Source organism: Rhinoraja longicauda, chromosome 10 (genome assembly GCF_053455715.1).
Source record: "Rhinoraja longicauda isolate Sanriku21f chromosome 10, sRhiLon1.1, whole genome shotgun sequence".
Classification (NCBI taxonomy): domain Eukaryota; kingdom Metazoa; phylum Chordata; class Chondrichthyes; order Rajiformes; family Arhynchobatidae; genus Rhinoraja; species Rhinoraja longicauda.
The window spans coordinates 23,794,569-23,896,277 of record NC_135962.1 but is presented as its reverse complement, the minus strand read 5'-3'; the positions used below and the strand labels follow the sequence as shown (position 1 = coordinate 23,896,277).

The following is a 101,709-nucleotide window of genomic DNA, read 5'->3' as shown; positions in this document are numbered from 1 at the left end:
CCTCTCTCTCCCTCTCTCTCTCTCTCCTCTCTCTCTCCCTCTCTCTCTCCCTCTCTCTCTCCCTCTTCTCTCTCCCTCTCTCTCTCCCTCTCTCTCTCCCTCTCTCTCTCTCTCCCTCTCTCTCTCCCTCTCTCTCTCCCTCTCTCTCTCCCTCTCTCTCTCTCTCCCTCTCTCTCTCCCTCTCTCTCTCTCCCTCTCTCTCTCCCTCTCTCTCTCTCCCTCTCTCTCTCCTCTCTCTCTCCCTCTCTCTCTCCCTCTCTCTCTCTCTCCCTCTCTCCAGAGCAGCGAGATCTGCCGCTGCTCCTCCACTCTCTTCCCCGGCCCCCGTCTCCCTCTAACGCAGCAAAATAAGAACAAACACAAGTGTAGTTGTTGTTCAGAAGCCCCACATCCCCGGGGTGAGCAGCGGCGGCAGCGGCGGCGGCGAGGAGGGAAGTTTCCCTTGTGTTTGTTCTTATTCGCTGCGTTAGAGGGAGCCGGGGCCGGGGGCCGGGGAACCGAGTGGAGCAGCGACGCAGATCTTGCTGGTTCTGGGAGAGAGGGAGAGGAGGGAGAGAGAGAGTGGAGAGAGGACGGGGGAGGTGAGAGAACCCCCCTCTCTCTCCCCCCTCTCTCTACCCCCTCTCTCTCTCCCCCCCTCTCTCTACCCCCTCTCTCTCCCCCCCCTCTCTCCCCCCCTCTCTCTACCCCCCTCTTTCTCCCTCCCCTCTCTCCCCCCCTCTCCCCCCTCTCTCTCCTCCCCTCTCTCTCCCTCTCTCCCTCCCCCCTCTCTCTACCCCTCTCTACCCCCCTCTCTCTACCCCCTCTCTAACCCCCATCTCTCCCTCCCCCCCTCTCCCTCCCCCCTCTCTCTACCCCCTCTCTCTACTCCCCTCTCTCCCTCCCTCCCTCTCTCTCCCGCTCTCTCTCCCTCCCCCCTCTCTCTACCCCCTCTCTCTCCCTCCCCTCTCTCTACCCCCCTCTCTCTCCCCCCCTCTCTCTCCCCCCTCTCTCTACCCCCCTCTCTCTACCCCCCTCTACTATCACCTCTCTCCCCCTCTTCCCCCTCTCTCTCCCCCCCTCTCTCTACCCCCTCTCTACCCCCACTCTCTCCCGCCCCCCTCTCTCCCTCCCCCCCTCTCTCTACCCCCCTCTCTCTCCCCCCCCTCTCTCTCCCCCCCTCTCTCTACCTCCTCTCTCTCTACCCCCTCTCTCTACTTCCCCTCTCTCTCTCCCTCCCTCCCTCTCTCTCCCGCTCTCTCTCCCTCCCCCCCTCTCTCTACCCCTCTCTACCCCCCTCTCTCCCCCATCTCTCTCCCTCCCCCCCCTCTATCCCTCCCCCCTCTATCCCTCCCCTCTCTCCCTCCCCTCTCTCTCCCTCCCCCCTCTCTCCCTCCCCCCCTCTCTCTCCCCCCCCTCTCTCTACCCCCCTCTCTCTCCACCCCTCTCTCTCCCTCCCCTCTCTCTACCCCCCCTCTCTCTCCCCTCCCCTCTCTCTCCCCCCTCTCTCTCCCCCCCTCTCTGTCCCCCCCTCTCTCTCCCCCCCCTCTCTCTCCCCCCCTCTCTCTCCCCCCCTCTCTCTACCCCCCTCTCTCTACCCCCTCTCTCTACCCCCCTCTCCCTCCCCCCTCTCTACCCCCCTCTCTACCCCCCTTTCTCTACCCCCCTCTCTACCCCCCTTTCTCTACCCCCCTCTATCTCCCCGGGTGAGCGATGGCAGCGAGGAGGGATGTTTCCTTGGGTTTGTTGTTTGCGAGGGGCGCTGGCTGCGATCTCTCGCCTTGTCCCGGCTCTGGGTCGGTGGCGATCACACTCTCCGGTGAACCTTCGCCGGCAGCTGCTGCCTCCAGTCCCCGTCGCCTAAGAGATTGCCACGGGCCGGATAAAATCTCGTGGCGGGCCGAATGTGGCCCGCGGGCCATAGTTTGGAGATCCCTGTACTGGACTGATCAATGAAATTATTCATAACAGCTGATTTGGAGTTTTAGTTTAGTTTAGAAATACAGCACGGATCTTCGGCACACCGAGTTCATACTGACCATAAATCACACCAGTTCTACTTGACATCAGTCTGAAGGGTTTCGACCCGAAACGTCATCCATTCCTTCTCTCCAGAGATGCTGCCTGTCCCGCTGAGATACTCCGGCACTGTGTTCTACCGTCCATTAAAGCCAGCATCTGCAGTCCTTTCCTACACACTAATTCTATGTTATCCCACTTTCACATCTACTGCCTCCACAAAGGGCAATTTTTACAGAGGGCCAATTAACCTACAAACGCGCACGTCTTTGGGATGTGGGAGGGAACTGGAGCACCTGGAGGAAAACCATGCGATGACGGGGAAAACGTGCAAACTCCACACAGACAGCTCCCGTAGTCAGGATCGAACCCGGGTCTCTGGCGCTGTGAGGCAGCATCTCGACCAGCTGTGCCTTGGAAACCTGGAACATGCATTAATTAGGATCATTTTATTCAATAAGTGTACATTTCATCTTTTTGTTGGATTGAAAAACGTCCAGGCGTGATTCACACCCGTGAACTCAATGTAGCATTGGTGCAACTTATCTACTTTGACTCAGGCCCAAGTGATTATTCAATTGGTTATTCTGAGGTGTTAATCATACAGTGTGGAATAGGCCCTGCGGTCCAACTTGCCCACAAGGACCAACATGTCCCATCAACACTAGTCCCACCTGCCTGTGTTTGACTCATATCCCTCTAAACCTGTCCTATCCATGTACCAATCTAAATGTTTCTTAAACACTGCGATAGTCCCTACCTCATCTATCTCCTCCGGCAGCTCGTTCCACACACCCCACCACTCTTTGTGTAAAAAACGTTACCCCCTCAGGTTCCTATTAAATCTTTCCTCCCTCACCTTAAACCTATGTCTTCTGGTTCTCAACTTGCCTTCTCTGGGCAGGAGACTCTGTGTTTTACCATACACGTCAAACAGAGAGTTGTAGGAGTTTACAATTGAGTGAGTGGGGATGAAAAGGGGAATGTCACCCGCATACATGATGCTTTGACAACTAACTGCGTTTCGAGATGGAGCCAGGAGCCCCAGGGTTGGGGCGACTAGATGGATCAGGAACAATCAACGTGTGCATTTCTTCGCAGCGGCCACTGGGATTTTCATTTTAAAATCATTTGATGAATATTTCGTCTTAAAAAATGAAATAAAGTTGTAACCCAATCAAACAATATTAGAAGTTTAAGACATCACGTAACTCTTCTAGTATTTGAATGAGAGAGCTTCACTCAGGTTTTCGAGTCTTTCTGCTGTGGGAGTGGGGTATCTGCTTGGATTGAAACTACTCCGCAGGTCAGGCAACATTTGCAGAGAAGCTGGGCTGGGATTTCAGGTCGCCAGAGCAGAGCGGATGACAGTACAAATGAAACATGGAACTTGATCCAAGGTGTTGTCTCAGCTGTCCCACGGACAGGCTTTGAGCAACCGTACAATTTGCATGATTCAGTCTCTTTGGAATGCAGAAGATATTTAGAACTTTATGTTTGTCCTGCGGAGTTTAATGACAACTGGATGATGGAGTTGGGGCAGACTTTGCTCAACCTTCCGCTGAACGCGCCTCCACTTGGCCATGGACAACCTACAGTGTTTTGCAATGGACCGTTATTGTAACCAGGGAGAAAAACATGCAAACCCTAAGGGATGCATGCAAAGAGGAAAACCAACTTGAACCAAACCACTCCTTAATCGGGATATTGAAGCATGGGATTTTTCAAGTCAATGTCACATCAGATGTACCTCATGAAATAAAGTGAAAGAAAGGATTAGTTTAGTTTAGTTTCTTGTCACCTGTACCGAGGAACAGTGAAAAGCTTTTGTTGCATGCTAACTAGTCAGCGGAAAGACAATACATGATTACAATCGAGGCAGGGAAAGGAAAGATGAAGAATTAAAATCTGAAGATATGATGTCTCCACACGTATAAAGGATAATTTTCAGTAACAGATAACCCACTTGGTAATAAGTAGCACTTGCGAGACAATTACTGTGCTGGATTGGAAGAGACCTGGCGTTTTCTGGTGAGTTTAGTCCACATCTTTCTGCCACATGCAACATCTGCATGGAGATGCATTGTATTCTGGACAACAACTCTTTGTTTTCTGCTTTTAACTATACGTACAGTGCATTCAGAAAGTATTCAGACCCCTTCACTTTTTCCACATTTTGTTACGTTACAGCTTTATTTAAAAATTGATTAGATTCACTTTTTTAATCAACAATCTACACACAATACCCCATAATAAAAAAGCAAAAACAGGTGTTCAGAAGTTTTTGCAAAGTAATTAAAAATAAATAACTGAAATATCACATTTACATAAGTATTCAGACCCTTTACTCAGTACTTTGTTGAGGCACCTTTGGCAGTGATTACAGCCTCAAGGCTTCTTGGGTATGATGCTACAAGCTTGGCACACCTGTATTTGGGTAATTTCTCCCATTCTTCTCTGCAGATCCTCTCAAGCTCTGTCAGGTTGGACGGGGAGCATCGATGCACAGCTTTTTTCTGGTCCCTCCAGAGATGTTCGATCGGGTTCAAGTCCGGGCTCTGGCTGGGCCACCCAAGGACATTCACAGACTTGTCACGAAACCACTCCTGCCTTGTCTTGGCTGTGTGCTTAGGGTCGTTGTCCTGTTGGACGGTGAACCTCCACCCCAGTCTGAGGTCCAGAACGCTCTGGAGCAGGTTTTCATCAAGGATCTGTCTGTACTTTGCGTCGTTCATCTTTCCCTTGATCCTGACTAGTCTCCCAGTTGCTGCCGCTGAAGAACATCCCCACAGCATGATGCTGCCACCACCATGCTTCACCGTAGGTATGGTATTGGCCAGGTGATGAGCGGTGCCGCTTAGCATTCAGGCCAAAGAGTTCAATCTTGGTTTCATCAGACCAGAGAATCTTGTTTCTCATGGCCTGAGAGCCCTTTAGGTGCATTTTGGCAAACTCCAAGTGGGCTGTCATGTGCCTTTTACTGACGAGTGGCTTCCGTCTGGCCACTCTACCATAAAGGCCTGATTAATGGGGTGCTGCAGATATAGTTGTCCTTCTGGAAAGTTCTCCCATCTTCACAAAGAAACTCTGGAGTTCTGTCACAAAAATGTGAATTTAATCCATTTTAAAATAAGGCTGTAACATAGCAAAATGTGGAAAAAGTGAAGGGGTTTGAATACTTTCTGAATGCTCTGTATGTGGATAAAGTAGTCCAAGAGTTACCTAATGACAGGAAAATGTTGTAAATACAACTAAGCTGATGTCTTAGAAGAATAAAGAAACAAGGAACTGCAGATGCTGATTTACAAAAGAAGTCACAAAGTACTGGAGTAACTCAGCAGACCAGGCAGCATTTCAGGAGAACATGGATAGGTGACGTTTTGTGTCAGGAACCTTCTTCAGACAATTATTAAGTACCACAGTGTACAGCTATGGGATAAAGAAAAAACGTTTAGTGCCAGATAAAGTCCAGTAAAGTCCAATTAAAGATAGTCTGAGCGTCTCCAATGAGGTAGATGATAAGTTAGGACTGCACACAAGTTGGTGACAGGATGGTTCAGTTACCTGATAACAACTGGGAAGAAACTGTAATCTAAACTAAACTAAACTAAACTAAGCTAAACTAGACTAAACTGCTCTTTGTTACACAGCATTTACAGTGCTAATGTTATGGATAGGAACTATATATTTAAAAAAAAACAAATATCTATGAGCAGTGGAAACACTTGCTGCTGCTAATTTAGGTCTCAAAGGAGCACTATGATCATGTGAGGCCCAATTGGTGGCCAGACATTAACTTGCCGCCCACACCAGCTGTATTGGCCACCTGTTATTGGCCTGGACTGAGGCACAGGCGATTCATTCAAGAAAGCACTTGGAGCAGTTGTTCAACAATTAATCCACCATTTGTTGCATCATCTTATTGTAACTGAACTAAAACATTCAGACAAGTACATAAATAGGAAAGCTCTCCGAAAGGGGATCCTGCTTGGAAATTCAAAGATATTTTTATAGGCTTTAGACTTTATCATCATATATATACAGCCGGAAACAGGCCCTTTCGGCCCACCAAGTCCGTGCCGCCCAGCGATCCCCGTACATTAACACTATCCTACACCCACTAGGGACAATTTTTACATTTACCCAGCCAATTAACCTACATACCTGTACGTCTTTGGAGTGTGGGAGGAAACCGAAGATCTCGGAGAAAACCCACGCAGGTCACGGGGAGAACGTACAAACTCCTTACAGTGCAGCACCCGTAGTCAGGATCGAACCTGAGTCTCCGGCACTGCATTCGCTGTAAAGCAGCAATTCTACCGCTGCGCTACCGTGCCGTGTAGAGAAACAGTGTGGAAACAGGCCCATTGGCCCACACATTAACTCTATCCTACACATAAGGGGCAATTTACAGAAGCCAATCAACCTACAAACCTGCACGTCTTTGGAAGGTGGGAAGAAATCGGAGGACCCAGAGAAAACCCACATGGTCACAGGGATAACGTACAAACTCCGTACAGACAGCACCTGTAGCCAGGAGCGAACCCCCAGTCTCCAGCACTTGTAAGGCAGCAAATCCACCGCTGCACCACTGTGCCACCATACGATAATAGATGTATCTCAGATCTAAATATCCATCATGCTCCTGTCAGATTTCCAACTTTGAAATTAGTTTGCCAATTCCTCATGAGCTGTGTCGTTGCAAAATCTGAGAAAATAATTATTTACTTGGACTTTTATTCCATAAGAATCCACAGATGCCACAATTCAGCACATGTACATGTACAAGCAAGTGTGTAGGAATGAACTGCAGATGCTGCTTTATACTGAAGATGGACACAAAGTGATAGAGTAACTCGTCAAGTCAGGCAGCATCTCTGGAGAAAAAGGATGGATGATTTTTCTTCTTTCCTGAAATATCCCCCATCCTTTTGCTCCAGAGATGCTGCCTGACCCTCCGAGTTACTCCAACACTTTGTGTCTATCCCATGTGTAACTAAGACCTGTTTCCCACGTGGTTACTAAAATATATAATTGTGACATTGACAAGCTTTTAGGATTCATAGTACATTTTTCACTATCTACAATGAGATTTAACTGTCATGCTTAAAATTCTAATATAAGAAAATAACTGCAGATGCTGGCACAAATCGAAGGTATTTATTCACAAAATGCTGGAGTAACTCAGCAGGTCAGGCAGCATCTCAGGAGAGAAGGAATGGGTCTCTATCTTCCTGTCTCCACCTATATCCTTCCTTTGTCCCGCCCCCCCTGACATCAGTCTGAAGAAGGTTCTCGACTCGAAACGTCACCCATTCCTTCTCTCCTGAGATGCTGCCTGACCTGCTGAGTTACTCCAGCATTTTGTGAATAAATACCTTAAAATTCTAATGGTCAGTGAGCTAAATTAGTCTTTGAAGGAATATTGAAAGGAATGAGTTTGTTGCTCTATGAGATTATCTATCTATCTATCTATCTATCTATCTATCTATCTATCTATCTATCTATCTATCTATCTATCTATCTATCTATCTCTAAAACTCTGTGTTTGTTTGTGTGTATGTGCGTTTGTGTGTTTGTGTGTATGTGTCCACCATAACTTTTTTTGGTTCGCACAGCCAAAACGGTACACCATAGCGCCACAATTTTTGGCCCATGTACTCACCATTATCTTGGGCATAATGTCAAACAACTCTCATTCAAATTAAAGCTACATTTTTAAAGCTAGAGAGATTTTAAAGTTTAAACATTTCCTTTCTAACCCATTTCTTGAAGGTCTTCAGCGTGTGACATCACAATGGCACCCGTATGACTGTGAGAGATGAGCTCGCATTCCCCCCCCCCTGTATTCAGCGTGTGGTGTCATAATAGGATACTCACGTCTTTATGAATAGTGCTCTCACCCCCCCACCCTCCCCCGGAGGACCAGCGGGAGGACCAGCGGGAGGACCAGCAGGAGGACCGACGCCCGTCCCAGCATGCCTCGTGTCTGCCTTCCCCTCATGGTGCAACGCGACACTATTCCCCACAGCTCGCAACTAACAGCGCTCAACGCGTGAGCCACGACCTGGGGGTCGCTGCCTGCCCGCAAACCAGTGCACGCACCGGTAGGATAGATGGGCCCGAGCCGGGGATCGCCAACGGGTCCACGCCTCTGCTGTTGTAGAGAGGATGGGGTGTGTGAGTGGGGAGAACAATTTCTATTTTTTTTTTAAACATGAAAACCCCGCTTACGTCATAGATTAGACTTTAAAAAAATGCCGTTAAAAATAAAAAAGTTAACAAACTCGAGGGGGTGGGTGAGGGGGATGGAGGGGTGAGGGGGAAGGAGTGGGTGGGGGGGGGGGGGAAAGGGAGGGGGGAGTAGTGGAGGGGAGGTGGGGAATGGAGCGGGATGGGAGTGGGGGGTAGGTGGGGTGGGGGGAGGAGAGAGGGGAAGTGGCGGTGGGGGAGGGGTGTGGGTGGGGAGGGGGGCTGGGGATTGGGGAGTGGGGGGGAGGGGGATGGGGGTTGGGGAGGGAATGGGGTGGGGGAGGGAGTGGAGAGTGGGGGTGGAGGGGAGGGGGGTGGGGGAGAGTGGAGTTGGGGAGGGGGTGTAGGGGGGAGGAGGAGCGTGGAGAGTGGGGGCGGAGTAGGGGTGGGTTAGAGGGGGATGGAGTGGGTGAGTGTATTGGGCCCAACGGGTCCACTTGGTCCAGTGTTTTATAATTTCCTGCTTAATACAAGTTGGAATTTACTATCTTTTTATTGTTTTTTTTGTTACTCTGTTACCTTTTTCAAATCAACCAAATAGCATAAGTAACAGATAGACATGACTTGAGACTGAAGAAGGATCTCGACCTGAAAAGTCACCTATTCCTTTTCTCCAGAGGTAGTGCCTGACCCACTGAGTTACTCCAGCATTTTGTGTCTATCTTCAGCAAAAGTAACAGGATCCCCAAATTTATAGTCAGTTGCAAATAGACTCCACTTACCATTCTTTAAGCTCCCTGTCAACCTCAGCTAGTCTCCGAGCTCATGATAAAACGTGCTGGCTTCTATAGGGGATCAAGTGTGAACAGAGGAAGCAGCAACATTTAATTTTCTCTCAACAATCTGAACTTTGTCTGAGGGGTATAAGTTAGAATGTTTAATTGATGTAACATTGTGGCCAGAAGACAATCAAACTGATCTCCAAACTCCTGGACCCAGTGGTCAACGCATCCCCCCCCCCCCCCCCCACCCCCATGATAATTCTCCTCCAGGATAATTCTCGACATCGTAATCCCCAAGGATATATTCTCAGCCCCTTCCCATACTTCCCATGCACTTACATAAGTATCTTCTTCCTGAAAGTGTGGAGACCCTCGGACTATCTTTAATCGTATTTCTCTGCACTTTATCTTACATTAAATGTTATCCCCTTTATCCTGCATCTGTGCATTGTGGACGGCTTGATTGTAATCATGTATAGTCTTTCCACTGTCTGGATCGCATGCAACAACAAAAAAAGCTTTTCACTCTTCCTTGGTACACCTGACAATAATGTAAACTAAACTAAAATAAACATCTTCCTAATTAGTTGGTGTGCCTGGATGCTGCCCTTGGACTCCTTAGTTACAAAGAAAACAACGTTAGCCTCTGCAACGTTTCCTCATAGTGAACCTTTCCCTTATAAATCTTCTCTAAACCCGCTCCATAGCAAGCACAGCTTTGCTGTAATGTGGTGACCACATTGCACGCAGTACGCAAGCTGTGGGCCGAATGGTGTTGCATCCTTTTCTAGCATAACCTCTTTGTTCTCATACTCTGTCTTGGCTAATAAAGAGAAACAACTGTCTGCCCCTCAACCATCTCATTAACATGTCCTGATAACTTTAACAATTTATTGACAAATATTTCAAAGTCCCTCAATCCCTGCACAATGTCTATTTATTGCAAAGAAAGGCACAAATTGCTGGAATAACTCAGCATGTCAGGCAGCAACTCTGGAGAAAATGGATAGGTGACGTTTTGGGTCGGGACCTTTCTTCAGACTCACTGGAGACTCCAGTCTACTTATTGCACCTTCCTTGCATTTTAGTCCTCCTTATATCTCTCCCAGCATTCATGTCTTTGACCACCTTCTCCCTCTGTTTCTTTCTGAGCTCTACATCATGCAACTGCTCTCCATCTCTTGCACAGATATCTCCAAGTCAAGCACGAGGGAAGAGGAAGCCTTCTTCCAAGGGTAATTTATCACTGCTGCAGTACTGGCTCCCAAAGCTGCACAATGACTTGATAGCAGAGTTTAGGTTCATCATCAAACAATGCCCAGGGTGTGAGAATTATGAAATTACTCCACTATTGTGCTACTTAAACACTGCAGTAATTTCGAGCTGGGAGTGCAGATTTTGGGTGTGGTTGCACTGGCTTCAATCAGCATTGACCCTTCGCTCATTGATGTTCTTATACATACTTTCCATATTTAATAAAAGTTACTAACTGTCGTCTTTCCCATGTCATTTTGGCCCTTTATTCGTCAAACTGTCCAGTGGCACAGCAGTAGAGTTGCTGCCTTACAGCGCCAGGGTTCGATCTTGACTCTGGGTGCTGTCTGTGTGGAGATGGACTGTGAGGGTTTTCTCCAGGTGCTCTGGTTTCAACCCACACACCAAAAATGAGCAGGTTTGTAGGATAATTGGCTTCTGTAAATTGTCCCTAGTGTGTAGGATAGAACTAGTGTATGGATGATCGCTGGTCAGTGCGGACTGGGTGGGCGGAAGGGCATGTTCCCACGCTGTATCTCTAAACTAAACTAAACTACATTTCATCTGAAATTCCTGGCCACTTATAACACGTTCCATCAGTTGCCCTATGTTCTTGTTCTTTCTCTGTCACATCAGGTCCCATTGTCCTCCTCTTGAAAAAAGATCAAAGCTCGACCACTCCATCTTGGCCAATAATTACCCTGGCTCCAGCTTGACCTTGACTCCCCTGTGACTTCCCAAACTCATGGCCATCGCTTCTGGAATTTGTCACGTAAACATCTCCAATCAGGTTCTCAGATAAACATTGATGTCATCCAGCTTTGCCTTCTCACCACTTCCCTTCCCTTGATCCCTTTGTTGCCGTTAAATAGTTCAACGTCCAGCAGTGGATGAGCAGAAATTCTGCCTGAAATACTGGAGGAAAAGCAACCAGCCTCTTCTCTCCCAGTCACAAACTTGACACCTCAGCCCAAGCCGGCCCACAGTTCCCCTTCACTAAACCCAGATGTTTCACACAAGGCCAGAAAATGCTGCAGGTCAGATGCTAGAGAAAATGGCAGGTCAGCTAACATCTGTGGAGAGAAAAACAGCTAACATTACAAGTTCAAAACCCTTTGTCACAAGTGGGGATAAATAACTTTCATTTCATAATTTTCACTCTTGGTTTTACAGTTCACCGCAGGGTGAGCTTTGAAGGGCAGCACAGTGGGGCAGCAGTAGAGTTGCTGCCTTCCAGCACCAGAGGCCCGGGTTCGATGCTGACGTTGGGTGTGGTCTGCATGGAGTTTGCACAATCCCCCAGTGAACGTGTGGGTTTCCTCCGGGTGTTCCAGTTTCCTCCCCCATCCCAAAGACATGTGGGTTTGTAGATTAATTGGCTTCTGTAAATTGTCTCTAGTGTGTAATGGAATGAATAGTGTGAATATGTGATCAATGGTTGGTGTGGACTCGGCAGGCCGAAAGACCTGTTTCCATGTTGTACCTCAAAACCAAACTAAACTAAACATATATCTGCCCCATCACTATTTCCATCTCCTTGACATCACAGACTCCAAACTTGTCTCAGCTCATACACTGCTGAAGACCCCATAAAGTCTGTTATCTTTGGGCGACTTTTTCTGCAGGTTGCAGGTCAGACTCTATTATTACTCGCCATCAGGTCAGGCAAGATCTGTGTCCCCAATTTAAACAAAGTCCAATTCTCCCATTGCCCTGCTGCTTGCCCTGTACTGCTGCGTCACGTGAAGCAACACCTCATTTTTAAATGTTCATCCTTGTTTTCAGATCCGTCCACGGATTACTTCCCACCCCTTGGCATTATCACCTTCAGTCCCAAAACACAGCCTGTGCCTTCAAATTCTGATTTATTTTCCCCTGAATTTAACTGCTCCACGATTAGCAGGTAAGTAATCATTCAACGAGGAACTAGATTCTCCCTAACCCTCCGACTTCTCTACCTCTTTGCCCACCTTATTACGTACCTCTTTCACTGTGCACCTCCCCTCATGTTGCTTGGCATCAAATCTCATTTGATCATGCTTTCTGCAGATGTTTTGCTGCATTTTAAGGTGCTCTTTTTGGAGACACAAAGAACTGCAGATCTGGTTGACCAAAAAGGTGCTGGAGTAAGCAGGTCCATGGGTCAGGCAGCATCCCCGGTGATGTTTTGTGTTGCGACCCTTCTTCAGACTGCTGGCAGAAGGGGGGAGAAAGCTGGTAGAGAGGTGGGGGTGGGGCAAGCATTGAACGCAGTAGATGAGGTTAGAGGAGGTGCTCGTGAACCTCTATCTCACGTGGAAGGACTGCTGGGGTCCCTGGATGAATGTGAGTGAGGGAGGAGATATAGGGACATGTGTTACATCTCCTGCATTTGCAAGAGAAAATACCTGGGGAGGGGGTGATTCGGATGGGAAGGGATGAGTGAACCAAGGAGTTGCGGAGGGAGCGGTCTCTTCGGAAGGAGCAAAGTGGTGGGGATGGGAAGATGTGACTGGTGGTGGGATCATGTTGAATGTGGTGGAACTGTCGGGGAGAATGATATGTTGGATTACGATATTTGTGTTGCGTCTCTATTATATGAATATACATCTTTAAAATAAAATAAACGTTTCAAGGAAACCTCCAAAGGGGACCACAGTTTGCAAGTTGTCAATTAATTACCCCCTGTTGAATAAGGTTTTCAATTTCAATGATGATACAAAAAAGGAATCCCAAGACACAAAAGGTTACATTTTGTCAGCACATTTGAATATTTATGGATTCATAATGCAGTTTATGATTAAGTCTATCTTTCTTCAGTTGCGATTAGACTTCGTGATGGCCAGTAGAAGTGGTCGGGTTAATAGGGAGGTTTACTTTCCAACATATATTTTGCACATTTTTTGCCCAGGTTTGCACCTTTGAGAAGTACATCAACATGTTCTTGAAATCCTAAGCAGACAGTCAGAGGAATTAAATAACCATATAACGCACCTAGAAAAATACTAAGTGGCCAGGCCACAAATATCAGCACAATGAACCAAAGTAAGGACCTAAGAAGATCTTTTCCATCAGTCATGTTGAATTGTAGTTGGGAAGAGTTGATGAACTGGATCTGAGTCAATTCCAAATGCTGGAGTGAAAAAGATGGATAAAATTAAAAGGATTGCTGCAGTTATTTGGAGCTTGTATGCAGATAAGCCTTGACAGGAATAAAATGTTCAAACCATAACAATCTAACAGGAATGCCTAGCACCCAATCTTGACTGTTTGCCACCCCAGAAGCTTTTTGTCATCTATTTTGCTTCTGTCTCCATTCCTGCTGTGCTTCAAACAGTCTTAGCATGAGGGGAAAGATAAAATACTGCAGCTGCTGAAAAGCTGAAATAAAAATAAAAATCTCTGGAAATATTCAGATAATCAAGCAGCATCCCTAGAGAACAAAGAACAACATCAATATTTCAAGACAGTGACTTTCCATTAAACTGATGGAAAGGGATTGACCTGAAAGCTTAACTCTATACCACCTGGCTTCCTAAATTCTGCCAGTATATTGTTTTTTTATACTCCAGAGGACCCTTGGAGTTAGTGTTTCTCCAGGATAAAATACAGGGCTTATCGTCAGAACAAGACAGGACTGCATTTGAAGGTCTGGGAATGGGTGTGAAAAGTGAATTATGGAATACACACTTGGGAGGTGCAGTTGGAACTGAACTGAAGTTAGGTGGTGGAAATGGAAATGGAAATGCAGTTAACCTGGGTTTTACACTCGAGTTGGAAACAAGAGTTGAGTTGGCAGAACAACCTATAACCCTGCATCAGGTACACATTGTCATGCTTCCAAATTAATGATTTTCTATTTAGCTGAGAACAATGGCTTGTAGATAGGCACATGGAAGTGCAGGGAATAGAAGAATATGGTTCATGTACAGGCAGATGAGATCGGTTTAACCTGGCAGCCTGTTCAGCGTAAACAAAGTGGGTTGAAGTGCCTGTTCCTGTGGTGTACTGTTGCGTTTGTGTTGTGTTGCGTCTATGTTCTATGACTGGAAGTATAAGCTGGAGTAACCTATTGCCTCAGAAATTTGCTCAAATTTAAAGGCACCATGTTTAATGGTCTCATTATTCTGCATTATTGATGTATTCTTCACAAAATGATCTCCCCTAGGGGTCTCCCAGTTAAAAAAAAAGATTTAAAGTTTGCAAGGAATATTCAGCTCCTGTGCAAGTGGATTGCAGAATCTGTGCAGAACAACCATGGGGATGCTCGCCGGTAGGGTGATAATGAAGGATCAATTCACAAAGCATAGAAATTTGGATTAATCCAGATTCTCCAGAGTTTTGCAATCCACACTGGTGGAATCCAGGATTCTGGAACTTCCCCTTGTGCTCCTTGAAAAATCATGAGCTTATCAGACTCTTTCAATTTCATGTCTCAAGGCATTAGCAGCTGCTGGATTATTTGATTTAAAGCAGTGTTGCCCTCTGTAAAGGCAGTTTGTGTTTGCTATCCCACCCATTCTACTTGCAGGGAAACATTTGCAGTGAGTTGAAGGCACAATTGGATGAGGCAGTTTTAAAGCAATTACTTATTTTTGTATCTCGACCACCAATGGATTTGCCATGTGCCAATTGACTAGTTTTTTTCCTTCCTACCAACATCATTGCTCCGTTCTATGGGAATCCACTATATTTCTGGCACCTTTAAATCACAGAGATAAAAGATGCTCTTCCTTTGCTTTCCATTGATGGTGTAGATGTCAGGATGATGGTTTGCGCAGAAAACTCTCCTACTCTGGAAGGACGGTGGAGAAAGGAAATCGGAACACTACCATTAGGGTGTGGGAATAGTTAACTGACCAATGTCACAGCCCCTTCTAAACACTCCTTCCTGCTACTGCATGGAGGAATCATAAGTCAGTCAAAACTCTTTGCTGGATGAATTAGGTTAGGGATTGATGCTATATTTCCTAGCTAATGAACTTTGGGCACCTTCAGTTGTTGTAGCAAAATATACAGAGTAGGAGTTCCCAACCAACAAATGTAGAACCACTTACAGTTTCAAGCCCATACAATTTAGGCAAAACCAAGCGCAGGCTTGGCGATCGCTTCGCTGAACACCTGCGCTCGGTCCGCATTAACCAAACTGATCTCCCGGTGGCCGAGCACTTCAACTTCCCCTCCCATTCCCAGTCTGACCGTTCTGTCCAGTGCTATAGTGAGGCCCACCGGAAATTGGAGGAACAGCACCTCATATTTCGCCTGGGCAGTTTGCAGCCCAGTGGTATGAACATCGACTTCTCCAACTTTAGATAGTTCCTCTGTCCCTTCCTTCCCCTCCTCCTTCCCAGATCTCCCTCTATCTTCCTGTCTCCACCTATATCCTTCCTTTGTCCCGCCCCCCTGACATCAGTCTGAAGAAGGGTCTCGACCCGAAACGTCACCCATTCCTTCTCTCCCGAGATGCTGCCTGACCTGCTGAGTTACTCCAGCATTTTGTGAATAAACCCTAGGCGAATGTCTAATTCATGAACGATGCCATCAAGGACCTGCACTCGCCTTAAACACAACACGTGTGTGTGTGTGTGTGTGTGTGTGTGTGTGTGTGTGTGTGTGTGTGGCATTGCCTGTATGAAGCCTGTAAGTGGAAATCTGTTTACATTAAGTCAGATGTGGGTCCAGTCCCCTCCCTAAATCTAGATCTTTCTCCATTTTTTCCCTTCAAGGATCTTGCACTCGTACATATCTGAGTAACATTGGTGAATTTTTCAATTTCCTTAGCACCTTTAACCAAGATCTACGACAAAGATCATAGGGATCCTTGCAAGATTTTTTCTCAGGAACTCTAGGAGGAATTAACACCACAATTAACTATAAAACCAGTATTTTGTCCAATTTAAAATCTGTTCACCAATTCCTTAGGACTGAGCATGGGGCACACATTTATGAGACATCTTGTTAAATTCTTCTTGAAAATCAAGATGCATAATACTACCAATACTTCTGACAGCCTAGTACTGTTTTCAATACATTTGACAAGATTCAAGAGATAGGATCTCTTCTAAAATTCATACTAAAACTTGGTTATTAATCCTATCTGCATCAAGGGTTATTTATTGCATCTTTACTGCCTTTTTCAAACATATCTATAATCTAGTTTTTGATTCTCTTTTTAAATATAGGTAGCATCTAAACCTTTCTCCAGTGCAGTGGAGCATTCCATTCTCCTGTGAGCTGTTTGACTTTTCAAATTAACTTCAGCTCAATACACACCAATTCATTGTTTAAGTACAAAACAGTTGAGGAAGGTAGGCTATGCTATTCTAAGGTGCACATCCAGGAAATCTAGGATTGGAGTAGGTCTGAGCGGTTACGTTAGGGGAGAGGCAGTAACTAGCAGTCTGAGCCTCCATCTTGAGGATTGAAGCTAAATTGAGAATGGGACCTTTAGACAAGGGCAAGTGGGACCTTTAGGTCTGGACAAGTCGTGGAATCCAGAACAGAGTTGGGGTCTGAATAAGGATGGGATTAGAAGGTAGAGGAGACAATTAGAGACAGGAATGAGGTTTACAGGTGGTGAATGTCTGAAGAGAGGAAGTACGGGAACTTCCCTGAGGGGTACTTCCAGTTGTTGATTGAATGCTGCTCAGACGGTGCACAATGACAGGCTGCGTCAGAAGGGTGGACAATTATATCATTCCATGTATATTGGTGAAAATCACATTGTCATTGCAAATGTAACTCTTGCCTTGAACTGGTTGCAACTTCCAGAAATGGTGCTCTTCAACTTGGATGTCATGACTCCCACATACCACGTTTGAATCATTTTTCAATCTCAAAAAAAGCTGAACACAAATGCACCATAATTAAGCATCTCTTGTCTGAGCTCGACTGCAGAGACTCTGCAGGGTACGATCGAACAAATTGTTTGAAGGGTATGAACATTCTTGGTGTACATCGTTCTTTCTGTGCCATCAGTTCCTACTTCTGTGCCAGCATAATAAACACCAGCAAATCTTCAAAGTGAAAGTGCAATTTCAGTAAACCTTCGTGTAGTTTGCTTTTGAAGATTTATAATCCATAAGAACTGTGCTGAGAGGGTTTGAATTCACTTCATGTAGAATCCATAATGTAGCAGATAGAAGAAGATTGGTATCAGGCTACGACTGGCCTCGAGTCTGAAGAAGGGTCTCAACCCAAAACATCACCTGCAGGAGCCATTTACGCTTAATTTAGTTACTGTCATTGTATTATGGCTATGTTTAATATTTCTAGTTTCTGTCTATTTTGCATGCTTGTGGGTGTAATTTGAGTGTCCAGATGGGAGGTTAGCGTAGTGACAGAGATTGTGGGTCAGTTTAGTCTCGGATGATGGAAAGAATAGTTTTTTACCGCTCGCGCCAGTCACACTCACGACTGTCACGGTCGCGCCAGTCACACTCACGACTGTCACTCTCGCGCCAGTCACACTCACGACTGTCACGCTCGCGCCAGTCACACTCACGACTGTCACTCTCGCGCCAGTCACACTCACGACTGTCACTCTCGCGCCAGTCACACTCACGACTGTCACTCTCGCGCCAGTCACACTCACGACTGCCACGCTCGCGCCAGCTATACTCACAAGGACCACACGGTAACGACTACACAAATTTTACTGTATTGTTTGAAGAAGAAACAGTTGATAAGAACAAAAAATTATGAATTACTCTTTTGATTTGTGCTACTTTAATAAAGACCAATTAATCAAGAAACAGCATTTGGAAGATTCGTTTTTGTTATCTCAGAGTGTGGTGTGTGCGTAAGCTATACCACCATTCCATCCCCGAGCAGTAATGGCCATTGAAGTTGGACTTTGAGAAGGTATAGAAACTACCACTACATCACCTATTCTTTTTCTCCAGAGATGCTACCTGACCTGCTGAATTACTCCCGCACTTTGTGTCCATCTATGACTGGCCTTGAATCCTCTGCCCAAAGTAAAATGTGATACTGCACTGCCTAATGTAATAAATGCATCAAGCAAAATCTGTCGGAAAAAACACATATGCTCTTAACATTTGAAACCATAGCTTATTTGGAAAACCTGCTTATTGCGGTATATTTGGTAGCATCGCATTGCAAAAGGTAAAGCAGCCATGTTATATTTTAATTCATGATCTGCCTCGGCTGTGATTACGTGGTTTATTTGCTGATTAGTCACCATTTTAGGCTGCAATCATTTAAGTATATTAGTACCTCGACCACATGAAGCTTGATCAGGATTTAATGGAAACAATAAGATAGGTTATTTATATAAATTTGGATTAAAAAAGTATTCAAGCCACCATTTGGTACATTTGAGAGGATGACCATTTATTGTAATATCAATTACAAGTACTTTTATTTATGCTTTATTCTGCTTCAAGCCAAAAAAGTAATAAAATCAAATCTGCTGCCACAGTTGAGGTCAGAGACGTAAGGGAGAGTTCTGTGACTGCATTTTACATTGGCAGATCCGTAGTAATCTGGGTGGAGAAGGGGGCGGCTCACAGACGAGGTGCAATTTCTTTTTCGCTCCGAGAGCAGCTGGATATTATATTTAGCAGAGCGGTTTGCTTGACATCATGTTCTCGGCGCAGACTTTGCCCAGGTTTGCACCTTGTAGAAGGACATCCGTGACCTGATCTAGTCCAATACACGTAGTCAGTGGTGACAAGAACCCATAAAGGCCCCCAAAGAATATACCGAGTGGCCAGCCGATAAAAAACAGCACAATGAGCCAGAAAAGAGACCACAGAAGGTCACCGCAGCTAGGCATGTTGGTCCGAAGATTGGTAGATTGGATCTGGCTGGATTCCTAGTACTGGAGTGAGGAAAACAAAATTTTTAAAAAGAGTATACTTCAACGCCTGGAAATCCATTTGCCTTTAAATACTGACATGAATATCAAATCATTAGTTTTGGTTTTATTTGCTGATTAGTCACCATTATAGGCCATAATTGTTTAAGTATATTAGGACCTAGAGCACATGAAATCTTGATAATGATTTTTTGGCAAAAATAAGATGGGTTATTTATATAAATTAGGATTTCAAAAAATATTCAAGCCACCATTTGGTACATTTAAGGGGATGGCCATTTATTGTAATATCAGTTATACTACTTTTATTTATGCTTTATTCCACTTCAAGTCAAAAAAGTAATAAAAAACAAATCTGCTGCCACAGTTGAGGTCAGAGGCGCAAGGGAGAGTTCTGTGACTGCATTTTACATTGGCAGATCCGTAGTAATCTGGGTGGAGAAGGGGGCGGCTCACAGACGAGGTGCAATTTATTTTTCGCTCCGAGAGCAGCTGGACATTATATTTTGCAGAGCAGTTTGCTTGACATCATGTTCTCGGCACAGACTTTGCCCAGGTTTGCACCTTGTATTTCTACTCCCTAGCGTTTGAGGCTCATTGAGGAGGCGCTGTGAACTGTTTTTGTATGTGCTGTTATGTTTGCGTGCTACTGTATGTTTCATTTTTTCCTTAGTACCTAATCAGATGTACAGCACTTTGGTCAATGTGGGTTGTTTTTAAATGTGCTATACAAATAAAAATTGACTTGACTTGACTTGTAGAAGGACATCCGTGACCTGATCTAGTCCAATACAAGTAGTCAGTGGTGACAAGAACCCATAAAGGCCCCCAAAGAATATACCGAGTGGCCAGCCTATAAACCACAGCACAATGAGCCAGAAAAGAGACCACAGAAGGTCCCCGCAGCTAGGCATGTTGGTCTGAAGGTTGCTAGACTGTATCTGGCCATGGTCCTCATACTGGAGTGAGGAAAACAGAAATTATTTAAAGAGTATACTTCAATCCCTAGAAATGTATTTGCCTTCAAATACTGACAAGAATATCAAATTAGTTTTAGTTTTAGGGATGCAGTGTGGAAACAAACCCTTTGGCCCACTGTGTCCACGTCAACCAGCGATTATCCGTACAGTGGTTCTACTCTACACACTGGGGGCAATTTTATCAAACCCAATTAACTTGCAATCCCACACGTCTTTGGAGGTGCACAGGGAGAACGTACAAACTCTGTACAGACCACCTCAGATCCAGGCTGAGGTCAGGATCGAACCCGGGTCTCTGGCGCTGTGAGGCAGCAGCTCTACTGCTGCGCCATCATATACAAATGCTATTATGTTTAATGCAGGCTATCTTCTTAAAGGTCATGGAATACACTATTCTTGTAGATCCTATCTCCTACAAGTATTGACTCCCACAGAGTAAAATGATTTCATTTTTCAGCAGTATGGCGTCATATTGTACATCAACAAATCCCTCCTTGTGGAAGTTAAAATTTATTCCTGATAAAATGTATGTATACTCATGCAGGTATTAATTCTGAAATATTGTCAATTACCATCAGCTACGTTTGGCATGTTTTGTATTCAAAACAAATCGGTTTGAAAACTTGCATAGACAAGTTCTGTGATGTCACATGACATGACATAGAGCAAGATAACTTTACTACTTCCCACAAGTCGCTACATGAAACCTGTGTGCTACTCTTTAAAACAATTTGAAATTTCAATTTACAAAGTGAACAGCATTGATTTATTTTTAATGTCACTAATGCAATGTCACACATAAATATGCATTTTTTAGTTAAAACCACAATAAAATTAAAAAACTGGGATGGCTGAGCTTACAATCACACGATTAAGGAAAAATACTTTGAAATTTGTGGAAAATGTTTCAAGTTCCTGACTCACTCCTATCTCTATTTTGAAGTTAGTTTGTTCTCCAGTTCAGATCAATTATATTTAAATATTCAGTGTTGCTTGCTGAATGATTTTATCTTCGTCAACCATGCAGCTATTAATTTGCACCCACACCTCTTCAGGTGTGCTGCCGGTTTTTATATACAATTCAATTCAACTGAGTGTAACAGGAGTACAATATAACCTTACATTCATTATTGGTATAGAAAAATAAAATTAGCATTGACACTTTTATGGTAAAATATCCATATTAACACAGATCGAAGAGTAAGGTGCAAGAATTTACCTTTGATTGACTGGATAAAAGATTCCAAGGCCAGAACATGCACAGGCTTCCTTTAATTTTGATGTCACTTCCTTGCCAATAATATAACTGCAGAAAGTGAGAGGCTGTAGTGAGAGGATCAACTAAATCAGAAGCTCCTAAGAGAAATGTTCAACAAAGACCACTCAGAAAGTTAATTAATATACTGTTAACACCCATGGGGTAATTTACAACTGGGTAAATAGTTATACTTGAGGCAGTATGTCACAGTGACAAAGTGACAGGACTATGTGACATCACAAAACAACTTAAGAATAGATTTATGCCAACTTCAATATTTCAAATATCATGGATGTTACAATTATTAAATGTAAATGTTATTGCCCCTTTTGATATCATTTTATTCACTTAAATGAGAGCAGAACATTTTTTTTATCAGTAAAAGATCTTTGAAAAGAATCTCTTTTCAAAATATTCAAGTATCGTTGTTTATGGGATGATGGACAATATTAAAAAATACTCAATCACAACAACCATAAGTTGTCATTTATATAACAGCTTATAAAGACTCACCAAAATTCTTGATCGGATGTAAATGGTTCCTAAGTTAAAAGCAACACTGAGAAGAGTTACTGAGCGTAGGCAAATGTATGATTTTGAAAGAGAATGTAAAAAAGAAGGAAGTGACATTTAGCAATAGAAAGTCAGTGTGTGACATGACATGCCATGCAAAAATGTTGGGGGAGGGAGTGAGATGCAGGGATTGTGAGAGGCAGAGAGGCGGCGAGGCACAGAGGGGGGGAGGAGGCACAGAGGGGGGGGAGGAGGCACAGAGGGGGGGAGGAGGCACAGAGGGGGGGAGGAGGCACAGAGGGGGGGAGGAGGCACAGAGGGGGGGAGGAGGCACAGGGGGGGGGAGGAGGCACGGGGGGGGAAGGAGGCACGGGGGGGAAGGAGGCACGGGGAGGGAAGGAGGCACGGGGGGGGAAGGAGGCACGGGGGGGGAAGGAGGCACGGGGGGGAAGGAGGCACGGGGGGGGAAGGAGGCACGGGGGGGGGAAGGAGGCACGGGGGGGAAGGAGGCTCGGGGGGGAAAGGAGGCTCGGGGGGGAAAGGAGGCTCGGGGGGGGGGGAGGAGGCTCGGGGGAAAGAAGGCTCGGGGGGGAAGGAGGCTCGGGGGGGGGAGGAGGCTCGGGGGAAAGGAGGCTCGGGGGAAAGGAGGCTCGGGGGGGGAGGAGGCTCGGGGGGGGGAGGAGGCTCGGGGGGGGGGAGGAGGCTCGGGGGGGGAGGAGGCTCGGGGGGGGAGGAGGCTCGGGGGGGGAGGAGGCTCGGGGGGGGGAGGAGGCTCGGGGGGGGGAGGAGGCTCGGGGGGGGGAGGAGGCTCGGGGGGGGAGGAGGCTCGGGGGGGGGAGGAGGCTCGGGGGGGGGAGGAGGCTCGGGGGGGGGAGGAGGCTCGGGGGGGGAGGAGGCTCGGGGGGGGGGGGAGGCTCGGGGGGGGAGGAGGCTCGGGGGGGGAAGGAGGCTCGGGGGGGGGAGGAGGCTCGGGGGGGGGAGGAGGCTCGGGGGGGGGAGGAGGCTCGGGGAGGGGAAGTGGGCTCGGGGAGGGGAAGTGGGCTCGGGGAGGGGAAGGGGGCTCGGGGAGGGGAAGGGGGCTCGGGGAGGGGGAAGGAGGCTCGGGGGGGGGAAGGAGGCTCGGGGAGGGGAAGGAGGCTCGGGGAGGGGAAGGAGGCTCGGGGAGGGGAAGGAGGCTCGGGGGGGGGGTGGGCTCGGGGGGGGGGTGGGCTCGGGGGGGGGGTGGGCTCGGGGGGGGAAGGAGGCTCGGGGGGGGAAGGAGGCTCGGGGGGGGAAGGAGGCTCGGGGGGGGAACGAGGCTCGGGGGGGGAACGAGGCTCGGGGGGGGGAAGGAGGCTCGGGGGGGGGAAGGAGGCTCGGGGGGGGAAGGAGGCTCGGGGGGGGAAGGAGGCTCGGGGGGGGAAGGAGGCTCGGGGGGGGAAGGAGGCTCGGGGGGGGAAGGAGGCTCGGGGGGGGGAAGGAGGCTCGGGGGGGGGAAGGAGGCTCGGGGGGGAAGGCACGGGGGGGGAGGAGGCACGGGGGGGAGGAGAGGCACGGGGGGGGAGGAGAGGCACGGGGGGGAAGGAGGCACGGGGGGAGGAGGCACAGGGGGGGAGGCACAGGGGGGGGAGGCACAGGGGGGGGAGGCACAGGGGGGGGAGGCACAGGGGGGGAGGCACGGGGGGGGGGGAGGCACGGGGGGGGGGGAGGCACGGGGGGGGAGGCACGGGGGGGGGGAGGCACGGGGGGGGGAGAAAATACATGTTTTCCAATAATCTACAAACCCCCAATAAAATAGGCTCCAAATAGTCATCTTGACAAAAACGTTTGAGAATCATCCCTCACGGACAGCACTTCAGTATGCAAAAAACAATCCTGACAGAAAATAAATACTGAGGAGTCTTTGAGGCATTTATTTCCCTGCACAGAATGTACCCCATTGGGAATGTGTAAATCACACAAAACTATCTTTCTACTTGAAAATTTATTGTGGCAAAAGTTGTAATCACATCATTACAATTAAAATTCTATTTGACCACAGAAATCAATTTAGAAATTATGACATCAAAGGGTAAAATAATCCATGTGCACAGAGGTAGTCTGAAACCCTGTTTGAGTTCAAAGGAGAGCTGCAATTAGTTGTTTATGGTAAGCTGGGTTTACATTAAGGCAAGATTTCTGACAGCAGAAATACTGCAGTCATAGAGTCATACAGCACGGAAACAGGTCCTTCGGCTCAACTCTCCCATGCTAACCAAGATGCCCCATCTATGCTCGTCCCACCAGTCCGCATTTGGCCCATATCCCTCTAAACCTTTTCTGTCGATGTACTGTCCAAATGCCTGTGAAATGTTATAGTACCTGCATTAACTACCTCCTCAGGAAAGGGATTTTAGGAGAGGTCATGACAGGAGATCTGCTCAAGCTGCAACATGTGGATCATTCAGCCAGGACCTGCACTGAAAAGGAAGCATATCCTAAGAGAGACACAAAAAGCTGGAGTAACTCAGCAGGACAGGCAGCATCTCTGGAGAGAAGGAATGGGTGACGTTTCGGGTCAAGACCCTTCTTCAAACATCATGATCAGTTAGCAGTAATTCCATCTCATCACATGACCTCTGGGACAGTTATGTACACAGTGCTGAGTCTGTATTACAAAGACATTGTGAGTTAAGGAAGGGTATCCCCAATGTGTAGAAAGGAAATGCAGATGCTGGTTTTTATCGTAGATGGACTGGACTGCTGGAGTAACTCAGTGGGTCAGGCAGCATCTCCGGAGAGAAAGGATGGGTGATGTTTCGGGTCGGAACCCTTCTTCAGACTGAAAGTAGAGGGGAGGGATCCAGAGGTAGGAAAAGGCCAGAACAAATCAGGGCCAGCAACAGATGATCAAGGAAGCTGTCAGCTACGCCTTTATGGTCACAATAATCTCTCAAATGCTGATAAAGGTCTTTCATCACACAATGAGGAATTCCGTTTCTTCTTCATTTATTGGAAAAACCCCTTGCCAAGACCTCTATGGAACCAGAATTAATCACATTATTAACCTGCTGCAAAATAGGTAGTCAGGGAAAACATCAACCCGACATAAAAATATTCAGATGGTTATAGTCAGGTTCAAACCCGGGTCTCTGGTTCTATAAGACAGCAACTCTACTGCTGCACCATTGTGCCACCAGATGAAGTCATTGAAGTAGTTTACAATAATAACATTTAAAAGACATTTGGACAGGAAAGGTTTAGAGGAAAATGGCCAAATGCGGGTAAATGGGATCAGCTTGGATGGGATATCTTGATCGCCGTGGATAAGTTGAGTCATAGGGCCCTATGCTGCATTGAGTCATAGGGCCTACAGCATCTATGCTGTATGACTCCAATTTGAAAATAAGGATAGATGATAAAGAGTAACAGATAGAGCTTGACTGGAGAACTTAATATTAATGCCACATTAACTATGACAAAAACCTTACAATATGAAGTGAAAATAAATGAGTTAGATTTTTTTCCCTGCACAGAAAATATTAACTTCCAGGCAGCAATTGAAACAAAAACCGATTAGTTTTGAGACATGGATTCAATTTGTTGTGGCAATGTTACTTACCAAAGAAACAGGGGGTGCAGCTATGAACTGAAGTGAGTGGTTAGACGGGCTTCAAGATGTATAAAAAGAGGCCAGAACATAAACGTAAAGAGAAAAAAGGTTTCTCAGAAGCATTTACTTCGTTTGAAAGTAAAAGAGTAATTGAAAAATTGAAGAACACTGTGAGATGAGAGAATTATGACATAAAATTAACCTACATTCATTTGAGCCAGGGCCCAACCTCGCGCAGTTTGCTTCTTTTAAAGATTTCTGCATCTTTGTGGTGCTCACCATAGTATTCGCCACCTTATCACATGGGTTCGAGTTTTGCAAGTGGCTGGCTTAAATACAAGCTGCAATGCAATACTTAAAACCAAGCTGTGCTTCTCAGAAGGGAAGTGCATCGTGGCCACACCTTGGTGGTGGAGCAAATTCAGGAAGTGATTGCCATAAAAACTAAAATATCGCAATCTTTAAAATTGAAAAGAACATATTTGTTTTAAGCATGTGTCAAATTTGGAAATAATTTTCATCAGACATAGGAGCAGTATTAGGCCATTCGGCCCATTGAGTCTGCTCCGCCATGGTTCAACAACATGGCTGATCTATTTTTCCCTCTCAACCCCATTCTCCTGTCTTCACACCATAACATTTGACACCCTTACGAATCAAGAAATTATCAATCTCCGCTTTAAAAATACACAATGATATGGCCTCCAATGCCGTCTGTGACAATGAATTCCCCAGATTCACCACCCTCTGGCGAAATAAATTCCTCCTCACCACCATTCTAGTTTAGTTTAGCTTAAGGTATGTCCTTTTTATTCTGAGGCTGTGACCTCTGGTCCTAGACTGGAAGCATCCTCTCTACATCCACTATATCTAGGCCTTTCAATATTTGGTATATTTAAATTAATTTAGTGTATTATTTGTTCTTTTAGGCCAGAATGGTGGATATGACGTGCTATAAAATCATAATTGGCACAGGAACTGCATTCATTTTCATTTGTAAAAATGTCAGATAAAGACAATTATGAATTATGTAAGTTTATTTAAATATTTTACCAATTTGTTTTAAAATAATTTCATTTTTGCTTACTTTACATTTAATTCTTTTCATCCCCTGATTTTTAATATTTTTGATAGCTTAATTATCTCTGAAATTTAAAGGTTAAGCAGATTTGACCGATAGTCAAGTGGGGGATGTGGAGAGGCACGCACAGAATGGGCAGAGGGATACATTGTGAAACTGCCAAAAAAAGGTGACCTAAGAAATTGTAACAACTACCGAGGGATCACCCTACTTTCTGTACCCAGTAAAATTCTCAAACGGGTCATCCTCAACCGTCTTCAGGAAGCTGTAGACGAGAGGCTATGGGACCAGCAAGCAGGATTCAGGAAGGATCGCTCATGCACAGACCACATAGCAACACTACGCATCAACATTGAACACGATTGAATGGAACACGTCCCTGTACATCAACTTCATTGACTTTGAGAAAGCATTTGACAGCTTAGACAGGACAGCACTATGGCGCATTATGGACCACTATGGAATTCCCACCAAGGTCATAAACTTAATCAAGAACTCGTATGATGGAACCTCATGCAAAACTATGCATGCAGGCCAGCTTTCCCAGAGCTTTAGTGTCAGGACGGCCGTCAAGCAGGGATGTCTACTGTCACCATTCCTGTTCCTCCTGTCAATTGACTGGATCATGATGAAAACAACTGAAGGGAAAATAAATGGAATTCAGTGGACAATGTGGGAACAGCTAGATGACCTTGACTTTGCTGACGACATAGCTCTCCTTTCACACACACACACAGATACAAATGCAGGAGAAGACGGACAGACTCTTACAAGCTGCAACAAAACTTGGTCTTACACCCAATACAGCAAAGACACAGGTGATGAAGATCCACTCCAAAACCAGCAACCCTATCCCCATGCACAGCACTGCCCTGGAGGAGGTAGAAACATTCATATACCTAGGCAGTGTTGTGGACAACACCGGAGGGGCAGATGCAGACATAAAAAGCAGAATCAATACGGCTAGGATGGTGTTTAACATGCTCAGGAAGATCTGGAGTTCAAAATACATCTCAATCAACAGCAAAATACGCATCTTTAATTCAAATGTGAAGCAGGTAATGCTGTATGGATCAGAGACATGGAAAACAACAAAACACACAACAAACAGGCTGCAAACATTCATTACCACCTACCTCAGGAGAATACAAATATCTGGAGGAGAGACAAAGTAAGCAATGTAGACCTATGGAAAAGAACAAGCCAGGATCCCATTGACTTACAAATTCGAAAGAGAAAATGGAATTGGATTGGACACACCCTCAGAAAACCTGCCACAAACATCACCCGGCAAGCCCTGAAATGGAACCCCCAAGGAAAAAGGAAAAGAGGTTGCCCCAGGAACAGCTGGAGAAGAGGTGTCCAGGCAGAAATGTCTGGGAGTGGGCTCAACTGGAGAGATCTCGAAAGAACCGCCAACAACCGAGTGAGGTGGAAGACATTTGTCAATGGCCTATGCTCCCTAGAGGAGCCAAGGGCTTAAGAAGAAGAAATTGAAACAAAAACCGATGAGTTTTGAGACATGGATTTCATTTGTTGTGGCAATGTTACTTACCGTAGAGACAGGGGGTGCAGCTATGAACTAGTGAGTGGTTAGACGGGCTTCAAGATGTATAAAAAGAGGCCAGAACATAATCGTAAAGAGAAAAAAGGTTTCTCGGAAGCATTTACTTCGTTTGAAAGTAAAAGAGTAATTGAAAAATTGAAGAACACTGTGAGATGAGAGAATTATGACATAAAATTAACCTACATTCATTTGAGCCAGAGCCCAACCTCGCGCAGTTTGCTTCTTTTAAAGATTTCTGCATCTTTGTGGTGCTCACCATAGTATTCGCCACCTTATCACATGGGTTCAAGTTTTGCAAGTGGCTGGCTTAAATACAAGCTGCAATGCAATACTTAAAACCAAGCTGTGCTTCTCAGAAGGGAAGTGCATCGTGGCCACACCTTGGTGGTGGAGCAAATTCAGGAAGTGATTGCCATAAAAACTAAAATATCACAATCTTTAAAATTGAAAAGAACATATTTGTTTTAAGCATGTGTCAAATTTGGAAATAATTGTCATCAGACATAGGAGCAGTATTAGGCCATTCGGCCCATTGAGTCTGCTCCGCCATGGTTCAACAACATGGCTGATCTATTTTTCCCTCTCAACCCCATTCTCCTGTCTTCACACCATAACATTTGACACCCTTACGAATCAAGAAACTATCAATCTCCGCTTTAAAAATACACGATGACATGGCCTCCAATGCCGTCTGTGACAATGAATTCCAGATTCACCACCCTCTGGCGAAATAAATTCCTCCTCATCACCATTCTAGTTTAGTTTAGCTTAAGGTATGTCCTTTTTATTCTGAGGCTGTGACCTCTGGTCCTAGACTGGAAGCATCCTCTATACATCCACTATATCTAGGCCTTTCAATATTTGGTATATTTAAATTAATTTAGTGTATTATTTGTTCTTTTAGGCCAGAATGGTGGATATGATGTGCCATAAAATCATGATTGGCACAGGAACTGCATTCATTTTCATTTGTTAAAATGTCAGATCAAGACAATTATGAATTATGTAAGTTTATTTAAATATTTCACCAATTTGTTTTTAAATAATTTCATTTTTGTTTACTTTACATTTAATTCTTTTCATCCCCTGATTTTTTAATATTTTTGATAGCTTAATTATCTCTGAAATTTAAAGATTAAGCAGATTTGACCGATAGTCAAGTGGGGGATGTGTAGCATTCACACAGGGCCATTCCACTGGGCAGCAGGCAAACCCTTTCCAGGAAGTTGGTACTGATGGATACACAAAAGGCAACAAAAGTTTGCATTTGTTAACAGAAAAGTGCAGGCAACTCACCACTGGCACTAAATTCTGGGTCATTGGTTTCTTTTTCAGATTCATTCTCAGTCCGCTCGCTGTTCACCTTTCTGCAAACACATTTAAACATTTAGAAACAAGGAACTGCAGATGCTGGTTTACAAAAAAACTGTTACAAAGTCCTGGAGCAACTCAGCAGGTCAGGCAGCAGGAGAGTGGCAGGAATCAACCAGAGGGGGTGGAGTGAGAATTCCCCTCGGAGAACTTCTTCATAATAGGCACAACTTGAGATTTCACAGTGGATCTGTAAAATACAGAAATAAGGAACCGCAGATGACGGTTTACAAAAAAAAAAGACAGTGCTGGAGTAACTCAGGAACATGGGACTCCAGAGATGCGTCCTGACCCGATGAGTTACTCCAGCACTTTGTGACATATAGGCATATAATCTGTAGCTCTTTACTGTCTCTCCATTCTTACTCTCAATGATGATTTATTGCATTTTACACCTGATGTATTGACCGAGGCTCTACTTCCAAAATACAAATTGGATGCAAAAAATCTATAAAGGTTGCCATAATGGCTACTGGCAGTAACTTGGATTGGAACTGCCAATACTCAGCCATTAGAATGGTTGTGATCCCATCTGCTTTTAAGTCCGAGATTCATGTTTTACTGAGTGATTGATGGCATGGCATCAGTCACTCTACACCACTTCGCTGCTGGAGTCCAACACCAGGCTCAAGTCTTGCTGAGATTAAGCAGCAATTAGTGCAGGAATTGTTGATTTGTGACATGGATTGAGATGCAAAAGGTACAATGGGGGCAATTTACAGTGGCCAACAGATCTGTACATTTGGGGATGTTAAAGAAAACTGGAGCACCCTGAGGAAACGTATGTGGTCCCTGGCAGGTCATGTAAACTCCACACTGGCAGCACCCGAGGTCAGGATTGAACCCATGTTGCTGGCGCTGTGAGGCAGCGGCGCTACTGGCTGTGTCACTGTGCCACTCTAATCCCAATGTTCAGTCCAAATCTTGACACTCGCATAGAAAAATGTTGGCTGTTGTAAGCATAATTTTAGTCAGTAATTTTAGTGAAACAAAATGAACAGTCACTTCTCATTCAGTGACCTCTTCCATCCTCTGGGAAGTTAGCATTAAACAGCCTCTTTATCTAATCGAAATGAAGTTTAATTTATAGCATTGTAATATTCTAAAACATCAATTCTATAGTTTAAATTAACTTTTAGACTGCTAATTTAATAAACTCACAGCAGAAAGTCACACTGGTCCACATACTTTGATTTGAAATGTTCTTACTGAATGCCAACAATCTCCACATGCATCAGATTTTCAGCACAATTTGCTTACAGAAGTTAAGATAGTGGTTGTCAACCGATGTATTAATACTTCTGTTAAAGTGGGCACATTCTCTGAAAACTTAAAAATACAATTAGCTACTGGTGATAGCATTCATTAAAGCGTTGTCAAATATAATTTTTCCATTCATATTTGTGCATTGGCGTTATTCACCTGAAATCGAGAGAATTTTTAATAATGATACGTCAAAACCTAGTCATTTGTGCAGCATTGGACATTGCCAATTTGCTTCTCTGCTTCAGTCTTTGGATTATTCACATTGCTCCAATCATGCCATCCAGAATACTACCAGTTTTGAGAGGCACCTTTCAGCACTTTTTCCTTTCAGAAATGGATAAAAGCAATTCCAATGCATTTTATTATGGTCCCCTTGGCAATGGACCAAGGGAGCTGATAGGTTGACTTACCTGGTAACTTTGGGCTTGAGATGGAGTCTCTTGCATGAATATTAGCAGGTTTCCAGTGAATTGGGCATAAACGTTGGATCACTTGTGCTCAGACCTTGCAGAGCACATGCTCCACTTATTGCAGAAAAAAAACTGCAGATGCCGATTTAAATCAAAGATAGACACAAAGTGCTGGAGCAACTCAGTGGGTCAGGCAGCATCTCAGGAGAGAAGGAATGGGTGACGGTTCGGGTCGAGACCCTTCTTCAGACTGATGTCCAGCATTTTGTGTCTACCTCCACTTATCGCAAATGGCACAGCTTTAGTGTTTCGTCCTTACAGTGCCAGAGATCCAGGTTCGATCCCGAGTATGGGTGCTGTCTGTACGGAGTTTATACATTCTCCCTGTGACCGTATGTGTTTTCTCTGGGTGCAGCAGGTTTGCAGGTTAATTGGCTTCTGTAAATTGTCCCTCGTGTGTAGGAAAGAACTAGCTACGGGGATCGCTGGTCTGTGTGGACTCGGTGGGCCGTAGGACCTGCTTCCACACTGTATCGCTGAACTAAACTAAACTAAACACAGGGCTTTGTTTTCACTGCTACACCAACTCATCTAACCATTTCCAAATCTCCCCAATTGGATTCAAGTCTTTCACATGAGGTCTACATATGACCTCTAATGATATTCTTCTACTGCTCTTCATGTACTTTCTCCTCTTCCTTCAATACCATCGAGTTGTGAACACATGGGAAAAAAAGAGTTGTATTCACCACCTCCCTAAGGCTCTAACAAGTGCACGTTAAAACTCTGACCGCCTCTTGCCAATTCATCACAATGCATCTATTGACGTGCACATTGACAAGCTTGCATTAACTATACTGACATATCTTTGAGTCAATGAAATTCATTGCTCATTCCTTCACATTCTAGGGCTTTTGTAAATGCAGATTGGAACATTTATTCATTCACAGTCCTATATGGCAGGACCACAAAACAAATAGGATCTTGTGTGCCTTCATCAAAGCTTCTCACTGTTTCACAATTATTTTGGAATTTAGCAGAGCCAAGTTTAAACTGAAGTTCAAACATCTTAATGGAAATAAAAAAATGCAGAAAAATTCTCTTCATCAGAAGGGAAGAGTAGAAGGCTCCACTCTGGACACTTATTTAAATGTACTGAGTTTACTTGCTTTCTTAAAACATGTAAAATGTAACATCTGGGAATGCAAGGTGGGTCAGTGAGCAGTAAAGAGAAAGAGTAAAGAGAAGTTGTTATATTGATTGAATCCAGGAATTTATTAGCAAAAATCACTCCAGTCTAGTTTTGAACCCATTCCAGATTTCATCCATGCCATTTTCATTCTGATAATCTTGTGGATTATAACATTTAGTATGGCATTCTATAAAATTAAAAAAATATGAAACATTTTTTACTAAAATTTATTAATATCCAACTGGCAATACAAGTTAGAATGTTAAATCCCACATTATTAGAAAGTAAAGCAGCTAGCCACAGGATTCTTGTGAATGATGACTGATATTCTAAGCATGTATACTAGCTACTTGCGCAGAAATGTCAGAACTAAGGTCCATTATTTGAACTAAATCATTAGCTTTCTTTATCTTTTTCTTCTTTATCTTTTTCTTCTTTAGCTTTTTCTTCTGTATCTGTATCTTTTTCTTCTTTATCTTTTTCTTCTTTCTCTTTCTCTTTTTCTTCTTTCTCTTTCTCTTTTTCTTCTTTTTCTTCTGTATCTGTATCTTTTTCTTCTTTATCTTTTTCTTCTTTCTCTTTCTCTTTTTCTTCTTTTTCTTTCTCTTTTTCTTCTTTTTCTTTCTCTGCTTCTTTATCTTTTGCTTCTTCTTCCTCATCATCATCATCGTCGTTGCCCTCACTGTCACTGTCTCTGCCGGGATGCTCAGGCATCTGTCGATGTTCCTCCATAGGTGTCCCTTCATCTTTACTTTCAGGAACAAGTTCTTCAACCTCTTCCACATTCTCAATGACTGGAGTAGGATCAGGCTCTATTATTGATTTGGGGACTGGTGGAAGAAGTGCCGGCTGCAAATATAAAAACAATTACATTTAGTGAATGTTTGTAATCTTATGACAACTCTTGAAAGGGGTACTGCTTTCCTTCCCTCAGCACAGATGCTGGGAATTCTGAGGATTGTTTGTTTTTACTTTAAATTTCCAATATCAATAACATTTAACTTTCTTTTAACAATCGCGGGCGGCACGGTGGCGCAGCGGTAGAGTTGCTGCCTTACAGCGAATGCAGCGCCGGAGACTCAGGTTCGATCCTGACTACAGGCACCGTCTGTATGGAGTTTGTACGTTCTCCCCGTGACCTGCGTGGGTTTTCTCCGAGATCTTCGGTTTCCTCCCACACTCCAAAGACGTGCAGGTTTGTAGGTTAATTGACTGGGTAAATGTAAAAATTGTCCCTGGTGTGTGTAGGATAGTGTTAATGTGCGGGGATCGCTGGGCAGCGCGGACTTGGTGGGCCGAAAGGGCCTGTTTCCGCGCATGTATAATCTAAAATCTAAAAATCGCATATTAAACTTCTTTGGGGTGGCACTGTGGCAGCACAGTGGTGCAGCAGTAGAGTTGCTGTCTTACAGCGCCAGAGACCTGGGTTCGATCCTCACTACTTGTGCTGTCTGTACAGAATTTATACGTTCTTCTTGGGACTGCGTGGGTTTTCTCCGGGTGCTCCGGTTTCCTTCCACACTCCAAAGACGTACAGGTTTGTAGGTTAACTGCTTCAGTAAAATTGTTAATCATCCCTAGTGTATAGGATAGTGCAAGTGTATGGGATGATCACTGGTCGGCATGGACTCAGTGAGCTGAAGGGCCTGTTTCCGTGTTGTATCTCTAAACTCTAAAGTTCTATCTTAGGCAGCATCTAAAATGATAATTACAAATGCATTTTCTGATATAATTATTTCCCACAAATTCATATTTATATTAAGAAGAAAAATGTGAAAGGTTTGATAATGTGCCACTTGTAAAGTCAAATGTGCCACAGTGATTTGTAGTTCTAGACTAACAGTGCTTTCTGAATAACTTAATCATTTGCAAATTTGATTGAAAAATCTTGCTCAGAAATAATTTTTAATCAAACAGAGAAATTATTAGCATAAAGCACAAAATTACATTTTGCTAAGAGAATCTCAATTTGCTGAAAATTTGGTTTCAACTTCGTAAGACGAATATTGAAATTAACAACATTTTATGAAACACAATGTTATTTTAACCTTGCACTCTCATGATTAATACATTCCATCATCTGTTACCAATGACAGTGTATCAAAGCTGCTTTGAGCCAGATGACTTAACATCTTTTATTTATGTTGTACCTTCAGCATACTAAAGTAACCCAAGGCACACCACAGGACTGCACCAAGAACAATTATCAGTAGTCTTTATCCAGCAAGATGCCTTGATGCAATTATTGTCTTATACAAAGCTTGCAATAAATCTACAATTAACTCAGTTTTAATAATGTTTTCTACACTTCAAGAAGATGAAAGAGCATGCCCAAATCAGATAGTTAATAAAAAGGTCAAACACACAAAAACATCTTAACACTCATATAAAACTTCAAAAAGGGCTTTGAAGATTTGAGTCTATTTGAGGAAAGTGGACATACAAAAGGAAATGAATGGGAAAATTTGGGTGCCAATAACAAATAAAGCAGCTGCTTACCTGTCGGCATTGGTGCATCCTCTGAATCATGTGCATGTACATATTGTAGACAAAGTTTGCCATCTCCGGCATGTTTTTGATAACTCGCATCAAATGGGTTGGTATATGGCCATTCTAACAAAAAAAAGAATAAACATTACCAACCATTGTAAAATTACTGTTAAAACATACCAGAATCATTGTAAAAACACCATTATAAGCCAAAGCACAAAAGAGGGGTGGCATATTGGCACAGCGGTAGAGCTAACGCCTTACAGGGCCAGAGGCCTGGGTTCGATCCTGACTACGATCCTGGGCTCGATTCTGACTAGATCCTATATGTATGGAGTTTTGTACGTTCTCCCTGTGATTGCATGGGTTTTCTCCAGGTGCTCCGGTATCGTTTCACATTCCTAATATATACATGTTTGTAGGTTATTTGGCTTCTGTAAATTATTCCCAGCGTGTAGGATAGTGCTGGTGTACGGGGTGATCGCTAGTCGCTGCAGACTCAATAGGCCGAAGGGCCTGTTTCATAGCTGTATCTCTACCAGCACGGTGGCGCAGCGGTAGAGTTGCTGCCTTACAGCGAATGCAGCGCCGGAGACTCAGGTTCGATCCTGACTACGGGCGCCGTCTGTACGGAGTTTGTACGTTCTCCCCGTGACCTGCGTGGGTTTTCTCCGAGATCTTCGGTTTCCTCCCACACTCAAACGACATGCAGGTATGTAGGTTAATTGACTGAGTAAATGTAAAAGAAATTGTCCCTAGTGTGTGTAGGATCGTGTTAATGTGCGGGGATCGCTGGGCGGCGCGGGCTCGGTGGGGCGAAGGGCCTGTTTCCGCGCTGTATCTCTAAATCTAAAAAAAAAATCTAAAAATCTCTCAAGTCTAGAGTCTGGATTGCACTTGCTAAACTGGAAAAGAATATCCACACATTCCTAGAGACAATGAAGCCTTAATGAGCTGAATGTCATTTGTTCATTTCATATTTAGTAACTTTTCCCTTGCAAAATAGTAGTTTTTAGGTATTTGTTGAGATTAATGTGGAATATCTCCCTTTGCATGGCCTTCATAGGCCTCAAACCAGTGTCATTCTTAGCAAGGCATCAAGGGAACACCCTCACAATGAAATACCTTTCACGATTCCTCAGTTGGCCACTCCACTCAATGCTTAGTCATAGAATACACATAGCACGGAAACAGGCACTTCCGCCCAACTTGCCCATACCAACCACGGAACCCCATCTATGTTAGTCCCACCTGCCTGCATTTGGTTCTGTGCATCTGAGAATCTAAAGAAAAGTTACCCTTCTGTCTGTGGGGAGGTACTCGGATGGTACGATGTGCAGCTGGAGCGGCCGACCCATAAGCTGATTAAAGACTGGAGTAAGCTCAAAGCAGTTCTGGAAGAGCGATGCTCTTGCAAAGATGTACAGTCCGAGCCTGGCTCTCGACATGGCAACAATTAATCGCCGAACATCCCTAAATAAGAAAAAAGATAATGGTTAATATGTGCACTATTGCAACAAAGCCCTTTATGCTATAGATAAAAAAGATCTTAAATAAGTAATAATTATGCCATTTCAGCACTCATTTCTTTCCCATTAATAAGCCTAAAATTATAAGCTGGCAAGTACTGATCAGGCAGCAATGTTTATTCACAAACTCAACCAGAAATCTATGACACAGCATTAACGTTGATCATACAAGGATTAATATTTGGGAGTTGATGATGATTTAGTAGTTAATTTAATTAGCTAAACATCATGACTAAACAACTCTCTAATCAAACTTTGTGCTTCTGAAATTACATTCAAATAGAATCATATTACCAATTGAATGCATCAGAACACTGTTAATATAAGTATCAACATTTCCTCCACAAAACAAATTCCCATGTTTAGTTTAGAGACACCGCATGGAAAAAAGTCCTTCAGCCCACCGTGCACGCCGACCATTGATCACCCATTCATACTAGTTATCTCACTTTTGCATCCATTCTTTACACAGTAGAGGCAATTTACAGAAGCCAATTAACCTTCGAGCCCGCACGGCTTTGGGATGTGGGAGGAAACTGGTCACAGGGAGAACGTGCAAACTCCACACAGACAATACCCGCGGTCAGGATGGAACCCGGGTCTCTGACGCTGTGAAGCAGCAGCTCCACTATCAGTGCCACCCCCACTATGTCACATTGGTATCCTCTGATACGCTCCTCTCATGAAGAACATTGCTGTTAACATTACCAATACCTTAACTCCTGAAAGTGAGGTAACAAATCTTAACCAAAACAGGATGTATGTAAATCACAGTAATTTATATTTCCAAGGTTTTTTATATGTTGGAATGTTTTACAGAAAAATAGGAAAATAAACATCAAATATGACAATGAACAAAAAGGATGAGAAGGTACTACTGCAGATAGCGATAAAAATAATTGAAAATTATTTGACAGCAGAGTAGTCTGTGGCATTGTGGAAATATTGTGAGAATGAGTTACAGTGGGTGATTTTATTGACTGAAATGTTGCCTGATGGCAATAGTACAATACTCAAGTAATGGTTTGGTGCTGGAGAAGTTCATGAACAAATTTACACACTAAAATCTTCACGGAGTAGGAAAGATATGGAGTGGGCGTGGCTGTACAAGTTTGAGAACTTGGACCACAGTTTTCTGGATGCAGTTTATTAGGTGAAAGTGAGGAAAATACAGAGGAACAGCAAAGATATTGATCAGAATTTTAGTAGCAGGAGAAAGAATTTTAGTGGCAGGAGAAAATAGCAGAGGCAATAAATGGCAGGGAGGTCATAATTAGTTTTAGTTTAGTTTATTGTCGTGTGTACAGAGGTACAGTGTAAAGCCTTTGTTGTGTGCTAACCAATCAGCGGAAAGACTATAAATGATAACAAATGTTGCAGTCCCCTGTGTACAGATACAGGATAAAGGGAATAATGTTTAGTGCTAGATAAGGTCCAGTAAAGTTTGATTAAAGTTTGTCTGAGGGTCTCCAGTGAAGTAGATAGTAGCTCAGGACCGCATTCTATTTGTTGATAGGATGGTTCAGTTGCCTGATAACAGCTGGGAAGAAACTGTTTTTGAATCTGGAGGTGTGCATTTTCACACTTCTGTACCTCTCCCATGTTGGGAGACAGGAGGGAGTGACTGGGGTGAGATGAAGAATTTGAGTCCAAGTTGAGCAAGAATCTGGACCACAAATTTAATCTGATGTGACAGCTGAGGAGGTTGACTGTATTCAGTTACATCATTGTTTCAGGCACTGAGGTAAGATAGCTTTGGTTCAGCCAATATCTAGCTGAGGAATCTTTGGCTCACCCATATGTTGATATCACAAAGACACCTTGAGAATGTGTGGGAGAGACCAAGAGACTAACCAAGAGAAGTGACCAAAAATTGTACACTTCCTGTTTCACATGTCCAAATATTTTTGTGTCTAAATCAACAAGATGATTCCCAAATTTCCTTTTCAAAATGACACCAGGACTCTTCTACAATGTGGTAGGAGAGTATGCGTAATTATGATTTTACAACTGGTACTGTATCATGCTACTATGTACATATATCTATTCTAAAAAACTATAGTCTGTTCTCATTACAAAGGTCACTGGCAAATAGCTTTGGCACTTTTGGTATTCCCTGTTGATCTACAGCTGCTGTTTTAAGATTAACTGCTATTTGAAAACAAGTTTCCGATTATTCTAAGTGGCGCACAAGCAGATTAAATGAAAAAAAAACGAAATATGCAGAAAGGATCAGCAACTGAAAGTAACAGTTAAGAGATTTTTGATTCCACCCAAAATTGCTCCTGTTTATGTTTATTCCCATTTGCGAATGATGACTTCAAAAAGCTGAAGGTACGAATTAAAGCAATTAATGCCTCCAGTGCCTTCTAGGTGGGCTACAGGAGGCGCCCCCAGGACACAAAGATGGCCAGGCAAAGAGAGGAGAGGAACAGTTTGCGGGAACTGCTCCAGTACATTGAGCTCGTGGGCTGACGAATGCTGCCAAGAATGGTGAGCCCCAAGTGTACTATATGCATAAGTAAAAAGAATTTCACTGTGCAGTTGCTATGAGACAAATAAGGCATAATTGACCCATTGCTGTAAAGATAATGCCATAAACCATACCTCAGATGTCCAACAGCTTTAGTTCGTACTAATGAGAGGATAATATAATCGTTCTGTTGCCCCTGGAATCTGTCCACTGTGGTCACCTTGAAGAACAAAAAACCTTGCTCACTTCTGAGAGAACAACATATTGGGGGAGCAGGATTGCGAGTAAACAATTTTCATAGCCATTTTAAGGCTTTCAAATTGGATTAGAAAACATAAACATTTTAGAATCCTTTGACATTTAAATTAACTCTCTGGAAAGGCAGAAGTCAGTATTTGCAAAAATAACAAAACGTTCTGGGCAGCACAGTGGTGCAGCGGTAGAGTTGCTGCCTCACAGCTCCAGAGACCCGGGTTCGATCGTGACTATGGGTGCTGTCTGCAAGGAGTTTGTACGTTCTCCCTGTGTCCGCGTGGATTTTCTCCAGGTCCTCCGTTTTCCTCCCATACCCCAAAGACATGCAGGTTTGTAGGTTAATTGACTTCAGTAAAATGGGAAAATTATCACTAGTGTGTAGGATAATGCTAGTGTACTCACTGTTCGGTGTGGACTCGGTGGGCCAAAGGGCACTGTATCTCCAAAGTCTAAAGATTTTGGATCACTATTGCTAAACAACATGCTGAAAATCCAGATTCCTTGAGAAAATGAAGCCTTAACAAGCTGAATCTGTTTGTTCATTCCACATTTAGCAACTTTTTATTTGCAAAACTGTACAGTTTTTAGGTAAATAATTTGCTGAGATTAATGTGGAATATTTCCCCATGCTAGGCCTTCACAGGCCCCGAAACAGCGTCATTCTTAGCAAGGCATCAAGGGGACATCCTAGCAATGAGATACTTTCCAGGATTCCTTTGTTGGCCTTTCCACTCAATGCTTAGTCATAGAGTCACAGTCAAATAACATGGAAACAGGCCCTTAGGCCCAACTTGCCTATGCCAACCAAGGAGCCCCATCCACACTAATCCCACCCGCCCGCATTTGGCTCTGTGCAACTGGGACTTCAACTGGGATGATTGAAATTGGGAATTAACAGTCAAGGAAAATTGAACCAATATGTGTTTTTTACATTCTGTGTCAGACTACTTCCATCTAATCAATTGTTCAACATCTCGTTGAAAATTATCACAACATGTTACTGCTTCGTTGTAAATCTGCTGTTTAACAATGTTCGAAGAGGGATCTTACCTTGCTTGGACGACCCATAAGAGGATTACTACCACAACGTTGATTGATGGCATCACGAATCAAATGCTTCTGACCATTGTACGTTGTCAAGATGCTAATTTTCCCAGCAGGATATCCCAAGAGGCGCATGTACATGAAAAGGGCGACTGCATATTCAGCCTCGGCTAGATTCTGTCAAATGTGAGCAACAATTTGAATTTCAGAAAAGCAGGCTATGGATTTTTCATGTTCATTGGTTATAGGAGCAGAATTAGGCCATTTGGCCCATCAAGTCTACTCTGCCATTCAATCATAGCTGATCTCTCTTTCTTCTGCCTTCTCACCAAAACTCCTGATGCCCTTACTAATCAAGAATCGTTAATTTCTGCCTTAAAAATATACATTGACTTGGCCTCCATAGCTGTTTGCAGCAATGAACTATACAGACTCACAAACCTCTGACTAAAGAAATTCCTCCTCATCTCCTTTCTAAAGGAACGCCCGTTTATTCTGAGGTTATGCCGTTTGGCCCTAGATTCTCTCACTAGTGGAAACATCCTCTCTACATTCACTCTATCCAAGCCTTTCACCATTTGGTAAGTTTCAATGAGGTCCCCCCAACTTTGTAAACTTCAGTGAGTAGAGACCGAGTGCCGCCAAATGCTCATGATATGTTAACTCAATCATTCCTGGGATCATTCTCAACAAATGTCCTCTGGACCCTCTCCAACGCCAGCACATCCTTCCTCAGATATGGGGTCCACAAAGCTTACAATACCTAAATCTTAAAGATGATTACATGCGTGCTCAAATACACACATAAAATATTTTTCAAATTCTTGCATATTACTTCAATAATATTGAGATGATTTGGGGATGAAAAGTTAATAGAGTATAAAATCGATCATCAATATTTGTTACTATTAAGCCGACCATTTACCTGGTAGAAGTATGGATTTGGTTCTGATTCACCAATACCATTGAAATCCTCCACGTTGATCAATTGGAAGTCATATACTAAGCCGGCATTAGCAGCACAAAACTCAGGTAGGATCTGGACGTGAGGCAGGTTACCGAGTTTCTTGTAACGCCAGTTATAGAGGTTGCACAAACTTAATGGAGGATAAAATGGAGAAAGCTGTCAAAGCATATACTATAATTATCTGACATGTTTAAAGAAATAGACCCCTTTAAATGCATTGCTTTCTCACGCTCTTCCAAAAATCTTATGTGGTTTTGGTTCAGTGAAAAACAGTTGAGGTGGATACCAGTCTGTAGCAATTCCAATATGTAATCTAGACACTTCCACTCCAGAGCCACACGGAGGGAATAATGCAGTGTCAAAGATAACATTTTTCAGGCTGGTCATTTCAGGTTGTCATTTCCGGTGGGCGTACATAATCCGGTGACACTATTCAAAGAACACTGGCTCAGCTGTCAGTGCCTTGGCAAAACCAGCAAAGATAGGTCTTATGGTCTGGTCCCAAAATGTCACTTATTTGTCTTCCCCAGGGATGCTGCCTGACCTGATGAGTTACTCCAGCATTTTGTGTCTTTTCTTGGCAATCCAGCATCTGTAGTTCCTTGTTTCTACAAGAGAACTTATCTGTTATTTATCCAAATACAGGTCCACCACCATTTTCTGGCAACTGATGGTCCGGCACCATCTTTAATCGGACAAAATTGAAAGAGCGCACTTGAAATCACCCCTGGAGGTCACCCCAAAAAAGTGGAGCCTAGGCCAGGTGAGATGGCCGATCTCGACCTCATCAGGACTGCCACGCTGATGGACGGGTCAGTTTTCCTGCCTGCGACCGGGGCTCTGGAACTCTGGTCCTGCCAGAGCCAGCAGATCCGTTCCCACAGCCGACTTCCGAGGTCGACATTGCGGGCCGGTATCTCGGCTCCTTGGTGACCGGTTCCGGCACCGCTGGAATCCTTTTGGAGGCCGTGACCTCTGTTGGTCCGGCAAAACGGATAACCCAGAAAGGCTCTGGAACCATGGATGCCAGAAAATCGGTGGTTGACCTGTATTTTGAAACAAAGTTAAAAAAAAAGGTTTTACCTTGCTCTCGCTCTGCCCTGTGCATCAAGATCCACGGTTGGAACTCCCAAACGAACAAAACGTGTGAATAGGGATTGCTCCATGTTGGAATATTTTTGGAAAGCCATGTTCTTAATGACTGGTGGAAGCTGATGGTGGTCACCTATCATAATCCAACGCTTCAGTCTACTGAAACCATCTTCAGGGTTCTATAGAGAATGAAAATGCACCGATCAGCCAAACCATTATGACCTGATGAGCCAAAACATTATGACCACCTGCCTAATATGCTGTTGGTCCTCCGTGTGCAGCCCCATACGCAGCAGAGTGCGATGCACTATGTATTTTGACACATTTCTCCCGTGACCACCATTAAAATTTTAATCCCACATTAGACCTTCTGTCGGTTCGGACCAGCCTTTGTTGCCTTCTCGCATCGATGAGCCTTGGGCGCTTAACATCCTGTCGCCGGTTTGTGGTTTGTTCCTCCTCGGACCACTGTCGGTAGGTACTCACCACTGCTGACCGGGAGCACTCCACAAGCCTTGCCGTTTCAGAGATGCTCTGATCCAGTCGTCTGGTCTTAACAATTTGGCCCTTGTCAAAGTCGCTCAGGTCTCTAAAACCTGCCCATTTCTCCTGCATCCAACACATCAACTTCAAGAACTGACTGTTCACTTGCTGCCTAATATATCCCACCCCTTGACGGGTGCCATTGTAACAAGATAATCAATGCTATTCACTTCACCTGTCAGTGGTCATAATGTTTTGGCTGATCAGTGTATATCAATAACTTCTAAGTCAAAAAACTTCCCATACCTAGAGTTACTACTTCAAAAGAATCAATGTCCATGTTTTGCCCCCTAGTCATTAAGTAATCAGTCAATTAATATCTTTCTTAAAGTAAATTTATTTTCACTCATGAAGTTAAATGCAACTTTGTGATGATGCCATTCATGAACATGTTGTCAGGTTAACAACTCATTAAAAAAGGACACAAAGTGCTGGAGTAACTCAGCAAGTCACACAGCATCTCTGGAAAACACGGATAGGTGACCTTTCCTATCCACGTCACCAATCCATCTTCTCCAGAGATGCTGTATGACTTGCTGACTGGTTCCAGCACCTTTTGTGCAAACGAGCATCTGTAGTTCTTTGTGTTTAACAACTCACTAAATTGAATTTTAGGACTACATGCAAGGTTTTTGCACAAAGCGACCAATGTCATTTCCAACAACCAAATCTCTGATGTGGTTAATCTTTCACTAATAGACATTACCTGTAGTAGTAGTGGAATAAAAGTTTCAATCTCAAGAATCTGTGCTGCTTCCTCCATCAGGATGTTGTCATACTGTCAAAAGAAGAGTTTTTTTTCAAATCGTGTCTTAATAAATCACATAGAGGAGATAAGACTTTTCTTTGCCTTCCACCACAGTGAGGGTGTGCCTGGAGCAATCACTGTGATGGTTGTTTGTATTAAAATTGTAATTGTGTGCCTTGTGTTCTTTATTGTTTACTGCCAGACCCTGACGTGAGAGGACACTGGCGCTGTTTGTTCGCCGCTTCTCCGTCAGGACAAATCTTTTGTTTTCTATCTCCACCTATATCCTTCCTTTGTCCCGCCCCCCTGACATCAGTCTGAAGAAGGGTCTCGACCCGAAACGTCACCCATTCCTTCTCTCCCGAGATGCTGCCTGACCTGCTGAGTTACTCCAGCATTTTGTGAATAAATCTTTTGTTTGTTTTTATGTCTTGTTTGCTCTGTAAAGCGTCTTTGAGTATCTTGAAAAGCGCTATATAAAATAAATGTATTATTATTATTATTATTATTATAAACCTACCTCGTCCTCACCCCACCAAATAAGTAATTAATTGGAATATGTAAATATGTTTTAGCGATTGCAAGTCCTATCAATAGGGAAGTGATCTGGCACTTAGAAGATGGAAATCCCAAGAACCCAATTTTTTTGGCAATTCTGAGGAGGTAATATCACAAGTGAACTGCGGAATCCCACAAAGCATGGTTCACCAAGGCTTCCAAATTGCATTTGACATTACAAGGTATCATTAGTGAAACCAATGCTATGGCCTCTCAACATAAATCCTGACAGGAAAGTAGTTAGGGAGAGATGGGGAGTGGAAGGAAGGACTCAGCAAAATGCCTGAACATTTGGAATTGCAACCAGGTTATTTACCCGACAGATATATAATAGAAAATGGTCATATCTACTAATAAGCCAAACTGATACAGGCATGAGTATTGTGGGAAAGTGCTCAGAATCTACAGACCAAATTAGATAACATTTATTTGGAAGAATGTTTAATGCAGATATTTGCAGAAAGTACTGCAGATAGAATAAAAGGTTAGCGAAGAACATCGTTCTTTATGAAGAGTTGACCCACTTTATGCACTGCAATCAAGAGAGTGACAATCCTTTGATTATCTTTCTTCAGAAGCTGTCAAATTGAATCCCCCTTACCCCAGAACTAACTCTGGTGGATTCAATTGAATTTAATTTAGTAGATTTAATTGAATCTGCTCGATTCAATTGAATTTAATTGTATTACTGAAATGCAGTAGTGTGGTTGAACAACTATATTGCATTTATTCAGATGTTGTAAATGCACAATCCTCAAATTCTAATTACACAAAGACAAGTGCTATGCCACTTTAAAAACACTCAGATCATTGCTCGTTAGTTATTGTGTTATTAATGGTTTTAAATAGTGCTTCTCTTGCAAGGGGTAAAATTTAATGGGCAAAGCTGACCCACATCAGATCTTGGACAAACTCCCCAACATCTGTCAAATCTATCATATTATACATAACATGCAGCATTAGAGTTATTCTACATTATGTATAATATTATTTGGATAACTCGTGAAATGTGGTAAATAACTCCAATTAGTTCACGGAATAGAATCCAGTCGATCCATTGCTTATGCCAAACAAATCCAAATTTAGTTTAGCATTCATAAGTAAATATGCAACATCTTGGCATCACTTATTTGAGATTGAATGGCATGTCGCAACAGACTAAAAATAAATTAAATGCCATTCTTTCTTGCCTGTTTTGTATTTAAAGCGTAATTGTAAATCAATTTAAAATAAATAAAATAAATAAGAGTACAGCATTCATTTTTTGTTTCATGAGTACACAAATTATTTTGTATAAAGGAACAGCTTTAAAATACAGCATGGTTCATGTATCAAAAGATAAGCAGCTCTGGAATATTTGAGCCTCTTCCACGAATTACTGTATTAAAAGATTCAATTATGCTTTACCTTGAAGCCGAGCTCTACCAGGTCATATCGTTTTAAGGCAGCGTGAGTACATGTCATGGCAATGATCTTTGCTTCTTTCACCAATAAATATTTTGATCTATCCAGCCCACTCCTCAGCAGTTCAAAAGCCCGAAACTCCTGCAAAAATTATCAAGAAAGCAAATTAAAAAGGAAAACTTGGCACAAAGTATTCCAAAGCAAAGCAATGGCTAGGTATGCAAAACAGCAAAGACTGCAGACTTATGAAGTTTTTTTTAGCTGAGTTGAGTTTAGTTTACAGATACAGCGTGGAAACATGCCTTTCAGCCCCCCCGAGTGCGTCGATTAGTGATCACCACACACCAACATTATCCTGCACACTCGGGACAATTTACAATTTTACCATGCCAATTAGTCTCCAAACCTATACATATTTGGATTGTGGGAGGAAACTGGAGCACCTGGAGAAAACCCACGCAGTCCCGGGGAGAATGTACAAGCTCCGTATAGACAGGACCCGTCGTCAGGATTGAACCGGGTTCTCTGGTGCTGTAAGGCAGCAACTCGAATGTTGCGTCATCGTGCTAGCATTATCCTCTGCCTTCTCATTGCCATCCATGCACAGAATGTTCACTACTTGCAGAGGTTAGAAAATAATACCATTCTTCCAACTTCTAAAATATTTTTAATTAACTAGATTCAGATCACTAATGAATCATTATGGGTCTCCTGAGATGGGAGATCCATTACAAGAAAATAGAACAGGAAGGACTAGTGTTTTATCCTGTTTTTGGAGGCATTAGTGCCTTTGGAACAGGTCAAGTAAAACCTTTTTGACTTCCATCCTGAGGTCATGAAATTTCACTGAAATTGCAACTTAGGACAGGTGAGCTGAATCAATTGTAACCGCATTCTTGTCATTTTTATATGCATACCTATATAATGATGTTATTTATCTTCAGAAAATATTCCAATTGCCCGCAACAACAGCCTGAGACATAGCATACCATATTACATGAAGTTTAAATGGTTCAATGCTGCTGTACTGTCACGTGTGCATTGCACAGTGAAATTATTTTTGCACAGGTCACCAACCCGCTCTTCTCAAACAAGTCTCTGCTATTTCACTAAATACAAACTATTTTCCATTCACAATTCACTCCCTTAATCCGCCTGTTTGCACCCATTACATATTCTATGTTTCTTATATTCCTTGTTTATTAAGTCATCTTTACTGCCAACATTCAAGGGTTTTGTTTTAAATGACCTTTTTTTGAAGAAGTAGTTCAGATTACTACACACTCCAGTGTTGCATCTTTGGAGTTCTCGGCATTTGGACGGAATGTTAAACTGATCTATGTGGGATTAGTGAAATGCTCAGGATACTAGTGCTGTATTTGGTGTTGGACCCAGCATTCAGATGTGGACTTGGAGCAATTTACAAACATGGAAGATAATTTTTATTTCAAGTCATAGCATTACTGTGAGCCAGCATAGAGGGACAAGAGAGCAAGACCCACTGAAGAATAGAAACAAGGAACTGCAGATGCAGGTCAGACAGCATCTCTGGAAAACCCGGATAGGTGATGTTTCAGGTCGGGACACAGTGAATATTAGGACATGGGTGTCAGAACTTTTTTTGTATTTCTCAGTGAACAATAAATTGCTTTTCCCAGGATTTCACCTGACATCACATTTGCACCAGTTTAGTTTAGATTTAGGCATATATCAGGGGGAGGGATGGAGTCGGTGGTTAAGGAATGCAGTTTGTGAAGGGAATCAAAGCACCTCATATTTTGCGTGGGCAGCTTACAGCCCAGAGACATGAAATTGATTTATCTAATTTCAACTAAACCTCTCTCTCTGCATTTCCTCTCTCTCTCCCCGCCTCTCCCTCACGCAAGTTGTCCTGCCTGTTCCACTGTTCGCATCCATATATCCGTTCGCTTTTAATTTCTTCCACAGCCAACAATGAACTATCGTGGGCTCCACCTTTCCTTGGTCATCAGTGCCGGCTCTGATTTGTACTAAAGCTTTTCATACCTCTAGTTTCCATCTCCCCTGACTCTCAGTCTGAAGAAGGGTTTTGACCCGAAATGTCATCTATTCCTTTTCTCCAGAGATGCTGCTTGACCCGTTGAGTTATTCTCGCATTTTGCGTCTATCTTCGTTGTAAACCAGCATTTGCAGTTCCAGAGGTGTTATAAATCTCAGCAGATATGGGCCTAAAGGTGAGCTTAGTCATCCATTTAGAGCGAATCAAGTCATGATCACAGGTCGCAGATCTCATGGACAGTTTTCCCAAGGCGACCACGAGGGGAAAAAGGAAAAACAAAAGCAAACACTGGACAGCTTGGGTGTAAGAATGGAACTATTTAAGTTTACAGTTTGTGTGGTGAGTTGGGGAATGAAAGAATAGAAGCATGGAAATTAATGAGATTATTCTGGTGTCAATGACAAAAAATGTTCATGAATTTCTTGCCTTTATTGCAGAGGCTGAGTGAAGGATTTAAAGCAGTGATTTCAGTAAAGTTGAAAAGAGGTGGCTGATTTTACTTTTTGGGAATTCTGCAAAGCATAGCCTGTTTATGTTTAAAAACAAGGAAGTGCAGATGCTGGTTCACAAAAAGGGACACAACGTACTGGAGTAACTCAGCCGGTCAGGCAGCATCCCTGGAGAACATGAATAGGTGATGTTTAGGGTCTGGACTCCTCTTCAGAGTAATTGTTCCAACGCAAATTGTCGCCTCTTCAGGTTCTCCAGCGATGCTGCCTGAACCTTTGAGTTACCCGAGCACTTTATGATGGTTTGCATTGCTTGGCCAAAATACTAATGTGTCTCCCTAGCATTTGTTGGTTGTAGAGCTATTGAACAACTGAAATTTCAAAATGTCCCCTGAATTATTTGTTCAAAGTAAAACCAAAGTAAAAGCATCAAAGAGCAATGCTGGGTACTTCTCCTCTTCACTCTTGTTCACCATTGCCAATGGCACTTCTTTGCTGTAATTTTCATATTTTAATCCATTCAAGATTTCCAACAATTTGCAATTATTTAAATAAGCCAAGGCACAGCGAATTAAGAAAATTAATAATTGGAACATGGTTGTAAATTCATGCACTAAAATGACTGTCGGCAAATAAAAATATTCAACATCAACGCATCGTAAAAAACAAATCTGACATTTAACAGAGATGTAATTTCAGAATGCATGATTGTTTTGTACATTAATTAAAGCTGATTTTTAGTTTAGCAACTAAAACGAATTATTATGTCCATTCATTATGCGACCAGAGAAAATCTAGGCAGCACATTTAGCTACTGAAAATTACAAGAGTTATTGCTATTCTTAAATGTGTGGCCTACCTCCAACTGTGTAAATATTTTATTAATGTGCCTGAAACACCCTTCAGCTATTTCCATATCTTCTTCGTATGATTGACCTTTAAAAATAGGCTGGGGAGCATTTGCGAAGCATTTATGGAATGGGAAATGCTCAGACACTGTTGTAACATCTCCAGACTTTCCACTTTTGGCCTTTACTTTACTGAGATATTCTTCCCAACGTGACATCACCTGAATATAAACAAAGGAAACAGATATCATATAGTTATACAGCATGCAAACAGCAGAACCTGCCCATGCCAACCAAAATGTCCCACCTACACTAGTCCCACATGCCCGCATTAGACCTAGAAATCTCTAAACCTTTCCTATCTGTCCAAATGTCTTATACAGTGCCCTCCATAATCTTTGGGACAAAGACCCGTCATTTATTTATTTGCCTCTGTACTCCACAACTTGAGATTTGCAATAGAGAAAAAAAAAAATCACATGTGGTTAAAGTGCACATTGTCAGATTTTAATAAAGGCCATTTTTACACATTTTGGTTTCACCATGTAGTAAATACAGCAGTGTTTATACATAGTCTCCCCATTTCAGGGCACCATAATGTTTGGGACACAGCAATGTCAGTATGAAAGTAGTCATGTTTAGTATTTTGTTGCATATCCTTTGCATCATTAAGAAGAAAGAGAGCACTTGTGAACTTACTAATCGCAAAGGGACTAGCAGGTCAAGGAAGACCTCCACAGCTGATGACAGAAGAATTCTCTATAATAAAGAAAAATCCCCAAACACCTGTCCGACAGATCAGAAACACTCTTCAGGAGTGGATTTGTCAATGACCACTGTCCGCATTAGACTTCATGAACAGAAATACAGAGGCTACACTGCAAGATGCAAACCCCTGGTTAGCCGGAAAAATAGGACGGCCAGGTTACACAGGTCAAGAAGTACTTAAAAGAGCAACCACAATTCTGGAAAAAGGTCCTGTGGACAGATGAGACGATTAACTTATATCAGAGTGATGGCAAGAGCAAAGTATAGAGGAGAAAAGGAAGTGCACAAGATCCAAGGTATACCACCTCATCTGTGAAACACGGTGGTGGGGGTGTTATGACCTGGGCATACAAGGCTGCTGAAGATACTAGCTTACTTATCTTCATTGATGATACACCTGCTGATGGTAGTAGCATAATGAATTCTGAAGTGTATAGACACATCCTATCTGCTCAAGTTCGAACAAATGCCTCAAAACTCATTGGACGGCAGTTCATTCTACAGCAAGACAATGATCCCAAACATAGTGCTAAAGCAACAAAGGACTTTTTCAAAGCTAAAAAATGGTCATTTCTTGAGTGGCCAAGTCAATCACCCGAACTGAACCCAATTGAGCATGCCTTTTATATGCTGAACAGAAAACTGAATCCCCCACAAGAAGCATAAGCTAAAGATGGCTGCAATACAGGCCTGGCAGAGCATCACCAGAGAAAACACCCAGCAACTGGTGATGTCCATGAATCGCAGACTTCAAGCAGTCATTGCATGCAAAGGATATGCAACAAAATACTAAACATGACTACTTTCATTACATGACATTGCTGTGTCCCAAACATTATGGTGCCCTGAAATGGGGGGGAACTATGTATAAACACTGCTGTAATTTCTACATGGTGAAACCAAAATGCATAAAAATGATCTTTATTAAAATCTGACAATGTGCACTTTAACCACATGTGATTTTTTCTATTACAAATTGTGGAGTACAGAGGCAAATAAATAAATGATGGGTCTTTGTCCCAAACATCATGAAGGGCACTGTAATTGTAGTTGTAGTACCCACCTCATCTAACTTCTCTGGCAGCTCGTTCCATATACCCACAACCCTCTGTGTGGAAAAGGTTGTCCCTCAGATTCCTATTAAATCTTTCCCCTCTCAGCCTAAACCTATGCCCCCTGCATCTTGATTCTCTGGGTAAAATACCATGCAACAACCTTCCACCATCATCCTCTGCTTCCTTCTACCAAGCCAATTCTCTATCCAGTCAGGTAGCTCTCCATGGATTCTATATGGTCAAACCTTCCAGAGCATTCTACCATGCAGAACCTTATCAAATTCTGATGTACTGATATTCATGGCCAAAACAATCATTGAGAATAAGCCTGTGCCATGTGTTCCATATTGTTGGTATTAAAATTAATCTCTTAATTAAAATTGTAGCCCGGCTAGGCAGTACGCTGAGATCTGGATTAAGGACTGGACGACAAGGTCTTTCTTTAAGGTACAGAAATACCTTACCTGATACAGGTAAAAATGTCCAGCTGTTTCACAGGTGTACGAGACATCACCAGGAACTCCCAGACTCTCTTGTAATCGCCCGACTTCACGCAACAACTCGAGTCTCCGAGCCAGCACATAATTTACCCGACCGTATCTGTTATTAATAAGCAAGACTGTAGCAACTGGGCATGTAGTCCACACACAATTAAAACTACACCTCTGGATTATAATCAAGTACAAATACAACATCGTTTATGTACCATTACGATTCAAGATCAAATGGTGAATCAGGTAAACATTATCACAAGTATTAATCTGTGAATTTAAAAACTAAAGTAGGAAATATAAAATCTCAAGTTCCAAAAAGTGAGAATACAGAAAAATCAGAGCTATTATCATGCAAAATAATACCGAAGGGACAGCTGTATGCTCTACTTTACAAAGGGGTGGCTCATCCCTACTTCATCTGACTGCGCCATAAAAACTGAGGGTGTCTCAATTTACTGGTTGCACCATATGACGTTCTCGAGCAAGGTTAGGGACAGACGGGTCTGTTTCCTAACCAGCCCCTCTTGGTCCTTGGACATGGTGGCCCCAGAGAGTTCCTGTTCCCCAGACCTGGAAGATTCAATAGTGAAGTGCTGTCTCTAGTACCTACTGCGGGGATTTATTCCGACTATCCTGACAGCAGTGTAATTCCACCCCATGTAGATGTGAAGCTTGCACTGGATGAACCAATGACCTTGAAAATAAGTGCCCCGAGACCCTGGTTTTCATAGCCAGGGACTTCAACCAGGCCAACCACAATAGTGTTACTGAAGTACCATCAACACGCCTCCTTTTCCCTCCAGTGGCCCAAATGCTCAACGGCTGAGAGAAATTAGTACACCACCGTTGTCACAGACACATTGGTAAGTGTGCAGGGGACTGTGGACCAAAGAAGCCACTTTGAGTATTCCTTAACCAGAGAAGATGGTTCAACTGTGAGACCCACTCCAGAGAAGATGGTTCAACTGTAAGACCCACTCCCCTGTGAAGACGAAGTTGGGTAATCCCAACCTGTGCACAAAATCTATGTACAACCTTTGCAAAGCCATCAAGGACGACGACAATTCCAGACCAAGCTAGAGTCCCTGACTAACCACAAAGACACTTGATTGCAATAAAGTGATACAAAATGAAGCAGGGCAGTATCACAGACAACTCATTCCACCTTGGCCTTTCTGACAGTGAACCTGTGGACTTGCATGTAAAAGCATTCACTGGCATCTTTAACTTCTCCCCAACCCATTCTGAGGTCCCCAACTGCCTTTAGAAAATATCATCCCAGTCCTAAAGAAAAATAAGGTCACAACTTCTCCCTCAATGTCAGCAAAACCAAGGAACTGGCCATCATCTCCAAAAAGCAGGATGGAGTAGAATCCCATTTGTATCAGCGGTTGTGAAATGGAGATGGTTCCAAAATCTGCACGTCTTTGGAATGTGGGAGGAAACCGGAGCACCCGGTGAAACCCACTCAACCACAGGGAGAACATACACACTCCACAGACAGCACCCACAGTCAGGATCGAACACGTCAGAGCGTTAAGGGAGAGGGCAGGAACGGGGTATGATTGTGAATGATCAGCCATGATCACATTGAAGGCTCGAAGGGCTGAATGGCCTATTCCTTCACCTATTGTCTATAACACGGGGCTCTGATGCTGTAAGGCAGCAACTCTACCACTGCACCATTGTGCCTCCCCTCAATTCTTAACTCTGCTAGATAAGAATATAATTTCACATTTTTGCAAAGTAACTTTATGGGCTATGTCCTAAAGCTTAATATTGATTTTAAGAAGGTGTTATTGCTTGGCTTTGCAGGTGTAAACATTGATGTAGTGTTCCAGATCCTTCAAATTGAACTTAGTACTTAAAACACATATCAACTTTTGTAAAACAGTTGGTTTCACCATTTATCCAATTAAACTCCATTCTTCCCCCTTTCTCACCTGCTAAAATCCTTCTCTGTCTCTAGTGCCTCTTCACCGTGACCCAGACGAAGAAGGTGCCGTTCATCAATGTCCAGTGCCATGATCTTCTCAAACAGCTGGTTCAAAGCCTGCAGATTGACAGCAACAGATGACAAGAGTTTTTTAGAAGTGAGAATAACTTTCAAAAAGACTTAAAACAGCTGCTGCAATGTATGAAAAGGAACCTATTTCTGTAACACTCCCATGCGTTGAGAGATATCAGTCTGGCTCAAGAATGGTGTCAATTCTGAATTGTGTATTTTTAGTTATTTGGATAATATGTCAATTTGTTTGCAGTGATTCACTTCCAGCACAAACTGTGAAAACTGTCCACATTGTAGGAAGGAAAGATAATTTTTTATTCACACACCACTTTTCACAGCAGTGCTTTTTAGCCAATGAATGTCCCTACAAGCATGGGCACTATTGAAATATAGGAGACATAAAGCTAATCCCATGGAAGCGAGTTTCCATAAACAGAGCTGGAATGCAGGAAACCCAATTTTATTTTTTTTAAACCCATTAATTTGTGAATAGGGATGGATTGTCAAAAGCTGAAGCATTATTAAAAGGAAAAGTAAATTTTGATATCTTTCAAAAGGATATAGGGTGAGCACAACAAATTTTACTTCAATTCAGGTTAATAACAGCAGGCATATTTTCTACTTTGTAATTGGTTTTACAAAACAGAAATGCATATCTATGTATAATAGATCTGCATAATATAAATTATATAAATGAAACAAACCAATATGATCTATTTTTTCCATTTACCAGTATACTGCAAGCATTGAAAAACGAAAAAAACCAACACACAGTACTTAATATTGTTATGACTACTTGCAATCTATTTTTGAACCCAGTTCAGACCCAAGGACAAGCTTTTTCACTGTTTGCCCTCGAGGTCATGCAGAAATGGAACCTTAATTTGCTTCGTTTGGAATATTTTCAATTGACAAACCTTCAAAGTCAAAAACCGTAAGCTGGATAGCATTTTGAATAAAATAAGAATGGTACTTAGTTAGCTTGAAAACTATTCAGAAATTGTAAGGCATGATTTTTCAGTGGACTAAAGTAAACTTGTTGTCAAAGATAGACACAAAGTGCTGGGGTAACTCAGCGGGTCAGCCTGTATCTCTGGAGAAAAAGGATGGAGACGTTTCAGGTCAGGACCCCTGCTCAGGGTTCCGACCCAAAATGTCACCCATCCTTTGTCCCCAGAGATGCTGCCAGACCTGCTGAGTTACTCAAGCACTTCATGTCTATCTTCGGTGGAGAACCAGCATCTTCAGTTCCTATCTACACATTAAACATTGTCATGTTCATGACCAAAGATACAAGGTGCTGATAATGAATCGTCAAGATGGGTAAGAAAATATAATATATATTCAAGCACAATCCACCACCATATCTTACCAAAAAATAAAACATGCTCTCATTTAAATAAATCAAAACTAGTAACATGGTTTAAATGGTTGATAAGTCAGAAGTGAAATGTTCTCTTTCTTAAGAACGACTCACCTTCTCTGGGGAATTCATACAACCACTAAACAATATATACTAATTCTATTAGGCCTGCACTACACATAATTCATTACATTTTCATAAGCTTGACAGCCTGTGTCAAGCGCAGTGACCCAGCTGTAGCGGTGCTACCTCATAGCGCCGGAGATCCGGGTTCAATCCAGGCATCGGATGCTGCCTATGTGGAGTTTGCATGTTCTCACTGTACCGCATTGGGTTTTCTCCGGGTGCTTCGACTTCCACCCACGTATCAGAGGTTATGGGGAGAATACAGGAGAATGGGGTTGAGCGGGAAGAATAGATCAGCCATAATTGAATGGTGGAGCAGTCCTGATGGGCTGAATGGCCTAACTCTGCTCCTGTAATTTATGAACGTGCGGGTTTGCGGGTTAATTGGCATATGTAAATTGCCCGTAGTGTGTCGGATGGGAAAGTTGAATAACATAAAAGTAGTGTATGGGTGATCGATGGTCGGATTGGGCTCGGTGGACTGAAGGGCCTATTTCCACGCTGTATCTCCACAAAAAAATTATGATCGGAACAAATACATAAATCATAATTATTGTGAAAGTACCTGGTTGGAATGGGTGACAATGAGAGTCCTTTGCTCTGGAAAGTTATGGTACAGGTTAGATATTATCTGCACGGCCACATCAGTTTTTCCTGTACCTGGTGGGCCTACCACCTGAAAGAAAGAAAGATAGAAATAAAGAAAAGGAGCCACAATGGCACCAATAATTTGGCCCACTAAAACAAGTTAAAATGAGAGATATTTGCATAAGTAAAAGCAAAATGATACCATTGTAAGGCCTGGTTGCATGCCAGCTCGAATTGCCTCTATCTGTGTGGGTGTAAATTGAATTGTATTTCTGCAATTAAAAAACAAGTTTGAATGTAGATGGAAATACAAGTATGAGCAACAGACACAAACATTTAATTTGATTCACTGGCTTGCTCGCCCTGTGTCGAGGGGTCACAGCACCCTTGACTCCAATATCTCCATTTCTGGACCACCCACTTCCCTTCTGAAAACATAGTCTTGTCTGCCTCCCACAGCCCTTCCTTGGCTATCATGTTTCTTAGTTAATGCGAATGCTATCACTGTTGCTAACAAAACCTATTTTTAAACCCAACTGTCCAAAATGCTTCCTTCCACCCCCTGATAGTTTAGACTTTTTTTAATGCAATTGAGTGCTGATAAGGTGAATTCCACTTGTCCAAAGTAGAAGCTGACCTTAAGCAGGGATGTGACCCTGTTCCCAGAGGGTTGGCCTGGTATTCACTTGTTTTCTAGCATCTGACTCTCTTTAACCAGTTTATTTATTAAAGATATATTACTTTCCACAATTTGATTGCAGCTGACAAAGAAACAGTTACAAAATATTTTTTAAAAAATTAAAGAAAGCATTCGGCAGGGAAAGGTAGTTAATCAAATACATTAACTTCAATGGTTGAAAGAAATTTGAAAGTAATGATACTTACATTTAAAACAACATGACAGATGAGACTACTGGAAACTGAAAAAGCAATTATTTTCAAAATCTTATATAATGTATAAAATCATGAGGGGAATAGATAGGGTGAATGCACAGTTTATTTTACTTAGAGCCATGGGACATAGGTTTAAATTGAGAGGGGAAAGATTTAGTAGGAACTTGAGGGATAACTTTTTCTCCCCCCACACAGAGGGTGGTGGGCACATGAAACGAGCTACCAGAGGAGATAGTCGAGGCAGGTAAAATAACACCATTTAAGACATTTGGACAGGTACATGGATAAGAAAGATTAGAGAAATATGGGACAAATGAGGGCAGGTGGGACTGGCATGGATGGGGCATCTTAATTGGCATGGGCCGAAAGGCCTGTTTCCATGCTGCATGATTCTTTGAAATAATCAGACTTTTTCACCACTGATGCCAATTTCTGATTCATTATAATAAAGGAGAAGTTTAGAAAAAAATGATTTCACATTTAATGTTGTTACCATTTGTAATCTTTTATTTGGAGGGCAGAAAGAGATAGATCTAGCATCTGCAACAACACTTTAAATCAAACTGAAAAGCAGGCACTGGGAAGTAGCTTCCATTTTTGAAAATGGATATGAAAATTAATGAACCAGTCCAGTAGTAAATACACATGATTAGGAATCAAAGGAGCTCAATTGAGCCCACACATAAATGAATTAGCTACATGAAGTTAAAATGGAAATTACATGGCCTTCACCTCTTGGGCTGATTGTAGGGGTAAGGTCCTCTATTTGGAATCACATGAGGTTCAACAGTCAGTGTCTGACTGTCTTCTGCCTCCTCACCATCACTTCCTCCTTTCCGTTTTTTCCCTTTGCAGCACTGTACTGAGAACGTGATCCTGGGGTTCAGAAGAGAAAAGTGCTCATATTTCTCCTGACAAGATTATACCAACTTTTTCACTGACAGGATAATTATGACTTTAGGTTGTATAATTCGTGCAAAATGATAGGGCAAGACTGCACAAAAACATTCACAATTAGAGAAAATTCAGAAAATATTAACATTTACATTTGTGGAACAACTTTATACATATGCAAACGTTGCTCATTTCAAAATAAATATGTCAAACTGCATTATCACCTGAAGGGAGGTTTCTGCAAAGTGGAGCTTTCAACAGTAGGTTTAATCGTATAGCCAGGAAAACTAGCTTTCAGGTGATCAATTGAGAGGAAGGTGTCATTAAAGTCCAGTGTGGCAATCTGATTTGGCATTTTAGAATAATGAGCACTTCCTGGATCTCCATATCCAAGGATAATATCATGAAGCCAGTCAGGAACGACACACTCTGTGTTCATTAGGTTCCGGATAGTCTCCAACACTGCCTGGAAGTGAAATGAAGTTTTACGAAGTCATTCCAAATGAAAGGTACCACAGTGAAATGAAACAAAAGAGAATATTTGCTGAAGAGTGAGTCCTAGCCATTAACTTAGCACGGAACAAAATAGTTGGACCAGTTAATAAGTTTTCCACGTGTTTGATTTATGCGTTTTTGAAATAACGCGCTTGTTCCTTTAATAAGCTTCCTTTAGTAGCTTGATTAGTCGCGTTATGTTTGGAATAATGCGCTCAAATTTACTCCTTGACACCGTACTTGTGTATATGTTTAATTTACACGTTTTTGAATTACGTGCTGTTTGTCAAGCACGTAACCCCTGCGTAAAAAGCAAGGTGCCTGTATACTGAGACATTTATAACATTGGGGGATAATGAAATAATTCATATCGTTACTTAATAAGGAACAATCAGTTTTATTTAAATGTATAAGTTTTGGAGGCTTATTATTTGCAGAGGAGGGAAAGATAAGTAGTATCATAGACTATGATACTAGTGAAGATGATTATCATGAATTACAGCAGTATATCAATCAGCTGGGCAAGTGGGCTGAGGAACGGCTAATGGAGTTTAATTGAGATAAGTGTAAGGTGTTGCATTGTGGAAAGTCAAACCAGGGCAGGAATTTCACAGTGAACTGTCAGGCCCTAGGGGTATTATGGAGCAAAGGGATCTCGGAGTGCAAGTACATCGTGCCCTGAAAGTGGCAGGGAAGGTAAATATGGTGGTAAACATGGCATCTGGCACATCGGTCTTCATCAGTCAAGGAACTAAGTATAGAAGTTGGGACATTGTATTACAGTTGTACAAGATGTTGATGAGGTCACAACTAGACTATTATGTCCAGTTTTGATCACCCTGCTATAGAAAGATTCCATTAAGCTGTAAAGAGTGCATGGACGATTTATGAGGATGTTATCAGAACTTGAGGGCCTGAACTGTCGGGAGAGGTTGAACAAGCTAGGACTTTATTCCATGGAGAGCAGGGGCTAAGGGGTGATCTAATAGGGGTGTATGAAATCTTGAGGGGAATAGATAGGGTGAATGCAGTCTTTTTCCCCAAAGTAAGGGAATCAAGAACTTGAGGGTGTAAGCTTTTGGTGAGAAGGGAAAGATTTAATAAGAACCTGAGGGGGAACTTTTTCCACACAGAGGATGGTGGGTATATGGAAAGAGCTGCCAGAGAAAATAGTTAAGGTGGATACAGTAACTTCTGCATGTCTCCCAGTTCTTGGGTGCAAGCATAGCAGTCCCATTTAAATAAATGGGAGACACTCATAGAGGAGTGAAAAGAAAAGATAAGTGGAGTTTAAAAAAATGTTTTACTTTCAATTGTTTCTAGTGTGCAAGCTTTAACAATACAGTACACCCTTGTTATTACAGACCTCTTTATACCGGATTTTGTTTATACCAGACTGTCTCTTTAAGAACACTTGCTGTTAGTTACACCGTGGGGGCCATTGAAATTAAGAGCATGAGAATTGACAAGGATCGCACGGATGGACATGTAACTGTTAAACAATGTAACAGCCTTTTGTATTTTTAGCTTGCAAACATATATTTGTAGCTGTTAAAAATAACTTTGTACTTGCAAACAACTCTTCGTTTCACGGAGTGATTGCCAGGTGGTTAGAGCGAATCCCTTACTCGGTTATAGCAGACAATTGGCAATAATGGCCACCACTCCCCAACTATGGTCTGTTATAATGAGGGGTTACTGTACTGCTATTGCTGAGCAGGTCCTAAGTGTTATTAATGTTCATAATATATTCAACTCCCTCATAACAGCAATAGTTTTAACAGGCTTTGGGTGGCTTCTGACCAAAGGAAATAATGAATTGTAATGCTCTGAATTACACTTCTAGTAATATTCTTCCTTCTAAAAAAGTACATTTAAAAAATCTTCTTTCATATACCCTTGAGAAAAGAACTTCCATCACAATATACAGAATACAATTTTTCTACAGCTTTAATTAAACTCACCTTAAAATTATTTTCTTTAGGTTTTCTTCTCATGATTATGTTGAAGGTCTCGTAGACATCATCTGCCCCATTTTGAATTGAGAAGCTCATATCCTGCTGATATTGGTTGGGATCTAGCCATACTCTATATGTTCGTGAATCTCCCTTCAGCTTTGGTTTAGGTTCAGGACCTGTGACAAGTAATAATAACGTAAGTTAATAATAATGCAACATAAACATATACTTGAAGCAGTAAAAATGCATATGACCACTCAACTGGATAACGACCATTTCAACATCAATTTTCACATCCTCAGCACAATTTCACATGCTGCACAATTAATATTGTCCTTTCCCAGTTTAGCTACTGTGCTTTTATTTTTAAGATGTGTATGTCTGCCACTTTAGTATAAGTGGCATCTACTATAGTAGATACTTAGTATAGTAGAAACAATGATCTTCAGATGCTGGTTTATACCAAGGATAGACATAAAGTGCTGGAGTAACTCAGCTGGTCAAGCAGCATTTCTGGAGAAAAAGAATAGTGATGTTTCGGGTCAGGACCCTTGTTCAGACAGGGTTTTCTTCAGGGTCTGAAGAAGGGTCCCGACCCGAAATGTCACCCATTTATTTTCTCCAGAGATGCTGCCTGGACCAGCTGAATTACTCCAGCACTTTGTGTCAATCTATGACTGCCACTTTATGTGAAACAAACTTCAACAAACAGGATAGATGACAAGGTGATCTTTCTGTTACAAAGGAGAAGTTATTTTTGGCCAGCGCACAGGGAAAAATAGCCTGACCTTCCTTTAAATAATGCCTTGGGAACCTTCATGTCACTTGAACAGAAAGCATGCACTGAAATAACATCTGATCAGAAAGACAGAACCTTCAACACAGCAGTATTTCCTCAGAACGGCACAAAGAAAACAGGTTGAATTCTATTACAGTCCAAAAGAGAGTTTTGAATTCTGATCTCTTGCCTCGTAGGTGATGGAACTGCCAAATGAACTGACATTAAACTACATGAAGTATGCTCTGCAAGATACATGAATGCTCATGTATCTTCTGCAGCACTGGGGTTCCGCAGGGAACAGTGCTACCTCCATTCTTGTTCACCCTGTACACTGCGGACTTCAGGCACAGCTCTGCAGACTCCTATCTACAGATGTTCTCTGACGACTCTGCCATCGTCGGCCTCATTACGGGCGACGAGGACAGGGCATACAGAGAACTGATCCAGGAGTTTGTGGACTGGTGCCAGTGGAACTGCCTCCGGATCAACGTGGGGAAAACCAGGGAGATGGTGGTAGATTTCCGCAGTCGCAGCCAGGGAATTGACATCGAGAGGGTGGATTCTTATAAGTACCTGGGTGTCTACCTCAACAATAAACTGGACTGAAAACACCGATGTGCTATACAGAAAGGGCCAGAGCAGACTTTATCTGCTAAGGAGACTCAGGTCCATTGGAGTGCAGGGGGCACTCCTAAGGACCTTCTACAACACGGTGGTTGCATCGGCCATCTTCTATGGAGTGGTCTGCTGGAGCAGCAGCATCTCAGCGGCGGAAGGGAAGAGACTCGACAAGCTCGACAATCAGGAAGGCCAGCTCTGTCCTGGGTTGCCCCCTCGACAGTGCAGGTGGTGGGAGAGAGGAGGATGATGGCAAAGCTAACATCGTTGCTGGACAACGACTCCCACCCCATGCAGGACAGTCACTGCACTGAGTAGCTCCTTCAGTGACAGACTCCTTCACCCCAAGTGCGTGAAGGAGAGATATAGGAGGTCCTTTCTTCCCGCTGCTGTTAGACTGCACAACCAGCACTGCTCCCAGCAGACGAGTCAACAATAACAGGTAAGAACACACAGAAAACTGATGACAATTTATGTATCTTTTATTTATAATGAATGATCACTTGCTGTCTTGCTATCCACTTTGTTGCTGTAACACTGTAAATTTCCACAGTGTGGGACGAATAAAGGAATATATTATTATTATTATGTAGCCTAGGCAAGTCTGCAAATAGGAACACTTAACCATACCTTCTTCAATGACCCGCCCTTTCTCATCCAGCATGCCTTGAATTTCACATCCACGCACAAACATGAGTCCCGTTTGCTCTACAAATAGTTGCTTTCGGTCAAACTTTGTGCCATAAGGCAAGGCTGGTCGAACAGTTATAAGGAAACAGACATCGTGTTTGCGAAGAGCTACAGGATTGAAAATGTAACGTATCAACCCAGAAATAAAGAAACTGTGTGTTACACAGCTACCTCCGACAAAATGCAGGTGCAGATTGATTTAGTTCACCAAAGATTGCTTTATTCGTATACATTAGCCCATATTTTAAAAATCACCAATTTATCAATATATACAAGCAATTAGATGCAGCTAGTCAATCTACATGCGGCACGGTGGCGCAGTGGTAGAGTTGCTGTCGTACAGCACCAGAGACCCGGGTTTGATTCGGACTATGGGAGCTGCCTGTATGGAGTTTTGTACGTTCTCCCCGGAACTGCATAGGTTTTCCCCAGATGCTCCAGCTTCCTCCCACACTCCAAAGATGTACAGGTATCTAGGTTAATTGGCTTCTGTAAAAATTGCAAATGGTCTCTAGTGTGTAGAATAGTACTAGTGGACAGGGTGGTCACTGGTCGGCGCAGACATGGTGTGCCCAAGGGCCTGTTTCCGTTCTGTAACTCTAAACTAAACTAAAGTAAACTTTGCTGCATTCAGCATAACCCAGTTTTACATTCATTCATTCTTTTAACTTTCTGTAAATAACTTTTTGTTTAAAGTGTCTGGAATTGCCTTCCAACTCTAATCCATTATAAGCATGAAGAGAAGCTACAGTATGTTTTACTTATCATCTGCAAAAAGGAAACAATATTCCGCACATCTAATGCAACATAATTTGAGCACTCGAGTTACCTTCCCATTCTGCCTTGATTTGATATCGAACATTTAAGTTGATGGTTACGTCAGCACGGACTCTTGCTGGCCAGTTCTCACCAATGTTGGGTTTTGCTACTTCCACAATTGTGAAAGTGACGATAGGTTGCGCCATTCGAGCCCAGCCACCAAAGACAACTCCTCCGTACTCTCCTTGCCTGCAGCGTTAATAAATAAGTAAGCTAAGTCCAGGACCTGGCTTGAAATATACACGTAAAAAAACATTCTAAAGTTTAAAATCCATGTTGAAATTGTTTTTAATCAGTGGGTAATAAATGGAGGTAAAGAAATTACTCTGATCCAAATATTAATTTTGAATTTAAAAAATAACACAAAGTGTTGGAGTTATCAGCAGGTCAGGCAGCATCACTGGAGAACATGAATAAGTAGTGACATTTCAGATCGGGACGCTTCTTCAAACTATACTTCACAATAGCAAAAGGATAGCGAGGGATAAAATTGGTCCATTAGAGAGTCAGAGTGGACAGCTATGTGCTGAGCCGGAAGAAATGGGGGAGATATTAAACAATTTCTTTTCTTCGGTATTTACCGAGGAGAAGGATATTGAATTATGTGAGGTAAGCGAAACAAGTAGAGTAGTGATGGAAATTAGGAGGATTAAAGAAGAGGAGGTACGGACACTTTTGAAAAATATAAAAGTGGATAAGTCTCCAGGTCCTGATAGGATATTCCCTAGGACATTGAGGGAAGTTAGTGCAGAAATAGCAGGGGCTATGACGGAAATATTTCAAACGTCATTAGAAACGGGGATGGTGCCGGAAGATTGGCGCATTGCGCATGTTGTGCCTTTGTTTAAAAAAGGTTCTAAAAGTAAACCTAGCAATTATAGACCTATTAGTTTGACGTCTGTGGTGGGAAAATTAATGGAAAAGATACTTAGGGACAATATATATAATTATTTGGATAATCAAGGCCTGATTAGAAACAGTCAACATGGATTTGTGCCTGGAAGGTCATGTTTGACTAATCTTCTTGAATTTTTTGAAGAGGTTACCAGGGAAATTGATAAGGGCAAGGCTGTGGATGTTGTCTATATGGACTTCAGTAAGGCATTTGACAAGGTTCCACATGGAAGGTTGATTAAGAAGGTTAAATCGTTGGGTATTAATAGTGAGGTTGCAAGATGGATTCAACAATGGCTGAATGGGAGATACCAGAGGGTAAACGTTGACAATTGTATGTCAGGTTGGAGGCCAGTGTCTAGTGGAGTACCCCAAGGATCTGTGTTGGGTCCACTGTTGTTTGTCATTTACATTAATGATCTGGATGATGGTGTGGCAAATTGGATTAGTAAATATGCAGATGATACTAAGATAGGTGGTGTAGTTGATAGTGAGGTAGATTTTCAAAGTCTACAGAGAGACTTGGGCCTTTTGGAAGGGTGGGCTGAAAGATGGCAGATGGAGTTTAATGCTGATAAGTGTGAGGTGCTGCATTTTGGTAGGACAAATCAAAATAGGACGTACAGGGTAAATGGTAGGGAATTGAGGAATGCAGTGGAACAGAGGGATCTGGGAATAACTGTGCATTGTTCCCTGAAGGTGGAATCTCATGTGGATAGGGTGGTGAAGAAGGCGTTTGGTATGCTTGCCTTTATAAATCAGAGCATCGAGTATAGAAGTTGGGATGTAATGTTAAAATTGTACAGGGCATTGGTGAGGCCGAATCTGGAGTATGGTGTGCAGTTCTGGTCGCCAAATTATAGGAAGGATGTCGACAAAATGGAGAGGGTACAGAGGAGATTTACTAGAATGTTGCCTGGGTTTCAGCACTTAGGCTACAGAGAGAGGTTGAACAGGTTGGGTCTTTATTCTTTGGAGCGTAGAAGGTTGAGGGGGGACTTGATAGAGGTTTTTAAAATTTTGAGAGGGACGGACAGAGTTGACGTGGGTAGGCTTTTACCTTTGAGAGTGGGGATGATTCCATCAAGGGGACATAGCTTCAAAATTGAGGGACAAAGGTTTAGGGGTAACATGAGGGGTAACTTCTTTACTCAGAGGGTGGTGGCTGTATGGAATGGGCTTCCGGTGGAAGTGGTGGAGGCTGGCTCGATTTTATTATTTAAGAGTAAATTGGATAGGTATATGGATAGGAGGGGATTGGAGGGTTATGGTCTGAGTGCAGGTAGATGAGACTAGGTCAGGGAGAATGGTCGGCATGGACTGGTAGGGCCGGACAGGCCTGTTTCCATGCTGTAGTTGTTATATGGTTATATGGTTAATTGTGATAGAAACATAGAAAATAGGTGCAGGAGTAGGCCATTCGGCCCTTTGAGCCTGCACCGCCATTCAATATGATCATGGCTGATCATCCAACTCAGTATCCTGCACCTGCCTTCTCTCCATACCCCTTTAGCCACAAGGGCCACATCTAACTCCCTCTTAAATATAGCCAATGAACTGGCCTCAAGATGGGGGATGGAGGAGAGAGAAAGCTGGAAGAGAGGCGAGGGTGGGTCAAAGTCGGGCAATTGATAAGTGTTTACAGGTGATTGGGGGGGGGGGGTTGATTAGCAGATGATAGGGCAAAGGCTGTGAAGAACGGTTGCTATCCGAAATATAACCTATTCATGTTCTCCAGCGATGCTGCCTGACCCGCTGAGTTAGTCCAGCACTTTGTCTCTCTTTTTGTAACCTGGCACCTGCAGTTCTTCGTACCTCCCTTAATTACAAATATCTGTGTAAATAAGTATTTTAGAATATAATTATATTTTCCTATAATATTTCAATATTGAGATGCAGTCAAAGCTGCCAGTTTAGAACATCCATTAATACTGGAAGTTTTGGTAGGAAAGAAAATTGTGCGTTTATCATGAGTGTCTATTGTCTATAATAGTAAAATACATGAATTCAATGAATTTCACACAAGGCTCATGAGTACAGAGAAAATGCAAGCTTCAGAATGCTCAAGAATGTTCAAAAGTGAATCAGCTCTGGTTTTGATTCTGGGGTAAACTGTACAGTCCAATCCCACCCACTGCAAAGCAGATTGTGCAATGTGCTTCCTTTCTATTGTGGGCAGTGGACCTTCTCTGACCATGTCATTGTGATTTAGACCAGACAGTGCAACTTGCACACAGTGCTGTCCTAGATACTCAACTTTGGCTCTGCAAAGGAGCATTATAGTTCTCACCCATCACGTGAATGATGGTGACTGATGGTCACCATGGAAGGGATTGAGCAGTGTACCTACCATTAAAATACAGCAGTGATCTGATTCCCACTCACTGTGGATCAGTCCTGTCAGGGTAACTCCACAATCTTTGTGAACTGAATGAGTAGAGTACCATATACCTTTTGGACATTTGGCTAGACATGTGGATATGCATGGAATGGAGCGACATGGGTTATGTGCAGGTAGATACGTGATGGTCTTGGCATCATGTTCGGCACAGAACATAAGACATAGGAGCAGAATTAGACCATTCAGCACATCAAGTCTGTTCAGCCATTTGATCATGGCTGATTCGCTTTCCCCTCTCAACCCCATTTTCTTGCTTCTCTCTGTAACCTTTGACACTCTTACTAATCAAGTCAACCTTTAATCAAATCACGCTTACACATCAAACCCCGCATAAACAAAATCCAGTTTCTTGGCCTCCACAGCCGTCTGTGGCAATGAATTCCACAGATTCACCACCCACTGCCTAAAGAAATTCCTCATCTCTATTCTAAAGGTATTGTAGGCTGATGGACCTGTTATTGTGCTGTGTTCCATGTCCTAGTAACATGAACAGTTGGGCTTGGAATGAACAATGCAACACTCTGGAGGAACCATTCCTTCTGTGTAGGTTAGTTACATTTAAATTGACATTTTGGACAGATGTACAAGCATAATTAAAAGTGGAAGCAATCCAAAGATTTCAGATGAGAAGTTTTAATTTCCATCATCTTAATAATGCACGACAAATCCAATAATTTACTGAATGAAAATGTATTTAAAAACAGAATGGTTGAATCATGCATACTAATACCCACCATGGTTTAAGCCTGCTGATTACATCCTCCACATCCTGTCTAATTTCATATGTAGACTCGAGCCGAAAGAGATTAAAATTCCTCAGCAGATAGTCATGAAGAGTCAAGAATTGCAAATTCAGCTTTGGCAATGCAAGGCAGCCTGGCATAATAAAGGGAAAAAAAACACTACGGTACAAAATTTCGATCTAAACAGAATTCAGCAATGAATAAGAAACATGCCTGATGGTTCACATACCTTCACCAGAGTAATATTCCGTCGGTACAATGTTTTCATCCCAGATTATTTTCTCTGTGGGATAAAGGGGCATCTCATTTAATTGCTGAATTTGAGATGTTCGCCGTTCATGTCGGGACACCTGTTACAAACAAACAGCATCAAATTCCTGCTTTCAATCATGTTCCAATTTTGTATTGGTTAGTATTTCGTTTAGTTTAGAGATACAACGTGGAAACAGGCCCCTTTGGCCCACTGAGTCCATGCCGACCTGCAATCCCCGTACTCTAGCATTATCCTATAAACTCGGGAAAATTTACAATCTTTACCGAAGCCACACAACATACAAACCTGCACCGTGGGAGGAAATTGGAGCACCCGGAGAAAACCCACGCGCTCACGGGGAGAATGTACAAACTCTGTACAGACAAACACCCGTAGTCAGGATTGAACCTGGGTCTCTGGCGCTGTAAGGCAGCAACTCTACCAGCCCGCCACCATGCCACCCCAAATTCTTATCATTTAAATACCTACCAACATTTCCAGGAGAAACTCTTTTTCATAACATGTATTTTCTCCTTCAGGCAGGGTTGGCAAAAGACAAAGGTATGACGCCACTTTGTGGAGAGTGTTGGGACTGTAATCACAAAAGAAAACAAATTCAGCATTTTACTCTCGTGCAGAAATCTTCAAGTTTTCAGACCTTTTCAAAAAATAATTGAAAAAGCAGAAGAAATTTGAAACTTGAATCATCAGCTGAAATAGGCAGTGGTTACAATGAAGAACTTTGCTATCAGGTTGTGCAGTTAAGAGAGAGAGAGCATGGGTGCACTAAAGTAAAAGTTGCTTGTGCAAGAAAGAATGCGAGCATAGTTAAAAAGATGAAATAAGGCAAGGGGTAGTTTGAATGGATCATAGTATTAGCACCTGAAAATCAAAAACCTGAAATCAAAATAGAATATCCTGTAAACTCTGTGGCAGCATTTGCAGAAAAAGAAACACCGGAATAAATATTTCAGGTTGAAGACCCTGGGTTAGAACTGGAAAAAGGAGAAAACAGGTTGGTGCAAAGTGGGAGGGGGAGGGGGGAAACATATGAAAAAAAGATGGAGAACTGGATAGCTGATGTTTCGGGCTGGGACCCTTCTTGAGACTGGTACAACCAGAAGATTCCTGACCTAAAACATCAAATTGGCTGATCTAACTGTAGAAACAAGGAACTGCAGATGCTGGTTTGCACAACAGGATACAAAGTGCTGGAGTAGCTCAGCGGGTCAGCTGAGCTTAGATAGGTAATATTTCAGGTCGGGACCCTTCTTCAGACTGAACAGACTTCACCTATCCATGTTCTCCAGAGATGGTGCCTGACCCGCTGAGTTACTCCAGCACTCTGTATCTTTTTTTGTAAACCAGCATCTGCAGATCTTTGTTTCTGCACAGAATAATTAAGTCTATCTTTGTAAGACAACATCACGCAATATCATTTGAACTCAAAGTTAGGCAGAAGCTGTTCCACACACTTGAAGGATTTAAAAATCACTTACCTAAGTGATCCAAAATGCTTCACAAGTGATTCCCGAGTATCAACTGCTGCCACATTAGACAAAGCAAAATCAAGCAGTTCTGGAAAGTGAGCAAATGCCGCCCTCTGAAATGTAAATCATTATATCGCTTCAGACTTAATTCGAATATCTACTGCATTTCTCATATTCCAATGATCATGTAGCAATAAAAAAAGACATATTCTTCACACAGAGTTTTAAGCTTTATACATGTGTTATATACAGGCTTCGTTTCAAATGCCCTTTGGTGCTAATCTGACCATATTGAGATTTCAAGGAGGAGAAAATATCTAACACACAATTGAAGCCAAGCACTTTTTGAAATTATCCAGAAGTGTATAACTCAGTTAATTTCCAGATAATTTCAAAAAATGCTCATCTTCAATGATGCAGTGAAAGCTAATCATAACTATCCAAAATTAACTTTAAATTCAACATCAAGTGCCGACATTTAATACATATAAAATAAAACTGCCTGAAAAATCAAATGTACACCACATATAAGGCCACCATAGAAGGCATACTATAAATTTAAGAAATAAGCTATAAAAAAAAAACTTTTTTTTAAACGTATCTATGCGGCCCGGAGGGTATCGAGGCTGGCACATCACTGATTTGATCTTGAGAGTTCTTGCCCAAATAGAGTCACTCATTCCTCTGTAACCAAAAGGGTATACCCCATGTTTCCCTCCTCCATAAATCCCCCCCCCCCCCCCTGTGGAGTTGGGGGGCAGGAGAATTGAGGCATAGGGTTGTGAGAGAGAACAGGATTCAGGGGAAAATGTGGAGGAAATGGGACTGATGGAAGTGCTCTGAGAGCTAGCATAGCAATGGCCTCCCTCTGTTTCATGTAAAAATACGAGAAATATGAAGAAATAATTCCACTTCATGTATTTTTCTTGCCAGCAAATTTGAAATCTTGATATGTAGTCAAGTATTTTATTCTCTACATAAAAGCATTAATTGATGTTAACATCTTACCATTCACTTTGCGCATTGGTAAAAGGAGTGAAAATGTTACCTTCTGAAACAAAGACCTCACAAGAAACACTTTGCTGCTTCTTACCTGAAGAGAAGTTATGCGATCATAATGTATCGTAGTCATCTCATTCTCAGTAAGAGCATTTCCCGTCTGATCGTTTATTTCAAAGCCAGTATAAAACTTCAACATATCTAATAACTGCAAACAAGCAAATTAATTCTTGTTAAGTCAAGGTTTTGACAGATCTACAACTCATTCCCAAATAGTTCAAATGCAATGGAGATAAAATGCAAAGTAAAATATGTCTTAAAATTTAAATTAGATTTCAAAGCAGAGGCCAAATCTATGAAGACTGCCAATGCAGGGTGATTTGAACAAAATCAACACATTAGAAATCTCTCATGTGTAGACATCTGGAATTTATGCTTTGAATATTTTGTAAAATTGGCAGCAAATAGAATAAATAGAATAAAAACTCTGCAAGTTACTGTCAGTGGTGTCCTGCTCTGCAATTTTAGTTTTTCAGAAGCATTTAATGAACTTCAATTTTTAATGTCAACTTCAATGATTTCTGCTGTTAAAAAATGGCGAGCTTAATTTCATGACACGCGACTCAAGTTTTTAATGTACCAGGTCATAAATTTTTATAAACGAATGTCCAGGCCGAAGGAAGCTAAGTTTAAAAACCTGTTATTTCATTTCCTCAGAAATGTTCTAAAAAATATATTAAAATGAATGTAGAAACAAGGAACTGCAATGCTGGTTTACCAAGAAAAGGCACAAAGTGCTGGAGTAATTCAGCAAGTAAGACAGCATCCCAGGCAAACATGCATAGGTGACGTTTCTGGTTGGAACCCTTGGAAAGAGGGAGGTCAGGGGGATGGTAAAAATACAACAGGGGTGTGGGGCGAGAGTCAGAGAGGTGGAGGGAGGCTCGGGCATTGGAAAGAGGGAGGTCAGGGACATAAAAATTAATGTTGTTTTGTCTCCAAAAATTACATTTATCCGTTAATTCTTAGCTTGTTTTCTGTATAATAATCTGTGATTCCCTTCTTATTATCTAGTCTGCTGTATAATTTTTTTATTGTGAATAGGTGATCATCCGGACTATCCTGTTGCTGATTGTCACATCCACTATTGAGGGATTCCTTCACCACTGTGGTGAATTGTTTGCCTAGATTCATATCGATCATCAACACAGGGCAATTCGCACAACCCGCAGGCATTGCCACTTTCATTTCACTGCACATCGAGTATGTGTATGTGACAAATAAATTTGACTTGACTTGACTTGACTTCTCTAGTGCAGGCCATCTACACTTCCCTGATGAACCCCTCATTGAGTCAAGCAAGGCAGCGGCAACTGCTGTAGATTTCATAGCTCCCTGCACTTAAAGCTTACAATGTTAATTTTGTTGAGATCCATGGGATAGAAACTCCCCAGCTGCCAAAACCACGCTGTCAAACACTTGCACTGAGAGAGGCCCTAAGCTGCCCTAGATTTTATCATTGCCACAGATAGGAGGTCAAGTTACTGGGTATTTTTAAAGGGGAGATTGATAGATTTCCGAGTAAGGGCTGGTAAGGTTACGGGGAGAATGCGGGAGAACGGGGTTGAGAAGGAAATATAGATCAGCCACGATCGAGAGGCCAATTAATTTACAAACCCACATGTCTTTGGGATGTGGGAGGAAACACATGTTTGCAGGTACTATCCTAACATTTAATAGGTGATATCATAACATTTAAGAGGCATTTGGACATGTGCATGGATAGAATAGGTTTAGAGGGTTATGGGCCCAGCGCGGGTAGGTGGGATAAGTGTAGATGGGGCATATTGGTCGGCGTGGGCAAGTTGGGCCGAAAGGCCTGTTTCCATGCTGTATAACTCTTTGACTCGCAGAAAGCCCATGCAGACACAGGGAAAATGTTTACTTTACTGCCAGAATGTCAATAAGCTTGCTAGGAAATCATCACCATATAGTCCTCTCCCATCACGAGTGACAGTGATCACGTTTGCGATGTCTCACCTGACTAAAGAGACGTCCATCCTTTTCCTTCTCGACAAGGTTAGATAGATAACAGTGGGTGACTAAATGGGAATCATCCAAAACTGTACTGAACCAACGGCGTGTTGGGAGGAGAGCCTTTAAAAAAATTATAAATGTTGCAAATTAGACACACCGTACATCAATTAATCACCTTTCCTATTTTGCACTTCCAAATTGAAAAATCAATTTCTAAGCAAAGTTAACCTAATATTCAGATCAATGGCACCTTTATATTTTAGATGTTTTTGGTCATAAGAAAGTAGATATTGCTGACAGAGTCAACACTTATTGTGCATCCCCAATTGGCACTGAACTGAGGAGGCAGTTAAAAGTCATGCAAAGGCCAGACTGGGTAACATTTGTAGAGTACCTTGCTTGAGGACACTATTACAGAGACTATTTTCTTTAATCAAAATTTAGTTAATTTAGAATTAGAGCGGAGATTGATAGGTTCTTGATTAATAAGGGCGTCAAAGGTTATGGAAAGAAGGCAGGAGAATGGAGTTCAGAGGGATGTATATCTTAGCCACAATCGAATGGCGAAGCAAACTTGATGGTCCAAATGGCCTTATTTTATTTCTACTTCTCAAGGCCTTAATTACTTGATTTTGAATTCCCCAGTGGATGACATGAAATTCAAACCTGCATCAGCAGTTCAGAATCACACTTCCAGTTCAGAAACTTAACTGCTCGGTTTTTATACCATGTCAAACTATAGTATTTAGATTTGATAACCAAATAATTTAGAATTCATATGTACATCCATTATGTAAACAGGATTGACTTACCTCCAAATCTATCATAAGTTCAACAAATCTCTCACAATAATGAACCACATCCATGCTGGCTGATCCTAAGTACAAGTAAAAAACATATAATGTAATAATGCAAAATATTGATCGACATCAATTACTTCATAGAACAGGAACAGGTCTTTCGACCCACAATGTTCGTGCCGAACATAATGCTAAAGTAAACTAATCTCCTCTGCCGACATGTGATCCATGTCTGTACATTCTCTCACCTATGTGAATGTAACTAAAAGCATCTTAAATGCCGCTACTGTATCTGCTTCCACCATCACACTCGGCAACACGTCCAGGCACCCAGCACTCTAACAAATTCGCTCTGCACATCTCCTTTCAACTTTCTTTTACTGACTGTAAAGCTATGCCCTCTAGTCTTTACATTTCCAGCTAGGAAAAAAGGTTCTGACTGTCTACCCTACCATGCCTCCTATTATTTTATGAACTTCTATCAGGTCTCCTCTCAATCTCCAGCGTTCCAGAGAAAAATATTTAAGTTTGTCCAACCTCTCCTTAGAGCTAATACCCTCTTATCCAGGCAGCATTCTGGAAAGCCTGGTATCACAAAATGCTGGAGTAACTCAGCAGGTCAGGCAGCATCTCAGGAGAGAAAGAATGGGTGACGTTTCGGGTCGAGAGCCTTCTTCAGTCTGAAGAAGGGTCTCGACCCGAAACGTCACCCATTCCTTCCTTTCCTGAGATGCTGCCTGACTTGCTGACTTACTCCAGCATTTTGTGATACCTTCGATTTGTACCAGCAGCTGCAGTTATTTTCCTACATTCTGGAAAGCCTCTTCTGCACAATCACAATAGCCTCTACATCCTTCCTGTAATAGGGCAGAACTGTCCCAGTCAATGAAAGCAGCATACCATACCATAATTTCCCACTCCATCTATTAGTGTTGCCAGAGAGACCCCACGATCCCTCTGTGTACCAATGCTTGAAAGTATATAGTTAGTTGTCACTAACTATATACTTTCCCCTTACAAGTGCAATACTGCACACAGGCTAGGATTAAACTCTATCTGCCATTTTTTCACCGCCGGTAAATGATTTTTCTCCTTTAACAACCTTCCTCACTGTCTGCAAGTTCACTAATTTTGGTGTCCTCTGTAAAATTACTAACTAACCCATCTATGTTTCTGTCCAAGTCATTTGTATCAGAAACTGTAATGATCCCTGCAATTCCTCCCTACACATGATCCAACCCTTGGTTGACATGCACCCTTTTGGGGTCAAGCACTTTTTCTCCAAGAAGCCAATTTCACCACAATTTATTGTCTATATTAATTGTGCCCCACATTTCATTGCTCTGACACTAGAATACAGCGGCAACACGTTTTCGACAACAAACATTGGCATTTGTGCAAGTGGTCATTATTTTTTTCAGAAAGAATACAAACAGAGTAACAACAAAAGTGCATGAATAATTACCTGCAGGAGGAATGCATTTCAAAACTTGAAGGAATTTGCTGATCAGACGAGAGAGGAATTGTTTTTCTTGATCTGCCCTTTTGGTTAAAAAACAAGGATATCAGTATACTTGTAGCTGCTCCTTCCCAGATCTCCCTCTATCTTCCTGTCTCCACCTATATCCTTCCTTTGCCCCACCCCCCTGACATCAGTCTGAAGAAGGGTCTCGACCCGAAACGTCACCCATTCCATCTCTCCCGAGATGCTGCCTGACCTGCTGAGTTACTCCAGCATTTTGTGAATAAATACCTTCGATTTGTACCAGCATCTGCAGTTATCTTCTTATAGTATACTTGTAGCACTGCAAATGCTGACTTCACAAAGCTGCATGTTCTAAAAATAAACCTTTCCTGCTTTAAACATCTTGAAAGTGAAGTCAGTGAGGTAAATAGTGTCATGGAGTTGTATAGTATGAAAACAGACCCTTCACCCCACCTTGTCCATGCCACCCGACTTGGTGTATAGGTCTAGTTCCAAATATAAATATAAATCTGAGTGCTAAATTTGCACTCGTAAGGTCCTTCTTAAGTCTCTTCCCTCTTACCTTAAGCGCATGCCTTATTTTTGATTCCTCTACCCTGGAAAAGTGTGAGTGTTCACTTTATCTATGCTATAAAGCATATTTATCTATGCTGTCTTATAAACATAAGTAAGGCCATCCCTCAATATCATATGCTCCACAAGAAAAAAGTCCCAGCCTATCTAACCTCTCCCTATAACTGAAGCCCACAAGCCCAGGCAATATTCTGGTGAATATCTTTTGAACCTTTTCTATCTTAATGACATCCTTCCTATAGCTGGGCAAGCAGAACTGCACAAGTGCTCCAAGTGTGGCTTCACCAACAACTTGTACAGCTGCATCATGAAGTCCCTACTTTTGTACTCAATACTCTTCACAATGAAGGTCACCACATTGTCCACCTGATACAAAACTTTTAGGGAACAATGCAAATGTACCCCCATATCTCGCTGTTCTGCAGCCTTCTCCAGGGTTCTACCATTTACTGTATAAATCCTGCCCTGGTATGACATCCCAAAGTGCAACAGCTCACACTTGTCAGATGCAACAAGTTTAAATTAAATAATCTGAATCAATGGACAAGTGCAATGATTGTCATCCCAAAAATTAGAGCATTGTAAAACATAAACAACAAAATAGCTGGTGATTACAATACATACTGTTCTGCGTTTTTTTCATCCATTTTCTCTTCCTTTTTTTTGATCATATTCCAGAATTTCCTCAGCTTTGGTGTCTTTTTCAGTTCATGTTCAAGGCGTGACTGGTTACAAAACAGAGAAAAAGTTAAAAGGCAGCTTAGTGTTACCCTGGCCTTAGATCCATATTTTATAAGAAACATTATGTGCAGCACAATGGCGCAGCGGTAATGTTGTTGCCTTACAGTGCCAGGGATCCCAGTGCGATCCAGACTAAGAGTGTTGTCTATACGGAGTTTGCTTGTTCTCCCTGTGACCGCGTGGGTTTTCTCCCACGTTCCAAATACGTGCAGGTTTGTAGGTTAGCTGTAAATTGTCCCTAGTGTGTAGGATTGAGCTAGTGTATGGGTGATCATTGGTCAGAGCGGACTTGGTGGAGTGGGGGGGCTGCTTCCACGCTGCGTCGCTAAACTAAACTAAAATATCAAATATCTAACCATGCTTGAAAGTGTCAAGAAGTATTTACTGAAAGATAATAAATGAGCCTCTGTATGATATATCAACAAAAATGCTTGCTACCAACATGCCATAATACCTTTAAGGAAATTTTGAATGGTCACAGAACTTACCGAGACCAAACATATCCACATTGGAAGAGAAATAAGCCGCTGCACCTGCTCGCGAATTAGATCCACTTCCTGTTGGAAGATACCAAGATATTTAACAGGCTGAAATCATGCTCACAATGTGACTGGCATTGATGGAAACAATGCTGTATAGATAAGTAAGTATTAAATAGGTAATATAAATATTAAGTTTCAACAAAATTATTACTCTAATCATAGAAAATATTAAGAACAGAAATCAGGTTTGTCCAATTTTATCAACCCAAAGTTTCTTATAAAAATTGTTATACAATCGGAGTTTTCCCACAAAAAGATGCTTGACATTAGAGAAAAGAATATCTTCACAAAATACTTCCTCTAAATCTTTTGATATCATTTATCTATAGTGAAGGTGATTCTCAATTCCTATCTCTGAGGAGAAGACCTGCCGTGAAAAATGCACGTCTGAAGTGAACCAACGTGTTCAGCTGAGGCCCCCTTCTGGCGTAGTACAGTATCACCTATACCCAAAAACTATATACTTTTGTTCTTACAGATCCTTTTACGGTTACATGCAATAAACTTAGTTTTTACAGATTATATTTTTTAAATCCTTCTTACAGATTAAACAAAATTCAAATGACAAAAAGACAAGTGAAATCCATATTCATGTCATTGGCCTCTTAAACCACAATGCACAAAGAACAAGGTGAAAAAACCCCACCTTGAGATGGGTTTTGAAGTTAGAGACCCTAGATAGTTGCTCTCCCATCATTTTCATCATTCTAATCAAATGGTGGGAGAGCACCTGCAATTTTATCTCCAGTCTCTAACTTCAAAACCCAACTGAAATTCCAAAGGAAAACGTTGCAGAGTTGCATATTGGACATCGTGGTAATTTAAGAGTTAATCGTCCAACTACTCTAGAACTTAAGCAATCATTTCTAAGATGAAAAGAACAGGCAAAAAAGTATTAAAACTCGGCCTCCACTCTGAAAAATGTTTTCTCAAGGAAATAAGTGGCAGTAATGAAGCCAGCTGTGTGCAGTTTGAATGCTCTGGAGCAGTCTCATTGTGCCATTAATAATTTCAGTTAAAGATTCTGTTAATCACATTTGTGCCTCCTTTTAATCCTTCGCATGTCCCATTGCATTTGCTTTTCGCCAATCTCAACTGTTTTCTATTGAATCACAGAACTTCCCTTTTGTTCTTTGCTCTATTGCTGCTGCATCTTAAAATTTCTTTATCTTTGATTATTTTCCAGCTCTGATAAATGATCATGACATGATGCCCGACCTGAAAACGTCCACAATTTCTGTTTTCATACAAGTGACAAAAGTGCAAATTTCTGGGCCAGGGCAGAAAGCACAGATAGAATTATTCATTTGCTCAAAGCGAGATTACAGTTCAAACAGCATGGTCTTCAAAAGAAATTGGAAACAAGTCAAAAAGTCTTATTGGGTGGAAGTGGCTATAAAGTACACTTCAGCTTCAGCTTTGGGTAAAAGGAATATCTCATTTTTGCTGTGCACATTTTTTTTTAACATAACTTGAAAAGTACAATAACCAAAATCTGCTTTCTCTTTACAAGCTCTATGGAGTAAACAAATAAAATCTCTTTCATACCAGAGTGCCCATGCTCACTTGAAAACAATGTTACTGGAACTCAAAGGAGCAAGTGTTAAGACAAAGAATAAGGAACTGATAATCTAAATCATTTCCATGTTTTATATATAAACTTACCAAGCTGTTAAAGCAGTGATCAAGAAAGACCAGTAGAACAGTTTGCTCGCGTAACGTAAGATTACTTTCTTTAGCAAGAGACGCATTCAAAATACACTTGAAGAAGTAGGGAAAGTGTTCGGGCTTCTGCGTAAATGTCTAAAGTTAAAAAGTGGCAGACAATTCCTTAGTCAAAGTTGAAAAAATGAAAAACCGTGTAAACAATACTGACTGAATGTAAATAGAACATTAGAGTGCAAAACACTGTCAAACTTTCAGATTAAAATAAAATAACAGAGCGACTATTATCCAAGGTATTATTGCCATGAACAGATGCACCTTTGAGAGACACCTTTTCTGATTTTTGCTAAAATTGTTACTTTCGAAACATTATTTTTAGTTTGAAAATCTAAAATTACCAACAATGCATTTGTAACTTTTATGTCTTTGTTTATGCTGCGGTAATTCAGTTCATACATACTGTCTTCGTGATTCAGGTGAAAATACAGTAAATACAAATAAATTAAGTGCAAGATCAGAAGTAATCAAAAATTGGATCATGTGTCAACACATAACAGCAGAACATTATCAGCAATTCTGAAAGTTGAGGCCAAGTGTTGTGAGGAACTTGTATTAAAATTAAGGCTCTCTACAATACATAGTTCTAGTAATAATTCCAAGAGTTTTGATTTTGTCTTTCTGTAAAAGTCACAAGGCAGCTGAGAAAACAATCCAAGTTAGTAGGTCTACCATTCAGGCATTTCCCCTTGACTAGTTTCTTTCGAGCATTTGCCTCTGTACACTGTGGACGGCTTGATCGTAATCATGTATCATCTTTATGCTGACCGGATAGCACACAACAAATAAGCTTTTCACTGTACCTTGGTATACGTGTCAATAAAAAAAAAAGTCAAGTGAACTGGGAATCAGTGAAGTCCCCACTTTACCTCATTCTCAGATAACGGGGAAGTTCTTCCAGCAATTGATAAGATGCTATTAACAAACTCTCCTGTATTTTTACTTGTTTTTAATACGGCAGAGAATATGGATGAAGAAGTGTTTGCCAGCAACTGTTCACAAGGGGGCCAGCTATTTCCTTACTACAAAATCACATCTACACACTGTCACGCCTTGGTGCTGCAGCCAGCAATACAGACCATTGACATTTGATCATGATTTAACAAAAGGATAGCCATCAACACTGATTGCCGCAAACAGATAATAAAATGCTTCTTACCTCCCAAGCAGGAACATTTTCTCGAAACTTTTCATTTATCATACAGCAAATGGACATGAGGTAGGCATTGCTGGATACTGCTGAGGAGTAATTTGGCCAGAGATAATTCTCGAGATACTGGCTGCCAGATGGAAGAGAAGAAAAACGAAAGGTAAATTGGAAGATTGTCATTAATTAAAAATGTTTTTTTAAATGCAGAAATGTTAACTGGTATTTTAGTCAGATAAGTGTGAGATTTAGTTTAGTTTAGTTTGGAGATACAGCATGAAAATGGGCTCATTGGCCCACCGAGTCCATGCCGACCATCGATCACCTGCGCATTCAGTCAAAACTGAACACAACTCTTAGCAATATCATTGTTCTCTGCGAGGTCCTCAGCTTTGCATTGGTGCTCCAATAGAGGACATCTCAATAGGTGCTCCATAGTTTGTGGTTCAGTGGCACATATGCAGATGGACAGGAGATCACAATAGATCAAGGGAGATCTTGTAGAGGTGATCAGGGGAGATCTTGTAGAGGTGTATAAAATGAAGAGGGGAATAAACAGGGTAAATGCACAGTGTCTTATTCCCAGAGTCGGGGAATCAAGAACCAGAGGACACAGGTTGAAGGTGCGAGGGGGAAGACTTAATAGGAACCTGAAGGACTACTTTTCACACGGAGGGTGGTGGGTATACGGCACGAACTGCCAGAGGATGTAGCTGAGGCAGGCACAGTAGCAACATTCGAGTCATTTGGAGAGGTACATGGATAGGAAAGGTTTTGATGGATATGGACAAGGCTGGAGCAAGTGGGGCAATTTAGATGATGAGGTCAACAGGCTTGATTCCAATTGGTATGACTCTACTTCAAAGATAAAAACTTCATACAAAAAAAATTACCTGAATTCAAGCAGCATTATTTTTCTAATTGCAAATCTGTAAAAAAACAAGAAACAACGTTTTGATTTTTTTGCGTAAATTTCGGAATAGGAGCACTACAATGTTGAGAACTCTTTCTTTGGCTTTGCTCTATCTATTTTAATTGAGTTTGGTTTGATTGTAGTTATATATACAGTATTATCTGATTTTTTTTGGATAGCATATAAAACAAAGCTTTTCACTGTACTTTAATACACGTGACAATAAACCTAATTTTAATGTACAAAAACAAGCTGATTTCACCCTACTGTCAAGATTAATGAGATGATTTACAATGCCTCAGATTCAAATTCTCAGAAAATACAAATTCATTGACTTTCTTTAATATAGGAAAAGCTAACTGGTTAAGAATAAAGTTAACTAAAAACTTTTCTTTTCTCTTCAATTTCAAATAAATAATAGAACCGAATCTCACTTTGAAGATTAACATTTTAAGAAGTGCTGAATGTCCAAGGACAGACAGCAAAAATCAGCCCTTCACTTTCCTACTCAAACCAACAATTTGGCCATCATGAAATATGGGTTTGCGACATTATGAAATGTCCGTGGGAGATTTTGATGTCTTTTGAATTAAAATAATATACAAATTGGACAAGGAAAAAACAATTAGCTCAAAAAATTAGTATAACTTACTTGGTCCTTAGAATTTCTTTCTGATACACATCTTCAATTACCTTTTGCAACAGAGGAAAAAGGAAAAAAAACCACAATGAGCATTTCCAATTTCTTATTATAAAAACTTAATTGGGTGAAACTAGGTCAAAGAACTATATTTAATGAAAGGTTTAGTTGATGCACTATCTAGACAGATTTAGAATGCATGTAGAAAGATGGTTGTATTTCTGTTGGACTGCTTAATATAGTAAGACTCTGATTATTTGTAAAGCTTTATAATCCAGCATCTGGCTCACTCATTAGTGCAGAATATGAGCAGATTGAAAGCTAGGTGAGCAGCCAGTGTTGGGGTATGGATTGTAGTCCAAGTGGGTGGCCGCAGCTAGAGTTAGGGTTTGGAACACAAGGAATTAGGTTTGCAGCCAGACTTGGGGTCTAGACTCATTTAGTTTAGAGATACAGTGCGGCAACAGACCCTCCGTCCCGGAGTCTGCACCAACCAGCAATGACCCCATACACTTGCACTATCCCGCACGCTAGGGACAAATTACAAAAGCCAATTAACCTACAACCAGTACGTCTTTGGAGTGTGGGAGGAAACCGGATCACCCGGAGAAAACCCACACAGTCACAGGGAGAAAGTACAAACTCCGCACAGACAGCACCCGTAGTCAGGATCGAACCTGGGCAGCAATTCTACCGTTGGGCCACTGTGCCACCCTTTGTATACTATACAATTATTTCTATAATAATTGTATACTTACTCTTCCCTATAAACCCTCAGTATTCATGCGAAAAAAAAAATTACTGTGTAACGGATGAAAAAAGTAAAATCTATCTGTGTTTGGGAATTAGGAATAACCTACAATGATTTGGGAATTAGGAAGAATAACTTCCATGGATATGGAAAATTTATGTGTCCACCAAAATCACGTGTGATGTTAGTGAAGTTTTACTGCAACAATCAATGCTTATACAACAATGTATAATTAACTAATATTGCGCAAATATAAGCCTGAGTTTTTATCACTCTGTCGGTTATGAATCAGCAGCAACAATTGTGATACTTTGTCGGTACCATCCTATTTAAAAAATACTTTGATGCATGCGCTTAGAATTTAAGCAATAAAATGGATTTACCTTTGAATCAAACATCATTTTTTTCTTCACGTGCGGTGCCCAATATCTATTTGATAACTGAAAATATGAAGGTATGAAATATTATACACACATCCAAACCATTGCTCACTGCAAACTAGTTTGATAGAAATATGCACATTTATACCTTCCTTTTCACCGTAAAGTCAGCAAAAATGTACTAAACTACTTGCAATTCTCGCAGTTAAATACAAAGTTACAACAAAAACAGACTTCCGTTTGGCATGATTAATGTTAATATATGAGTACGTCTCGCAAAGAGGTCATGCAAGGAAAAATTGGCTGCAGACTTATTACAGATGAAGAAATCTATGGTGCATGGAATGAAGGAGTAAGAACAGAACCGGCCCAACACATTGACTCCCCATTTCCCTTCACACATGCTGCCTGACCCACCGAGTTTTTCCAGTACTTTGTTGTTTGCTCAGCATCTCTACGTCAACAGCCCCCATAAACTTGTGTGTCTGGTTCCATTTAAAACAAACCGTTGGGATCTTGAGCCATATACTCCAAACACCAACTGCAGAACACTCAACACAAAGGGTGATTGGTGATCCAAATATTTTATGGACTTGGGCTTTGAGCATTGTAGCAGTTTGTGGCTCCTGAGCCGTGATCAGGCATTTGATGGTCCATCGTGCAGCATTGAATTAACCCATAATTCCAGGCATCTGAGATTTCTGCATATAGCAAGTCGGCAATCGACACTTCAGGATATCTGGATCAATAATCAATTAATTCATATTGAGTTCTTGATTTTCCAATATTTTTGTTTTTTAATTTTAAAACCATATGTGCAACACACATAAATGTTGCTCTACACAAAATAATTCCAGGCCACAATTGACAACATGTTCAAAAATACCACCATCACAAACATTATTTAAAATATCCATGATGAAAGAGATCCAATTGTCTGATCATTAAATACTGAAAATGCTGACACAATCTGAACTATGTATTTTGCACACTTCACGTTCCTGACCTGTGTAACGTATTCAGCATTTATCTGAGATACAGTGGGTGCAACCATTTTCTTTCCTTGTGGTACAGCTTCCATCTTATTAGTTATCCGTTTACTTGTCACAATTTAGAACTGATAAAACAAAGTTGCAAGATATTAACATTTGTTTAATATTCGTAAGAATTTAAAAAAATCACCACACCCTTGGTATAGCAACAAATAGAGTAATCACTTCAATGTATTAAAATGTTTATAAATTAGTTTTTATCTTATTGGCAATTTTACAATGTTTGGATTAAATATTTGGAAAATTACAGTATCCTTCAATTTCCTATTAAAAATAGACAACAGTACTTGCAGAGCACCTTTCATTTAACTACACATCATTGGCATACTGAAGACAATTAATAACATAGGAAAAAGGTGCATTTAATAGTCAGCAAAGCAACTGACCCTTCAGCCCACAATGTCTGTGCTAAACATGATGTCAAGACCATCATTCAACTACCTGCACAAAATCCATATCCCTCCATTCCTTGCATATCCATGTCTTTTAAATACCACTAACGTATCCACCATTCAATCAGATCACGACTGATCTTCTAATTTAACATAATTTTCTTGCCCTATTTCAATATTCCTCGATTCTGAAAATATTCAGAAATGCAGCCTTCTTCAATTTAAAAATGAAATTAATAACTGAACCTCTGCAGCCCTCTTGGGTAGAGGAGGTTTGAGGAGGTGCACGTGAACCTCTATCTCACTGGGAAAGGCTGTGGGATCCCAGGATGGATGTGAGGAAGGAGGTACAGGGACAGATGTTACATCTCGTGTAGTTGTCGGGTAAAAATATCAGGGGAGTTGGTTTCGGTGAGGTGAGTGAACCACTGACCCTCAGATTCCTAATTAATCTCCTCTCCCCACCTCACCTTAAATCTATGCCCTCTAGTTCTTGTTTACCCCACTCTATGTAAAAGACTGTATCTACTCTGTCTATTCCCGTCATGATTTTGTAACTTTCTATATCATCACCCCTCATCCTCCTGCGCTTCAAGGAATAAAGTCCTAAACTGCCCAACCTTTCCCTATAGCTTAGGCCCTCAAGTCTCAGCAACATCCTCATAAATCTTCTTTGCACTCTTCTGTTAGGGACAAGATTTAATAGGAACCTGAGGGGCAGCATTTCCACACAGAGTGGTAGGTATATTGAACGAGCTACCAGAGGAGGTAGTTGAGGTAGGTACAACAACAGTATTTAGTCATGGAGTCATACAGCATTGAAACAGGTCCTTCGGACTAACTTGGCACAACGACCACAAGCCCCATCTAAGATCGTCCCACCTGCCTGCGTTTGGCCCATATCCCTCCAAACCTTTTGTATCCATGTACCTGTCCAAATATTTTTTAAACGTTGCGATAGGATTTATGAAAGGTAAATCGTGTCTGACGAATCTTAAATAATTTTTCGAGGATGTAACTAGTAGAGTGGATACAGAATACAGAGCTTTATTTGTCATTCAGTACCGATGTACCGAACGAAATTACATTGCAGTCACACACAAAAAAAAAGAACACAAGACACATGACCCCAACACAAACAACCATCACAGTGACTCCAAACACCCCCTCACTGTGATGGAGGCAACAAAACTTCCACTCTCTTCCCCACGCCCACGGACAGACAGCATTTCCACACAGAGAGTGGTAGGTATATTGAACAAGCTACCAGAGGAGGTAGTTGAGGTAGGTACAACAACAGTATTTAGTCAAGGAGTCATACAGCATTGAAACAGGTCCTTCGGACTAACTTGGCACAACGACCACAAGCCCCATCTAAGATCGTCCCACCTGCCTGCATTTGGCCCATATCCCTCCAAACCTTTTGTATCCATGTACCTGTCCAAATATTTTTTAAACGTTGCGATGGGAGAACCAGTGGATGTGTTATATCTGGACTTCCAGAAGGCTTTCAACAAGGTCTCACATAAGAGATTAGTATGCAAACTTAAAGCACACGGTATTGTGGGGTCAGTATTGATGTGGATAGAGAACTGGCTGGCAGACAGGAAGCAAAGAGTAGGAATAAACGGGTCCTTTTCAGAATGGCAGGCAGTGACTAGTGGGGTACCGAAAGGCACAGTGCTGGGACCCCAGCTATTTACAATATATATTAATGATTTGGACGAGGGAATTGAATGCAACATCTCCAAGTTTGTGGATGACACGAAGCTGGGGGGCAGTGTTAACTGTGAGGAGGATGCTAGGAGGCTGCAAGGTGACTTGGATAGGTTAGGTGAGTGGGCAAATGCATGGCAGATGCAGTATAATGTGGATAAATGTGAGGTTATCCACTTTGGTGGCAAGAACAGGAAAGCAGACTATTATCTGAATGGTGGCCGATTAGGAAAAGGGGGATGCAACGAGACCTGGGTGTCGTGGTACACCAGTCATTGAAAGTAGGCATGCAGGTGCAGCAGGCAGTGAAGAAAGCGTTCATAGCAAAAGGATTTGAGTATAGGAGCAGGGAGGTTCTACTGCAGTTGTACAGGGCATTGGTGAGACCACACCTGGAGTATTGCGTACAGTTTTGGTCTCCTAATCTGAGGAAAGACATTCTTGCCATAGAGGGAGTACAGAGAAGGTTCACCAGATTGATTCCTGGGATGGCAGGACTTTCATATGAAGAAAGACTGGATAGACTCGGCTTGTACTCGCTGGAATTTAGAAGATTGAGGGGGGATCTTATAGAAACTTACAGAATTCTTAAGGGGTTGGACAGGCTAGATGCAGGAAGATTGTTCCCGATGTTGGGGAAGTCCAGAACAAGGGGTCACAGTTTAAGGATAAGGGGGAAGTCTTTTCGGACCGAGATGAGAAAGTTTTTTTTCACACAGAGATTGGTGAATCTGTGGAATTCTCTGCCACAGAAGGTAGTTGAGGCCAGTTCATTGGCTATATTTAAGAGGGAGTTAGATGTGGCCCTTGTGGCTAAAGGGATCAGGGGGTATGGAGAAAAGGTAGGTACAGGATACTGAGTTGGATGATCAGCCATGATCATATTGAATGGCGGTGCAGGCTCGAAGGGCCGAATGGCCTACTCCTGCACCTACTTTCTATGTTTCTATGATAGTACCTGGCTCAACTACCTCCTTCGGCAGCTCGTTTCATACACCCACCACACTTTGTGTAACAAAGTTGCCCCTCGGATTCCTATTAAATCTTTCCCCCTCTCACCTTAAACCCATGTCCTCTGGTTCTTGATTCCCCTACTCCGGGCAAAAGAATGTGCATTCATCCTATCTATACCTCTCCTGATCTTATACACCTAGTCATAGAGTGATACAGTGTGGTAACAGGCCCTTCAGTTCAACTTGCCCACACCGGCCAACAATGTTCCAGCTACACTAGTCCCACTTGCTTGCGCTTGGTCCATATCCCTCAAACCTCTCCTATCCATGTACCTGTTTCTTAAATGATGGGATAGACCCAGCCTCAACTACCTCTTCTGGCAGCTTGTTCCATACACCCACCACCCTTTGTGTGAAAAAGTTACCCCTCGAATTCCTATTAAATCTTTTCCCCCTCACCTTGAACCTATGTCCTCTGGTCCTCGATTCCCCTACTCTGGGCAAGAGACCCTATGCATCTACCCGATCTATTCCTCTCATGATTTTGTACACCTCTATAAATCACCCCTCATCTTCTTTACAAGGCATTTAGACAGGTACAAAGAAAGGTTTAGAGGGACATGGGCCAAATGCGGGCAGGCCGGACTAGAGTAGATGGGACATGGTGGTCGGCATTGACGGGATGGGCCGAAGGGTTTGTTTCCGCGCTGTGAGACCTGCCGGGGGGACGGGGACGTCAACAACCGAGGGAGGAGCAGCAAACAGCCGCGTATCCTGGGCGTCCCCGCACCAGCAGCGGCCCTCACCCCGCCCCGGCCCGGCCCCCGCTCACCCACCAACTCACACCGTCCACAGGCACAGCGTCCTCCTGCCTCCACCACCACCCCACGCTTCCGCTCCCACTCCCACTGCTTAATCCGTCCCCCGGACACAACAACCTCCTGCCCGCGGTTCCGGGCACAAAGCGAGCCACAGTTACAGTTACAGCTACAACAGTTACAGTTGCAGCCCTTGAGCACGAACAGCACCCAGAGGGTAACTAACCTTGTTGAAGCCATAGATGCAGCTGCAATGTAAATCAACTTGCATTAGGCACTGCTTTACCTTCTGACATATTGATCACCCCCAAGAAAAAAAACATTTTCCAGAGGTGTAAAAATGACTGTTCCAAATGTCAGTTCCACGAATTTGGTGATATTCCTGTTTCTTTAGGTCCCTTCATTAAGACATTAGTTGTCTTAATGAAAAAGGCTTGTTGGTTCATGTCAGTAACACAGTAACCATTAGTCTGAAGAAGGGTCTCGACCCAGAACGTTACCCGTTCCTTCTCTCCAGAGATGCTGAGTTATTCCAGCTTTTTGTGATTATCTTCCTGTTTCTTTAGGCTACTGTTCTGAGCCTCGCGTTATCTGAGGACTTCGATCTAACTTTGTGTCAATTAAGTAAAAATCCAAGTAATATTAGTCTGACAGAGTGCAAACCCGGGTTTTCACCTCACTGTGTTCCAAGTGACCATCCAGTATTGACACAAAGTGCTGCAGTAACTCAGCGGGACAGGCAGCAGCATCTCTGGAGAGAAGGGATAGGTAACCTTTTGGGTCGGGGCCCTTCTTCACAGCTCCTTCTTCAGACTCTGAAGAAGGGTCTTGACCCATTCCTTCTCTCCAGAGATGCTGCTGCCTGTCCCGCAGAGTTACTGCAGCTTTTTGTGTCACCCTTCTTCAGACTCCAGTGTTGTGCTATTCCCATTTCGCAGCACCTCCAATGTCATTTGCATTGCCAGCGCTCCTCCAAATGTTTCATAAATGCTGGGAGAATACCTGGTTTCACCAAACCCTCAGGAATGTGTCCAAATTTCACCCCTTGACCCCAAGCAAACCAATTCACCCTTTCCCCGCACTGTCTCAGTGATCTCACCCGCATTGGGCGGCGAGCATTGGACGTCTGCTGCTGCCTTGGCAACAAATGAACACAGGAGTTAAAGTCAGACCAAGTTCAGCTCCTGGAAACCAGGTACGTTAGAACAAGTACAATCCTTGCAAACAGCCTCGGGGTGAACTCGCCTTGACCGCCACAGGCAAGCTATAAACATTCTCCCCAACACCCCAAGGCTGGCAATGCAGCGGCCGGAGAGGAGGGGGCATGGGGTGAGGATTGGTGGGAAACGCGGGTGTAACATTGCACAGATTTATCCTCGCTGCAATTCACCAGCTGCACTGGGCTGTGGTTCTAGGGACAAGAATGGATGCAAGTTTTGAGGGAGACTGGAAGCTGCACGCACGGCTGGGCTGGGAGAGGCTTCAAACCTGCATCAGCGGCGCCAAGCAACGCAAGTCTGAAAGCGCAGGTAGGTAGGTAGGACACGCCGAGCTTTTGAAAGTGATATCTGATCGCTCTGAAGGGCAGACAGAGCAATGGGAAGAAAAACTATTCTGTTCAACAATAGTAGCATCCCATTAGGGGGGGGGGGGGAGAGGGGGAGAAGGGGGGAGGGGGGAGAAGGGAGAAGGGAGGGGGGGTGGACGTGAGGGGGGGAGAGGGGTGGGGAGGGCAAGGCAGGGGGATGGGGGGAAGGGATGGGGGGAGGGCAGGGGGGAGGGGGGAGGGCAGGGGGGAGGGGGGAGGGCAGGGGGGAGGGCAGGGGGGAGGGCAGGGGGGAGGGCAGGGGGGAGGGGGGAGGGCAGGGGGGAGGGGGAAGGGGGGAGGGGGATGGGTCCCAACCCTCTTCGTCCCGTTTACCCCAGGCAACTTTTCAAAAGTAAGTTTCCCCCACCCTGTTTTGTTCAGTAATTTGCGTTTCCACTTCTACAATAATAAAGCAACCGACAAAGGGGAAAATTTAAAATACTGTTTTTAACATTATTATTCAATGTTCAGATAGCACTAGGCTGGGCTTTCAGTGCAGCGGGCCCGGGCCAGGCTGGTCTTCGCCTTCTTCTGTCGTATGTCTTTTGGGCCTGCAGCTCCGTTGAGACGAGCCAGGCCAACGTGTCATCGTTCAGGTCAATCAGACCTCGTTCACCATTCGGTGACCAGTATTTGGGGCAACTGGTGACTATGTCTTCTCCCATCAGCCCGTCTCTGGCTCCCTCCCTCCCTCCCTCCCTCCCTCCCTCCCGGCGGCGGCGGCGGCGTTTTTCCGAGCGTCCCGACACCTCTCCCCGTTCCTGTGCTCCTCGCTCCTCCAGGCTTGGCGCCCCTGCTCCGCGCCTCGCTTCCTGCGGCTCTTCGGCCCCTCGCCGCTCCTGCTGTCCCTCCAGCCCTTCTCCCCGCTCGCCATCTCCGTCAGCCGGGCTCCGCTTCCACTTGGCCGGCGTTCAACACTCGAGGCTGGGGCCGCCGAGCAGATCCGTGGCTTGGTCCGGCTCCGCCTCCGCCTCGGCTCCCAGCCCGGCTCTCGCTGCTGCTCGGCCTCCGCTGCCGATCGGCCTCTCCCCGGCTCCTGTTCCTCCTCCTCTTCGGGCTCGACACTCCACTCCTCCTCAACTCGTCTTCACCGCCTCCTCCTCCAAGACCGTCCAGCACGGCACCCGGGACCCTCGCCCTCAGGCCCCGGTGGGTCGCCAACCTCCAGCGCTCGCTACTTCTGCCCCTGCAGACCCTCCAGGTCCCTCGGCTCGGGTTCTTCCCGCTGCTCCTCTCCCAGCTCGCTCAACCCCCTCCTTTCCTCCTCCACCTCCTCCTCCTCTTCTGCTATACATCTTCTGCAGGTAGTCTCTCAGTGACCAACTCTCAGTCAGTATCAGGGAAACGTGATAGAAGTACACAGGGTTATGAAAGATATAGAAAGGGTCGACAATCAGAACCTTTCATTTAATTTAGTTTAGAGATACAGTGTGGAAACAGTTCCCACTGTCCACCGAGTCCACTCCGACCATCGATCACCCATACACTAGTTCCATGTCATCCTACTTGTGCATCCAACACCCTGGGGGCAATTTACAGACCTGCACGTCTTTGGAATGTGGGAGGAAACTGGAACACCCGGACAAAACTCGGACAAAACCCACACAATCACAGGAACAATGTAAAAACTCAGTACAGATAGCACCCGTAGTCAGGATCGAACACGGATCTCTGGCACTGCGAGGTAGCAGCTTTACCACTGTGCTGCCCAAAGCAAAAATTCTTCCCTAGAGGGCGTGGCTTTACGGTAAGAAGGGCAAAGTTTAAAGGAGATATGGATCACGTCAGGCAAAGAGATGAGTTTAACTCCGCATCATTTGTACAGTGGACATTGTGTGCTATACCTTTGTATTACATTAATATGTTCTATGTACACTTTTCCAGCAATGATTGGTCGGTATTTCGTGATTCTCATATTTGGTAGTTTTCTCTGGTGTTCAGCTCCAAAGGCAACAGAGGTATTAAAGAGGCTATCTATCACAGTTCCTCCTCCAGAAACAAATATGCAAAGGAAGACTAGGTGAAGATACTTTCATAGTGCTCATTCCCTTTCAACAGAGGTTATTTCACCAATTGAATCTATGGGTTTTGGAGCAAGTCCTTCAATTGGCTTTGCCTGTGACCTTTACACTTATAACTTAGCCATTAACAGCCAGACCGCTTCCCATTCTCAGTTTATACCTCACGCTATCTCGGCAAGGCCAGCAAGGACAAATCACACCCTGGCCACTCCCTCTTCTCCCCTCACCCATCGGGCAAAAGGTATAGAAGTGTGAAAGCGCACACCACCAGATTCAGGGACAGTTTCATCCCAGCTGTTATCAGGCAACTGAATCATCTGACCGCAACCAAAGAGCAGTCCTTAACTACTATCTTTGATCAGACTTTACTGGATTTATCTTGCACTCAACGTTATTCCCTTATCATGTGTCTGTGCCCTGTGAATGGCTCGATTGTAATATCATATCATATCATATCATATATATACAGCCGGAAACAGGCCTTTTCGGCCCTCCAAGTCCGTGCCGCCCAGTGATCCCCGTACATTAACACTATCCTACACCCACTAGGGACAATTTTTAAAAATTTTTTTTACATTTACCCAGCCAATTAACCTACATACCTGTACGTCTTTGGAGTGTGGGAGGAAACCGAAGATCTCGGAGAAAACCCACGCAGGTCACGGGGAGAACGTACAAACTCCTTACAGTGCAGCACCCGCAGTCAGGATCGAACCTGAGTCTCCGGCGCTACATTCGCTGTAAAGCAGCAACTCTACCGCTGCGCTACCGTGCCGCCCAAATAATCATGTATTGTCTATCCGCTGACAGGTTAGCATGCAACAAAAACGTTTCATTGTACCTCGGTACACATGACAATAAACTAAACTGAATTTATGCTACCACTCACTATGAGCTATTTCAGTCCAACTCCAACACCAATTTTAATTGCTTTTATGCTTTCTAGCTTTCTATAACATTGCCAAGGAGAGATTGCCAGAGTGTGTTGGAACCAGACGATCTGGCTGCATAGGGAGCTTTGCTATTTGGCACAGTCTGAACCCACAACATCAATTCTGTTGTTTTAGTTTCTTTTATTTCTGAAAGTTTTACTATTAAAACTTCTTAATAGTTTGAATAACTTAGTTAGTAGTTAGTTAGAGTCCCTCAGCGGGTCCGGCAGCATCTCTGGAGAAAATGGATAGGTGACATTTCAGATTGTGATCCTTCTTTAAATTCATAAATGGTTCTTTTTTTTGTTGGGTCGGGGATCAAAATTGATTAGTCATAGAGTAATACAGCACAGAAATAGGCCCTTCAGCCCAACTTGCCCATGCCAACTAAAATGCCCCATCTACACTAGTCCCACCTGCCTGCATTTGGCCCATATCCCTCTACATCTTTCCTATCCATATACCTCTACATTCTCTCAGCATTCACCCTCTCTATACCTCTTGCGATTTTATACACCTCTATAACATCCTCGCTTATCCTCCAGCACCATGCAATGAAGTCCTAGCTCGCCCAACCTCTCCTTATAGCGCAGGCCCTCATGTCCAGGCAGCATCCTCGTAATGACTGTTTTTTGACCTTGGCTAGAAGACATCGATGCTGTCGTTGACCATCCTGGCTGCTCACAAACCTCTCAAAAACCTGCTTCCAGCGAGCAAGTCTGTGCCATGAGAGTGTTTGAACCACAGAGAGGTTAGGTTATTTTAGTCTGATCATACATCAGACACACAGAGCCAACAAAGACTCTTTAAGGACTGAAGGCATGTTGATTAAGTAACTTAAGACAGACAGTTAACTAATCAACAGTTTAGAATTACCACAAAGGCATTTTTGACAAATTATTCCACTTATCAGAAGAATATGCCTGTTATCTCCATTAACCACTAATATTTGATTGAAAAATGTTACATAATTATAGTTTTAATGTGACATCAATCCATTTTAATCTGTCACAGTAATCATTTTCATCATTTTTAGAAGTAGCTATTAATAGGCTGGAGCCTCTTGACAATTTTAATATATACTGGAATCTTAGTGGAAGATGTGTAACATGAAAGAATATTATCAGGACCAGTAAAGTCTAGAGTTAGCCGATCACAGACATTTGAAGTGGAATATTAAGCATTCAGCATAAACGCCCAAGTTTATTTACCTACGTTGATTTCCATCTCAATTATCTCGTTTTCAATTCCTAACCTTTCACCAGGTCACAATAAAGTGAACAGTTCGCTGTGTGTACGATCTAAATCCGCCCCTGTCACTCATAGTACAAACAACGGCCAGGTGCAAATGAATCGCAGGGCAGTTTGTTTTGTGAAAAAGACACCGAAGTATCATCTCCATAGAAGGCACAACATAAAGTACTGGTATGAAGAACCAACCATCGGCATGGGTAAGTGACGGGGCATTACTATGTTTTTAAAATTTAGATAGAATATTAGTATCAAATTCCTTGGGATCATAGGGAGAATAAATCCGTCATTACCCAAAACAAATTGAACCACAACTGGCCTCTATGTGCAAATACATTTGCCACTTTTCATAAAACCATAAGTTATAAGAGCAGAATTAGGCCAATCGGCCCATCAAGTCTCCTCCGCCATTCAATCATGGCTGATCTATCTTTCCCTCTCAACCCCATTCTCCTGCCTTCTCCCTATAACCCTGACACCTGTACTAATCAAGAATTTCTTGCCTCCTTCCAGCAATGAATGCTGCCACTTGGACTGTTAAAATGAGTTTCCTTGTGACTCCTGGCAATCAGAATGGTGGAGATGTAGGGGGAGGTTACTCCTCTTCAAATTAAGATTAAACCAGAATTACAGGGTTGAAAATGTATCTCGCATCTGAAAAGTATGTACATCATTTTTGCTGAAAACAACAGTAGGGAGAAAAGGATTACTTATGTGCATGGTACAAATAAAGGAAAGAACAAACATGATACCTCTTGCATAAACTAAATGAACAAAAGCCTCAGTTATCATACCATGAAACCAGAAACCTAAAAGTCAGAGAAGGATTGTTGTGGGGCTGTTGGCATGGCTACGGGCAGTTAACATTTGTGTTGCTTCCAAAAAATGGGCAGGTGGAAATTATACTCATACTATCCAGCCTATCTACTGTTGTTGGACTCAATCTCTTTAGATGTCAACAGTGCTGCCACTTCCCAACATCTTCATCGTACAAACGCAACCTGACATACGTAAGGTTGCGCCCCACAGACTCTTGCATACGTCAGATGTTACGTAAGTCAAAAGACCCATGGGGAGCTCCAATGCAGAGGACACGGGGGAGCTCCCACGCGGAGACCACAGGGGGAGCTCTGACGTGGAGATCACAGAGGGAGCTCCAATGTGGAGACCGTTAGGAGAGCTCCGACGTGGAGACCATTGGGGGAGCTCCGATGTGGGGACCACGTGGGAGCATCCATGGGAACAGTGGACTGGCTTGCAGAAACGACCATATGCGATGGCAGTAGCGCACTGCCACCGAGATGCGCAACTCGGAAATAAAGCAGTTGCGCATCTCGGTGGCAGTGCGCTACTTTACAATAAATTGCCCATTATATAAGTGTTTGTACTTCCATGTTGCCAAGTGCTAGGCAGCCTCCTTTGGCCAATTGGCTACTGTGAATTTATGGCAAGTCAGTGATGGCTTCCATGTAAATACCTGAAGAAACCTCCTGTGAAAAGTGGGAGGAGAACCGAGTTTTCTGAATTATGGCTATTAACAGGAAATTCTGAATACTTACCACTCGGGACAGACAGGGAGGCTTGAAACATTAATTATGTTTCTCCCTCCCTGCTAAGGCTGCCAAACTTGCTAAGTTTTTCCAACACTTCTTGCTTTTCTTTCAAATTTCCAGTAATCACATTTTTGAAAACATTTATTCAACAGATGATCTATTCTTCACACTGGAGCTATTATTACATATTGATATTTTATCTTTTGGACCATTTAGGTAATTTTCCAAAGGAAATCACTGGTTGCCGACAACAATTTTTTCCCCCCATAAACTCCTGCCAGATTCTAAGGTGTTGCATAAATGTTGTAGTTGTGGGATTGAATTACTAGCGACCTTGATTAATAATGTGTTTTTCCTCAGGCATTGATATTGAACCCACCAAGAGCAATCGCTCTATTTAATGACTCTTTTATCTCTATTCATTTCCTTCAAGTAAAAGTGTTGCTGAATGAATCCAACCAGTTTCAAGCTGTGCTGTTCTTCCTGAAGAAAAATTCTTTGAGTAAGCCCATCCCCGACTTTCTCTTCTGTAACGTTGTCAACAACGTTGGTCTTATCTTTTGTTTAATGCTGAGCTGGGAAATTTTATGCATATTCCTCTCAATTTTCATCCATTTCTTGGCTTCATGAAGATTCTTCTACTTTCTTCCTGTAATTAAGCAATTTCTAAACACATATCTACTTATCAAAACACCTCTCCCTCACCTCTATCCACCTATCACACAACTTAGATTTTTAAGGAGCTTGACAGACAGAATGCAACTTGGAAATTTTCCCCGACTAAAGTCCAGGAAACAGAGATTGAGATGGAGTAAGATCTTTATAACTGAGACGAGATGAAATTTCTTTACTAAGAGGACAGTGAAGCTCTGGAATTCTCTACCCTGGAAGGTTGTGGCAGGTCAGTCATTATATTCATTTGACTAAAAGATTGATAGGGTTCTGTCATGTAGGGTATTGAGGAATATAGGAATAGCGATAATGCTGTGAGATGATACTGGAAATAAAAATCACCCATGACATTGATGAATGGTAGAGTAGCCTCGAAGGGCCTGATGACCTCTCTTGCTCCTAATTCTTATGCTCTGTAGTTACACTGATCCTCATTTTCCATCTTACAACTTCTGTCATATTGTCCTATTTTCTTTACTGACAATGAGATCTGAACACTAAATCCACCTTGGCCTGTGCTCTTATGAGAGATTGTTTCCAGATTCACTGCACCCAATAACTTTTCAACTACTCTCTCCCTCGCCCCCTCTGGCATTTTTCCATTCAACCAAAAGAGCTGCAATGTCTTCTCTCATCACGATTCTTGAATGCATACCCTTAATATTTTATCGGTGCACTGTGGCGGCTTGATTGTAATCATGTATAGTCTTTTCTGTGACTGGATAGCATGCAACAAAAGCTGTTCACTGTACCTACAACAATATACCTGTGACAATAATAAACTCTATCTATGAAAGGCAACAACTTATTCCTCCAACCTCATCTACTGTGTCCGCTGTTCCACGTGCGGACTCTAAAATATCGGCGAGACCAAGCGCAGGCTCGGTGATCATTTCGCTGAACACCTCCACTCAGTCTGCCTAAACCTACCTGATCGCCCAGTTGCTAAACACTTAAACTCTCCCTCCCTTTCCCATACTGACCTTTCATTCCTGGGCCTCCTCCACTCCTCCACTGTCAGAATGAGGCCCAGCGCAAATCGGAGGAACAGCACCTGATATTTTGCTTGGGTAGCTGACACCCCAGCAGTATGATTATTGACTTCTCTAGCTTCAAGCAACCCTTGCTTTCCCTCTCTCGCTATCCCTCAGCCTTCCCAATTCTCCCATCAGTCTTACTGTCTCTGCCTACATTCTACAGACTTTACGAGGATGTTGCCAGGAGTTGAGGGCCTGAGCTATGGGGAGAGATTGGGCAGGCTCGGACTTCATTCTTTGAATCGCCGAAGGACGAGGGGTGATCTTATAGAGGCGAATAAGATCATGCAAGAGTAAATGCACAGTCTTTTACCCTGTGTATGGGAATCAAGAATAAGGAGACATAGATTTCAGGTGAGAGGGGCAAGATTCAATAGGAACTTGAGGGTCAACTTTTTCCACTCAGAGTTGAGTGTGGTGGGTGTAAGGAACAAGCTGTCAGAGGAAGTAGTTGAGGCAGGTACTATAACAACCCTTAAAATAAATTTAGACAAGTACATGGATAGGAAAGAATTGGAGAGATATGGGCAAAACATGGGTAGGTGGTTCTAGTGTAGATGGGACATCTTGGTCGGTGTGGATAAGTTGGGCTGAAGGGCCTGTTTAAGTGCTGTATGAGTCTATGCCTCTATTCATTTAAGATCTCGCACATTTCAGCCTTCAGCTATCTCCTAATGTATCCCAAACTTAGATTAATTTATAATTAACGATCCAAGTTCTCCATTGTTGGAGAATTCTTTGAAATCATTGCATATTTATTACTCTTTCCTGAGGCACTTTAAGAACAAAAGCTCTGCTGTTTGTATGAAACAGGAAAAAAGCCTCAGACAATGGGGACGTATGGAACTTTCCTGGGAATATGTGACCCCTTACGGAAATGAAACCAAGCACCGAACACGAGAAAATAGCACGGCAACAAGGAAGGCCAGAATCATGGGAATATCTGTACGGGACCATTATTACTATTGTGATGCACAATTCTTCCTCCTATATATACTTTAAACCATGCTGGAAAATTTTGAATTTGAAAGAATAATGCATACAACTGTAGTGTGTACAAGTTATTTAGATTGACAGAAAATGATATTTAATGGAAACGGAACACTGATCGACTCATAAGACCATCCTGTTGCAATGTAATGAGCATCCTGTTGCATGTACCTAATGAAGGTGACTCCGACAAAAGGTGGCTAACATCTAAAACAATAAGGGCAATATACAAATGGAAACACTACCACCTCGGAGTTTCCTCCAAAGTCCACACTATCTTGACTTGTTCCTCCATTACCTCTGGTTCAGCATCAAAATTTAGCCCGTCTAAAGCTAAACGATAAGAAGCTTTACGACGAGATGGCTGTTTCAATGCACACTGGTGAAGAACAGCAAATAATGACATCATTAACTATTGTCTGGCAATAAATGTCTTGCGAGCAATGACATAACTCCCACTGTTTAAAAGTCACAAGAAAGATTTGAGAGATAATATTTTGGGCTAAAATTGTAGGGCACTGATTTGGAGAAAGACACGTACTCAATGTGGTGTACCAAAAATTGGGTTCATATTGCTTTTGAAATTATGCTTTTTTGACCTTAACATAGCACAACTGTGGAAGAAAAATTCATATCCTTCCTTACTTAATTTTGATTGGAATTAAACAAGGTAACGAAAGGGTGCTTGGATGTGACAATTGGCATCTCTCATTGACCAGGTGCAGAAGAGGTTCGTGGGAATCGGCAAAGTAAGAGTAGACGTATTACCTCTTGTCTGGGAATGTGTTGAAGGATGGGTGTAAATGTAAACATGAAATAGTAGAAGTGATAATGAAGCTTGTTTTCCTTATGAGAGGTGACAGTAGACCACCTGGCCCCCCTACCGCTAGTGGCGTAGAAATGTTACTGTAAATGTGGGGCTTGTGATTGGCTCGGCGAGGGGAGGCTGGCACGGGCCACCTAAAAGGTGAGATAGAATAATGTCAAGATGCCCTTGTATTTTGTTTGACTTGTATTAACCATTTGTTTTTGAATAAGATTAACATAAACAAAAAGTATGTTATGACCAATAAAATAGTTGGTAGCCATGTATTGATAGAATATTTTCGTAGAGTAGTATCTAACAAAAGATAAAAGTTGTTTACTACACAGTATAACTGTCGGCTAATTCTGCTGTGAAGTCAGAGAATTGGTGAGCAGTTTATGCCACCATCTCTCAATGATATCATGCAATAAAGTCTCTTGAAGCAAACCTGTGAAGTCTCCGCTTTTCATTTTCCTTTAATTTCTCTCTAAATTAATTTCTTCCACAATAACTTAACATAGAAAGAATGGAAATATTGGGAGTGGACTCACCAAGAACAACGTTTGAGTGGCACCGTTATTTAGTTTGGGTTTGAACTTGATAGTAATAGCCACTGTAGTAATAAATTTACTGCTTTCTTAAATTCAGAACATTACATTTTACAAAAATATACCCATTTACTTTGAAATCATATTTGAAAAATATTACTTTACCTCGCTCGTTATGTCTCGGGTTCAAGAATTTAAATTTTACAAAAGTGTACCCCTTGGTCGGAAGGGTCTCGACCCAAAACGTCACCTGTTCCTTCTCTCCAGAGATGCTGCCCGCCCCGCTGAGTTACTCCAGCATTTTGTGACGATCTTTGGTTTAAACCAGCATCTGCGGTTCCTTCCTCCACACATACCCATTCACTTTTTGAAATTATATAACTTTTTTGGGTCTCAAGTTGAAGAATTTACATTTTAAAATATAAAGGTTGCCATGTTAGTACAAGCTAAACACATAGTCTTTCTGCAGAATAGTATTTCTGCAGAATATCTTAAATTAGAGTAAAAAAGTATTCAAAAGCACTGTACCTTGTTGTCTGGTTTGCTTAGTTTAGAGATACAGCTTGGAAATAAGCCCTGCACCCCATGCCGACCAGCAATCGCCGGTGATTACTTCTATCATACACACGAGGGACAATTTGCAGAAGCCAATTAAACTACAAACCTGCACATCTTTGGAATGTTCAAGGAAACCAGAGCATCCAGAGGAAGCCCATACAGTCACAGGGAGAATGTACAAACCCCACACAGACAGCACCCCGTATTCAAGATCGAACTCAGGTCTCCGGGTAAGGTAGTAACTTTACCACTGCCGCTATTTTAGATTTTATTATAACATGGTTGAATTTGCCTTAATATTCACTTAATTGAGTCAAACTCCCTTGTGAAAATTAATTCAGTGATTCTGTATCCTGATGGGAGTCAGACCTTGCAGGAATGAGAACAGCAATAATGTGCTTGTGACCAAACAATTCCAGAGAGCTGCCTGTGGTGGCTCATTCTAGTTATCTGTGGCTGTGCACTGCTGCTTGGAATCTGCTGAAGAACAGATGTAATGTAGCCAAAGATAGACACATGTAATGTAGCCAACCTGTCCTTTCACCGCGATCTCACCGGCAAATCCAGGGGGTTTCCATAACTTCCTGAGTTGAGGGGCTGAAGGCACTTCCTATCTGGCTCCTCAGCTTTAAAGGCACAGTACCATTCACCTGAATGAAGTTGCTAATCTTTTATGCGAAAATGGCACCTTGTTTTTATATATAATTTAATTAACGTTAATATTTATAATATTAATTTTTCGATTTTGATTTTGAACCTTGCTGTAAATTTTGTAAATTGGAACACAAATTAAATTCTCACAAGGACAAAACAAAATAATTGAGATAAGATCCAATATGCAGGTATTTATAGTTATTAGTAATTAAAATTAATATTAAACTCTCCAAAGCAAATGAATATTGCGGGATATTTGAGGTCAGAACAGGCAGAGATCAGGAGAAAGTCTTGATCGGGAAAAGTTTGAACATTGATTTCTCAAACTTCAAGTAACCTCTGCACCTCTGCATTCCCTCCTTTCCTCCCCCCCCCCCCCCCCCACCCCAAATCATCCTACTAATCCACTGATCGCATCCCTGTATCCCTTTGTTATCACCTCTAACCTCAGCCAACAATGGACTCCACCCCTCCTTGTTCATCTATCACCGGCCCTGATTTCTTCTGGCCTTTTCCTACCTCCAGTTCCTCCCCCTCCCCAACCTCTACTTTGTCTGAAGAAGGGTTATGATCCGAAACATCACTCATCTAATTTCTCCAGAGGTTGTGCCTGACCCGCTGAGTTACTCCAGCAATTTGTGTCTATCTTCAGGAGGACGTATAATGCAGTTTAGTCCCTTCTCACCACCTAACTATCTCAGTGCATTTCCAATAGGGAGTTTTAAAAAATATTTATTTTATGAGGAAAAATGGACTGATTCTCCATTTTGTTCTCTTATGATTGTGAATGGCATTTTGAGAACTTCCTTCCAGGGATTTTAAGCATAATTATTTTGTTCCACTTTTCACTATTTATTTCACCAGCGGATTTATTCTATCTTGATTCTCCAATGGTCTCCAGTTTCCTGATATCCGAACTTTTAAGTGTGGCTATTGATTTTATTTCTGTTTCCGATCATGGACTGTGGAACTCCCTTGGACGTATTCCAGAGATTATCCGGTCATAAAAAATGGAAGCTTAATGAGTAGCTCCCTAAGGATCCCTGCAAGTGAGAAAGATATATAAGGTATTCCAAAAAAAGCTTAGATATTAATGACATACTTGGGACATTGGCAGCTTTGCTTTGGGAGACAGGGGATTAATTTTAGACAGAGAAAAGCAATCCATGACAGCCAATCCTCCTTAGAGGAGAGCAAAATATATAATGTTCAGATATAAAGTATGTAACAATTTTTCAACCAAAGCTCTCCAAGGAGTTCAGTGACCCAGTTATGGTGCAACTTTTGTATAAATGCAATTTTGTTAAACTTAAGAGAGTTGCTGAAGCGATGATGCTTGTGGTGGTGTGAGAGGCCAAGAGCAACTCAAGGAGTTGGTGTCACATTACTCTGTGGCTTCAGAATAGCAACTATGACAATGAACACTCTTAGATGTTTTTTAGATAATTTGTTTGGACGCTTGGCAACTTAAAGTTTGTAATAGTAGAAACTAATAGTCAAATCTTTTTTTTTGAGGGGTGGGGGGCTCATGTTAACAATGAAACCACTCAAACAATTCATCTTGCTTCACCCCGAGAGTGGAGCTAACAAATGATGCCACTGATAGACACAAAGTGCTGGTGTAACTCAGCGGGCCAGGCAGCATCTCTGGAGAAAAAGGATGGGTGATGTTTCGGATCTGGACCCTTCTTCAGACTGAAGGTAGCGGTGTGCCCGGGAGGTGAGAAAAGACCAGTTTCAACCAGGGCAGGGCAGTGCCTGTTAGGTCCATTGTTGGCTAGGAAGGGCGTGATCTCAAGAGAAACAATGTGGAGAACTGCAAATTAGAGGAACACCACCTCATATATTGCTTGGGTAGTTGACAACCCAGTAGTATGGATATTGAATTCTCTAAATTTAAGGAACTTCATCTTACACTCCCCTCCACTGCCCCCTTACCCCTTTCCGCCACCCTAATCGTTTTATCAGTTCCGCAGTTCTCCACATTGTTTCTCTTGAGATGACACCACGAGAGATGCTGCCTGACCCGCTGTTATTCCAGCACTTTGTGCCTTTCTTTGGTGTAAACCAATGCCTGCAGTATCTTGTTTCTACAATGTGATAGCACTGTCAACTCCCCTAAACTGTGATCAGTCAGAAAGGAAATGCCATGTAATGATCCTATTACAATTAGCAAGTAGGCTAAAAGATAGATAGATAAAGATCGATATGTGGCGGGAGCGTGAGAAAGCCTGGAATGAAGGTGAGGAGCCAGGCAAATTCTATAGAGCCGCGACAGACAGACAGACAGTCAGACAGACAGACACAGACAGACAGACAGACAGACAGACAGACAGACAGACAGACAGACAGACAGACAGACAGACAGACAGACAGACAGACAGACAGACAGACAGACAGACAGACAGACAGACAGATAGATAATGAAAGAGATGGTCAACACAGAGGGAAAATATATGAGTGAGAAATTAGTGGCTCAATGACAATAAAATGATTATCAATAATATTTACCTATGCAATTGTATCGTTTCTTACTGTAGGGAGATTTAAAAAAAAATCTAAGCTTTGAAGCGGGCAAAGGCTTGGGAGTGGAGAAATGTCAGTAGAGCATCAAGAGAATATAGATGGAACTGGGCAATCCAGAGGAATTGATAGTGCTTAGACCAAGTAAGTCCAATTTAGAGACAACATATGATTTACATTGAAGATAGACACAAAGTGTTGGAGTAACTCAGCGGGTCATGCAGCATCTCTGGAAAAAAGGAATAGGTGATGTTTTGGGTTGAGACTCTTCTTCAGACTGAGAGTCAGGGGAGAGGGGCGCTAGAGGACTGAAAAGGTACAGATCAAATCAGAGTCGACACCGATCACTAAGGAAAGGTGGAACCCACAATGGTCAATTGTTGGCTGTGGAAGAGGTGATAATGAAAGGATGCGAACGGTGAAATCACGAGGACAACTCTGGTGGGGGAAGATCGGAGAGAGCAGGAATGCAAGGGTTACTTAATTAGAGAAATCAATATTCATACCGCTGGGTTATAAGCTGCCCAAATAAAATATATTTCTCTATTTTCAATTATGGGATCAGCGCACAAGGAGTTAAAAGCAGATTAAACGAAGCAGCGAAAGCTTGCACCCGCTCACCAAGAGCTTTTGTGATAATTGCACGAGTAGAAAGATTGTTCTGGAACAGATAGAAATGCATTAATCCTACTTTGTTCTTTTCAGCTTCGGTATGTTTATTCCTCTTCCATTTGATGAGATAATGGCTGACCTGATTGTCATCTCAACTCCACATGGCTGTCCAACTGTTGTAACTCCTCACTCCTCTTTATATCTACCTCTGCTTCAAATATATTCAATGGCTCTTTTTCCATCACTCTGAGGAAAAGATTCCTGAGAGAAAAAAATG

General features: G+C 42.5%; 2 protein-coding genes and 1 long non-coding RNA gene across 9 annotated transcripts; 1 reads left to right on the top strand and 2 right to left on the bottom strand.

The window, feature by feature from the left end:
- Window positions 1-18,559: 18,559 nt before the first annotated feature.
- LOC144597626 (uncharacterized) lies at window positions 18,560-28,273 on the bottom strand. 2 transcript variants are annotated; one of them, XR_013547775.1, is made up of 3 exons: window positions 28,201-28,273; window positions 21,247-21,383; window positions 18,560-19,050 (listed from the first exon to the last, which is right to left on the bottom strand). It is a non-coding gene; the product is annotated as an uncharacterized LOC144597626 (long non-coding RNA). The 2 variants fall into 2 exon arrangements; XR_013547774.1 differs by lacking the exon at window positions 28,201-28,273 and adding an exon at window positions 25,576-25,710.
- Window positions 28,274-32,337: 4,064 nt separating this feature from the next.
- Window positions 32,338-85,772, bottom strand: aqr (aquarius intron-binding spliceosomal factor). Of its 3 annotated transcripts, none has more exons than XM_078406401.1 (36): window positions 85,715-85,772; window positions 81,764-81,874; window positions 80,761-80,817; window positions 79,639-79,679; window positions 78,967-79,002; window positions 78,086-78,206; window positions 76,870-77,007; window positions 75,151-75,219; window positions 74,546-74,646; window positions 73,328-73,404; window positions 71,875-71,939; window positions 71,066-71,182; window positions 69,120-69,233; window positions 68,036-68,139; window positions 67,026-67,128; window positions 66,513-66,633; window positions 66,275-66,416; window positions 62,256-62,434; window positions 61,367-61,534; window positions 59,344-59,513; window positions 57,109-57,350; window positions 56,723-56,866; window positions 55,299-55,368; window positions 55,074-55,184; window positions 52,955-53,064; window positions 50,982-51,117; window positions 48,706-48,915; window positions 45,363-45,500; window positions 43,356-43,427; window positions 42,098-42,285; window positions 40,973-41,144; window positions 40,054-40,224; window positions 38,883-38,968; window positions 36,045-36,219; window positions 34,756-34,869; window positions 32,338-33,105 (listed from the first exon to the last, which is right to left on the bottom strand). In XM_078406401.1, the coding sequence occupies exons 2-36, from the start codon at window positions 81,836-81,838 to the stop codon at window positions 32,653-32,655; spliced, it is 4,590 nt and encodes a 1,529-aa protein (XP_078262527.1). In that variant the 5' UTR covers window positions 81,839-81,874; window positions 85,715-85,772; the 3' UTR covers window positions 32,338-32,652. The 3 variants fall into 3 exon arrangements, with proteins under 3 accessions (XP_078262527.1, XP_078262528.1, XP_078262529.1); XM_078406402.1 differs by having other exon boundaries at window positions 85,707-85,743; XM_078406403.1 differs by having other exon boundaries at window positions 85,703-85,720.
- Window positions 85,773-86,572: 800 nt separating this feature from the next.
- On the top strand, window positions 86,573-96,974 carry LOC144597277 (uncharacterized). Of its 4 annotated transcripts, none has more exons than XM_078406404.1 (4): window positions 86,573-86,883; window positions 87,104-87,221; window positions 91,495-91,680; window positions 95,556-96,974. In XM_078406404.1, the coding sequence occupies exons 1-4, from the start codon at window positions 86,836-86,838 to the stop codon at window positions 95,621-95,623; spliced, it is 420 nt and encodes a 139-aa protein (XP_078262530.1). In that variant the 5' UTR covers window positions 86,573-86,835; the 3' UTR covers window positions 95,624-96,974. The 4 variants fall into 4 exon arrangements, 2 of the variants coding, with proteins under 2 accessions (XP_078262530.1, XP_078262531.1); XM_078406405.1 differs by having other exon boundaries at window positions 86,584-86,883; window positions 87,104-87,217; XR_013547716.1 differs by lacking the exons at window positions 86,573-86,883; window positions 87,104-87,221 and adding an exon at window positions 88,596-89,023.
- The last annotated feature ends 4,735 nt before the right edge of the window (window positions 96,975-101,709 follow it).

Excerpts from the sequence above, each read along its gene's own strand:
- LOC144597277 (XM_078406404.1), top strand. The coding sequence starts at position 86,836 with ATGAACACAGGAGTTAAAGTCAGACCAAGTTCAGCTCCTGGAAACCAG. Across the intron at positions 86,884-87,103 it reads GTTCAGCTCCTGGAAACCAG|GGACAAGAATGGATGCAAGT; the intron begins GTACGTTAGAAC and ends CTGTGGTTCTAG. Across the intron at positions 87,222-91,494 it reads AAGTCTGAAAGCGCAGGTAG|GTCACAATAAAGTGAACAGT; the intron begins GTAGGTAGGACA and ends ACCTTTCACCAG.
- aqr (XM_078406401.1), bottom strand. The coding sequence starts at position 81,838 with ATGGAAGCTGTACCACAAGGAAAGAAAATGGTTGCACCCACTGTATCT. Across the intron at positions 66,417-66,512 it reads GGAATATTACTCTGGTGAAG|GCTGCCTTGCATTGCCAAAG; the intron begins GTATGTGAACCA and ends TTATTATGCCAG. Across the intron at positions 41,145-42,097 it reads CAGGGCAGAGCGAGAGCAAG|TTTGTGCAACCTCTATAACT; the intron begins GTAAAACCTTTT and ends TCCTCCATTAAG.